We start from the raw sequence: 142,425 nt of genomic DNA on the forward strand, positions 1-142,425 counted from the left end.
TGGAGAAAGGAATCTGAAGTTTCATGACATTAGTTGAGGTCCACGTTGGTACCCGCACATTTTCCTCTTAAATTTCCTAGGTTAGCCACCTGCACCCCTTTTTGGGACTTTTATTCTAAGCAAAGGCCGGGTAGAGCAAGGGGTGGGATGTTGCTGTGACCTCCTCAGAAGGGTGTGGATCCCACCTACACACCTCCCTCCTCCCAGGTCCTGAGGAAAGTGTGGGGATGGGGCTGTGGACCCCTCTCGCTCTTCCCTCCCCTGTTGGGCATCTAGACAGCAGAAAACATTGTTGTGGGCCAGCTGCCTGAGCAGGGCGGGGTCGAGGGAGAGGTCAAGGTCAGCCGAGAGGCAGCTATTGATCCGGCTTGGAACGCTAGACAGGGAGCGCGGCAAGACTAAAGGGGGAGCTGTGAGACCAGACATTAACAGCTTTCAGCGCTAATGATGCCCGTGCCAGACGGGCAGAGGGAAAAAGAGGAGACTGGAGTGGCAGCTGGGATCGCTCGGCTGCCTGAGCCAGGCCGCCTCCCGGGAGAGGAGGAGGACGACGAAAAGGAGGAGGAGGAGGAGGAGGAGAAGGAGGAGGGCAAGGAGAAGGCGGAGGGCGAAGGGGCCAGCGCAGGGCTGGGCAGGGCAGCCTTTCCCCGGCTGCCGCGAGGTGGAGCGCGCTGGCGGGCAGTGGCGTGTCGGGCCCTGTGCCTACCCGCCCGCTTGTCCCTCTTCCCGCCGTCGGGGCAGCGTGGGGCCAATGAGGAAGTGCTCTTTGGGTCAGTCCCGGCCCGCGCCGCCCCCTGCCCGCCGCTTCCTGCTGGGGGTGGAGCAGGCGTGCCCCCTCCCCAGTTCCAGTCGCCCCACAGCGAGCTACTTGGCAGCTGCAGCTAAGACCCCCTGAGCTCTCCTGCGCCATCGTACCCTCTTTCCCAAGGGAGCCTCCGGGTCCGCCCCCCCTTCCGCCCCCAGCCACTGACTGGGCTCCCCTTTCCTGTAATCAACCCCGGGAGGATGAGGGTCACATGTCGGGATTTCGCGCCCAGGGCTGCAGGAGGCGCCGGGCAGCTGGCACGTGGCGGCGTTTTAAGTCCAGACCTGTCCCTGATGAGCTGTGTGTCGTTGGGCACAGTGCTAACCTTTTCTGGGCTTCACATCGCCAGGTCTCAGAGAGGTCTAATTGACCTTTCAAATTTAAGTTCAGGTGTGTCGAGATGGGCCAGTTTATGAATTTCTTAAGAAGTTTATCAAAGGTGGGTGTGGGCACTGGCTTTTTTTTTTTCTTTCTTATTTTGGCTACTTTCCTGGAAATATATTCTTGGTGGGACGGGATGGGAAGAGAGGAGGCGCCTCCAAACTTTGGACCACGTGGAGGTGTGTGTCTGGTGGCAGTGGGCAGCTACGCGCTCTGCCCGGCGGAGGAGAGGAGGCGCAACCCGCGCTGAACCCGCGTCTCCACCAGCTCAGTCTTGCGCCCGCCGACCCTGCAGCCCACAGTCCACGAAACTGCAAGCTAGGGCACATTTTATTATTTTCGGGGAGGTGGGACGGGAAGAGAGCTCTTTCTGTCCTTGTTTCATGGGCACAAAGCTCTAAGTTGTTGGTGTTGTGACCCCACCCATGGCCTTTAGGGTAAACAAAAAGCCCAGGTGCCCCCGAGGAAAAGGCCCCGGGAGAGGCGGCGCGCCTCCTCACTCGCCCAGGCTGGGGCAGGGTGGGCTGGGCGCAGCTAGGCTCACCCGAGAAGCCCAGCCCCAGCCAGGCCCCGACCCACGCTGGCCACTTGCCGGCCAGACCAGAGGAAACCCTGAGAAGGGCGAGGGGTCCAGCCACTTGGCGCGCCCAGCCGCGCAGGCCAAGTCATCAAATAGAGGGAGCTGGCCGTGGCTGGGAGTAGGGCGGCGGGAGGGGGCGGTGTCCACGGGGACTGCGGCCTGGCCTTGTCCCCGGGCCACGGGCAGGCCCCCACAGCTCCTCTTGTCCTCGCCGGCTGGAGATCAAACGGCTGACAAGGCAGCTGTGTCCTTCCCAGTCTGACAGGCAATTTCAAGTCCTATCCTGGGCTGTAGAGCAAGGGGGAGGTGATTTCCAGGTTCCAGTGATTGTCAGGGAAGGATCTGGGGGGCCTCTAGGGAGTCACTGTCCTGCAGAGCTCTAGCCGCACCTACTCCTGGATCAGCAAGTCCAAATCCCTCTCCCACGTGGAGCGCCCCCGCCCCTTTACCTCATGTTTCCTGTGGACCCTGGTGTGGTCAGCGTGGCTGACCCCTGGAGTGAATGGTCCCTGGGTGCGGCTGTGTTTGATTCCTAGGAGTTAATTGGGGAAGGGGAAGGCAAATATTTGGGTGAAAAAATTCCTTCTGGAATAGGACTCAAACAAGGTCTCAGATACCTGCCCCCTCCAGAGGCCCCCGCGTGTTCTTGATTGTTACCTCTTAGTGTCCTTTACTTTTTCCACCTTTCTCTGGATCTGTTACGCCAGGGTTTATATGGAGACACTTTTTTTTTTTTTTTGGAAGTTTAGCCCCAACCTCTCAATAAAACAAAAAGTAAAAGCAACTAAGCTACTTTTCCGGGGAAGTAAAGCAATTGATCATATTTCCCAGTTCCCAGGTCGACCTCCTCAATTCTTTTCCATAGTGCCCCCCTCCCCTCAGGTCCGAAAGAGCTTTTGGGTGGGTGGGTGCGAACTTGCGTACATTCAATTTACTTTACTCACACAGTACCCCGCCCCCCTTGTCAGGGGGTCCTTCTCCCCGGAGGGAAGGAGGGATGAGGAGGATTTTCTTTTATTTAAAAATATCCTGCCCACCGTACCCCCCGCCCCCGTGCTTTTGTACAGCCAGTGCTCAGGGATTAGACAAGCGCACAAAAAACGCGGTTTGCACGTGTGGCCGGTTTGGGCTGCGGGTGTGCGCACTGGCGAGTGTGTGTGTGTGTGTGTGTGTGTGTGTGTGTGCGCGCGCGCGCGCGCGTGTGTCTCTGTGTGCTTTCTTGTTCTCTTACAGGGTACAATGTTAAAAAGCCACCGCTAGTCGCCCCCAGTGCTCCGACTCTCTGGGTCTTTTTGTCTCTAGTGCAGATTAAACGTCACGTCCGCACTTGAACTTGAATTTTATCCCATTGTACAGAGGCAGCCCCAGCCATAGAGAGACCGAGAGCTCCCAGAGAACCCGGACTCCGCCATCTTCACGTTGCAATCTATAGCTCCCAGTCCGCGCCCGCACCGACCCAGGCGCACTGGGTGAGCCGCCCCTCAGCCCCGCTCCCCCTGGGCCCGCGGCGCCGGGGGAGCGCTGGGGAGCGCTCGCGGGGACTCGGCAGCCCCTCCGGCCGGCGCCAGCCTGCCAGGTGAACTGGGAAGGAGCCGCTCTTGGAGTCCCCCCAGAGCCTCGGAAGGGTCAGCCTCCGAGAAAAAAACAGGCAGCCCGCAGAAAACCCAGAAACAACCGAACCGCGGCAGTTTTACATTGCTTTGGGTTTTTTGAGGGGGCGGGGTGAGGGGGTACGAGACAAGTCCCCAAGTTTTCTTTGCTTTTTTTTCCCCATTGCTTTTTCTTTCTTTCTTTCTTTCTTTTTTTTAAAATTGTTTGCATTTTTCCTCCTCCCTCCCCCCTTGGTGGAAGTTGCGCTTTTCCACCTACCAGACCCCGAAAGAAAAGTGTGAGGGGCCGGTGCAAAATCCGGTTTAAGTTCGAGAAGACATTTAGAAGTCCAAGAGGCCAAGCAGTTTGAAGAAGTGTAAGAGATATTTTTCCTTCAAAAGAATATATTTTTAAAGAAACCAACCAGTCCGCGGCAAGCAACAGCAGTTTTATTTATTTTTTTCTGCCTCTTTCTCTATTTTAGACCGAGAGGTCTTTCTTTCTTTTTTTTTTTTTCCTTTTCTTTTTGCAAACAAAACAAAAAACAGCATAGAAGAAAGAGCAAAATAAAGAAGAAGAGGAGGAGGAAGAGAGGGCACGAGAGGAAGGGGGAAAAAAAAAAAAAACAAAACACCAACCCGGGCAGAGGAGGAGGCGCGGCGGCGGCGGCGGCGGCGCGGCGGCGGCTCGGACCCCCTCCCCGGCCCCCATCAGTGCAGCTCTCCGGGCGATGCCAGAATAGATGCCGGGGCAATGTCCCGCCGCAAACAGGGCAACCCGCAACACTTGTCCCAGAGGGAGCTCATCACCCGTAAGTGTCTGCGGCGTGCGCGCGAGGGGCCGGAGGATGGGGTTCCCGGGGCTGGGGATACCGGGCCGGGCGCAGCCAGGCCGGGCCGGGCGCCGGGGCCGCCGGGCGGCTGGTAGAAGCAGCAGTGTCGGCCTGGAGCGTGGTGGGGGGCGGGGGGCCATAGGAAAGTTTCTTTGCAGCCGGGGGAGTCGGGGCGCTGCGCAGCCAGACGCGCCTCGGCCTCGGGGGCCTGCGGAGCCGGCTCCGGGCCGGGGAAGGGGGCGCGCAGGCTGGAGGAGGTGTGTGTGCGCGCCGAGCCCGGCTGGACTCTCGCCCCTCCGAGCGGCGTGTGTGGCGGCGGCGGCGCTGGTGGCGGGGTTTGGAGAGGAGGGGGAGGGGGCTTGAGGGAGCGGAGGGGGAGGGGGGAGCCGGGAAGTGGGGAAAAGTTGGCGAGCGCGTGGGTCCGCGCTGACTGCGCGAGCTGAGGAGATCGGGGTGCGCTCCGGACTCGGGGAAGCGCAGGGCGAGGGGTGACCGCAGGCTCCGGGTTCCCGGTTGCTGCGCCCCGCCCGGCAGGGCGCCGGCCACGCTGGTCTTAGGATTCCGAAGCCGCCTTTCCCTCCCCTCCTCTTGCTATTTTCAAAAGAATCCAGCTGCGCGGCTGTTTGCCGGGCTCAGGCACCCCCCTCCCCATTTCCCCACCTCCGTCTCCTGGGACGAGCTTGTCTTCTTTCCCCCCACTCCAAAAAAAGTGTGTGTGTGTGGGGGGGGTTGAGTTGGTGAAAAATCCCCGCCACGGGTAAAAAAAAATGTTATCAGGAGTGGGAAGAGAGGGATGCGCTTGTAAAATAGTAATTAAAAAAAAAAAAGGAAGAAGAAAAAACGACCTATCAATCTCTTATCCATCTTTCTATCTTAGTATCTTTCATCTTCCCTATCTAAATAAACAAGGCAGGTCGGAGTGGAAATCCACCGGATGAAATCGTGTGGATTGCAAGCAAGTGGCGGGGCGTGCAAAGTCAGGCAGCGGGGCAGACACGCGGCAGCTTCCAACGCCCCAGCTGGGTTTATTTAGAAAAGAGAAAAAGCGAGCGCGAGCGGCCCAGGTACGGGGTGTGCTGGGGAGTCCGCCCGGGTCCCCGCGCTGTGGCACCGGGAAGGTCGGCTCTCAGCGCTCCCGGCCGGCCCGCCCGCCCGCTGCAGCCCGCGGGGCCGCTTCCTCGCCGCGCGTGAGCATTTCTCCGCCGTTCTTTCTGTCGCGGTGGCTGGGTCGCCGTTGCCTTTTATTTATTTATTTTTTTATTGCAATAGAAATAAAACATCCTCTGGGTGCCATCGAGACCTCAGGCAGGTTGTATTTCTGCAATCCTCCGCGCACCTCGCCGCGTTGGGGCCGGGCTCCCCGCGCGGAGCTGGAGAGGGATGCGCGCCCAGCCGCTGCCGAGGACTGGCTGCCCGGCGGCCGAGAACCGAATATTTATGTTATATTTTAAAAAATTTAAATAAATAAATAAATATATAAAGGGGTTCTCCCCTCCCCTGAAAACCCAGCATAGGAGCCATCTGCTCGGAGCAATTGCTGTCGCCTGTCTCCTTTGTTACAGCAGATACATTAGTAAGAATTTGTGTTTTTATTTTTACATTTTTCCGAGGGGGGGGGGAGAATAGATATTAAAGTGGGATTCTTGGAAGAGGGATACCTTTTTCGAGGGGAAGGGAAGAGGACTTCTCCTTTATTTTTCGCTATTATAACATCAAAGAAGACTTGCTGATTGCATTTAAAACAAAATGTTTTACAACCAGATTTGAGCCTGGTTTGATCAAGGTCTCTTTCGACAGTTGACATTTTATTCCTTTACCAAGCCTTAGCAATCTCTTATTCCACTAACCCCCCCCCCACTTTAGATGGGTGGTTGTTAAAACAGCTATGCTTGGAGATGCCTAATTTCTCCAGGAGGCAGTTTGTCCCATGGAGCCCCTCTAATTGCAAGGGTTGTTTTTGAGGAGGGGGAGGTGGGGGGGTCTGGAAAGGGGGAGATGTTGGGGGTGCACAGACAAGCTGGTAGCTTTGACGAGGAACCAGGAGCATTTGCAGTTGTGTGTAAGGGGAAAGAGGCAGGTAGGTATGCTGTGCTTTTGCCTTCTTTCTCCTGGCTTCTCTGGGACACCAGGAGCAAGCCCTGGTCAGAAGGACTGGTGGCAGCTGGGCATGGGGGCGAGAGATGCCTGGTGCAACATTCTTCCATTCTGTATTTGTTCCCTGTTTCTGCCTTGCTCAGAACAACCAGGGAAAGCCAGCTGACACTGGAGCAGTGGTAGGGAGGGAAAAGAAGAGTGGTGGGGAGAAAAGAGGGAAAGGCGACCAGGGGGCAAAGCGATACTGCCTGCTTCTAGGGGCACTGGGAGCCTGGCTTTGTGCATGGGTTTAAGCAGAGAGAGTGGTCCAACCAGTTCTCAGACAAGGCTACTTATTATCCAAAAGCTGCTGGCTTTTGACAGAAAAGCAGCTGGCTTTTCTGTCTGTCCTGTGTCACCCAGGAGGTGAGAGCAAGCAGGGAAAAGGCAAGAATGGGATATACTTGAGGCTGCCTAGCCTGGGGGACGTACCTCTCCACAAAAGATGCAGGAGTCCTGGATTAGGGCACTCTGCAGCCCTGGCTAGCAAAGCAGGTGCTGTCACAGCCTCCACCCGGGGCCCACATTTGAGATTTCAAATGTGAAAGAAACCACCTAAAGCGTGGCGCATCGTTATCAGCTGGGTGTCAGCCTGCGGGGCCTTTGGGGCAGCAGGCTCAGGTTCTTTAGGGATGATGCAACTTAGAATAACTGATGACTTCGGAAACCAGAAGAGCACACAAACAGCATCCTTGATCTTGGTCGATCTTGGCCAGGGGTAAGAAGAAGGACTCCATAATGAGCTAGTTACATTTACAGGCAGGGCCGGTGAGAAGAAGAGTGAGGTAGAAAAGAGAGTGGGAGACAGCTGGAGAGGAAACCCTGGGCTTCTGGTTTGTTTCAAAATGTTTGACCCAGATGGATATGGCTTTTCAAACCAGAGGACAGACACAGCTATTGATAAAAACAAACAAAACAACACAGGGACAATAGTGAAAGGGGAGGTAAGGGACAGAGGCTGACCAGGCAGAGGAGGGAAGGGCCACAAGCCGGTGATGCCAGATGGGCCAGAGAGAAGAAATGTACTGAAATCCATGGAGGAGTGTGAGGCTTTCCAACGAAATGTAAGGACATAGTTGTCCATGGTAAATTACAGAACCCCAATTAAGGTGATTTTCCAACAGCCCACCAACAGGTTTCTTTGGAAGATTAGTAATTTTCTGTATGAATTCACTATTTTGCAAAACAACCAGGGACCCGAGATTTGACAGGGAAGTTAGGCTGTTACTTCCATGCACTTGCCTTTTAAATTGGGCTTTGCTGGAGCTGTATGTTTTGAAGGTGGCTGTGCTCACAATTATCTTAATTCCCCAGGGTATAGTATATATCTCCAATGGTCCACTTATCTTTTAAAACTGGGCTTCCAATAAATTTCATGATACATGGGCCCTCTTTTTTTTTTTTCTTTGATAGTTGGTGGGGACAGTGAAGTTTGTCTCCCTTCTGCACAGAAGGGAACCCCATATCATTAGAAGTGTGATATGTCAGCTGGTCCGATTCCACGGGAGAATAAAAATGTGTTCATCAAAGGTGTTATGCCAGGCTGATTTTATTCATCTGTAATTCACACCTGAGAGAAAACAGCCGTGAGCATATTTTAACAACCCCTAATATTTTTAAAGGGTATTTTTTCCCTACCTGGAGATTTTGTACATATGCATATTTCTGTTTTGGAGGTCAGGGTGGGGGAGAAGTTGCTGTCTGCCGATGTGTTGGCCTTGGTGAGTTTTGTCTAGCCTTCAACATATTTGGTAAGCGATAAGTCATTTCTCCAGTCCTAGGGTGAATGCAGTTGCTTCTGGGAAGCCAGCCTTAGGTACATGGAGGGAGGCTGGGTTGAGATGCTCTCTTATCACTGAAGGACTCAGTTGGTCTTCCCTGACCAGAGGAAGGCCACTTTTGGGTGCATTTGACAATAATTAGAATGACTCTCAGGTAAAGTGGAAGCTCATACAAAAGTCTGATCGATTACAGATCCCAGTTCCTATACCTTATCAGAATTTGACTCCTGGCACTGACATAGCTTAGAACACGGCTTTGTACCCGCCTTCCCTTATCTTTTTTGCATCTCCTATCTCGATTGCTTTGCATTCTCTGTTGCATGTTGTGATAAAATACTTTCCAAAATAAACTTTAAGGGGAATTGACTTTTGGTTCATGGCAAACCTGAACCGTGGAGTCCGCTCCTGGAGCCACTCGGCGCTAGGGGGCGCTCGGTGCCCGTGTCATGGCTGCTGAGCCTCTGCTACAATGGCTGGGAGCCGCGTCCATCAGCAGCCCGGGCAGTTTACGTTGCAGCAAAATGTCTTAAGTGTGAAGTTGTAATATTGATTTTCCTGCAGAGATTCGTGCAGGACAAAATGAGAATATAAGTTTGAGAAATCTATTTTCAAGCCATCGTCATTGATTTACAATCCCTCACTTTGGCAGATGAGGGCATTTTCTTTTTCTTTTTCTTCTCTTTCTCTTTTTCTTAGGCAATTAAAAAAAAATTGTTAGTTTTGACTGAGTGTGTTTCCTTGATTTGCCTGTAGTCTCAATGTTCTGAAAATTCGGTTCCGATGAAGGCATTTGTGATCCAGCCAGGAAGAGTGGACATGGTTTTGGTAAGACATGCCATCCCTTTCTGTGCATGTCACAGACGCAGGGATCACCGAGAATTGCTGCTTGTAGAAGCCGTGGACCTAAAAAGCTTGATGAATGGAAATCCTTTTAGGTCAGATTTTATAGTGTTTATATTCTCAATTGTATCTATTAGGGAAATGGCATTATCCCCTAAAGATATAAAATGCCAACTTAAATAACATGTAAAACTTTGTTTGGAAGGAGTGTGTGTTCACCAGAACCAGCACTGGTCATACCTTTCACCTCACACAGTGCCCTTGTGGGTGGATGGCTTTTAATGAGACTGTTTCTCCCCTAAACATGTAATTTAGTGCTGGGGAATATGTACACTTTGATCGCAAGTTTTCTACATCTATAATGTCTTCTTTTCCGAGCTGAAAAGATCTGCAGACAGCACAGTAAGCCCGAGTCTTATGCTCAGTCTATGAGCAGACAAGGTTGCCCTGCAACAGGAAAGGGTGCTTTATTCTAACCTGAAAGAGAAATAAATTAGGTCAGACAAAAGCTTACGCTGTCATCAGCTGTAGAAAGAGGGCCAGGCTTTTATTTGATGATTTCTCTACTTCATTTAATGTTTGAATTGAGCCAGTTGTAATCATGGGGCAGCCAGCCCGTGGGACAACTGAGAGATGAAGAGGCCTGGTCACTTCAATGGCTTGGGCTGAGAAGTGGCCTCTCATCTGTAGAAAACCATTAAAAAAATTCAGTTTAGAAATCCCCTGTCTTTTGCCTTGGAACTTGGGGAGTTCGCAAGCTCTGACAAGATGCAGACCACAGAATGACAATGCTTGAAAAATTCATGGTGGGATGTGTGTGTGTGTGTGTGTGTGTGTGTGGGGAAGGATGGGAGTCTCAGTCTTGTCCTTTGGTGGCTGAAGGAAGGACCTTTTGCCTGCCTGGGTAGGCCTCAGCTTCACCTCAAACTCTCCAGGGACTTTGGCTTTCAGGTTAATGCTGGTGTCACATCTGGAGAGGACAAGGGGAAAAATAAACGCCCTGCACCCATTGTCAGTTGTTTGATGCAGGCTGAAAGTCCTGCTCAAAAGACAGTGCTGAACTGTAGACACACTCGTGTCTGTGTGACTAGGGGTTGGGGGGGTGGGGAGAAGCACAGAACGCCAGGGTTGACCGTCCATGTCATCTAGCTGCTCTGAGTATGGCTTTGTCACTTCACAGCACTCTTCATTTACTCACGTGGTCTGGCCTGGGGTCTTCTGTGGTCTGGCCTGGGGTCTTCTGTGTTCTGTCCTCTCCCTGCTCCCTGATCCCACAAATCTGCCTTTCAGTCCCAGGGAGCCAAACATGGTGAGATCTGCTCCTATTTTATTCCCCCTTTCTCCAGCTGTTGATGGTCTACCCTGAGTGGTTGGTTTTCCCAGGATATTTATGAAAAAATGCCGAGAGCAGGCTATTTGGAGACACACCGAAGGCAGGGGGACACAATTCTGGTGTCCTCTTCACGAGCCAGTGAGCCTCGTTTTCACTGGCAAAAGTGTCCCTAGGTCCAGGTTTGGTGAGTGGTGCTGCACTGGCGGGGGCTTTCGTCAGGCATTTTGACACATGTAAGTCTTTTGTGTAGCTGTTGAGATTCACCAAATTCATTCCTTTTTCTTTCTCTCGGCAGCTAATAATTTGCTTGGGTGTCGAATTAACCAGCCTGAGCTATTTTACTGTAATGAAATCCCAGACCACACAAAATTAAGTAACTTCAAAGTCAAAAGAGGAAAAAAAATCCTCTATTTTTACATAACTTTTTTATGATCCCTTTCCATGGAACTGCTGAAATTCAGATATATTTGTGAACCATTCTAATGAGTCCTCTAAAACAGGATGCAGAAATGACTCAAAGTTGAATGTCAGTGCTATTGTGATTAACATGTGTCTCATGGATGCATAATAATAATAATAATAATAAATAATAATGTTTAAATTTCTACCTTGGAAAGGAGCTGTGGGAAGTAGCTCCTGCCCTCCTGGGCTTGCTGCTGGGCTCTGAGAACCTGGATTCTCTTGCTAGGGTTCTGTGTACTCTATGGAAGTTCTTCCTGCTTGCACCTTTGAAAAACATTACGTTAAATATAGCAAACCTCTTCATTTGGCCACAAAGAATGCTTTTACATCACATCACCAGGAGCCCCGTTGTGGCTGTGGGGATTTAAGGCAATCTCAGTGTTGTAGAAGAATGGGTTTAGAAGGTTTTCTGTAGAGGTATATCTTTTTCTTTTTCTTCTTTAAGGCAGGTATTTTATTTATCTTAACATAGGTTATTTCATTCTCTGGGGTTGTGGACTTAGCTTTTTATTTGTAACTTTTTAGGAATGGCTAGGTTCTGTGCCTATACCTGAATATGTGTGGGTTTTTTTTTTTTTTTCTTATTCATTCGTTCTTTTTTTCTGCCCTTGGGTTGGTGGAGCCCAACTCCATTTTTGGGGTTCTGGAGAGGTATGTGCAGTGGGGGGAAGGGAGGAGGTTGGACTAAGCTTGTAGAGCAATTTAGGATATTTTGCAGGCTGCTATTCTTGATCTGCCCAAGTTACCCCAAACTGGCTGGAGTTGTGCAGGACAGTCTGTACATATCTTGGTGCCCCCCATGCCATCTGATGTTCCCACCCAGAGTATTGACAAGGTCTGTACAAGTGCGGTTCCCCTTGTAGCCAGAGCCTGGAATGCAGGCCAAGTCCAAACGTCCCCCCAGCTGGCCACGTCAGCCAGGAACATGGCTATTTTCCTCAGAGAACAAATCCACAGTGGTTCTCATGTTTGGCACTGGCTGCTTTCTCTCTGTCTTCTTCCCAAAGGTCAGAAATGGTGAAAATTTAGTTTTGAAGTGTGTGTTCTTGGATGGAGCAGGCAGGGTATGCACTTGTCCCTCCACGGAGGTGGCCTTTGCAAGAGGGCCTCAGGGAGGTGCAGGGTTGTGACACTTGGAATAGACTGGACTCCACAGACTCTCATCTGTGCGATGAGACTTCCTGCTTTAGATCTGCTGCTGGCTGTGCCCCTCCATGGTCCCTCCTCATGTCCTAACCTTGGTGGTTCTGGGTGGACGTGCCTCCTAACACATACCTTGCTCTTATCTGTAGCTCCTCCTCTGCCGGGCACTTTGTTATTCCCTCAGTGAGGAGAACTTCATAAAATCCCTCATCGTGCCTTTAAGCATCATCTAGTCATAGATTAGTTTCTCCAAGAATTGATTCCCGTTCTCACCCCCCTCCACTCCCACCCCATGGTTGTTATTTTCCCTTGGATCCAATAAATTAAAAATTAATGGCAGTTCAGAAAGTGTTGTGCTCTGTCGAGTGCGCGGGTTGGTGGTGTTTCCGTGTCGCCTTGAATGTCGGACCCTCCCCGAATGTTCTCAGGGGGGAGAAGGAAAAGATTCCTTTGTAGATCGTTGGTTAAGCTTGGACTTGCTGGCAAAGGCGCTGTCTTCGTAGGAAGCAGGTGTAAAGTCTCCAGTCGGAGGCAGAGCTCGGCGGATGGATGCTAACGTTTCCTGTAAACACACATACACATCATGATGGAGGCTGTGACGTTGGTGGCACACGATTTTAAGAGCTGGCATCCCTCCCCTTCTTTCCCCTCCCCCCGTCACTGAAACAATAATTCTGCATAGGTTTCTCCTGGACTGTGGGTTAGCCATTACAGATTGAGATTTAGAATTGAAGGGGCACACGGTAAAGGGGGCACGAACTGTGTTCTCAGCAGCGCATATGTGTGTGCTCATGGCGTGTATGCAGCCGTGCACACACCCTCAACCATGAGGACAGCAGGTAGCCGATCTCTTGACTGGAATTCCCCCAAAGGGCAGGTGCAGGGCAGTTGTAGGAGATGGACCAGGGTGGGAGGGGCTCTGGAGCCCTGCAAGGTAGGGGACTTGCTGGCCAGGTAAGGCCTTCTAAGCCCTTGCAGCCACTGGGGCTTGATGACAGTTTGGCTGGGCCAGTGTTAACTGCATCCTTCCATTTCTGTCTTCTGCCCCAAATTCCTCCTGACCGAGTGTAGCCGAGCCACGGGGGGAAGTTTGTCTTAGGATCAAGTGCCTCCCCTTCACTTAACAACGACGACCATTATTATTTGTGAAGCCTGATTTCATTGCTTCTAAATGCGCTTACCAGCTGGGAGGAGGCCAGCCTTGTAAATAAAATGTGGTTTTGTTGTAAAAGAAAATCTAACTCTGTGTGTGTGTATGTGTGTGTGTAAATATATATTTGTTCAGGCACTTTAGGATTTAGCATTTCAGAACTCTCCCAGTGCTCTGATATCTGACATTTGAACAAGTCGCCTGCTGCATCCATTCATTTTTCCTCTTAATGAGTCAAGTGTTTTAGCAATCGCTCGACTTTATTCGACTCTTAGTATATTGAGAACAGTAATATTTTTCAGGGCTGCCTGGCATTTGGGGAGCTTTTCAAGAATTCACATATCATCTCAGAGGAAGACCTTGTTTTTGCCTTATTTTTTAAGGCCAGAGTTTGCTGGCTGAGGCTGCAGGCAGGGCTGGATTCGTAGGGTTGGGGATTTGAAAGGCTGATTTTGTCTCTTCTTTCTCCTGGTGCTTTCTCCTCTCTGGGTGGCAGTTGGGGCCGTCTGCCTGTCAGGGGAGAGGCCTGGTCCTCTGAGGCTATACAGAGATGCAAGGGTCTCTCTCCAGAGCAGGCAGAGAGGAGAGGCTTGGAGGACCAGACCCCTTCCTACTGTGACTTCTCAGGGTTGGCCAAGTGGTTTCTTCTCCTTTTATTTCTTTCATTACCAATACAGTTCTAAGAAGGAGCACACACACACGCACGCACACACACACACACCCTACACGCCCAGCCCAGTATCCGCCTGCCAGCGGAAATGAAACCACGGTCTTTGGGGTGTCTCTCAAGGCCTTAAGCTCAGCTTTGAGGCCCAGTGAGCTGCCTTGGTTGGCCCATTCTGACCCAGAAGTTGGGTGACTTTGGATTTCAGGGGGACTCTGCTACTTGAATGCTGGGGATGACCTTGTGATGGTCCTCAGGAGTGTCACATGCATGAGTCCAGAGCTCAGAGTTCAGAACCCCACAGCCTGGGGGTGGGGAGAGGAAACCCCATTCTTTGGAGTTGACAGGGTGAAGAACACGCTGTCAGCTCAGGGAGTTTTACTTTCAATGCTGAAAATGTGAGGGGAAGAGACTTTTTTTTTTTTTTCCCCCTTCTTCTTTTTCTGGTTCTTTTTTTCTCCCAACTTGCTTAGAGGCAGTGGTTGGCTCCAGGTCTGGGAGGTGGAGACCTGGTCTGGGAGTTCACAGCTGAGCTTGGATAGTCCGGGGGACAGCCTGGCTGCCAGGGACTTCACGCAGAATCAGAACTGCTGCACAGTAAACAGCGTTGGAGATCTTACTCAATTACTGGTGCTCACAGGGCTTGCTGCATGAGGAAAGTGAAAAGGCAGAGACTGCCAAAGACAGGAAAGAATACCAGATGTTAAAAAAAAAGGGGGGGGGGGCTGAGGGAGAAAAGGAAAAAGTGCTGGTTCGCAGTCTTGGCAAAGAAGGGAGCGGAGAGGGAGGGATGCTTTCGAACAGGCGTCTGTGACCTTTGCTAATTTTTAAATTAGCCCATGTTTCTTTTGAATTAGAAGATGAATTTGAAATTTTGTAGCTGCAAACTTCCTAAGCAGATTGGGGATACTCATGCTTGCTCCAACTCTTGCCGGGGAGGGCAGATGTAGCTGAAAAAGTTAGTAAAAAGCAATAAAAGATTCAATACAAAGAGGAAAAAGACCTTAGAAGGGATGTGCAGGTTGGGAATGTGGATTTGTTGTTTTGAGCGAATGCTCTGTGGACTGGGTGCTTCGCCAGGCCTGCTCTCGACTGGTATTTAAAAAGGTACCAGGTACCGCGCCTCACCCCAGCTTCGATTGAATTCTCAATTTCATTTTGTCCTTTTTTGCTTTTCAGTTCATTTCCTTCATGCCTTTTTTTTTTTTTTTAACAAAACAATATTTTGACATCCTCCTCCCATTTATTAGCTAGCGCTCCGTCTCTGGAAATGGCGCACAATACATCCTTATATTTCTAAAGAACTGTTTTCACAGCCCTCTCCTTTGGCTCTGAAATTATGTATATGTAATTGGTAATTAAAGGTGCGAGCTTTTCAATATAAACAGTATTGCTCAATGTTAGATCATTAAAGGGAAAAGAGGCACCGAATAATTACCTTTTACGTTCTGACAAACCGTTCACAGGAATCCAGGCTCTCCCTCGAACCACTGTTCAGCTTGAAGGTTGTGATTACATTTTAACCATAGCAAAGCATCTTTTCATAAAATGAATTGGTAAATTAATTATGTAGCATTGTCTTCAAACTCCTTTTTAAGTAAACTCCGATTTCTTTTAAAAGTGTAATTAATGGTTTCTGGGACTGGCTTTGTGAGGACTGTTTCTTTACCTTGTCGGTTCTTTTTGTGAGAGATCTGCAGACAACAGATTTAGGATTTCCTTGTCTGCGGGGTGTTTTTCTACTGCCACATTTCTGAACGATTTCTACCTTTAATTCCTTGAAGGCCCTGTCTACTTTTCTGTAATCACAGACAGGATCGCAAATTGTAATTCCCCTTTCTCAGGTATACCTGGGCCTGACCCCCCATCCATGCTCAGCCTATGTCACGAGCCTCACGTTGGACTCCGGCAGGCCCCAACCGAGTTTGTGTTCAGAAAACACAGAACAGTGATTTATATGTAGGATGGAAGATGCCACAGAATTTTTTCCTTAAATTATCTGTTCTTTGGCTCTGGCCCGTCAGTAACTTCACTGCCACGGAATGTATTTGCCTCCCTTCCATGCCTTCTCCCTGTTCTTCTGTGGTTTTCATTATCCTTTCCCGAATACCATACAGCCTAAAGTTTACCTGCGTCCTCGGGGTATCAGACCTTTGGCTGCCCCTGGCTTCCCTGAAGACCCTGCCACTTGTGATGACTGACATTTGCTCTTGAAAAATTCCAGCCTGAGTTTGCTCAGACCCCGAGGGGAATGGAAACCTCAACACTGGTCATTTGCCTTTTATTCATGACACTTTCTCTGCCCAGTTTTTTAATTTCCCCTTGAGGGGAATGGCTGATTTGTCAGGTATTTTAACTTCAAAATACTTGGGTCCTGTGTCCTTTACGATGACAACCACAACAAAAGGAAATATACTGACTGCTTAAAGAAATATAAAAACATTCAGCCCATTGAAAGTGGGGTTTGATATCTGCCAAGAAATGCTTTTGGATTCTGAAGAATTTTTTTTTTCTTTTGTTTTTCTGGGAGTGAAAATAAAACCAACAAACAAAGAAAAAGGATGGTGGAGAGTTGCTGAGCGCTGGGAAATGTACAACAGGATAGGGTCTGACCGGGGGTAGACTGTTTGCAGAGAAGCCAGCTCACTTTGGCAGCTTTGTTTTTGCCTTTCATATTTTTTTGGAACCCGACACTCAACTTGTTGCTCTCTGAGATGTGGGCTGCTTTCTCTGGGAAGGACTGACCCTCTGACGCCTGTCTGGGTTTCTGTTTTCCAGTTTGGTGTGTGGCCAGGGCTCAGGTAGAGGAATGTGAGTAGGACGGCATGAATGAGGAGCAAAGAACATGAATGAAAGCACCCGGGAAGGGAGGACTGCAGCTCCAGTCTGAGCAGGGGCACTGGGTGCTAGCTTTCTGCTTCTCAGCCTTGCTGCCCGGTGGAATCACCTGGGATGGCTTCAAAAATGCTGATGTCTGGTTTCCAAAGTGATTGCTCCAGGGCACTGTTGCCTGGTTCCGGTGATGCTCAGATACCCCAAGTTTGAGAGACACATCTTGGCTGATGCTGCTGGCAGCCAGGATGTGTGTACTGTGCCTGTGTTCTCATGCTATGTGGGGAAGAATGGGCAGAACATGAACTAAGACCTGCTTGTGTGATAACCTCTGGGCATCATGACACTGCTCCCAGGGCCTCAGTGTGACCATCTGTTGGGGCAGGGGTTTGTTGAACTCCAATCCTGGGAGGACCTGCTGAGTTCCAGCAGTCAGCCGCAGGGGAGTGGGGGGCTGCTCTTCTTGGTGGGGAAGGGGTAGCAGGAGCCCTGCTGCTTTGATCACCTAAGTCCATCTCTGTCTTCTCTGCCCCTCCCTGTCTCCTTTCTGTCTCCAGCAGAGGCTGACCATGTGGAGGCTGCCATCCTCGAGGAAGACGAGGGTCTGGAGATAGAGGAACCCAGCAGCTTGGGGCTGATGGTGGGTGGCCCCGACCCTGACCTGCTCACCTGTGGCCAGTGTCAGATGAACTTCCCCCTGGGGGACATCTTGGTTTTTATAGAGCACAAGAAGAAACAGTGTGGCGGCAGCCTGAGTGCCTGCTATGATAAAGGCCTGGACAAGGGCAGCCCCCCGCCCTCGTCACGCTCTGAGCTCAGGAAAGTATCCGAGCCGGTAGAAATTGGGATCCAGGTCACCCCTGATGAAGATGACCACCTACTCTCACCCACGAAAGGCATCTGCCCCAAGCAGGAGAACATTGCAGGTATGGAACATTGCGCTCACCTGGTCACTTGCTGAAGCCACTGTGGGCTGCCCCACGGTCTATGTGCATCGGTGCTGGGGAGGTCTGGGGGCTTCCAGGATGGCCTCTGTGCCACCAGCTGGGGCTTCCCCTTTGTGAGGGCACACCAACTAAGTGGCCTTCCAAGGAGGTGGACCTGGGGCTCAGGGAGGCCTGACTGGCCTGTGCTGGGTGCTTTGCTTTCGGCAAGGGGTTCTATCTTGGGACCTAATCCAGAGGTGGTCTGGAGCACAGCATGGACATTCAGAAGTCTGCCTGGCTCCCTCTTTGCTGGTGATCTTGGCTTAGTCCCTGGCTTTGGAGCCGGACAGTGTTGGTTTGGAATCTGTTCTCTACAACTTGGACACATCACTTTCCTATCTGTAAAATGGAGCTAAGGAAATCTACCTCGTGAGGATTGTCATGAGGATTAGGGAGATGCTGCGTGTGGTAGTACCTGGCAAGCACTTACACCCAGGAGCACACATCTCCTCTCTTCTTTCTGGACTCAGTTTCCCAGCTGTGAAAAGGGGGGTTAGGCCTCCCGATCTCTGAGTCTGCTTCTCATGTTCCCTGACCCCAGGGGTGGTCTGGGAGGGGTTGTGAGAATTTGTCAGAGCTCTGTGCCCTTGGGGAAGATCGGACATGCCTTTTGGCACACCCACTTGGCTGACCTGGACAGCTGGTCTCACTACCTGAAGAACAGGTATGGGGCCTCTATGCCAGGCATGGCCTGTGTCCTCCAGCAGGGTGTGTTCACCTTGGTGACTCTGTGCTAAGTCCTGCCTTCCAACCACACCATGGCATGCTGGAGTGTTCCCTCTGGGAGTTACAGCTCTGCCTGCAGGCCAGAGCGTTTTTTTCTGGTTTATGTTTCTGAGTCCGGGAGGCCTCAGGGAGACTAGGGGTCTTGGCCTGCCTGTGATCTTGAAAAGTGGCAGTCTGTTCTGGAGCAAGACGGGCATCAGAGTTCGTGTGGATGAGGGTTCAAATTTTGCTGGTTGACTATGCCTGACACTTGGGGTGGACTTTGCCTGACCTCAGTTTCCCTACCTGTCAACAGAGAGTAATAGTCCTAGCAGGCCTGATGATTAAATGAGTAGGGACTCCTTGAATGCTTTGCCAGTGGGACTTCTCTCTCAGGAGTCTTCTGTGGCTCTGCAGGGGACAAATAGGTGGCCGACTGGGGGGTCATGTGCGGCTTGGTGACCTCAGTGCTCTGGTCATGGAACTCTCAAAGGCATTGGAAGTACTGAGACTTTGGCTGCTCCTAGGAGGTGACAGAAGGGTGTGTGCAGGGACCTCCCATCACCTGGGAGCTGTCAGGGTCAAGCAGCAAAACCATTGGTACCATGCGGCAGCTTTGTAACTTTGGGTCTCTCTTTGCACACCTGCCACTGGGATTAATGACCTGCTGGGTATTGGGGAGGCCCTGTGAACCAGGCCAGCCTCTGCTCCTTGCTTTGTGATGAGTGCCCCAGTGCGAAACCTCTCACTTCTGAGATGCAAAGGTATGGAGAGCAACCTCAATACGTCCAGGCCACAGATCTGCAAACTGCCTTCTCCCAGCACCGCACAGCCCCCTGCGACACTTCCTTTGTTAGGGCCAAGCAATCAGGCAGGAAGGCTGCTGGGTCCCTTGTCTGTGTTGTCTAACACTGGAAGGATAGATTTCAGAATGGATAAACACCTGGTGTCAGTGCACACAGACCCTTAGGGGTGACCTCTGCCAGGGAGACTCAGCTCCTATTTCTGTTTCAGTGCGCAGACTTGTAGCTTTTACCCCCAAAACAAATCCTGAATTTGCATCACAGCAATTTCCCAGTGAAGACTGTGGATCGCTGGGTTGGGGGAAGTTTGTTTAAGAAAGCAACTAAATGTGATTTCATAAAAGGCAGGATTAATCTCCAAGCAGCTTTGTTCTCATCCTCTAGTCCCTCCTGCCCCGTTTTTTTTTTTTTTTCTTCTTTTTGGGCAGTAATATTGCAGCAGCCTACAATACTTCTATTTTATGTGTGACGAAAGATCTTGGTCCTTCTGGTCGGAACAGGGCGAATGGATTTCTTCATTCTAGAAGAAATATGTAAAATAATCCCTTAAAAGGCTAAAAAGATATGTTTGTTCAGAGCATTTAAAAATGCTATTTTAATCAAAGGCACAAAACAGTCTACATGCTGCTGTGTCAGCTGTAGACCACCATTCTGTTCTAACAGCATCCCTGCTCTCCTATCTCCCTCCCTACTTTTGTACCAACTTTTCTTTTCTTTTTTTTTTATTTACTAAAAAGGGAAGATTAAAGAATAGAACTTCAGTGGCTCAAATGTATAAAGTAATTTAATATGGTGGGAGCATTAATTATTTTAGCTTAATTGAATTCTGAGGACTGCCGTCTTTGCATTTTTGCAGACAAGCCCTGTTTATTATTTCTCTGTGTAGATTAACAGTAAAGGAAACACAGATAACTTTCAGTTATTTATTGTAAAATAAATGTGTCAATTCATGTGTAAAGCAAGCTGCTCAAAGATAATTGAGTCTTTATATTTTAAGAGGGGAACTAGGAATTGCTGGTGTTTCTCTGCCCAGGCTTCTGGAAATCCTCACAGCTCGCCCATGCCCCTGGCACGCTGGCCTTGCTGGGCCCTGGGCTCCTGTCTTTTGGCCATGACTTCCAGGGGATTCTTCAGCCTCTTCATGCCCTGCTTCTGTCCTCATGGCCTTGCTGGCCCTGACCTGTAGCAGGCAGGCGGGTGGCTGGTAATTCTGGGACTGTGCCGCTGGTTTAGGTGTCCAGTTTGGTTGAGTCCAAGGTGAGGTGGCTGTGAGGACCTACCTGTCCTGGAGCCAGCAGACTTTGCTTTACCCAGAGAGGTCCTAGACTGTCCTCTCTACCAGGGGCTTCTAGAAGCTGGGCTCCAGAGATGGATGGAAAGGCTGGCCTGTAAGTAGGCAGAATCATTCCAGGTGTCCTCAGGGCAAGGACTGGGCTGGAATTTTCAATCACTGTGCCAAGGTTTGGGTTGTGTGTCAGTCTTCTCCTTGTGGCTGTCGTCCTGGAGATGGGTATTAAGGCAATTACTATTCCTTTGATTTTTATTTTATTTTAGTGATAGAGAAATGGGAAGGTAGAGAGAGGAAGTTTCTGAAGCACTGTCTTCTGGCAGGCATTCATTCATTCACTCACTCATTCCTTCCTTCCTTCCTTCCTTCATTTAGTAACTGAGAACCTTCCCCACCCTGGGCATCCAGGCTCTAGATAAAGCACTGCAGGGGAGGGTGCTTGTGGGGTAGCAGCCTGAGTGTGAGAAGGTAGCAGCCTTGTTGACCTGGGTGATGTTGGTCCCAGGCTTGCTCCCTACTGTGGCAGGGAAGGTCTTTGGGGTAGAGTTGGTCAGAGGTCAGGCCTTTATGGCCTAGGGGTCTGACTTGGGTGCAGTCAGCTGCCTTTGCTAACATCTGCCACATTGAAACCCTGTGTGCTTCTCTCTACCTCTTTGGGGGCTATGCTGGAGAACCAAGGCCCTGGACAATCCATCCATCCATCTCTCCATCCATCTGTGGCAGGCTTGAGCCCCCTCCTTTCTGGGCAGGAGGTGGGATAGGAGTTCCAGGGTCTGCAAAGAGCAGAGTCACTGAGTAGTTATTCGGGGAGTGTAGGGGATGGGTGAGGAGGAAAGGCCTGGGGTCTTTGGTGTTTGAAGGCCTCATGCAACTGTATGGGAGTGAATACAACTAGAGCCTAAGCCCACCTTGCTCCTTGCCAGCCTGGGACTGGACTTGACCCTCAGAGCATTAGTTTCCTCATCTGGGCATGTACTTACTGAAGACAGGGAAGTTTGCGACGTGTGCCTGGCATGATGGGCACCAACAGCTTCACAGAGCGACTTTTCCCCTCCTGATGGTCTGTGCTAGGATGGGGGAGAATCTTTCATCAGGTTCTCAAATAATACCAGCTCAAGGCAGGGGATGGTCCCTGTCTTCCTTCTGTATTTTGTCAGATCAGCATCACAGGGTGACCTTCCTAGGCATCCTGGGGCCTGGATCCTATTTGTGCCCTTAGCCCTACTCCTGCTGGCCACCTGGATGAGTTACTTCTCTTTTCTGGCCTCAGTTTCCTTGTCTGCACCCACTTTTCTGCGTCGTGCTGAGGGCTAAATAAAATGAGACATGGAAGATACCATGTTCCGGCTGAGCACAGGCTCGAGCCGGAAGTAAACAACCGAGATGTGGAAGCTTCTAGAAAGCCAAACTGAAAGTGTGGCCACTGCTTGGCAGCGTTGGGGAGCTTGCTTTTCTCAGTTAAAACTTTAAAATGGTACCTGGGATCTCTCTGAGTAGTTTCTTCCAGATTCCTCCTTAGCATCTACATCTATCAGCCTTGGAAGGGGGAGGTGCCTGGTCACTGGTAATTTGGTTTTGCATGTTACCACCCCTTCCATTATCAGAAAGAGCTATAATGGGGAGGAATTAACTCTCAGCTGCCACTCACCAGTTTACCTTTTTTTCTCCTCCCCACTTCAATCCCCCGTGTCAATTTTCTGAAGTGCAGAGACAGGCAGCGAGTGACAGCGAGTGACAGGAGGTGGTGGGCAGTCCCTGCCTGGAAGTCCTGTCTGTTTCTTATGTCATCATCTGGAACTTACAAAGGCCAGGGACGAGCCTTGGGAGCAGGGAACAGTTGGGGCTTGGTCTGGGATCCCACTGACCACTGCTAAGCACTATATGTTGGAGGAAGAGGTTTCTGAGGAGCCCTAGAATTTACAGGCTGCTCTCAGAATGTTTGCTTCAGACATTGAAAAATAAAGTAAGTGTGGGAAAAAAAATTAGCTTGTCCGGTAAGAGAAACTAAATAATTTGCTTTGCCGGAAACTGGAGATAAACCCCACTTGCAGGTTGTCTTAAAAAAAAAAAAAAACACAAAAAAAACCAACAAAAAAAATCCCCTTGCATTTGATCTGTTTGGAGTTGTTATTTTTCCTCAAATTAAGATTAGTTAAATCCATGTGTGTTGTGGTATGGATTATTTCCTTTTATTATTAATTTGTGACAACTAATTATTAGTTCTGGCTGCACTGAGGAAGACTGGAATGTTCTGTCTGAGACATGTGGCCCGGGCACAGGCTGGGGACTGGGTGTTGGTGGGCTGACCTCTGGGCTCAGGCACGGCTGGTGCAGGGTCCAGAAGAGGAGTCCTATCTGGTACTCCTCACTGTGCCAGGTATATTTCTTGGGTTATCTCACTTAATTTTTCAATTTTGAAGTAGAAATTTCTAACCCCATTGTAAATTTGGGCTCAGAGAATTAAGGGACTTGTCCAAGGTCATACAGCAAAAGGTTAGATCTGTATTTGCCTGGTTTCCTTGGGTTAGCTTTTAGGGAGAGGATCTTTGTCTTGTTTGGCTGGCAGAACCATTGGTGGCAGGTACTACTTCTGGGCCCCATTTCGGGTGGTCTTTGGTACCCATCACAGATATGACCCTTGTGGATACAGCCAGGAATCTTCAGGCCCCCGGAAACCTTGGCCCATGGTCTATGGCATCCTTGTTGTGGGTGAAGGGTTTCAAGAGGCAGGTTGCAGCAAAGAAAGCAATAAAAGGTGAATTCAGATGGGCTTGGGCTGGGAGTTTTTTTCCTACATACAAATGATTTGTTTTATTTTATATTCATGGTTGCAGTTTTTTTTTCTCAATAAATGCAAAAAATTTGTTTTATTTTGTGCAGTTTGGCTTTGCCAGTGACTTGCTCATGACTTTCGCCAGCTGTTCAGCTCCCCAAGTCTCAGCTTCCTGTACAATGGAGATGATATTTCTTGCCTTGCAGGCTCGCTGTGGGTTTGATTTAGACCATGGGTCTCTATACCAGGGCCCTGCATCTTAGCTGTCATGAGTAACAGGGTACCACTTGGAAGTGGGGGGGTGTCAAAAGGAAGGCCTGCCTCCTTCCCTAAACTGCAGTGGTCTCTGCCAACCTATTCTCACCCTCTCAGTGACTTGTCTGAGCTTATATAACCTGTTACGATGATCCTGAGTCAGGACAGATGGCCCCTTGCCAGCTCCAGCTGCCCAGCCCTGGGGTGTGGCACTGGCTTTCTCACTTTTTCCTGTTTCCTCACCTGTAACTAGGGTGAGCAATGGCTGTCCTGCTGGTCTCCCACGAGTCAGGAGACCGATGCCCCTGTGGGAACGGAACAGAGTAGAGCAGAGCACCAGGAGGACTTGCTGTCGTTGAACTTTTCAAAAAATACTGTTGGGCTGGAAGGATCTTTTTTTTTTTTCTTATTTACCGTTTTACACAGGTGGCTCCATACTTCCAGTAGCAACTCAAGAAAGAGGAAAGAGAGTAGGGGAGAGTGAGAGAGTAAGAGAAGAAAGAGAGAGAGAGAGAGAGAGAAAGAGACCTTAAGCAACATGCAGCTTTAGTTACTATTGTTAGCTTTTTAATTTGACAGTAAATAGCAGTTAACTTAAGTTTTTTACTAGGAATTTGACAGTTGTCTTTGTGTGTGTGTGTGTGTGTGCTAATTTTTCTGTCTGATCAATGCACAGTCATTTGCTCTAGAACTAGTCTGGAGTGGACTCTATGTGGATAATCTATGAAAACAAGGCAGTCTGGTTGTTATCCCTGTGCTCTCGGGATCACCTTTTCACTGGGGAAACGAAGAGTTTGAAGTTTTTGTACTTGGATTTTTAATATAACGCATACTTATAGAGCTTAGCATGTGTCAGTCAGTGTTCTCAGGGCCTGGCAAAAATTAATTTCATTCTCTCTCAGCCTTATGTGGTAGGTGCTGGTATGAGCCCCACTTTATAGGAAGGGAAACAAGCACAGAGCTGTCAAGTTATTTGCCCAAGGTCACACAATGGTGGTGAGGTGGGGACCACTGTGGCAACCCCTGCCTGCTGGTGGTCACATTTCATCCTGTTCCCAACACAGTCTCCACCCTATATGGAGGCCGTAAATCAAATGTTGCTTTCATTTTGTAGGAGGCAACTGAGTCATAGGGAGGTTAAGTGACTTGCATAGTAGCCGGTGACTTGGAGGCTCAGATCCTGAATTCCCGGGAGATACCAGGTCTTCATTTGCGCCATCTCCCAGCAGCCCGGGCCTTGAGGCTTTGTGAGGTCCCTTCTGCTCCCACCTGGGCAACTAGTGCTGTCTGCTCGGAGGGTGACTCTGTGAGGATGTGGGGGTCTGGAGTGAGAGAGAGACCTAAGATATGTCTGCAGTTACTCGCCCACTGCTGGTTGTGCATTTTGTGAGGAGCTGCCCCTGTCCAGTGGTAGTAACAGGCCTCCTGTGTCCTGGGAGAAGAGGAACAGGTATAGTGGACTCTGGCCTGAGACCAGCATGGCACCCTCATCCTGCTGCCAACATGCTGTGTGATCTTGTGCAGGCCCTTGCCCTCTCTGGCCCTGGGGCTTTTGAGCTGAAATTTGAGGAGGATCCAACAGTGGTTTCCAGCAACTCCAAGGGCCCAGCCAGTGGTGGGGTGGGGAGACTCCAGCTTCCCACTAACCCCTCCTGTCCATCCAGCATCCTGCCCTGAGTCTTTTACATATGGGAATTGGGCAGTGTGTTTTCTCTGAAGAAAACTGACAATGGGGACAATGATATTGAAAGATCAAACCTGCTCCAAGAGCTGAGGATCCCCTAGGAAGATTTCTGCAGCTAAGGTTCCCTGCTGGGCCCAGGTGTGGCTATGTAGTTTGGTATTTGAAGTGTGTGTGTGAAAAGGATTCCCTAATTGTACAAACTCAGGCCCCACAAAATCTGGACCCAGCCCATTCCAGACATGGCTAGGTGTGGCCCTGACCTGTGGGAGGGCAGGTGGCTGGGCCCCTGGTAGAGGAGGCCTAGCTATAGAAAGCAGCCTTCATGGGTTCATTGTTTCTAGTGGGTTTCCTTGGCTCTCCTGCAGGTGCCCCTCTTGAGTCTGGAGGGACCTGGAAGGAGGAGTCAGCTGAGGGTGGGAGGAACATAGGGGGTGCTGGGAAGGAGAGAGGTCAGAGCCTGGGCTGTGCTACAGGTCAGGGAGAACAGTCTGCCTGAGCTGGACTTGGCAGACAATATGGAAGCTGGGACCCAGGTTCCTTTGGTTGGAAAGGTAGCACCAAAATGGCCTTTTGTTGGAGGTGAAAGGTCCTAGTGTAGAGACAGCAGCTGTAGGGATGTACCAGCCCTGGCCCCAGCCCAGCCTAGCCTGCCTCTTCTCTAAGCCAAGGATGTTTGGTTAAAGCTGTTGGCGAGGTTTGAGCCCTGGTAGTTTCCATGGCCTTCAGGTTGTAGGTGTGGACACAGTCTCTGCAGTGTCAAAGGTGCAGGCAAACAGGTGTGTGCGTCAGTGCCCACCTCAGATAGCCTCATGCACAGAGCCCCTCTAGCCAGCAGCCCCAGTGCCAATGTTGGTGCTCCAAGTGACCCAGGGGGGATGTCTGTCCATTCCCACATTGTGTCTAGAAAAACCCAAACCCATCTCCTGGCTTCAGAAGCCAAAGCAACTCTTGAAAGTAGTGGAGTGGCATGTTCCAGCCTTTTCAGGACAACCTAGCCAGGGGCTCCAGGGGTCCTCTCTTATGGCTGAGAACCAGGGACTGACTGTCCTGGGATTTGTGTGACAGCGAGGGTCTGATTCTTATTCCTTAAGGAGGAACTAGGACAACCCTTCCATGACCCCTTCCCACCTCCAGCAACTGGTTGAAAAACGGTTGGGGTTGTAGACCCACAAAACAGTTCTCCCCTGGGGCCTGCGCGGGTCCTTTCCCCCTCCCATCTTGAGTTCAAAGCTGGCCAATTAAGAAACCTAAACAGTGCGGTCTTTTCCCTGCATCATTGGCTTGTAAAACTTTCCCTGCAAACGAGGCGACTTTATTCGCCGGGCAGAAGAAGAATGTAATTTTCCTGACCTGCCCCTTTTGCTTTGAGGAGAAGGTGGGGAGGGAAAGAGAAAGACGAAGGGGGGTGGGGGAGAAGGGAAGGAAAGGAAAGAGAGAGAAAAAGAGAGAGAAAGAAATTGAGATTGAGATAGATTTTAATAAACAGACGGGACTTGGGTGCCAGGGGCCTGTGGACCGCTTTGTGCGGTCTGGAACGCAAAAGCGGCTTGCGGTGGGGAGGCGGGACGCTCCGCAGTTTGGGGGTGGAACTCAAAAGTCCTCGGGCTCTGCAGCTGAGCCTCCTGTCCTGCTCCCATGACACCAGGCGCCACCGATGCAATTTCCCGTGTGCCTAGACCAGGCAACTTGCAAGACTCTTTTCCAGACTTGCGCTTCGGACCTCCAGTAACCAACCCCTCTTCCTCTCCTGCCCGGTGCGCTTCACGCTTCTGTGCCCACTCTTGTCGCCCCGAGCTGGGGCAGAGTCCGAGATCCTCCCGCCCAGTCGGCGTGGGGCTTTGAATCCCGCCCTCCCGGTTGGGGGGAGGCTTCGAAGTTGGGGTCCATTAGCGCCCGTTCACTGCCAGGCCAGAGCACACAATGACTTTCTCCAGTGCTGGCGGCGCCGAGCTCTGACTCGGGGCGCGGGGAGTGCCCGGCACTCTCGGACGGCGCTGTGCAGATACTCTGACAAGTCGCGCCCGGGACCTCCTCTGGGGGCAGCGCCCCGCCCCCAGCCGGCCTAGGTCCTGCTGGGGGGCTCCGCAACACTGCTCCTGGTCCTTGGGAGCGCCTGGTTTCCGCCTGGCGGCCAGCGTCGCAGACTTGCTCAGGCCTCTCCATCTTGCGCCTAGGGCGCGCGCTGTACGCCGTGGGCCACCGCCTTCCTGCTCTCCCTGACTCGGGCCTGCGGCGAACGTTGATTGTGCCTGGAAGGGCGGGAGGGCCGAGGGGACTGCAGGCCCATGCATAATTCGGGGGCTTAATGGGCCAGCTGCCGTAGCGGGGCGGGCGGAGGCGCAGCTGACCCTGCCCGCGTCTGGCCTTGCAGGGAAGGCGCGCTCCTTTCTTCCTCCCCTGATAGCTCCCCTCCCCCGCTCCCAGCCCGGGTGCGAGTTAGGCGGGAGGGTGGGCGAGTCTAAAGGCTAGCCTCGGGGAGGGGAAGGGCGTCCTTCGTGCATCCGTGCAACTTTTGTTTTGGGAGGCGTGTAGTGAACTTGGCTACCGTTGGAGTTGGAATGCTGGTTTCTTCCAAGCACTCGGCAGCCCCAGCCTTTTTTTTCTATTCCCTCCCCCGCCCCCTGGTGGCCCCCTGGCGGCCCCCGGCCCAGCCACAGCCCTGTGAGCACGCCCCTGGCCCCGGGCCAGCCCCCCCTTCCAGACTGCATGGAGGAGATGGATGGAGGCGGAGACCCAAGGTCAAGGGCGGAGAGGTCTCCTGCCAGGAGCCCTTTTGTGCGCACTGGGTCGCCCCTCCTCCACCAGTAGCCCCTTCACTGCCGGTGGGGTGCGCGCCCAGGCGCATGACCTTCCCAGGCCTGGGGAATTGCTTTTCAGGACCTCTGGAAGCCGCCAGTGGCCCCTTCCCTGAAACCGCTGCGCATGAAGGGAAGGCCTCTTCGTGTGGGTGTCATTTGTCCTGGATCCCTGGGGCTCCGGGTGATCCCCTTTCAGCCCGCCTCCATTGCTGGGAAAGGGTCGCGAGGTCTTCAGCCCACTTTAGCGGGACAAATCCAGGTGAGGCCCGGAAGGAAGGAGCCTCAGAGAATTTCCTTGTGTAGTTTGTGCTCGGGCAGGGCAAACAGTCCTATCCCAAAGTGATTTTCTTTGGAACCTTTTTTTCCCCTCGGGGGAAGAAAGGGAACCAGCTTTTTTAGAGGGAAATCCTAAGGGCTGGGACTTTAAAGTATTTTCCCAATTGTGTGAGAATGGAGTCTTTCACTAGAGTTAGGCGTACGGAGCCTCCTGGAATTACTAGGAATTAATGTCACTCTTGCCTCTAGCCCAGGCTTCTCTTGTCATAGCGCCCAAAGAGAATTTGTATGTAAATGGTCACCTTGCTAGGCGTCTCTCTTTATTTTTGCTTCTTAAAAATTGGCTTCTCAATTGTTTGAAGCACTCCAATAGGCCCATAAAAATCAGGAAAAGCAGCGGTTGAACCCAGTGTATCTACCACAGAGCTCTTAAGAAAATGCTCAGGCACCCAAAGCTGTTATTCTGGAAATAAAAATGTACGCTGTTTGCCTATGGAAGATAAAAAGTTTACCTTCACCGTGGCAGCTTTTCTAGCCTAGAATTGAATTCATGTCTCTATTCTCTATTATTTAGAAATAAGTCCGAACTAGACAGAATAGATCCGCTATAGCAGTAGCAAGGTAGTTTTAAAAATATGTGTATGCTAATCTATTTGTGATTTGGTCAGACACAGTATCTCACTCCTGCCCTTTTCCACGTGCTGCATAAACCATATCTTCCTGACATTTTGAGTTAAGAGGTGATCTTAAAAAAAAAAAAAACTCTGATTCAGCTGATCCGAACTTTGAGCAGCTAGTTTTTCTGGTGGAGGTATTTGTCAATTTACTTGCTGAAAGGCAACCAATTCAATGCTTGGGAACTCAAAGCTACTGCCAGTCCTGGACAGGAAGGTTTTCATATCTGTCTGAACTTGCTCGATGATTTCTCAGACGTCCATTTATGACAGTTCCAACAAGATAGAATCTGCCTCTGAATATCTGTAAATATGGGTAAAGATCACAATTCACTACTCATAATGGGCAAGACGAAAAGGCAGATTCTCTTGTTTGATTAATATTTATGTTACTGGATTCCTTTACAGAAAGCAAGATGAAACACTAATTGTGTGTGTGTGTGTGTGTGTGTGTGTGTGTGTGTGTGTGTGTTTGAGGGGCCTCGGCCTAGGTCTCTGCAGTTCATTTGGAGCGATGCATATTTTCAGATTTTTGGAGGCCAGGTGTATTTGAGGGGTGATTGTTCATCTTTTGCTTGAGAGACAGGTACCCCGGGGTTGCCTGAGTTAGTGGGTATCACACCAAGGAGGAGACCAACTTATCACCCATGTTTCCTTTATTTTGACAACTCAACAGTGATTAACAATTAGACATGATTTCTCTTGTAGGTTTGGGTTAAGGCTGGGAGAAGAGTAGTGAAGAGTCTCATCTAGAATCTTCCTCCAGGTCTGCTTGAGCCCCCCTGGATGCTCTCCTTCCTTGCTGGGGATGGATGGTGTTGGTACACTTACTTTCAGTGTTTGAGTTGCAGGAGGCTCTGAATCCTGGGCTGTGTAGACAGGGCACAGGTGGCTTTGCTTGGCTTTGTGCAGGAGCACTGTGTGGGAGATGTGCCTGGAAATGAGACATTTTGTCATCTGGATCCTGTTGAAATTCAACCAGTGGGATTGGGTAGCCAAAGGGATCTGAGAAAACCTGCTTCCGAGGCACCTTCCATCTTACTGCTTTGAGAAACACACATCTTCTTACAAGTGTGGCTTCCCTTCATGGCACCTGAGTCCTGCCTAGGCATTTGATAAATACTTGTTTTTGCTGGAATGTCAGGGGCCACCTCAGGGTGAAGGCACCAGAGTGGAGAGGTTGGCATGCAGCCTTGCACAGCCTCATGTGTTTGCTTCCTCCGCCGCCCAGGGTGGACCAGCTCCTCTGCCAGTGTCTGCATCCATAAAATGGGGATGTGCCCTTGTTTATGGTTCTGTCACCATCCAGATAGGAACACAAGCCAGTCGGCAGAGTGAAGCAATGGCTGATTGTGAAGATGTCATAGAAGTGGAGACTTATTGTTCAGTGTGTGGGGGCGGGGTGACTCATTTGTAAATGGAAAAGGAGTCAAATAGCTGGTTGCATAGAGTGTCATTTTTAATGCAAAGAGGAAGCATTTGGGGCTTTGGTGGGGGTTCAGGAAGGCAGGACTTGGATTTTCAATGTGGTAACCCAATACCACTAGGAAACACCCTACCCCCATCCCCATTCATTTTAGAGGACTGTCCCTGCAGGCTTCCGACTCTTCCTAGCTCCTTATTATTGTTGGGGACTGTCACATGATTCAGAATCCTAACATACAGTAGTAGCATTGCTGTTGCCCTTGACCTGAATATCCCAGACAAGGTATTTTTCTTGATACTTGGTTTCAGGCCCCAGAAGAAGGGGAGGAGCAGGAACAGGCAGTGTAGACCTGGGTTGGGAAGAAGGCATACAGCAAGCAGCCTTTAAGTGCACAGTCTTGCGAGGTGCAGGTGAGGAAACATCTCGGTGCACACTATTGAGGAAATTTGTGTTTTCTTTTCACTGCCACCTCTCAAACTTAACAAAAATTGGCATTTATACCCACAGAGTACACAGCTGGCTGCCACGAAATGGTACCTCGCTAGGGAGATGCAGGCCTCCGGTGGCCTGTTGGGGGCTATGCTTTACTTTTTTGTTGTTATTTTTCTTTCAGAGGCTTGGTTTCTTTTTTCTAGCAAATGCTGGATGACCTGAATTTGATTTTTAATAAGAATAACCTCTGGCAGGGTCCCCAACCTTTGGGTCAGTCTCTTTCTTTAGAAATATGGATGCTGTTGTTACATATTTGGCTTGTTCACCCTGCTTGGGGCCTGAGTTTGGGGTGGGGCTGGGTGAGTGTGCACTCTCCCTTCCCCAAGGGGCCTTGGCAGAGCCCCTGTTTCAGCATCTGGGCTGAAGTGGGGTGGAGACGGCAGATACCCAGAGTCTACCTTGCTGCAGGCTTGAAGCCAGGAGGTGTGTGGCTCCATAATTGAACACAGATCTCAATAATTTCCATGTGGGCCCTAAAGGATGAGCAGGGGCTGCCATGATGTTTTGTTTCTCCCCGTGGCTGGGGGCTGGACCTGGAAGCTTCTAACCTTCCAGTTCCACAAGCCTTCCCCTGTCCCTAAGGCCACATCACTGGGTTTGCAAAAAAGGTAGGAAGCAGACAAGATCATGGAAAGCCCATGTAAAATACTGTTTCTGTGAACTGCCTCTTCCATCTTTTCTTGATGGTGGCTCGTTAACTAACCAGCAGATTAGCACTGCCTTCTTTTGACACAGACATACATTTTGGGGTAGAAGATTCTCTTTGTCCCCAAACTCCAACCGGAACCTTTCAGAAAGTCTCCCTACTGAGCTACCTCCTCTTCTCTCCTGGTTGTCCTCCCTGCTCCCCCCTTCCTGCCCCCTCCTACCCACCCTTCCCTTAAACCCAAGTGGGCTTGTAGCTGAGTGGAGGACAGGCACATTAAACACAGCTAAATAAATCATGTTTACGCTTGCCGTTCTTGGTAGTGAAAAATCTGCTGGCTGCTTCTACTTCCTTATTTCTCAGCATTTGCTTCCTACCTGTTTTTGAGCCCATGCCCAGAAATAGTAGTTTTGTCAAATGAGGGGATAATGCCAGCCAGCCTCTCCTGCTGCCAAGGAAGCTGCTGGATTTTGCAAAACAGAGTGACGTTTTTTTTCAGTGACACTGATTTTTTTTTTTCCAAAGAAATTAGGATGTAGAATAAGGGAATTAAAATGCACTTAGGAAGGGGGAAAAAAAAGCTCCCTCGTTCACCCCTACTGCTCAGGGGCATGGAGTTAGCAGGCTTAGAGAAGAAAGGTCTCATTTTTGTTTGCACTTGGCCGCTCCCAGGGCAGCAGGCAGCCATTGGAGGCGGAGAGGCTGCTCTGGACCCAGAGAGCTGAGTCAGGTTCCCTGCGTCCCAAGACTTCATTTTTTTCTGCCGTTTTGGTGATGTGGTGCAAGGTTTTTTTTTCCTCTCTCTTTCTCTCTTTTTCTGTTTGGTTTCGTGTCTGTTTAGCTTCTGAGGTCTCCTGAGCAGTGCTTGCCACATTCTTCCTCTGAGGTTGCAGTTAAGAATCTCGTCCTGGTCTGGTTTGGGAGCTTTTTGGGATCTTAGCCACATTGTCATTGTTTATACAGAAGATCAGCTGGGGAGGCCTCCCTTCCTCTGGGTTTTATCCGCAACATTGGTTTGGGGGCATCTGAAAAGTCATTTTCGTGATGGGTGCTGTTTGCTGGGCAGAGAACTTCCTGGGTAATTACAGCCAAATATAGGCTTTCAGATTAAAAAAAAATTATAAACAATTTCAAAAACAAGCAAGTGGTAATTAAACACTGCACAGCACTGTAAAGAGGTGAAACTTGCCTTATCATGGACTCTTTGCCGAATTTCTGTAGCGGTTCTGTCTGAGGTCCAGTACAGTCCTGTTCCAAGAACAGCCGGGGGAAAAAATTACAACAAAATCAAAGTCGGCGTGCTATGATTTCCCCCTAATTTCTAATGGGAATTCTGTGCAATAGAAATGATATTTCCATTGAGAACGTGCTCTCCGTTCATTAATTACATTAGATAGCGGTGTAAGCCTCAGCTGAACGGAAACCTGTGCTGCAGCCGCGTCGGAGCAGGCTAGATTGAATCGTAAGGAGGAATGTTACTAGTGTTAATGTGCTAACGATCTTTATTAAATTAATCCAGCGAAGTGTTAATTTTTACAAATTTTGTTGTGCACACACTGCATGTCACCTCTGGTGTGTTAGGAGATGAAAATGGATTTCACGTCAAAAAATAAGTAAGAAGGTGGCTGTCAGACTGCTCCTGTAGAAGGAAATTTGTGAGTTTTGCAGTCAAATGCTACCGGGCTGAAAAGAAGGCTCCTAATATGTATATTAAATACCATCTACATGCAGAAAACTCAGTTAAAGGAACTACTTGGTTGAAAGTAATTACAGGCCTGTTCAATTTTTTAGTGAGTGACATTTCAGATTTCGCCTAAAAACATAAAGAGGCCATAGAAAGATTTTGTTCTTATGTGGCATTGAACCTCAGTATTCTGTGTGTCCATTAGAAAAAGGTAAAAGGAAGTGAAAAGGAGGGGAAAAAAACGACTCACTCATCACCAAAATCCAGGGGAGGTCTGGATTTGTTTTATTATAATAGCAGTGATCAATTGCTTATAGCTCTAATAAATGCAAGTGAAAACAAAATATGCATTTGAATTGTAGCACAAGCCCTATTTTAACAATTTTTTTAAAATTTATTTTTTATTTCCCTCTCTTTTAAGAAATGTTCTATTAACCAAGCTTATTTCTATTCCATCTAAAACAAGAAACCCTGCTGGCCCTGTGGTTGTGAGTTCCCTTACCTGTCCAGGTAGAATTTTATGGTCTGATCTTAAGAAGGTCAGTGGGGCCCATCTGTACCTGAAATTTCAGTCCTCTCCTGCCTGCTGCCCATTGGACTTATCGCCAAAACCTCCTTGCTGGGCACTCCATTTTCTTTATGTTCTTTTTATTGGCCGTACTGTGTTATTTTCATTCTTAATTCCCTGGGATTCTCAGTTTAGACTTCCTTCCTCCTTCTGTTTATTCTCCTGCACTCTCTGTACATGGTGTTTGAGCAAAAGCCAGGGTTGGAGTTTGTGGGGCCTTCGAACCACAACGACTTCCTGAGCTCACCAGTTTTTAAACATGTTTTATGGAGGACCAGATTTTTGACAAGAGTCAGGTTCAGTGTTTCCCGGTTTATTCATATGAGGCCCAGAGGATGCTGGTGGGAGGAGATGCTGGGGAGAAAAAGGTGTAGTTTAAAACTCACTGTAGGCACCAAATCTGAAGATTTGTTTCCTGGTTTATTTACCTCACGTGACATGTGACTGCTGTCTTCACTATGGATTTTTTCCCTCCAGCTGTAAATTAGTGGAAATATGGGCACATGTCTAAGGGATGTCTGGCCAAGCTTGTCATTGGAGTGTGGTCCCTAAGTTCTATCTGGGAAAGGGTGCCAGGTCCTGACCCTATGTCCCAAATTCTTTATATTCAGAATGCAAAAGATTTAGCCAGCCGTTTACTTCAGTATGTAGACTGCACTTTTCATCTACTGGTGCTTTCTGTGGGTATGTGTAATACACTGCTTGTTGCTCTGGATGCAACAGAAGATAAAATTCCTAAAGGATCTTGAAGTTGTATGTGAAGGCAGAAGCTGCTAAAGATTGAAGCAACTACCCAGCCTAAATCAATGGCCTAAATCAGTTAAAAAAAAAAAAAAAAAAAAAAAAGCGAGGATGTTGGGGGAGTACAGCTGCTTCTTATTGGCTAGCAGTTTTAGGGGACATTGGGAATCTGTCAGCACCAGTTTTGTCCTTGGCCTCTACGGACTCTAGGCTGTGCATGCAGACAGAGTGTAACCCGTCCTCTTTGCTGATATGACATGTGTGTGGCTGTGTGTTTGTATATATATGTAATCTCTATATAGTATAGATGTGTATGCACACATCTTTCCAAGTAGTCAAACACATGTCCCTAGGCTTGCCTGTGCTGCCAGAATCATGGGCCCCAGTTTGGTGGACCCTGCCTGCCGAGGTCATCGTAGAAGAGCCCTGTTTGCTTTCCTGTGTACATTCTCAGGCTGGGATGCACAGGCCTCATCATCAAGTGGTCGTAGCTGATTTGCATTCCTGCAGTTCTGAAAGCTCCAGGGGTTTCCCCAAGAGAGAAGTAAAAGAGCCCAGGCTGTTATCCCCTTGCAGATGCCTGCCTGGCAGTTGGAATGGGGAGCCCCAAGCAGTTGGTCATCCTCTTTAATCTTACCCTGAATGGTTCACAGGAGATGGTTCAAGGACACCCGTCCTTCCCAGCAACACCTGAAATTTTCTCTGCTTTCTCCCTGGGATGCCTTTTGGGAGGACCATCAGAGATGCTGGGATAGGTGATGTGGCCTTACCATATCCTTGGCTCAGGACACAGAAAGGGTCTGTGCGGGAATCAGCTGTCTGTGAGGGCTTCTGCAGCTTGCATCTTGGGGAAATTGGGGTTGGCAGCCATTGGAACAAGTGATTCTGGGCCCAGAAAGGGGTGTGACTGCTGCCTGTTTCTAATTGCAAGACCCCCAACAGGGAGGGGTGGACATTTCCTTTCCAAGCCCTGGAACAAGATGGTGAACAGGTTTTGGTAGCATTCATGTTTGGTAGCATTCATGAGCCTTTCTTCATTCCCTTCTCTGGGATGCATTAAATGCACAGCATGTCGGGGAGTGAAAAGAGTTGGGGTGGTGATGCTGTGACCAATTTCAGGAGTGCCAGAGGAGGGAGAAGCTATGTGACTCAGGGTCCAAGAGATGAGTCTCTTGCCTTCCCGAAGTGGCCAAGCCTTTTCTTGATAGGTGAGGGAAATGTCCAGGGTCCACACAGAGCTATAAGCAGTGAGTGGGGTCTCTGGGTGGTCAATTGAAGCAGCCTCAAGCCCAGAGGTGAACTGTTGCCCCATATTCCCCTTGGCTAGCCAGTCCACCTCCCTCCCTGCTGTAGGGCACCCTATAGTGGCCCTCACTGTCAAGCAGGCCCAGGGGTTGGTGAGAAAGTGAGGCAGGCCCTTTCACTTGCATCCGAATTCCCAACTCCCTCCCTCCCCAGCATCTGCAGGACTTTTAGCAGGCAGCCTGCAGAAAGGCCAAGCATGGATTTGAACTCTGTTTTTATGTCTTCTGTGTAATGACCCTGAAGGATCTCTTTAAACACAGCTGTGCACACCCTTGTAAGACCTCATTTTCCCTCTTGTTACTCTTGTTCTAAAGGACACTTTACACATCTCCTCCTCCTCCCTGCCCCACCCCAGTCCCTGGCAGCAAGGGATTGGCGACTGTGATGGACACCACGTGCTCAGACAAAATAGTAGCACCTCACTTAGAACGAGAATCCAGAAGTGGGAGGTGGGACTTGGAGAGTCTCAGCTCCCTGCATAGATTTTTGAGGTCCTACAGTGACTGTGGGGCAGCGAGCTAGGCCATATGCATACCTACTCACTCTGTGCCTTCTCCTGTACTTGGAGGTTTTCATGGTAACTGATCACTTAAATGCTTTGATTTCTCTTTCTGCTTTCTATTTTATTATTGTTATTAACTATTATTAATATTTCTCGCAATAAAATGGAAAACAAATTCCAGTCTTTGCTGGTTTCCACACCTTGGTAATTAAAAATTAAGAAAAAGAAATGGAATTGTATCTGTGGAACGAAGGATTTATTTTTTGAGTAGTATCTCCCAGACTTGGGTAGCAACAGAGCAATTTTCTTAGAATTATTCTGTATTCCTGCTATCTCAGTTACTCCCCTTCTTCCCTTCTGAGGGGCGAGGTTGGGGGGAGAAGTAGAAAAGACATAGCGAGGAAGACCAGGCCTGGTGGAGTGAGTACCCATGCCTGTCTCATTTAAGGTGGCACTCCACTCCTTTGAAATAGGAAATTGCCAAAATGGATGTCATCAGCTGCTAATTAGATGTATTTTAACTGCAGGATCATTTTACCAGCTAATACTGTTATTATGTGCTTCAGCGTGAACCCGTGGTGGAGCTGTTACCATCTGAGTGCCTGGCCTTAGCAGACAACTAGTGTAGACTGTGAGGTTGATGGTGGTAGTTGGTGGTGGTACTTCCCCTTGGTGACAGCTGACCACATGGTCTTTTTGGCCCTGAAGGTGCCCAGGCTAGGCCCTGTGCTAAAGGTCTAAGTCCTTCCAACTTATAAGACAATGAGCACCCTGGTTTTACCTGTTCCCAGTTTCTGCCTGTGTGTAGACCAGACCCTGAGATCTCCAGACTGTGGGCACCAGTGGTCACATGCCCTGCTCCCCCCACCCACTTAGATGTCAAGGTCCCCCAGTCTCTAGGCCTGTGGGCCAGCCCAGGAGCAACACTGATTTATTGTGGCCACACTGATTGAAGTCTCGCCACCAGGACATTGTGCCCCAAATAGGCAGGTATGTCTGCATCTCAAATGTTGGTTTTTCAAGTCTGAGCTGGCTTTGCCTCCATCTTCTCTCTGTAGCAAACCGGAAAAAGAATCCCAATTTCCCCGTCATGGTGGGAGGAGGCAGGCTAGCTGGGATCAGATAATGATTCTTAAATATGAGCAATGCATTTGGCTTCATGTTACTCCTCCCTCCCCGCCTTAATACACAGTATTTTTATCATCCTTAAGACAAAGTAACTGGCAAAATATTTAAGTGATCAGAAAGAAATGTTTTTATTTGTCTGCTTGTGAATTGGGTTATCTGCCTATCTTGTTTATGAAATTTGGGGCTGCCTTTCCCTCGTAGTGTGTTCGCCTCTCAAATCTTTCCCCGCTCCCATTTCCATATTTCTGCGTGCTTGTTCTTTGTTAATCACTTGGCAAGCGCTTATTTGAATATTAAAAATTTCTTTAATCATCAAAGGCAGGAGAACAGTCTCATGAATATTCATATTTTTCCCCCTCCTCAGACTGGATTCTAGTTCATTACCCTGCAGTAAAAGCCAAACAGCCATCAATCGCCCTCATTACAGGCTCTGGCGTTTTGATTGGCTGCCTGCTGCCCAGAGCTTTTTTTTTTTAAATTTCCCCTTTCTCCTATAAGCTGTCTTGTACCTGCCAACAACCAAAAAAAAAAAAAAAAAACAAACAACAATGCAAGAATAAATTTCTCTGGTTGAAAAACAACTTTGCAAACTTGTCAAACAGTCCCTGTGGCTTGCTGCCGCTTTAGCGGCCACCAGAACCACCTCCCTACCCACGTTCTCCGGCCTCTCCCACACCCCCCCAAAAAGACTCACGGAAAAAAAAGACACGGGGGGAAGGGCGCGCGAGAGAATTAAATAAATAAATGAAAAGGGAGAAACTTGAGCCTCAGAGATGAATATTTGTCAAGAGAGTTGACGTAAGTTTCATTTGCATAATGACTTTGTACTTCTGCATTAATAAAATTTGCATATGAAGCCATGTTAATTACTCCTGATCATGCTTTTTGCATTCATGCATAGTAATTTTCTCCGACTTGTGAGAATTAATGTCTTGGCATGGGGGGAGGGGGCGCGGGGACTGTCAGGTTCCCTTGCCAGTGTCCCTCGCTCACGTGCGCTGGCTCTCCTGTCTGTCTCCTTCCTTGATCTATGACTCATTTCTGCACTATCAGTAGGAGTTCTCGCCTTAAAAAAACGTATCCGTTAAAAGGCACCAGTAGGGAGAAAAATAGAGCTCTCCGCACAGCGTCTTCCAGGCCACCTCTAGCGGGGAACACGCAGTGTGCAGGCCCCCCACCACCCGGGAGGGGCGGGTGCGGGGAAGCCAGGCTCGCGTCCCGCGCGGACCGGCGCGGCCGTTTCCAGGCGTTTTTGTGTCTTCACGCTCCCGCCGGTGGGCGTGTCGCCGCAGTGCGCATGTGCGAAGCGTGGAGCACAGCCTCTGCTAGGCCAGGCTGGAGCGAGGTGGGCTCGCGAGCCCTTGGGAATGCCCCGTGCCCAGGAGGGCATTAGCAGTGATGTTATCCCTTGCTTTGGACCCTAAGAACTTCATGGCCTTATTTGGAGACTTTTTGGAACCCTCTTGTAGGTGATGCAAAGAGCAAGAAGGCAGAGTCTGACCCAAATGAGCCCAGTGGACCTGGGCGCCTTCTTGAGACTCCTGAGCCTCAGAATCCTCACTTGTGAGAGGGGGATCAGGACGACTCACACCCCTACCCCTGAAGGCTGTGGGCTTCCATGAGATGATGCAGGTAGTAATTGCTTATTTCTTTTTTTTCTAATTAAAACGAACTTTCATGACAAGAAATCGAGCCAGCCAGGGTTTTATTTTTAAGCCATCTGGATCCCACATCAAACAGGACTTGGTGTCCTTCTGCCACACACCTCCGTGCACGTGGGTTGTTTGGACTGTCACAGACCTCAAAAGAAAGCGTTTTAAACGATTTAAAAAAAAATTTTTTTTTTGAGGTGCTGAGGATTGAAACCAGGGCCTTACACATGCTAAGCAAGTGCTCTACCACTGAGCTGCATCCCCAGCCCAGAAAGCTTGTTTTAAAGAGTGCCTTGCTGGGCTTTGTATGGTACCCTCCTCCTCAGAAAGCAATGGTGAGATAGTAAGAAGCCCACCACAGGGGGCTGGTGGTAAGAGCACCTGCCTAGCAAGTGTGAGGTCCTGAGTTCAAACCCCAGTGCTGCCAAAAAAAAAAAAAAAGAAGGATCCATAGGGGTTAGGAAGAGCTCCAGAATTGGAAATTAATGGAGAGTGACCATTTTTTAATTTTTTTTTTTTTTTTTGGTCATGAAGGATAGTAACCATGTTTACTAGATGCCTGGCTGTTTATTGCCCTGATCCTCCCTTTAAAAAGGAGGGAACTGAAGCTCTGAGGAAGTAACCATATTAGGGCATATACAGAGAAGGTGGCCTGGGATGTGTACTGAGGGCCAGAGACAAAGTCCTCATCTTTTGACTTTTTTTTTTCTTTTGGCAGTACTGGGCTTGAACTCGGGACCTCACACTTGCTAAGCAGATGCTCTACCCCTTGAAGCCATGCCTCCAGGCCTTTTTTGCCTTTATTTTTCAGATAGACTCTTGAGTTTTTGCCTGGCCTCAGACTTAGATCCTCCTACTTAGGCCTCCTGAGTAGCTGGGATCACAGGCATGCACCATCACACTGGGCTTATTCATTGAGATGGGGTCTTGCTAACTTTTTGGCTGGGCTGGCCTTGAACCTTTATTCTCCTAATCTCTGCCTCCTGAGTAGCTGGAATTACAGGCAGGAGCCACGGAGCCTGGCCTGATTTCTTTTAAAATTAAGATTCACATAACATAAAATTCATTTAAATTTGTCCCATCAGTGGTTGTGCATATACTCAAAATTTTGTGAAGTTATCACCACTAAGTCCAGATAATCTAATCCATCACCCCCTAAAGATAATTCTGTCCCATCAGCCTCACTCCCTACTTCTGCCAGGAGTGACAATCACTATTCTCTGTCTCTGTGGATTTGCCTGCTCAGGATTCCATCCATGGTGGCTTCCTTCCTCACTTTCGACTTTTGCAGTAGCTATATTCCTTGAGTTCCACCTGTAGGCAAAGCTCTGGTATAAGCTGTCCACTGGGGACCCTCCCATAGGGCAGAGGATGCTCTGAGTCCCAGAGAGGCCTGACCCTGCAGCCCCTCCTCTGCCCCGAGCAGGCGGGCATCAGTGAGGTCAGCCTTCCTAACGAGGCCCTGTGACCTGTCGGGTCCACCCATCCACTACCCTATGTGCATGACTTTACCCTGGCAGACCTTGGCCTAGCCCCATCTTTTTCCTTTCCAGAAGGTGAAGTCTGTGACTAGAGGGCTATTTCCTTCCTGGTCCTGGCCCTCTTCCCATCAGAGGGACAGAGTTGGCTCCTGTTGTTCTTGGGACAACGGTCACCAAGTTGACTTCTCAGCCATGAGGAGTGGTGCTGGGAGTCAGTCTATAGACCCTTGTGGAGTGGGGTGTTCTCACTGCTGAGCTAGGCCACTGTCATGGCTACAGATGATCCTGGGCCCTCTGTGGTCTGGAAGGAGGGCCCCCATAGGAAATCAAGGCCAGTAGTGGACAGGGCCAAGTGTATAGTGTCTAGTGCTGGGGGCTTTCAGGCAAGGCTTCCAGAGGAGGCAGGTGACACTGGCCTCAGATGCTGACATTTCTTGGGGCTCTCAGTAAGCCTAGGGCATGGTGTCCACTCAGCCTCTTGGGCTGGAACTGCTCCGGGGTTCCTCTACCACACCCTTCCGAGGCTGTTGCTAGCTCACAAACATCCGGGCCTCTGGGCTAGCTGAGTACAAAGGCTTCACTGGTCCAGGGCCCTGAGAAGTGTTGGTGTTAGCTTTGTTTGCCTCTTGGCAGGACATCAACTGTCCCTAAGCTCCGAGTTGAGGGTTTTCTCAGATGCTCTGATGCCCCTGAGCCCGTATTCATGTTTCAGAGAAGCATGAGGTACAGAGAAAGCCTTGGTTTGGGACTCAGGCAGTGGGATTTTAATGGGGTGGGCTGCTGGTAAATACAGTTTTCTGCAGTCTCTGCCTCTGTTTCCCCATCTGTGTAATGGGTGTTCTAAGTCCCTGTCCTCTTGGGTGTGTTAGGAAGCTCAGTTGCAGAAGACTGATAGGCTCCTGGCCTACAGTGGACTTGCAGGACCCTGTGGCTCACCTAGGATAGCGGAGTGGGCAGATCTCCACCTGTGTAGACCTGCACCAGGAGGTGAGGCGCTGTGGTCTCCCTGGTGGAGCCAGCCGGGCTCAACTGCCCGTCATCTTGTTGATGTTTTCTTTTTGTCTCTCTGATGCTTCCCTGCTCAATTATTTACCCAGGGAATTTGGGCTTCTTCACTTGTGGTTTTGGCAAGCGCTTCACACAAATGTTTTGCCCTGGTGGTCTCTTAGCCATGTAAGATAAACGGCCAAATCAAACGCAGGCCTTGCCGGCAGCCGAGGCAAACTGTGGTGCTGGGCGGAGGCGAGGTGGCCCAGCCAAGGCCCTGGTCTGGTCATTGCTGCCACTGTTGTTGTCAAGTGGGAGGGAGCAGGGTTTGGGCAGTGCCAGGTTGGCTTTCTTGGGGTGATGGAGGGAGGAGGGGGTCAAAGCCTTCTGACTGTTGCTAGGGTTTAGGTGCTGCTTGCTGGGAGCTGGGGAGAGGCCCCAGCTGGTGGTCAACTGGGCAGGAGGCTAAACAGAGCCCAGACCCTCAGAGGTGGCCTTGAAGTGGCCCAGGCCTGTTCAAAGAGCTCATCCTGATGTAGCAAACTGTGGTGACTCTGAGTTTCCTGGCTCTTTCAGAGAGGGGTGGCACTGATTTTTTTTGGGAAAAAAAAAATCTCAATTGGAACCTGTTCCAGTTCACTCCAGAAGACCTCTCATGGGAGGGATATTTCCTGGGAATGGGGTCCTGACAGTTGCTCTGTGTCCTCGCCCCCTGCACTAGGCTTCCGGATGCAGGGGTTCTGGTCCCCAGACAGCCCCACCTGGCAGCTGTGGATGTAGGACTCTCCTCAGTGTCCCCTGCCCACTTCCTTGAACCCTTTGTCCCGGCTTGTGTCCTGGCCGCCCTCCCTGTAGGGCCGCACCCTGGGGGCCTCCCACCCTTGAAAGCTGGCCCGCAGCCCTGTACCCCGGGCCCCTCCTGCACCCTGAGCCCCTTGTGCAGTCCAGAGCCCGACTGACCAGTCTTTTCTATTGTTTTTTCTCCAGGGCCGTGCAGGCCTGCCCAGCTGCCAGCGATGGCCCCCATAGCTGCCTCCTCCTCCCACCCTCACACATCCGTGATTACTTCACCTCTGCGTGCCCTGGGCGCTCTCCCGCCCTGCTTCCCGCTGCCCTGCTGCAGCGCGCGCCCCCTGTCGGGCGACAGGACTCAGGGTGAGGGTCAGACGGAGGCTCCCTTTGGATGCCAGTGTCAGTTGTCAGGTAACACAGCCGCCGCGGTGGTTGGGGGGGGTGGGCTCCCGGGATGGAGGGGTGTGCCCCGGGCAGAGCTGGGGACTGAGGTGGGGACCCAGGGAGGAAGTGCGACCCCCACCCAAAAGGCATTTTTGGGGGTACCAGGGGAAGTGGCAAAGGATGTCAATCAAACTGTAAACCAGTGCCAGGTCCCCAGGGGTTGGAGGGGGGGACTCATCACCTCCCACCCATCCTGAGAGTCTCACTCCCAGAATGCACTGCCCAGCCTGCAAATTTCATCTCTTTGGGCTGTTTAGCTAAAGCTTAATTGGATAACGTTTAACATCTGAGGTTTTCTTCTGCCCTTGCCTCTGCCCCTCTCCCCCCCGCCCCTACCCCCAGACAAGGCTAGAGAGGATTCCTCAGTTGTCTGTGTACATCGCCGGAGCCATCCAAAATGCTGAGTTTCTTTTTGGGACAATGTGTTGCCCATTAACTTAGAGGAAAAAAAATTGCTCCAAAGGAGCCTTTTAAAAACTTGTGGCCATGGGCGGGAGTAAAACACTGTGGGTGTGCGGGGGTGGGGGAGGTGGAGTAGGGGGTGTGCATTGATGCCAGGGTGCCTAGCACCCACTGTGTGCATGTCTGGCTCTGGGATGACCTCAGACCTGCACATCTGTGCCCACACCACTCCTTTGGCTCCCCTGGGAGGGCTGTGTGACTGCCCATTATACAGAGAGACAGGCAGGGCCAGGTGGTGGCACAGTCAGCGCCATCTCCTTGCTCTCTTTCCCAGACAAAACCCAAACTGCTATGGCCTGGGTTCGTGGGCAGAGGCCCTCATTGCAGCCTGACAGCAGGGCCTGGTGTGCAAGTGCTGTGGCCACTGGAGCCAGGGACGCTGACACAGACTCACGTGGTGAGCAGCTGTGGCCTGGTTTCCGTGGTAGGGGCCAGGAAAGGAGAGGCTGGTTGCAGAGCTGGGGCAGATTCAGTTTGTCCCCGCTTTGTCACCAGGCATGTTGTAGGCTTTCTCTTGACTTGAGTTGTTAAAGGAAAACGATTTTTATTGGGTAGGTTTTGCTTTTCATTGACACTGTCCCAAGGGACAATTCTGCAAAAGGCCTCAGGTAGCCTCTGCTCTAGGGGAAGAGCTCCCTGGGTCTTCCTGCTAGTAGAGTGGCCTGCAGTCCTCAGTACCCCCCACTCCTATGACAGGTGGTAATGTCATAGGGTCTGGCTTCTAAGGAGGTTTTTCTTGTTTCTTACTGGGCTTATGTCTTAAATGCACAAAGCAGAACCAAAACTCACTCTGGAAGGAGTTGGGATAACTTGCAAAGGAGCAGCTTCCTGTCCTGAGTCACCTGGTCTCAGGGCAATTAGGACTTGAATCCTGGCCTGATAGATCTGTTCTGGGCATCTGTGGAAGACCCTGCTTGCAGAGTGAGGGATGTCTTCTCTTCTGGGTGGCTGCCCTGCTCTCATGGCTTCCTGTAATTAATGCTGCAGCCTGCAGCCACTCGGGGAGCCACGCTATCAAAGATCACTCTGAGTGTTTATGACTGGACTCAGTCAAGTTCTGCGTGTAGAAACACGAGCTTCTTGCCAGAGGCACACCGCTGGGGCTTGCTTAACCCTCTGTTGGCTCTGACCCTCCCTTGAAACTGTCAAAGTTGAGGAGAACTAGCAGGGGACTGAGCACTTCTGTAATGTGGCTTGACCCTCCTGGCATCATAGTATTGTGTAGCACCGAGCAGGAGCCATTTCTGTCCCCATTGTGCAAACACGGGGAGTGAGGAAGGCTCAGGGAGGGGGATGGCCGGGCCCAGATTACAGAACTGGGATTAGTCCTGCGGGGGTCTCCAGACAGACAAGGCCACTGTGTCTTCCTATGTCCAGCAGAGGACAAACAAGGTTTGCATTGCTTCGGCTTCTGGGGAACCCTGCCGGCAGACTGTCCTCACACACTCTACCCAGTTTCCTAGAATGATTGCATTTTGAGGGCCCATGATGCTCTTTTTTGCATAGGACACCACCTGTCATAGCAGTGGGGATACATTCCTGGCTGTAATCCTCACAGCAGCCCAAGGCTTCACTTTCCCTACTTTAAGGATAGCTTCAGAGACACTGAGGCCTCACTCACTCATTCATTTGCCCATCCTTCAGCTGGAATCCATTTCTTGGGCACCTAGTTTATAGGCCTGTGCACACACACAAACACAGGCAGAGGACTGCATGTGCGTCCCTACCAACCTACAACTTGCAGTCTGGTGGGGAAAAGAGGGCATGTGTAGTGAGGGTAATTTGAGGGGAGCACGAGCAGGTGGAGGGGAAGTGGCTCTCCTCTGGTACCTGCTTCAGTGCTGGCTTTGACTCTTCTGGCTTAGAGGCCGTCTTGGATTTTAGGGCTTGAGAACAGCAGCTCACAATTGATTGCAACGCAGTGGGGCAGGACGATGTCCCATTCCTGGGGTGGGGACTGCGGAGAACTTCTCCAGGAGCCCCTCCCGAGGGGCTAGTTCTTATTCCTGTCTCTCATTCTCATACCCAGGACCATTCTGCATTGTTAGACCCCCTTAATTAGCCTGCAGCAGGTTGTGCCACCATATTTTCTGATCAGTTTCAATACCTGAAAATACCCAATTCCAGTGGTTTTTGTCCCTTTGTGGTTTCTGTCCCTGGCACTGGGCTGTTTGCTTAAGTGTTTTTAGTGCTTGTTTAATTAGTAGTGGGATTGGAGTCATTAAATTCCCAGTAACCCGTTAGGAAGAAGCGGTCCGCCGGAAAGGTGGAACGGGGCTGCCGTCCTTACTTTGTTTTGCCCCTTTCAGATCAGTATGCATTGAACCTATCTCTTCAAATTAATACGGAAAACCCCAGTGTAAACGTGTTTCACACAGGTTAATTGCATGCCCGTGAACGCATCCTGGGGTATTTATAGAAGGGTGTGATTTTATGGGAGAGAAAACCGCACAGGTTTGCCTGTTTGTGTGTGCACATCCCAGGCCAGCGGTATCCCAAACAGCCCCTCCTTTTGGGCCCTCTACCCCAGTCCTCCCTGTGATGGTCACAGTGGGAGAAAGGGACATGTGGCCTGTCTCTTTTGGACTCTGCTGAAATCATGAGGGGCTTTGAGTCAAGGCACTTCCAGAAACTGAATGGTCTTCCCTGAGAAGTTCCACCTAGGGGACTGGCCAAGGTGGCTGTGGAGTCAGGCGTCCCAGCCTGTGGTCCTGGTACCCAGTCCATCTGGCCAGTGGCCTTCAACTTGTCATTCTCCTTTTTGAGTCTCAGCTTCCCTTTTTGGGAACCCCCCCCCACATTATATATATATATATGAAAAACCTTTAAAACCCAGGCTCCTCATAGTGATCCCCCAGAACAGATGAGTGTGGGGCTGCTGTGGAGGAACTGGGAATGGATCTTGGCTAGTGTTCCAGGGCAGGGGCTGGGGTGCTCAGGAGACAACTGAAAACCACTGGGCTTTCTTCCTGCTCCCAACCCTTCCCTGTTGTGAGCCTTTCATAATTGAAAGGTGGTCATCAGAATGTATCAGACTGCTAGGGGGTGAAGTGTGTTAGCTATGTGGCCTCAGACAAGTCATTTTCCCTCTTTGTTCCTCTATTTCCCCATCTATAAAATGGGTACCATGACCGTACATGATTTGAGGGCTGTTCTGAAGATTTTGCATGAGGTCATACTGGCCAGGTGCTGGGAACATTGCCCTGTACTAAGCGAGCTCCATAGAAGTTATGATTCACGCACGAGCAGACTGGGTTTCACAACATGACAGCATTACGTGTCTGGCACCGTGTAGGATCTTCCTTTAAGCTGCATCCCCAGTTTCCATGCTTAAAGGCATCTAGCCTCTCAGCTGGCTCATGGGTGGAAAAGGAACGGAGACACTCCATTGCATATTTAAAAGCTGAAAATGGTCATCAGCTAGAGTGATTAATATATGCGCTTGGTGAAATTCAAGGTCTCACGCAAGAACACACAGGATCCCGGCTCGGGAAGTGGAAGTGTTTGGGTTTAATAGAGGGAGTCAGTTGCAGTCATTAGTATATGCTGAAATCACAGGGCAATCTTGTAAAGTTAAATTCAATTTACTTTTCTACTGAAATTGTGCTTGCTGTGTTATTTAACTAGTCTGGGGTTTCTTGGCATGGGTTGAAGGGACAATAAAGATAAAAGAATACCTGTAAGTAAATAGTAGGGTTTAACAGTAGAATCTATCGTTTTCTCCTCCTTCAATTATATCCCAGTGTTCATTTTGTGTTGGTTTTATAATGGAGCCGTCCAATGGGATGCTGTGGATTAGACCACCCTAGCTGTAGGGGCAATTAATACAGTCTGTCTGGAAGGCGGCCTTATTTCTGGAAGTTTTATGTTAATGATATGGTCTGCACTCCGCGCATTTCATACCAGAACGAGAAGCGAGCTGGAGTTTCTTTCTGGACTGGGTTTGATTAGCAGCCGAGAATCAGAGTTCAGCCACTTGCGGTGCTGAGCTGTGGCCCTGCCGGTGCGCTCCCTCAGTTCTGGTGCAGGGGGTGCCAGAGGCACCTCAGAGGGGTGTTTGGATCCTCCACTGAGACTTGGAGGGAGGAGAGGGTGTGGGAGTGAGGAAGAAAAGATGGGTGAGAGAGAGGGAGGTGTGGGGGCAGAAGACCTCCTGCTGGGGAAGGTGGGGACTTGGCTCAGGGGATTCCTTTAGCTGAGGAATGTTTTGTTGTTGGGGTCTTTCCGGGCTCACCAGTGTCAATGGGGTGGCTCACTGTGGAAAAAGGGCTTTCAGGGAAGTTATTAAAAATTTAGAGAGTCATCTGTGTGCCTTGCAATGACTACATTGCCAAAGGGGCTGGTGGCCCCCACTCTCACCGCCAGCATGTACGGTGCTGTCTGCAGCTCCTGCGTGCCAGCTTCTGAACTTTATGCTGGTGTCTGTTGTGTCTCGGGATGGCACCGCTGCAAAGGCTGCCCTCCACCACCTGCCTGGGACCCAGACGCCACCTTCTGTGGCTGGAGGAAGTGCCAGGAGGAGCTGTGGAGAGCTGCAAGGTCCCCAGAGTGCTGCAAGCCAATCTCCAGGGTGGTGGAGGTAGCCGAGGGTGGCAGGGCTTTGGGGGACTCTAAAACAGTCCTCTGTCCACGAAGCTGGAAAATCGCCTCTTCTTCAGCAGCAACAGAGGCCAGAGGAAGAACTGCGTTGCTGCCCAGTAGGGGCAGGACACCATCAGAATGACTGTCCTCAGATGAAGGCGGTCCCAGTGTGCTGGCGTGGACGCCACTGCAGCCTCACCAGATACCATTTCACCGTCCGAGCCGGCCCTTAAGACCTTCTGAAGGCAGAGCTAAATCAAAGAATTCTGTTCAAATCCGTACAAGATGTTGCTGTTTTTCTGCTCTGACAGGAGAAGCATTTGGAAGTGCAGTTTCTTTCTTCCTTTTTTTTTTTTTTTTATAGCTGTCTTAAAAAGGAGTTTGGCTGTTTAGCACAGCTGGTGCTCATTACATTATGCACTGGCTATAAAATAGCATGTGTAATTAATTTTTAATGCAGCGCTGGATGCAGCGCTTTCAAGCAGTTAGTGGATGTGAAGAACCAGCACTGGCCACCGACATCAGAGACCTCAGAGCAAGGCAGCCACGTTGTCCTTTCTAGGGAATTTGAGAGTGGAAGAGGAGGCTGGGCTCTGCCCTCCAGGAGGAGCCGACCAGTACAGAAGTAGTTCACACTGGGTGACCTGAGGCTCAAGTCAGTCTCTCATGATCCAGGGTATTAGGTCATCTCATATGGCCACCTTCATTATCTAGATGGGGAAACTGAAGCAGACAGTGGGAAAGATGTTACAAGACATAGGTGGGAGAGCTGACTTGGACTTGTGTCCCGCGGGTTCTGCCCACTAGTCAGTACCGCCCTTCTTGAGTTCACACTGAAAAGAAGAAAAAGACAACCCATTATCTAGCAAAAACTAGCTGGAAAAAACTGATTTCTGAGTTACCCTGAGGCTTAGATAGAGTTTTGACAATGAGGAGATCCCCTAGAATCCTGTTTTGCCATCTGCAGTGGCACATTCCCTACTTTTGAGAACTTCTGTGGCTGCACCTTGATCACTGGCTGCCCTTAGGCTCCATGCATGGATTTGTATTTGAATTAAATGTCATGATCCACATGTGTTAGCTGGAGTGCCACAGACAGTGGGAAGCCGTAAGAGGGGGCAGCTATCTTTGTTCCTGTTCTCAGAGCAAATGGATGTGAATGTGTGACCTCAGGTTGGCCATTTCTTCCCTCCAGGCCTCAGTTTCTTCACTTGGAAAATGGAGGTAGCATCAGTACCTATTCACCACCCATCCATTTAGTGGATCCAGGTCCACTGAACAACTGCCATTGGAGCGTGTTCTCTGTGGATCTCACCCATGCACGTGGAGAAACAGAGAAAGAAGGCAATCGAGAGGGTTAGGAATGGAGGTAGTCTGAGCTATTGAAAAGCACTGTGATGCTGTGGCCTTGGGCACTGAGCCTGATGCTGACTGCTCTGCCATCTCTGTGATAGTCCTTTGCCTGGGAGTTTCTTAGCATGAATATACAGGGAGGAGGAGCCTTTATCACCAGTGTTGTTGCTGTCTACTAAAGAACCTACTATGTGCCAACACTGCCTTGGGCACAGAATCCTATCCTCATGTTGGGCATAAGAAGAGGCAACCCTCACCCTTGGCCCATCAGGGTAGTGGGCCCACCCAGGGTCACCTCAGAGCTGAAGAGTTGGACCCAGGTTTCCTTGGCCTCGAAGCTGTCACCTTTCACTCCTGTTGGACTGCAGTGGCTACTTGGACACAGGCAACAGAGATGGTGGGAAACAACTGCACACTCAGACATCATCCCTGGGAGGATCACCTAGATCATCCTTCATTTCACTGCTTGTGCCAGACCCTGGGCTAGAAGTGGGGTAGGGGGAGAAATGAGCCAGATGGGGTCCTTGCCTTAGGGGAACCACAGTCGGTGAGGCACCTACCCACGGGAGGCCTTACACAGCAGATGTGAGATACATGCTTCAGAGTACCTTTCTCTGTTAAAAAAAAATAAGGGGACAAAACTGGGAGCTCAGAGGGTCCAGGAGACTCCTGGGTTTTACAGCTTGGAAGGTGGGCAGGGGCGGGGAGGGATTCCTTCAGGTCCCTCTGGGTCAGTGGCAGGTTGATGTGGACATCTTTCAGAAAAGTTTCTTCTAGCTCAACAAGCTGCCCCTATCCCTGACTGGACTTATGGGCACAAGAGTGACTGATTTCAGACCACCAGGAGGGAGGTGGAACACTGAGAATTGCTAGAGCTGGCCCAAGATTGTCCTGGAAAATTGCACTCAAAGTGAGTTTCTGGGTCTGAGTTGGAGTCTAGCCTGTCTCAGCTCAGCTCTATGTTATCAGTCTCTAGTGCCCAAGGCAGGGCCTGAAACTGTAGGTCCCCAGGGCGAGCTAGTGAGTAGTGGTGGACACCTGGTGGAGGGTGCACCCACATCTGTGAGGGAAAGGAGAGGAGACATGGGAAATTCCTGCAGTTATCCACTGTCATCGCACATGGTCCTGGAGAACCAGTCTGTCCATACTTGGGGGACCTGGGTTTGTTTCTTTAGGAAAAGCTTGAGGTGTGTGCTCTTTGTGTGTTTTTTTGTGGGGTGAACAAGATGTACAAACCCATGGCAGGGTGAAGGTGGAGGGGTTGTGTACTGTACATATTTCACAATCAAACCCAAATAGTCTAAGCCATGAAATACAGTTTATCCAAACATAATCAATCAAAGCTGGCTAGTTTAATCCAAAAAAGTGGTGGGAAGAAACCTTGGTAGCAGGGGTCCCTCTCTCTGGGGTTCTGTAGTTTGCATCAGACCTCAAAGGAATTGTAGCCTGTCACTGCAACCCCTTCTTGAATATTATTTAGTGATAATCAGGAGCCAGGGCGTGGTGTGTGACCTTAGTGTGTGGTCAGAAGCAGTGGAAGCAGCAACCTCAATTTCCTTCCCATCAGGGTCCTTGTTATACTTAGCAAAAGGACTGCCAGGTGACAGTCAGACCACCTTTTCTACAACCCTCCTGTGTGTCAAGCCCTTGGCAGGAGCCTTCTCAGCTCTGAATTTAGGCTTCCAGGTGACCCCTTTTTTCTGGGGGCAGCCTCTCCCATACATCACAGGTGAGGAGATTAGCATCCCAGAGATAATATGACTTGCTCAAAATTGTGTGTCTGGTAGGTGACAGAGCTGGGATTTGAACCCAGGCCTTCTGAGTGTGAGCCAGCTGTTCCTCCCACTGCTCCTCTACTTGGCTGGTACGAACAGGGGCAGCTGAGGGAAAGATTCAAGCTAATGTATCATGGAGCTGCCACAGGGCTGGCCCGAGCCAGCCTGTATTTTATGATTTCAGCAGAAGGGTTCAGAGGGCTTGGGACTTCTTTAAGGAGGTTAATGCAAAAACAGAGTTACTATCTGCAGAAATGAGCATTTGGAATCTTTCCATAAAACTGAACATTTTTAATTATTGCCTTTGTTAATAAGAGGTGAGGAGTGGTTAATGGGGTGAGGTCTGCCCTGCCGGGTGCATGAGTCTGCTCTTGGTGCTATAGTTAGCCAGCTTATTCTGACTTGGGTCCCTTTGCTCTAATTTTCCTGTGTTGTCTTGTCAGCATTTATTTATTTATTTTTAATTGTGAGAGTAGCCATGGATTGAGGGCTTACAGCACCTTCAGTGAGTCTTCGTTGAGTCTTATACAGTTCAAATATGTGATCATGGGAGGTTTTCTTATTGTGATAAAATATACACAGGATTTGCAATTTTGATCATTTTTAAGTGTTCAGTTCAGTGGCAACAATTACATCGCAGTTATGGTGCCACCCTCTCCATCATCCATCTCCAGAACTTTTTCGTTTTCCCACAGAAAACTCTGTCCTCACTAAGCAAAAACTCCTGATTCCCCATTTCCTTCCCCCAGGCCCACCATTGTGCTTCCTAGTTCTATGAATTTCACTACTCTAGGGAATCATACTATATTTGTCTTTTTGTGTCTGCCATATTTCACTTAGCCTAGTGTCTTCCACGTTCATCTGTGTCATAGCAGGTGTCAGAATTTCTTTCCTTTTTAAGACTGAATACTATTCCATCATATGGACGGACCTCACTTTGCTTTTTCATCCATCTGTTCACCTGGGCCACTTTGCCCTTTGGACTGCTGTGAACAGTGGTGCTCTCAACACTGATGTACAAATACCTCTTCCAGGCCCCACTTTCAGTTCTCTTGGGTATAGGGATTGCTGGATCATATGGGGGGTTCTAGGTTTAATTTGGGGGGAGTAGCCAAGCTGTAGCATTTCACATTTCTACCCACAGTGCAGAAGAGTTTTGATGATTGGAGTTTAGAGTGAAGGAAACTGTGTGTTGGATATCGGAACACTTGTCCTGAGAGATGGGATCCGTAAACCTGACAGTGTGGATTTGACCCCAGGCTTGGTGCCTGGAGCTGCTGTCTTGGCAGCCTCCTTCAGTATGTTTTGAGGGTCTCAACCACCAGTTCTCCTGTAAGTGTTTCCCCATGACAGCCTTGTTTTCCCAAGGAATCTGGTTTTAGCAGTCAGCTAAACATTTAACTAGCTTGCGAGTTTGGGGAAGAAAATTCTGCAGATGGATAGTTTTCACTGTGTCCTCAGGGCATTGGTTTAAGAGTGACTTAGCAGAAAGAGCTCTGTGTTTAGAACCAGAGCTCCTAGGAGCAGAGAGGGCTCCCTGATTATCCTGGGGTATTCTGCCCCACTCTGAGCCTCACGGGGTCTCCCTGTCTCAGGATCGTCACATGCTTTCTCAGCTGGGTTGTGACGGATTGGAGAGGGGACTCTCCAGTGACTGGCCTACGGTCCTTTATAGATTGGGGATAGTCATCGAGAGGCTACTGTGGGGATTATTACTTGGGGCTGTGATTTCTCTCTTGCTCTGTGTGAGTGTCCCAGGCCTCTCCATAGCAAATGACCACAAACTAACGTGGCTTATATCCTTGCACAGTTCAGGAGCCTCAAGTTCAAAATTGAGGTGTTGGCCCCTTCCAGAGGCTCTAGCCAAGAGGCTTCCTTGCTTCTTTCAGCATCTGGTGTCTGTAGGTGTTCTTGACTTGCAGCCACATTACTTTAATCCCTGCCTCCATGGTCACACATAGCCTCCTTAGCAGGACCTATCTCCTCATTTTCTGGACAATTAAAATGAAAAGAACTGTCACGGGGTTTGGGACCCTCCTAGATAGTTCAAGAGGATGCCATCTTAAGATCCTTAAATATATCTGCAAAGACCCTTTTGACAAATAAGGTCACATTCTCAGATTCCATTGATTTAGTTGTGGACATATTTTGGGGTTACCAGACAGCCCCACACATGCCCCCTTCTGGAATTATAGACCCCACCCAGGGGAGGAACCCCCAAGTTGGTATCTTGCAGGAGTAAGGGGGACTCCTGAGGTCTGGGGCAGGCTCAGGCACTTGTGAAGTATTCCCCAAATGTTTCCTGCGTGGAACCGGAGTTGGCCTCCAAGAGATGGCCACATGGTCTTTTTCCCTCAGGAACGTGGAGATTCTCAAATGCCTGGCACCTCTGGCCAGCCCTCAAACTCCATGGTTTATGGAAGACTGTGTGGTCACGTCTGCCCCCCACCCCACAAACCAAGTCAGCACAGTTACTAGTTACTAACGAGAGGATTTTTAAAAAAAAGACTGTAATGATTATTATGAGAAAATTGACAGAGCTGAATAGAAGCTAAAAATAGCCGAACACATACTTTGCCTATAATCTATTTTTTTTTTAAAAAGAAAACATAATTATTTTTGTAACTGGCTCTGCAAAGCCAGGAGTATTTTTAGCAGGCATCTTCTAAGACTTTGAGCATCATCACAGAAAGAGCAGCCCAGAGCCCACCGGAGTGGGGAGTGGGATGATGTCACCATGTCAGGCAACAGAGCCCACCCGAGGCCTGCAGATGGGGTCCAAGATTAAGCAGCCCCGTCTTTGATCCCATTTTTCAGAGCATGTGTTTGGTGAGAGCACAGTTCATGAGCGGCCTGACTGTGGCCTCTGTAGGTGCTGGTGGCCTGGGATGTTCTGGCTACACCTGGTCAGGTAGCCTGGAGCATGACAGAATCGTGCCTTTCATGTCATTTTCTCCTTGGGTTTTCCCATTGCCTCTGCCAGGGTCCTTGGGCCTGGCACAGACCCTGTAATAAAAGGCCTTGTGTGTGTGTGTGTGTGTGTTTGTATGTCAGTGGTATGTTTGGGTGTTGTGTGAGTGGTGTGAATATGCATGTTGGTGTGTAGGCGTGTGTTTATGTGTGAGGATACATGTGAGTGGATGTTTGTGTACGTGTGAATACACATTTGTGTGTGTGCTGAGTGTCCGTATGTAGGTGGATGTTTGTATGCGAGTGTATATGTGAGTGTGTGTATATGTGTATTTCTGATTTGGTGTTTATATGTGCGTCGTGAGTGTATATGTGAGTGTGTGCAGTGTCACGCCTGCCTGGCGTGAGGTGTTTATGGCAAAGGCACTTTGGGTTATTTTCCCCTGAACTTGGTAATTCTTCCTTAATTCTTTCTGCGGTGTGTGCTGACAGGTTTCTACACCTTGGCTTGCTGAGGGCTTTGGAGTGCATCTCTCTCTGGAGATGAATTCCCTGCTCAGTACCTCCTGGGGAAGACGGAACCCCATCTCAGGGGGAACCCAGAGTTGCCAGTCCAGAAATGACAGTCCAGTGTGTGACTCACTCAGGAATGCATGCAGGAGAGTGAGGGTTTTGGAGATTGATGGATGGGCTCTCACCCCAGCTGGGGCACTTATGAGTTCTTTGACTTTGAGTGGGTGACCTGGCTTTTTGGACTCTCAGTTTCTTCGTCTGTAAGATGGGGATGGCTAGCGATGGTAGTGGTTACTTTATTAAATGCCTGTTGTGGGTTTCATCTTCGTCTTCCCCCACTTCAGTTCTGTGAGGAAGGCAGTGTTATTTATTCCCAGTTTACAGATGAGGAAACTGCGGCAGTTGATTTCAGAGCTCTTAATTAATTAACTGCTTTGTTCTCTCTGAGACCCTTTCCCTGCTACATTATACTGCTTTAAGCAGCAGCTGGTTTGTGAATAGCAGCAGGTATTACTATTACGTTTTATTGTGGTCGTAACTGTAATTATTTATTGTCACAATCATTATCATTTAGTATTGCCGTTTTCGGGGTGGAGGCATTCCAGCCCCCCACGTGGTTTTTCTCTCTTTGCAACCCCCTGCCTCCTGACATTCCTGGCTTCTGCAGCTGTATTCCTTCCTCCTTCCCTTGTTCTTACCTTCCATCTCCCAGCTCTGCTCGCTTGCACACTTGTCTTCTCTCCTCCATTTTGGGTTTGTGTGGATCCGAGGTCTCAGAGAGTCTTTCTCGTCTAACTGAGATAATGAACACAGTTTTTTTTTTTTCCATAACTGCCCCACTAAAAGTCAAGTGCAAAGTGATGGTTTTCATTTGTTCTTCTCTTTCTCTTTCTCTTCATCTACATCTCCTTAGGAAGGGATTGGCTGAAAGCAAACAGCTAATGACCTATGGATTTATGGAGCCTGCGCGAGCTGCCTTGATAAGCTTTGATACCTGGAATCAGCGTCCTGTCTCTTTAAGTCGAAGCTCTGACTTGCCCTGGTATTTTACAGTGCCTGGTTTCATTTATGCTGGAGCCAGACTTACTATGTGAGAGTCGTCCACATGCTGGAAGTAGTCTTAAGCTTGCTTCTGTGGCGGTGCCAGATTCCATGTTTGTGTTTTATTTAGAATTCTTTTCACGGCCAGCCGATTCTGGGCCGGTACACATAGGCACTGTTGCGCCCCATGGAGAAAATAAGCAAGCTTGCGTTTTTTTTGGCAGAGACCGTGGCCACAATAGACTGCGGTCTCTGAAACATTTTTTAAAAGCTATTTTAACCCATAACAGATGCATAAAGTCGGCTCAGGCATGCCAGTTTTCTTAGTTTTAATTAAAAAATAATTATAGTCTAATGGGATGTTAGTGACACATTTGGATGAATGGTGGGGTGACATTATCTGCCACTTGTAAATTAGTGCCTCTCCCTTGGCCCGGACAGGGGTGGGGGAAAGAGTTGGGGAGGGGGATTTTGGATATCTGTTCTTAATTGCAGGGTGGGGGGTCGAGGGGGGTGGTAGGAACTATAACAGGGACTGAGGGGGGTTGGATGGAGGCCCCTGGTGAAAGGTGGGCAGCGCTCAGAAGGGACGTCCCACTTGTAGGAAGCGGGTGTCTGGGACAGCCTCCTTCCTAGTGGGCTCAATGGGAAGCTTACCTGTGGAGCTGTTCAGGTGTTTGAGGAGAGCCTCATCCTGCAGGCTCCAGCCAGACCCTTGCTGCTTGTCTCCCTTGACCCCCTCCCCACTTCAGGATGGCTAGGATCACAGCAGCACCAGGACCCCAGGCAGGCAGAGGCAGGAAACTAGCACCTTGCCAGGTCTGAGGGTTGTGGGAGGCCTGCAGCCAGATGCTCATGCTGGGTTAGGGTTTTGTGAACCTCACAGACAGAATACTGAGTGACGGGAGGTGGGCTGGAAGTCCCTGGGGATGGGGTCTCTGTGGAACCTGAGCTAGAACTAGGCAGGAGTAGGTAGGTGATGTTGTCTCTGCCAACCAGGCAGCTGGTGAGTGGTGACTCCTGAGCCTCAGGCTCCCTCTGCCCTGTTCCGGGTTTCAGGATTGGGCTTGGCTGTTCTGTCCTGTTCCTTGTCCAGGTGTCCAGCTGGCCCACTTGGGTGGGGCAGTACTGGAGGGCCAGGATGCTGATCTTGTCTGTGTCCAACTGCTGCACAGAGGGTGTGTCATCAGGGCCTTTTGGGTCAGGAGAAAGGGCCACCTCAATGGTGACTGATCCTGCTGGCAATCCCTGGGGTGGGGTGGAGGCCCTGCCAGGGGCCCCTGTCCCTTATTGCCAGGTTTCCTCCAAGGGCAGTGCCCAAGCGTGCCCCAGAGAGGGGACAGGACTTGTCTAGGCCACCACGCTGAGCTGGGACCTGTCTGGCTGACTTTTGATTCCTGCATTTCCCTTTGAATCCTGCGCTCTGTCTCAGCCGATGAGGGAACACACCCTGTGGCTCCCGGTGTGCTGTGAGAGAGAACTCACTGGCTGGGGACTTTTATTTTTACTTTCGGGGTGGTGGCACTTCCTGTTGTCCGTGGAGTAAAATGAGTGCTTCGTAGACAATGTTTCCCGGAGCCCAAATTCCTCACAAGAGAAAATTAAGTTCTTCTATTAAAAACATGAGTCATACCAGCCCAAATGAGAGTCGTTTTGGCGTTCCTCGAATTTTTGGAAGGGAAACGTCGCCTTCATGTTAATCCTTTCAATTATACCTCATTGCTGAATAATCCACCGGGTGTTTGGTATTGCAGCCCTCTGTCATCTGATTATGGTCGGGGCTTTGCACACGGCACCTGAGAGGGCGCGTGCTGTGGGCCTTCATTTCCTTTGCTGTCACATGTCCAGGCCACCAAGCCTTTTTTCGTAGCACTGTGGGCTTCTTTCATTCTGGGGCTCATTGGAGTCCCTCTGCATGGTCCTGGGTATCTAATTGCTGAGAATGATTAAAGTCAGGTTGAAAAGAATCTTTGTGTGCCTGCTTATTGAATTCTAAGCTGATGGGAGTGGATCTCCCACTCTGAGCCTATGCCTCTGGCATGAGTCTGGGGCCCCACCCTCTCAGTGTGTTTTCTGTTCAGGTGACAGGTGACCTTGGAAAAAGGCCCAGGTTGGTTCCTCGGTGAGTTGCTCTATAGATTTGGCATTTGCCTTTCCAGAAGCCTTTAAGCATAAGGACAGGGATGGAGGCAGGGGGAGAGCTTAGAGAGACTTCCTGCTTTGGAGAAAAGTCATCAGGCCAGCAGAGGAGTTTGGGAGCATCGTGGCCCTGGGGTCAGCTTTCTTAGGCAGGCCAGTCTCCTGTGGCTCTCGCCATGGACTGCCAAAGTTCATGGGGAAAGCTGAGCTCCTGTTTCATACTCAGCCCCAGGGGTGGGGTGGCCTCTGGGAGGTCACACAGACCTTGCAGCTGGGATTGGTGACACCTTTCATGGCAGTTGTGGGTCTTCCATACCTGCCCCAAGACACCAGGCAGTGGGCTTGCCTCCATATATCCAGGCCAAGGTCTGGCCCTCAGATGCTGTCTTTGTTCCTGGGTTGCTGGAGCCCAGGAGAAAGTAGAAGCCAGGTGTGTCGGAGATCCCCAGGGCAGATGCATTTGAAGGCTGTGTCCTGCAGCATCTGCTGCCTGCCTGGGTCCCAGGGAAAACTGCAGGTTTGCACATTTGAGAAACACAGGACTGGAGCTCTGAATGCAGTGGTCAGACTAAATCTGAATTGTGTCCTTGTGGCTTTGGGTGCGTTCTTTGATTTTTGGAGGTGGAGGAGGGGCATTTCGCTTTTGCTTCTCTTTATTCAGCAAGTTACTGCAGCCCACCTGCTGTTTAGGTGAGCCGTTGGGTAGGAGGAGTGGTTCCAGGGGTTGGTGGCCCCTCTTGGGAGACAGGCGGTGTACGGGGAGGATGAGAATGAGTGGAAGTCATGACCAGGATGAGGGAAGGCTTTGGGTTTGGAATGGGGTACAAAGTGTGGTTTCTGAGTTTGGAATTGACACTTCTCTTTTGGGATGTGTGGGGAGTAGGGATGGGCAGGGGTTCAAGTTCATTTACTCGTATTAAGTTGAAGTTTCCTCTTTTTATGAGTAAGAAGAAAAAGCCCGTGAATATGATGAGAAACACAGGCTGGAAAAGCCATTTGTTTACACATTAAATTTCCCATAAAATAAACAAAGATTTAGTAGTGAGGACCCCATGGTGGGGGACTCCAGAGGTCCGGGGAAGAGTTTGCTATGAACCTCTGGGTGGGAAAAGGGCCACACATTTATGTTAAAGAGGTCATGTGTAGCCTTGGGAAGTTAGGATGATGGACTCCAGTGACCAAGAGGCATGTGTGTGTGTGCACACACATATACACATATAAGTAGGTACATGTGCCTGGTGTGCACGTGTCCACAGTATGGACATTAGTACACTCAGATGTGTTTGTGTGCATGCACATTCATGTTCACGTATACACATGTGCATGCATGTAGACAGGGACACACGATTATGCACGCATGCATGTTTTATATATGTGGGTAGACATATGGCTATGCAAGTGTGTGCCTGTGTGTGCAAGTGTGTGCCTGAGCACATGTGTTCAGGACATGCAGATGCAGGTGCATGCATGCACTCACACGCAGCAGGTGAGTATACATGTGTGCACATGTGAATATGCATGTATGCATGCAGGTGTGTGAAAGGTGTTTTTATCCTCCACGCTGAGGACTGTGCTCTCTGGCCAGCTGCTGTGATGCTTTGAGAAGGGGACAGAGTAGCCAAAGGCACAGGGTTAGGAGCGAGAGAGTGCACGCCTGCTCTGAGCACAGTGGAATCCGGCTTCAGGCTCCATGGGAGCTGGCACCTCTGCTGCCCTGTGGTGCTTTCTGAGGTAGAGCAGGGGGAGCAGAGAGCCTTGCTAGGGTGTAGGCTAGGCCTGGACTTGACCCAGCTCTGCCCATTCTTAAGTAGCTGGTTGTCTTCACGTCCATCTTCCAGCCTCAGTTTCTTCCTTTGGCACTGCCTGGGTCTAAGTGGGTACAGTGCTCAGGGTCTGGCTGGCACGTGGTAGGCTTTGGCGAGGTAGGTACTGCTGATCTTATTATGGCAACTGTCATTGTGGGTAGAGGGAAAGGGTCTTCTGGGGTTCTGCAGCACCTCTTATCCTAAATTGAGGGGTGATGAGATAGTCTGGGTCTCGCCTTGGGATTCTGGGCTCGCTGTAGGTGCAGAGACCCTAAATATATAAGCCACTCTACTGAGGCCAGTGTGAGCTGCTCTGTGGGCTGCAGTGCTTGCCCGGATCTGGCTTTGGGGACATCTGTCTTCCCAGGGGGAAGCTCTGTCCAGCCTTTCTCCATCTAGCCCAGGGGGAGCCTCCACCCTAAAGTGGCCTCCCAATTTTGCTGGGCTATTTCTCTGTCCGTGAGAGACCTTCCATACCTGAGCGGGGAAAGGCCTTGCCATGGCAGACCTCAGGCAGACCATTTGTTTTTCCTCAGGTGTGAGCTTCTTGGGCTCCTTTGAGAGCTGTTCAACCCAGACAAAGGGGCTGGCACTAGGTGGCTAGCTGAGAAGAGAGGTCTGTTTGCAGTGGTTCTCCCTGGAGAAACCTTGTTCGGTAAACACTTCTGCAGCAAGCTGGCTGGGAGAGCCCAGGGATTCAGGGAAATCAGGCAGTTCCTTTCCTTCCCCACCCTGGTTTTGGCAGTTCTTTTTGGGCCAGCTCTTCCAATATCCTGCTTTCTACAGCTCCTCTTCTGTTTTTGTTTGTTTTTCCTGGAAGGAACAGGTGCTGCTGTCCAGTGGTGTGTTCGGGTCACATGCACATAGCACGAGCACCTTTGTGGCTCCCTTCTGCACCATAGCAGACATCACTTGGTGATTACAGCCCTCTTTCCCCTGGGCCCTGGCCTGGATGGATGCTCCAAAGTGGTAGGCAGGCAGACACTACTAATCGATCATGCTGGCCAAGAGTTGAAATTTCATTTCCCTCCTTGGGTGACTTTCCTCTGGGGGAATGGTGGGAGAGGACAGTTAGCTCCCACATTTCCTCGGCCCTTGGGGAGGGCCTCTGGGCACTCAGGGGTCTTTGCTGGTCCTTGGACCTGTGAGGGCATGGCTTAAGCATTGTACTTGTAGAGATTAATGGCTTTCCTGTTGAGAGCTGACGGTGTGCCAAGGTTAGCCCCATTATCTTAAGAAGGGTGTAGAGAAGGGAAGACTTTGGCCTGAGGTCCCAAATTAGGAAGAGGCAGGGGCAGATGATGGGCCAGTCTGACCCCGGGGTGTCATTTTCGTCTGGACTATGCTCTTTGGGGTTCTGCCCCTGCTTCCCATTGGCTGGGGCCAGACTGTCCAGGGGCCAGGACCTGTTCCTTGTTGGTATCTTGGTGAGACTATGGCCTGGCACTCGCTTCCCTTTCCTGGGGATTCCACGGGTCACTGGTGCTCTGCTGTACTCATAGCTCCAGGCAGGGTTGGCCTTCGCTCTGACCTTCTCCTGGCCTTGGTTTGTTCTGTCACATGGCCTCCGTGGTCTCCATGGGTTTCCACCCCAGGGCCATGGCCAGCTCTCTGCTTGCCCAAGAATTCCCTGCTGATGTCAGCAGAGGCTTTGTTGTTTTGATCAACAAGAACTGGAGTTTTGGGGTCTGGTAGGAATGTGAGCTGAGAGAGAGGTGGAAGGTCCCACTGCCACCAGGGACCCAGTCTTTCCCTTTCCTCCTGAATCCTTAGCTGGGCTCTCGGAGCCAGGTGGTCACTCCCATCTTACAGATGTGGAAACCAAGAACCTCCTAGCCCAGGGCTGTGAGACAGCAGGCTGTGGCCAGGCTCAGATTCCAGCCCCTCCCTCTCCTAGATCTGCTTTGCAGGATACTATTCCTGTCCCCTTACCCCACTGTGGCAGATCAGAACCTCACCTGTCTTCATCATGCCCTGCCCCCTGGGTACCCTGGCCTTGCATGGAGCTGCTTCTCCCTCCTTTTGGGGCTCCAGGTTCCCACATTCATGCTGGTCTTGGCCTAGCTGCAGTGTGTGTGTGTGGCAGTCTGTAAGTCTGACTTCTAGACCCAACCCTGGGTGAGGGCAGAGGCTGTGACTCTTCACCTCTGTATCCCTGACATCAGCATTGTGTGTAGCTCACAGAAGGCCTGACAGTACTTGCTAGTCTCATCGTTACCCATAGAATGGGTAACCAAAGTGCTGACCTGGCCCCCAGCCTCCCAGGATAGGACAGGGGTGGCTGGAGTGTTGCCTCATAGGGAACCCGAACATTCCTTTCCTCTTGTTAAGTGCAGCTCTGTTCCTGGTCTCATGTGGGTTATCCGTCCCAGTTGTGAAGAGAGGGAGGGACCTTCTTATTACCTCTGTGCTTCAGGAGGTCTCCAGAAAGCTAGATGAGAGGCTGCCATGGCCAGTGGCAGTAACCACTTAACCAGCTCCACATCAGTAACAAGGTGACCAGTGGGGATCGCAGTTCTGAGGCCTGGGCTGCTACCAAGGAAGGTCCGCTGTCCACTCCTGGAATGGAGGGTCCGTAAAGTCTGGGGCTCTGTGACGGTGCCCCAGCTAAACGCTCCGGGATAAGGGTTGCAGGCGTTCCTGAGCCCAGCTCGGTTCAAACTGGACTGTCTAGAGGGTGAGGGCCTGAACCTGTCTCCTCTTGATCTAAAACGTCAGGGCTTTCAGGTACCCCTGGGGGAAGTCAGCTCCTCACTGGGGCGTGCACAGCCTCTGGGACCTTCTGCACTGTCCTGGGTCCCACTACCCCAGCCAGATTGCTGGTCACAGCTTCCGTGTGTGAAGCACCTGCTCTGCTAGGCGTGGAGCTGTTATCCTATGTGCTGCAGCTCTGGTGTGGGAACTGGGGTTTAGGCAAACTCTGCCATGTGTCCGGGTCACTCAGCTGGCAGGAGGCTTATTTCCAGGTGGAGCTATGGGACAGGTGGGCTGTTGTTGGGCTATTGAGATCTGATTCACAGGGCACCTGGCCAGATCCCCAAGTACCTCTGCTCTGTGGCTCTGCCAGACTCCGCCCAGCAAGCCCTGGTCCTTCAGATAACCAGTTGTACCTGATTCTCTCCAAGAGCCAGTGGAAGCCACATCTCTGGGGAAAACTTTCCCAGAAGGCACTTAGCTGGCACACATGGGTGGTCTGAGTTGATCTTATATTTTCTCTTGGAATGTGAGGGCCTCCAGGGCATGATCTGTCTGTTGTGTCTGTCTCCAGGCCCCAGATCCAGGACAGACCTTGGTGCCCAGAAGGGGTCAGTGAGGGTCTGGGTGAATGAGGGATGTCCAAGTGAAGGCCTGAAGCACCTTCAGCTCTGTGAGGGAATTCATAGTGCAAAGGACTCAGCTGGGTGGAGGTGGGGGTGCAAGGGGCCCTTGGTTGGCCAGATGAATTCTGAGGGTGGGTCTGCAAAGGCATATTCTGGGGCAGAGGGACCCAAGCCGGAGCAGCCATGCAGCCCTCCTTATGCTCCCTGTCTAGCATTTGTACCCCAGCTGCCCCATAATGAAAGAAATTGCAGTCTCTTGCTTTAAGTAAACCAGTTGCACAGCATTGCCCTGATGGTGAAAGAATGGAGACCACACGATCAAGGTCCAGGAAAGTTGTTCAGTAATTTCACTGTAGAGGGCATGGAATTTACTCTTGAGCTTCCTGGCAGCCTTGGCCAAAAGGGGAACATTGTGAGTTCTGATCAGCTTATGGCAGAGTAATAGTTTAAGACAGATCAACCTTTGGATCCGCCTGAAGTGTGGGAGAATTCATCCTATGGTTTTTAGACAAGCAGGGCCTTATAGGGCCAGCTGGTAAATACTTCAGGCTCTGTGGGCCAAGTGGTCTCTTGCCAAGTGATCTCAACTTGAGATCATCCATGATGGTTTTATTTCAGTAAAACTTTATTTATGAAAACAAGCAGCCGGGCTGTGGCCTGTAGTGACTATCACACTGGTGGATGACTGCAGCTCCTTGGCACCTTGGTGCCAGAGACAGTGGTTCTGATGGTCAAGGTGACCAATGGCTCTGGGCTCAGGTGTCCCCTTCCTCAAGTCCTAGTCCTCTCTGGGGAATCAGGAGAGTCCCCCTGGCTTCTTTTCTACAGGACCCCCTCATTTTATGGGGTTGCTCTTTTGGGGTTAAGCTTCCTTGGACGGCTTCCTTGCCCGGGTTGCAGGAAGGTGTGGGTGACGCTAGTTAAGACTGTCCACAACATGGCTCCATGGTGGTTGAGCACTGAACTATTCAGAGTACAGATCTTACAATTGGTAGAGGCAAAATAGGAGACTGGAAATTGCTGGGAATTCTGCTCCTTACAACTCACTCCTAGTTTGTGTGTTTACTCATTCCTGACCACTTCCACAGGGCTGGGGAAGAGGAGGCTGCTCTGGAGTTGGGCTGTCTTTTCTCCTGGGGAGAGCAGATCTGGTCTCTTGTGGCCACAGGTTCATGAGGCACCCCAAGGTGGGTTGCATAGGCAGGAGGAGCTCCAAATTGTTTGTCCCCATTCCCTGGATACTGATGTGGCCAGTGCCTGGTTGTTGGTGGATTTAACTGATACTTGTTGGAAGTGGGAGATGCAATCTCTGGGAATATCCAAAATTTGCTCATGTGGCCTTACTGTGGTAAGTTCAGGAGTGTCTCTAGGTTTTACATGTTTTTGAGAAGGACTGCAGGCAGCCAGTCATGACAACTGTCAAGGACCAAAGCCTAGAATAAGGATTCTGGGGCCTGGTTCTGTCTAAATCCTGCCTTCCACCATTTGAGCTTCCATTCTGCCTGAGTTGGGGTTGGGGGGAAGCGAGAAAGTTCTGGATCCTTGTCAGGCTCCCAGCTGTCCAGATCTGGCCCTGGCCTGTGGGCTGAGCAGCTGGGGGAGTCATTATTGGACATTATTAAGATATTACTGGAGCAATGACTGGGGGGACAGGGGTTGTTGGTGAGGTCCGTTATTGCCCGGCTGTGCACGTAAGGGCAAAATGTTTGGTATAGGCAGCAGAATTCTGAGTTACCCTGGCTGCCCCCTTACCCCAGGCCAGCCTAGGAAGAACAGATGGGAAGAGCTCAAGCAGAGGCCAGCTGGGCAGGAGAAGAGAGGGTTGTAGGTACCTCAACTTCCCTGCCCCACTGAGAGAGATACCTTCATTCCAGACCTTTGGGAAAGGCCATGGCAGAGGTCACAGACACTCACTAGGCAGCTCATGTGTGGGTCCTTTCCACAGCAGCCTGCCTGCAGACTGTGCTCTTTGGCTGGCACCCCACTCATTACTACAGACACAGCCTTCTCCAGTCCAAGGTAGGTTGCAGAACATCTGTGCATTGGGGCTGGACAGGGACAGTGACTAGATGACCATGGGGAGGAAGCCTTTCTGTCTGCAGTGACCTGAGTCTAGGGACAATACAACTCATGGACCTTGCTGACCACTTTGTGACACCCTCCAGCTCCAAGGTGGGGAGGGGCCAGGGATTCAGGCACTGTGATGGAGTTCATTAGTTCCCCAGAGGCAAACTCCAAACTCCACTCTTTCCCTCCCTGTGTTAAAGGCCCTGCTGGGCTGACATGATCCTGCAGTTACCCTGAGGGAGGAGTCCCCTTCCTAATGGTGTCCTCTCCTGCCTAGCGCAGAGCCTGACCCATTTGTACTGTGAAAGCCATGAATAATGAATGAAGGAAGGAGTGAGGGAGGGAGCTCCTTGAGGACCAACGCTTTCCCAGGATCACTGCTGTGCCCTGCACACAGTAGGTAATTAGGAAACTCTTGTTCAATGAATGAACCCATGAAGAATCCATTTCTCCTTTTCCTGCTTACTGATAGAATGTGTGCACATGTTCTTTCCTCAACTGCTTTGAACCCATGGCTTTAAGGAATGAGAGACCTCATTCAGCGGTCTGCTGGTCCCAGACCTCCCCCACCCCGCCGACAGCATCTGCTGCTTTGAGGTCTGAGTGGTTGAGAATCTTCTTGTCTCAGAAGCTTCTCTGTCCTGGCAGTGTTCATGCCCTTTCTGTCCTTGATGGTGGGATTTACCAATGTGGAATTTAGCCAGGAAGGACCCTCTATTTGATGCTGGCTCATGTGGCTGTTGAGGGCTGTTCCAATGTACTGAGGCCACAGGGGATGAGAACCGGGCTGGGTAAGGTCGTGGAGTGGCCACTGCTATCTTGCTGTGTGGCTAGAAACTCCTTCCTGTCTCCAACCTCAGTTTCCTCTTCCAGGAAGGGGGGATTAATTGACATAATGTGTGGAAGGACCCAGCCTCATGCCTCGCACAGTGCAGGCTTGGGATAGACGGCTGCCATTGATTCTGCAGTAGCAGCAGCAGGTTACAGGGTGAGGACTGGGATGAGTGGAACCTGGGCAGTTCTTCTTGAAAACAGCTTTTCAATGGCTGCCCCTTCCCCAGAGCACTTGGGTCAGGAAGCCCTGGCTTCTACATAGAGTCACCTGCCTCCCTCCCTGACCAGAACCCCACACCAGGCCCAGAGAGGGGAAGGGATTTACCTTCTCAGGTCACTCAGTAGAGGGGAACTGTATGAGACCCTAGACTTGGTTCTCCTAGCTCAGGCCTCTTTTACTGTCCCATGTCTTGAGCTGGGATGAGGAGGTCCAATTGTCCTGCAACCATGAGTAGTGCTGTTGGACTTGGGCTCCAGTAGCCAAGAGGTGACCTCTTCTCCTTCCCCAGGACTCTAGAAGGGCATGGGGTGGTAAGGGCTGCCTCTTTCTCTCCTTCCCTGAAGCCCTGAACCTGCCCCTCCCCCACTGCCATAGGTTTCAGGAAGAACCATTGCATGGTCACTTCCTTGCCTGGGCCTGGGATTTTGCCCCAGTATATATTCTCAGTGGATTGCCACGTTGTCACGTGGCACCTTCTCTGATGGAAACTCCTGTGGGTGGCCAGCAGAGAGGGGGATATGGCTGTTGCTTCTCTAGGGTGGATCTATTGCAAAGGAAGAGAGAAGAGCCTCTGAGGCATCCACTGTATTCACAGGTGTCACATGATAAAGCAAGGGACACTGGTGTGCAGAGGCCAGTGTATGTGGTTAAGGCTGTTGGCCCCTCCTTGCTTGAGGACCTCCCTCAGGAGGCCCTGGAACTGTTCTAGGCATCTGGAGTAAAGACCAGAGGTGCAGCTGTGGGAGACTAGCTGGGTGAGGAGCCAGGCAGCAGCGTGGGATCACTCAGGGGCAGTCAAGGGAGGTCAGGAGCTCTGGAGGGGAGTCTGTGTTCATATGGGAAGCAGACATCCCTAGAGACACGGTGGATAGGAGGTCCTGTAAGTCTGAGGAGACACTGGTGCAGAGGCAGGTGACCCTTCTGGGACCTGTGAGCAGCCAGTGATGCTCAATTTCAGGGGGCTTAGGACAGGGTGAAGAAAGAAGGCTGAGGTGGACACTGGCAGCAGATCAAGGTGAATACAGGGGTGGGACCAGGATTGGGGAGGTCTGCTATTTCCCTAGGGAGCAGCCTGATAATGAGAGCCCAGGGCTTTCCTGCTGTGTGATCCTGCATTAGTGATATCACCTCTCTGAGCTTTGGGTTCCTTATCTAAAAATGGGGGAGAAGCACCCCACGGGGATAACAAAGTTGACAAAGATGGTTGCTGTGAGATGTGAACCTGGTGTGTGGGTGGCTGCTCTGTTACCATTTGCATCCTTCCCTGTTTTCCAGTAGTATTTGTGGTGGTCCTTGTGTGTGAGGGCATTTTAGCTCCTGGTCAGTTGCAAGTGGCTTCCCCAGGCATTCTTGGTTTTGCTTTAGGGTAGAAATCCCTGGCTAGAATTGCTTTTTTCTTCATAGAAATACTAGCACCAGGGGGTCTTGGGTGCTCTCTGATTTACCCTGTGCTTAGGAAAATGCTGGGGGCCAGGAAAGTCAGGGTGGCATGTGGCCATGGGGTCTGTTCCAGCGCTCTGCCTTCTCCCTATATCCCTGTGCAGCCATGTGTGGTCCAGGAGCACAGGACAGGAGGCCAGGGTCCTGTGGAATACAGGATGCTGCCTCACAGTCAGTTGGGGCCAGCCTATACTGCCTGGCAGGCCCCAGGGTGGCCCTGGCTCTGGAGGTGAGCCATGGCAGATCCTGCCCTCTGGAAGCTCCCTGTCTTAAACAAGACTTGCTGGTCCTGGTCTGTTTTCGGTTAGCCCCAGCAGCATCTGTGCCAGCCTCCTTCAGACCAAGGACATATAGCCACGGGGCCTGTAGTGCATATCTTGGAACAGATGTGTGCAGCGTCCAGGGCTCTGGTGTGACTCTGGCCACGTGAGGTGAGTACAGATACCCCTGACTCATTGCCTCAGCTTCCGTGGGTGGAGATTACCCCTTCTCTTTGGGGGATAGGCACCCAGGCCCTGAAAAATGAGGCTTGTCTGGATTGGAAGGGTTTCAATGTCAGTTTCCAAGCAAGCAGGTAGATTCCTTACCCTGCATGGCTGGCCAGGTCTGTGCCTGGGATCTTGGATTTTGCCTTTGTCCTCTGGCTCTGTGAATCCTGGCCTTTCAGCACTGGGCAGTGACTCAGATGTCGGCCTTCTGAGCAAAGATGACCAAGCTCAGAATGAGGTTTCAGCTGGGTCCCTTTCCTCTGCCTACCAGGTAGAATCTACTCTGCATTGTGGGCTGACTCAGTCTGATCTCTGCTGCCAGGCCTGAGGGTTCAGCTTCCTGCCTCAGACCCCAAAGCATCCTGGATTTCCACTCATGGGTGGTGAGCTTGCGGAGGTTCACTGCTCACCCGTGCCATGTGTTAATAACACTGTTTAAACCAGAGTCCCTGTCCGTGGTGGAATTTGGTGCCTTTCTAAGTCAAGGATGAAGAAAGTCAGGGGGAGCTCTTCCACAAGAAATAGACTCTCATATCTTGGGATTTGGGGAAACAGCACTGGTGAGGTTTTTTTTTCCCTTCCCATGCACTCTGTATTATTAAGACACTCTGTCTTATAAGGGATGTTGGATAATTAATCCTGTGGTGAGGCAAAAGCAACAAGCGTTCGAATATATTCAAATAATGAGGAAGTTCTTTAATGTGGACCCATAAAATAATTGTGGGCTGGTGGCATGAGAAAGAGAATATCTGTATTTATTGAAATGCACTTTTCCTCTTCAGAAAATGGGGTTTTTTTCTTTTGTGTACACACACGCACACACACACACATTCACACACATGCACACCGCACATTCCACACATACAGTATTTAGCCAGAACCCTGCTAAGTCTTCTCTCTTTTCAGTGGAAAAGAATCAATTATGCCTTGTGGTCCAAAAACCACTTTTGATTGTGTGATTTTTGTTTCACTGGAGAGCGCTCCAATCAGCCCTTCAGACACAAGAAGGGGGAAAAAAAAACCCTCACCAAATATCTGGGTGAGATTCTGAGCCACTGAGAATATTGACAGCAATCAGAATTCTGCGGCTGTTGAAACTTCGCCTCTAATTGAACTGGGAAAGGTAAACCCAGATTCAGGGCTCTGCACGCTATAATTGCAATAATTTAATTTAGCTATTTAACCTGTAATTCAGTGGTATTTATTAAGGAGCATGGGAGAAAATGAGGCCATTAGGAGCCAGAGATGAATACATTGAAATGAAAATGAACACTTATAACTGCCAGTTGACCTTCGGTTTGTAGCAGTTTTTATTAGGCTGGTCACGGTAATTACCAGGATGTGAATTGGGGAGGAAAAGTGAATAATTCAGTAATGAACATTTTTATTCATTATCTCACATTTTCAGGAAGCGGACAAGTATCACAAAAGTATCAGTGGTGCTCTCTTTCTGTTTGTTTTTTAAAACAATGATTGTTTGCGGATAAAGCATCGTTCTGTGACTTGGGAGCTGAGTGAGGTATATTGCGTGTCACTGTGTGTCGCCGGGGTGGGTGTGCTTCTGGGTTGCACCCAAGAGATGGTGTCATGGTCAAGGAGAGTTGACATCCTGCCAGCCCCAGCCAGGAAAGGTTTGTCCACAATGGTTGAGCTCATGGAAGCTTTCCTGGTGCGCCGATCCCGGCTGGGGTGGGCGAGGCCGGTGTCCTCATGCTAGGGTGAGTGTGCACCACTGCTGTGTTAGGAGGTCTGGGAGCATGGCTGGGGACCCAGGAATGCCCTTGACTCAGGAATGCTACTTCAAGACTCCTGAGGATCAAGCAGGAATATGTATAAGAAGATGTATACACCTTCGACGTCCTTATAATAGTGAAAAGCGGGGAGCAAGTTGATTCTGATAGGAAGAGAGTGGTGATGTGAATGACGTGCCAGCCTCAGCAGGGAGCATTACACAGCAGGTAAAAGTAATGTCTTGGCATTTCTAGTGATGGGGTGCAGTGAGGGCGGAAGAAGGTCAAGAGAGAAAAGCAAACATCAAAACTATATACAGTAAGAGCTTACTTGGAAGAGGGTGGGGTGTGCCTGTCTGACTGTAGAGGAAAGGGATGAGAAGGAAACCTCAGCATTTTAACACAAGTCATGTTGGTGGTTTACATTTTCTTCCATCTCCCTTTTATTCTTACTGCTATTTTTGATGGTACTGGAGTTTGAACTCAGGGCTTTGTGCTTACTAGGCAGGTGCTGTAACACTTAGGCCACACCCCCAACCCTTTTTGCCTTGGTTACTTTTCAGAGAGGGTCTCACTTTATACCCAGGCTGGTCTGGACTGCTTTCCTCTTATTTATATTGCCTGCTTAGCTGGGATGACAGGCATGCATCATGGCACCCACTTTTATTGGTTGAGTTGGGGTCTCACGAACCTTTTGCCTTGAATCCCAGTCCTCCTAAGTAGCTACAATAGATGTGAACCACTGCCACTAGCCCCTCTTTCAGATCCTTTTCTCTATCTTTCAAGTTTCCTATAAGATGAAAGTGATCCTTTCAAACTAGAAAACTCTGTGATATTGACCTCAAAAGTTTCAGTGACTTTTGCTGATTGGAAAGAAGTTTCTAGCTGGGCACCCTGTGCCAGGAGCCTCTGCCAAGCCTGTGGTTTCTTTAGCTCCGCCTTCCTCTTCCCAGAAACCCATTCAGCCCTTAGCTGTAACAGGGGATGTGCACTGAAGACACTTGTGTCAGCGGCTGTGATGGATGGCTTCCCAACTCGGCACCCCTGTGCATTGGGAGGCGCCTTCTGTTTATTGATACTATTTCCCTGCCCTGCTGGGGCCTCCAAATGGGGGGTCAGGGGCCCAGACCCTCCACTCCTGAGGCTGGAGGTGTGTGGTCCGTGCGTCCCCTCATGCCCACTGTCAAATCGATGGCCCTTCCCTGAGTCTCCTCTATTCCAGCTGTCTGCCAGCCTCCGGCCACGGTCATTTCCATTCAGATAGAGACGTTAGAATAATCACATTCTGTTCATGCGGCTAGGAGGAGCAAGAGTGGGGCGGCATCTTGGGTTGCCAGAAGAACCTCATTAGATTCGTGGGTAATTCTCCCCCTCACCTCCCAGCAAGGTCTTCATTTCCTCCCTGGAGTGCCCCTCACCACCTTCTGACACCCAGAGGGGCTGGAGGCTTGCCTCGTGGGATAAAACAAAAATTATTCTTTTTCCAATTTTCAATTTTTCATCTTCACTCCTTTTCTTTATTAAGTATGCCATGGATATTGGAGAGAAAGAAGGAAAGTGACAGTTCTGTGCTGAATTCAGAGCTTGGAACCCTGCTTTGCATACGGGCTTCAGCTGATTGGCAAGAGAGGGGTGATGGGGGTCCCCCAAGTGGTGGCTGGCACTCTCTGGGCCCCTGCAGATGTATCCTTCTGCCTATGGACCTCTCTCTTCTCACTCACCTGCTCCTTCTGACCCTCTGCCACCAACTGCCCCCCTAGACAGTGCCCCAAAGCAAGGTGGCTGTGAACAAAAGGCTCTGTCTTGCACTGGGAAGAGCACAGGCCAGGGAGGCAGATGACAGGTCTGTGGTTTCTGGTTCTCATCTGGACCTCAGTTTTTTCACCTGTAAAGAAAAGAGCTCCCGGGCGTGAGAATAAATGCCTGAGATTATGTGTGCAAAACCCTCAGCCCAAGTTGCTAGCACATAGTAGGTTCTTGGTAGGTCCTTCTGTGCCTTCCAGCAAGCCTCAGTGTTACCACAATTAGCACGATAATCCCACGCAGCCTCCATGAGAAGACACCTGGCCTGGGAGATGTCCCAGAGTCCTATGCTCAGCTTTTAAGATGACTTGTGTGGCCTTGGAAGGCCTTGTGATTTTTTTTTCTGAGTGGACAGGTGCACATGTTTACTGCACATGGGGCTCCTGTTTCATCTGTCAGAACCTCCAGACCTCTTTGCCACCTGCTCTGTCCCTGGACACAGGCATGCCCTCTGGCCAGGCATTATTTCCTGGGCTGCTGGCTGTGGATCTCAAGAGTACTTGTCTGTCGGTACAGCTGGGGCCTGGCATGGTCAGGCAGTGTGAACTGCTGCAAAGCCAGGGCCATCCTGCAAAGGCTGTGGCCTGGGCCTTTCGTTGGAAGCCTGCTGGGAGCCAGCTTTGGCCATGGTGGCTGTTGGAGAGGACATGGACTATCCCCCTGCAAAACAGGCTGGTCTTCCTGGAACAGACCGGGAAAGGGAGAAGACCAGATTTAGGTGATGGTACTGGAGATCTGGCTAGTGCAAGCCTTGCCTCCACTCTTTAAGGTCCAGGAGAGGCTGTCACAGCCAGTCGCCACCATGAGCAGAGTGGTCGTCCTCCCCTGTGTGGAGGACCTTTCGGAACCTTTCCTTCTGGTTGCCTGGTTACAAGACCATCTGTCACGTGTTCCCTGAGAAGGGGACTTGGCTGGGGAGATGTGGGAGGGGTGGGGGGCCAGGAGATAGTGTCTGCGGTGGGAACGCCATGAGTACATTTGATCATATCAAATTCCCATTTATATTATGCCGGACAGCCCCACTGCCCAGCTGCCCTCTGGAAGCCTCCGACCGCTGGGGCTTTTTTGATGCATGAATGAAGACTGGGAAGTGGGCCAGGACTTGGCTCCTGGGCTTCTTCATCATTTATTAGCTTCTAGTTTTAATTGTTTCCCGACTTCTTTCCAGATATTTATCTAGGAAGAATTGTCAGTGCTGGCTGTGCAGTGCAGACACGCGGGGCAGGCGCCTACTGCAGAATTTTAACGGCTCTTCTGGGCAGCAGGTGGGAGGGTAACTCAGTTGAGTCCAGCAGGCGTTGGCTGAGCACCTACTATGCGTCAGCCAGTGCTGCATGGTGAAGGCATATAGGGATGAATGGGACTGCTCTCATACCAGAGAGAGAGAGAGAGAGACCTATCTTTCTGGGGTATGGTGCTGTCTCAGGAAACCTTATTTTTGTTGGATTTTGAGTGTCGCTGTGTGCCATGGGTCTTGGGCTAGATATGAGCTGTGTGGCTCCAGGCAGGTTGCCTTACTCCTTTGAGCTTGGGATCCTCTATCAGGAATCCAAAGTTGGGGAGCCTCATAGGAATTAGTAAAGACATACTGAAACACTCAGCAAATACTCAGGAGGGTGGGTCACTGGTTTTGGGGTGCTGAGTCCAGAGAAGTGTCTTGATAGTGGGGTGGAGTGGGGTTTCTCACTGGCAGTGCCATTTGTCTTTTGTGGTCTGGTCTCCTCCATGAAACAGGAATAACTAGGGGAGCCCCACAGAGGAGGTCTAGGAAATGTTGGGGAGTCCCTGATAACCTTACCCCTCATCCCCCAAGGAGCCTGGAGTCAGAGTGGACCACTGTTTGTGCCTGTGGTGGGTGACGACTGGGACTCAGAAGTCCGATGACTGGGTCACGGAGCCGGGATTGCTCACTCAGCATGCTTCCTGAGAGCCCTGCCTGGCTTTGCTTCAGGCAATTTCTGTTCTTTCACCTGAAGACCAGAGTCCTTGACTAGTGAGACCTTAGAAGTCCTTTCACTGGGCAGCCTCCCTGTCCCATTCCATGTGTTCTGGGGAAAGGGCTTTGTGAGCTAAGGCTACCTCCTGGTAGGAAGAGCAAGGCCCGCTGGCCAGCCCAGCCCAGCTGGCTGCCTCTACTTCAGCATTAGGGAGCAGCAGGCAAAGGGACTGAACTCCCATGCCTTGGCTTCTCTTTTAGGGGCTGTGGTAAGATGGGATTGCCGAGAGGGCTTAGTGAGGGGCCCATGTATCTGGCCATTGGCCTCCTTGGGGGTGGTGGTGTCTGGTTAAGAAGGAAAGTATCAAACCACATCACCCAGGTCTGGACCTCAGATCCTTCACTTCCTGTAGGACCAGCCTTGGACACCGATGCTCACTTTTCTCCCCCGTGTGACAGGAGACCACTCCATAGACAAGGAAATTCACCCAGAGGGACAGATTCATGAAAGACCCTTGCCCAAAGTCACCTACCTAATAACTACCAAAACTTGTAATGTCAAATCCTTTGCCTGAGGTACGTGGAGCAACACTGGACAGGGGTTCTGAGAGGCCCAGAGGGTGGGAGTGGGAAGAAAGAGCTCCAGCCAAGCCCATAGACTTCCTCTTGGCACTGCTATCACCATGAAGCAAGTTTGTCCCAGACCTGCAGTTCTGGGGAAGCCTCTCCTGCCCGACCAGTCCAGCGATGCTGGAGGGTGTGGGTCCTGAGTTTGCTCTGTGCTGAGCCTCCTCAGAGGAGGATAGGTCTCTGGGAGTTTCCACACTTGGCTTCTCCATCGTGATTGGGACCAGATACTGCACGGTCGGGTGCATGCACATTGCTCACAGGATTCCCGTATCTTCAGGAAAAGGTTGAATTTGCAGTTGGCTTTGGGGCCATATTCATTGACAGAGACCAAACCCAAGTGAGGTCACATTGACCAGCATTTGGGCCAATATAAGACAGCTGGATCCCCTGGCCACTGAGGTGACTTCGGGAAAAGGGAAAGGACAAAAGTCCCTCTGGTTTGGCCAGTTGCTTCTTGGATAATCCATTTTGGATTGAGAGGTTTGTTATTTTTTCTTTTTTGGTGGTACTGGGGTTTTGAATACAGGGCTTCACACTTGCTAGGTAGGTGCTCTATCCTTGAGCCATGCCTCCAGCCTTTTTTTGCTCTGTTTACTTTTTAGATAGGTCTCACTTTTTGCCCAGGCCAACCTGGACAGCAGTCCTCCTATTTTACACATCCTGCCATAGTTAGGATGACAGGTGCATACAACCACGACCAACTTTTTTTCTGTTGAGATGGGATCTTGCAAACTTTTTTTTGTCTGCCTTGGTCAGGAACCACAGTCCTCTAGATCTCAGCTTCTCTTGTAGCTTGGAATGATAGGTATGCATCACTGCATCCAGCTGCGGGTTGAGATGGGGGTCTCACTAACTGTTTGCCCAGGCATCTTCCCGATCTCAGCCTTCCAATGGATTGGGAGTTTTTAGAGACCGATCCCTTCTGAAACTGGCTTTAAAAGAAAAGTCACTAACATTTTAAAAATGGTGTTATCAAGCCTTCATATTTAGACTAGAACTTCTGTTAACTGTGGACCTGGGAGATGTGTGGTCTGGCTGTTGTTCCTTCAGCTACTTACACTTATATTATTGTTTTTGGTTTGGGTATAATCGTTCATTGTGTGTGTGTGGAAGGGAAAGGTTTTCACAGAACAGAGTGGTAAGAGGACGGGGGAGGTCACCCTCTGCAGCCGGAATCTGAGTTCTCTGGCACACTGTGCCAAGTGATGGTTATTATTCCCCCAGAAAATAATGTCCTTTTTTCACTTGCTTTTAACATTCTGCCCTTGGCATCTGTTCCAGGCATTGTGGACGAACGGAGACTGTGTTCTGACAATGGGTTAAAGCAAGCACTTACTGAAAAGCATTCTCTACTTAATTACATTTCCTTCTTCTGGAAGCTATTTTAATTTTTTTTTATAATCACATGTTAATTGTGTTTTAGCGGGGCCTTTCTGATTAGTTGAAAACATAATGAAACCTTTGTAAACAACACAGAGAGAAAGAAAAGGGAATGTGTGAAACAGAGACAGTAGTGACGAGCCAGTTTTAAGAGGCCAAAATAGCTACATTTCTTGATGCCAGGGAGGGGCAGAAATTGTACCTGGAAGTCCCCTTTTTAAAAGTGGTGAGTCCCTCGTGGCAGGGCTGAGCTAGGCTACTGACAGGGGATGCAGAGGGCTTTGCTCATGAGTGGTCCTAAGACAGGACCCTCATAGCTCCATCCTGCTTGTTTGTGTTGACTCACTCACTCACTCACTCAGTCACTCACAGACTTGCCATTAGATAGCTTTCTCTACTGAGTGCTGACCAGACAGATGCAAGGCCCTTTTACTTTTATGTGCCTACTCTGTCTTCCATCCTCAATAAGGTTTTATCCCCATCTGTGAGTAACGAAAGTGGAGCTGAGTGCAATCCACTCATTCAAGTTCATCGAAGGCTAGGAAGTAGAAGAGCCCGATGTCAGGCCTGTAGCCTCAGCCCAGTGTGGTTCTGAAACTACTATGTCTTTTTCCCTTCAACGTCAGCAGATTGCAGATACCTGGTACCTGTCCGGGCGGTGGCAGGAAGGAGAGAAGGAACCAGCAGGGCTGGGCCTCTGCGTGTGTGTGCAATGTGCGTGTGTGTGTGTGGGGGGGGGCAGGGGTGAGGGGAGAGGTGGCATGTTGCTGTCCCCAGAATGTTCTGGCATTGTTTCATTTTCTGCCTTTAACGAGAGCCACCTTTTCAGGATTGAAAGCCCCAGCCTGGGGTTACAGTCCCTATTGTGGTGAGCGAGCCCGAAAGCCCTGTTCTGTTCCCCATTTAAAGGGCTGGGCTTACACGGGTTTTTGCAGTTCCCAGGCTGTTATTAGGGAAGCGTGGCTGGGGCGCTTGAAATGAAAGTGCTACTGTATGCGCGAGCCAGGTTCACGGTGCGCGCTCCAAGGAAACGCTGCCAAGACAGTGTTAGGAACAGCCGCCAAGCAAAACACGCGCATTCCGTCCAGAGCAGCCAGCTCACTTCTGCAAATAGAGGAAAAATTGACTTTCTGATTTGGAGCGTTTCTACAACTAAGAAGAATCATTCCAGTGATTGTTCTAAAAATATTCCAGAGGCAGCATGTTCTCAAAGGCCTCAGGATGTTCAGCATCCCTTAATTGTATTTTTTATGTAATCTCTCTGGATCATGTTTTTTTTTTTTTTTTAAATCACTTAGGCTTGCGTGGTCATCCCCCTCCCCCCCCAACGTCTGCTGCAGCGTGAGAGTGGCGTACGCAGCAGAAATTGTATTTTTATCTCGTTGACTTCAGGAAGTATATTTGGGTTTTCATCTCTTGCAGCCGCCTTTGCAAGGCCCACAGCTGAGCAGCTGAATCTAGGGCAGCCCTTGATGTCCCTGCCTGCCTGAGTGGCCGAGCTGAGCTCTGGAGGGAGGTGGCCCTCACACAGAGCGTTTCTTGGTGGCCGGCCAGAGACAGGCTGTTGAGAATGGGAGGCCTGGCTCCCCCCGCCAGGTCAGGCTGTAGTCCCCTTTCCAAGGCATGGGGCTTCCTCTGAGCTCCAGATTCAAGGCTTCAGGCAACTCTGGAATTCCGATGCCTTCTGCAATGATGAAACTGACTGGGATTCCACAGTTCGTTCATTGCCAAAAGGAGATGAGCCGGCCTTCCTCTGCACTGTTCTGTTGGATCTTCTTGTTCTTCTCCCTCCTCTCTCCTCCCTTACTCACTCTCCCTCACTCCCTGTTCTCACTTTTTTCCTGCAGTCTGTTCGGCTAGGCTCAGGGCCAGTGACCATAGGAGGTCAGCATTGAAGGTAAAGGACCAGCCCAGGGCTGCAGACACTTGGTGCCTGGTCCTCTTTGTGGGAGGCTGTCCTGTGCATTGTAGGGTGTTTTGCAGCCACTACACTAGATGCCAGGAGCACACCCCCCTGCCAATTCCCCTTAGTCATGACCATCAAAAATGTCACCTGACCTTGCCCAAAGTCCCCTAGAGGGGGAGAAATAGAGCCACAGGTCTAGCCCGGTGAATATCGAAATCCATTTTTATGTTCAAGAATAAGCAGTAATAACAGGGTGGAATTTAAGGCATTGGAAATGAACAATGAGTTCCTTTGTTGAATTTTACCCCAAAAGCATATCTTAACATGTTCCAGGATGACCCTGGTTTGAGGGTGACCTTGACGTGCCCTGCGAGGGCAGCTGGGATCGGGTGGCAAGCTGTCCCCAGCTGGCCGGGTAGGCCGTGCATCTACACGTGCGAGTAATCGAACATTTGTTCTCTAAATTGTCTCTGTGCTAATCCTTTAGGGAAACCCTGCTGGGATTAGTTAACTGACAGTCTTCTTGGTGAATGGACACTTTGGAGGAGTTCACCAGCATTTCTGGAAGGTGCTGTGAGACCTCCCTGTCCATTTCCTTCCTTAAAGATTGTTTTGCTCAGTGTTAGGAATTAGACCCGGCCTGCTCCCAGGCAGGTGCCTCATTCTAATGACACACACCATAACCATTTACAAGAATCATGTTCTGTGGCTTTAAATGTTGACTCATTGCTGGAGCTCCTAGTTCAGTCAGGTGCCAGGTGTCACTGCCTCCATCAGCAGACCTGTCTTTGAGAAACTAGAATCAGGTGGTCAGTGGGTTTTGTGCCGGGCTTCCTCAGAACGTCCCGAGACTGTGTGAGAATGATTTCCTGGGCTCCACCAAAACCCAGGCTTCCGCTGGCTGCTCTTAGCCAGTTGGCCGGCTCAGCCTGCTTGGAGATACTGCAGACATTTGGAATTCACTGGACTCTACCTCCCCTGGGGCCTGGGCTTCTCAGCTTCAGGTTCTCTGATACAGCCTGGCAGCACTGTCCAGCGAGCCTTCTGGCTACAGATTGTACAGCACTGGGCTGTGGTTCCCCAGCCCCACCCTATCCGCCTTCCATCTCCTTTGTCATCAGCCAGCCTTCACCACCCGTGCACACTTCCTCCTGCCTCTTGGCACCTGCCTGTGGTGCTTTCGTGTTGTCCTTACAGGGTGCTGGGAAGGACCAGCTGGCACAACCACTGAGGGTCACCGGCTTGTTCAGAGCCACAGCTGGATCTAGCTGCTAGGCCACCCAGCCATCATGCTGGTGTTGGAGAGGGGTGTGTTGTAGGCATGACTGTAATTGCTCGCTGACATTAGTTCCTCTTCCATTCCTGTGTGTGTGTGTGTGTGTGTGTGTGTGTGTGTGTGTGTGTGACAGAGAGAGAGAGCGCGCGAGACCACTGCGTTTTTGTGTGAACCCATGCGCGGCATCTCTCTTCCATGGCGGTGCTATTGGCCCCTCTCCGAATCCTTGATTTCTAATCGTGCATCCGGGCACCCGGAAGCTCCGACACTGTCAGGCTGTGCCTGGCGAGGATGACCACGTCCCGGCTGCCGGCAGCGGGCTGGAGGAAGCTTGGCACCGTGGCAGAGGCAAAGCGCCGCAGAAGAGCCGCAGGTTTTTCATATGGAAATGTGAAATAATGGGGTGATTAAATAGAGCTGTATATTAAAGTACATCTGACATTAGAATTACCATAATGTGCTGTAGCCTTAGGCTGAGTACTTTATTTGCCATCTGCGTCGGCCCAAAATCCCCCGGGGAAGCGCTAAAATATTCTGAATAAACTCAGCTCGAGTTCTTATTGAGAGTAAAATACCATTTGTGGCACGTCGTATTGATTCGTCTTAATTGTGGTGCAGAAAAGAACATTCACTGGCTGATGACTTTTGTGCTCGGTGACAAGCTGGCTGGAGTTTCTCTAACGCTGCAATTGGTTAACCTGGGCAGACGGGTGACTGAGACTGGGTTGGCACCTGGGCTGCAGTGCGGGAGCTGCAGCGCAAGCCCCTGTCCCTGCCCTGGGCTGCTGGCACAGCTGGGACTCCCTGCCAGCCCCCTGCCCTCCTGGGAGACAGGAGGGTGGAGGAAGGGTCCCCCCCCTCCATTTAGGGGCAGAGGAAATTCACACCGTACCCTGCAGGCCCCTCTCTGAACCTGGTCTCTTCTCCCCAGCAGCACAGAAGCACTGACCAGCTCGGAAGAGAGGGGCCAGGGCCTCCGCGTCCATGCTTGCACCGTGCATATTTACGGAAACAAAACTAAAAAGAGAGTTAGAAAAAAAAAAAACACACCAAAAAAACCAAAGGGAAAAGAAAAGAAAGGGAAAGAAGCCATCCACCCAGGCAAACCCAAGTTTGGCCTATCTGTGCTTAGTAGGACCCATGCATGGGGGTGTCGCTCCATGAATCCCGTGGGGGTGGGGGGGAAGGTGCTTGCAAAATGCATTAAAGATAAAAGAGTCGTCAGGGGGCAAACACTTGGCGATCCACACGGCCCTCCCCCCATTCATAAGGTCCAGTTTCTACTCTATAATTGCCTATCATTATACACAATTTAAATATTCAAACATTCTGCATAAACCCTGGACTAGCATGTTTTTATTACAAATTCAGAACAAGGGAATAACCTTTAACTTCAGAGACAAATGAGACAAATTTACAAGTGCATATCTGCTGTTTTCCTGGATTTTATCAATCCCCGTGGACTGCCACACTTTTGCTCTAACACCATTCAGAACAATATACATATATTACTACTTGTTTGTAGTGTGTCGGTAATGAGTCCCCGCTGCATTGGCTAACCTATGCATTGGCGGAGAGACTCTCCATAAGTCAATTATCTGCTCACAGCTAAACGTACACTCCATTAAAACCAGATTTACTGTCCCTGCCATACTCCTTGGGTGGAACGTGGAGATTTTTGTGGATTTAAGGGAAGGGTGGACGGGACTTGCCTGTGAAAGAAGTTGTGACTTATCAGGAAGGCTTCCTGTGTCACCCAGGAGGGAGGAAAGGGCCATCAGCACAGTGCACTGGAGAGATGCTCAGATCCCTGGTCAGAGTGAGAGACTGGAACATGCGGATGTCATGAACACCTAGGAAGACTCTGTTTATTTTCTGATTCTCTCCTTTTTGTTCTTTAAGTGGTAAGGGTGTTTTGCTCCGTGTTTCTCTGTCACCAGTCTCTGGGCAACTTCCTGTTGCTGACTCCTTTCTAACAATTCCATATTGGGAGGAGTGGGGTGAGGGAACAAAACCACCAAAATGAGTTAGTCCCCCATGCCCCAAAGCCACTGCAAAAGCATAGGCCCCTTTCGGGGAAGCCTACAGAAAGCAGATTTCAAGGGAGTCTGAACACGCATTCATCTTTTTCTCGGAAGACTAGTAGTTTCTCGCGAATTTGAGCACCTTTAGGCAGAGGGGCAACTGACTCTCAAAGACGACCTTGAGGAATGGGTGGTAGTTTCTTGCAAGCGCTGCATGGGAGTTGCCACATGTAAAATCACCCTGTGCCTATGCATTTCACTGACAAACAGCACCGTTTTTTACCCCATACTGAGATGCCCCGCGGTCAGCGATTTCACTTTGTTTTGGGGCTGGGTGGCTGCTTCCTGAGCCTGAAACTGCACACCTGGTCTGACCACAAAATTGAACGGTTGAAAGAAAGACTTTTGGGAAATCTGGGGTGCATGGTGCCTGCAGCCTCAGCCCAGCTTTAAGACTTCTCTGTTCTACTAAGCACCTAGATCATCCTGTTCCTGAAGGTGGACTCAGTCCTAGAGCATTCATTTGAGAGGTTTGCTGGAATAATTGCTTCCACCTCCTACAGACATCGTGGATCTTTGTGGCTTAAATTTTATGTTTGATTTGTTTGTGTCTCATGGTTTCATGGGTTAGAAAAGTGGGTGTGATTGAAAACAAAGCTCTCTAAGGGGTTCACTTGCATTCTTTCGTTGTGCTGAGATTTTTGTTATACTGAGTAGTTCTTGACTTGAGTAGGTCTTCAGTGTGGGCTTGAAAAATATTCAGTTTTGTCTTTTATTTTTCTTCTCTTTCTCCTTCTTCTTCTTTTTTTTTTTTTTTTGGTGGTACCTGGCTAGGCAGCTGCTCTGCCTCTTGAGCCATGTCACCAGCCTCTTTGCTTCAGTTAGTTTTTGAATAGGGTCTCACATTTTTGCTGGGCCAGCTTGGACCTTGATCCTCAGGTAACAAGCTGGGGTAGTAGGAACATGTCACCATACCTGGCATACTAGTTGGGATGGAGTCTTTCTAATTTTTGCCTGGGTTGAATCTCAATCTTTTGGATCTCCATCTCCCAAGTAGCTGGGATTATAGGCATGAGCCACCATACCCAGCTTTCCACCTTTCTTTCTTTAAAGTGAAGGTTCTCATGGGGATGGAATTTACAATAGTTTGGATTTGCTCTATACCAGCTAAGTTTCTTAGCATGTTTGCAGACTCTCCTCAGATGGGTTCCAAACCCCCTTCTCAGTTCCATCTCCAACTCTTCCCCTCTTTGACTTTAGGTTCCCCTCTCTATGTCTTCACCCATGAGGTTTCCTCTGCCAGGCACACCCTTTCTCTTCCTTCTTTGTAACATGAGAACTCTGCGCCAGGGTCTTTTCCCTGGTGACTTCTTCACTGGTCTCAGGCTATCTCCCTGGCTTGGGACCAGCTGGTGACACACCCGTCATTAGTGACCATTGGCTTGACCCCTTCCTAGATATCCCCGTGATCGTGAGTCTCTTGCACTAGACCGCGGGTCCATGAGGGCAGCTCTTCACATCTGGGTCCCACTGCTCGGAGGGCCTGGCACAGAGTGACACCCCATGCATTGATAGAGGGAGAGAGGAACACATAGGTAAGTGGTGCGGAGACACCGACGTAGGGTGGCCTTGGGCTGTCCTCCTATTCTTCCCTGGGAACAGGACACACTGGACATTCATCATTTGCCTGAGTTAGGAGGGTGAGTGGGTGGGGAGAGACAACCCAGAACACACAGGGCTGTGCTGCCTGGAACCCTGGGGGAATTCAGTGGGTGGCTCCTGCAGCTCCTGTTCCCCTCTCATCCTGCAGACAGCAGGGCTGCTCCCTCCTCCGTGCAGCTGTGTGTCCTGCGTCACGTGTGCTCACACAGTGTCTACCTTGCAGGCCTTTCCTTCCTTTGCCTGGGCACGTCTGGTTCTTGGGTCCAGTTTGAACATCACCTCCATGCCCCTCTGCCTGCCTGCCTCCTTCCTTGGCTCTCTGGAGTTGGAGCTTTGGCTCTGCCTTGGAATTCTTTGTGTCCACTACTTAACAGGCCTCATATCTGGACCCCCCACCTGCGGCCTCCTGGAAGGAGGGAAGAAGACTAGCTGGCGTTTCTGGGCAAACCTGGCTGTCTAGGGGAATACAGGGCTCTTTGTTTGAGGCTGTAGTGAAGGTTGTAAGCCCAGGGCTTTTTCTCCCAGCCTGAGTTAACTCCAGGCAGGTAGAGGCAGGTAGTTTACCTCTGCTGTGTGGATCCCACTCAGATACATGGACATTTCAGAACACTATGAGGCCGATCGAGGTTTTTCTCAGTGTGTAAGGCCTCTTTCTTTTTTGGCCATTTCCTTCCCTAGAAATCCTGCAGGTTGGCCTCTCTGTCAAGTGCTCTGGCACTCATGGGTGCAGGTGGAATGGGCATGGCTAGTTCAAGTTCTTCTCAGGGCCAGTGACCCAGTGCGAGGGGGGCAGCCAGCTTTATGTCTGGATACAGCACCAGCCCCAGGTCAGACAGATTGGAGCATGAATCCTGGTTCTGCCACTTCACAAGCCATGAGACCTTGGGCTCCACTCAAGTGTGATAAGACTTAGTTTCCTTTTCCTGGGAGGTCTGGAATAAAACTCACTTTCCAAAGTGGCCTGAGGCATCTTTGGAACATTGCAAAAGTCCAGCATGGGCACAGGGAGGCTGTAGGCAAGTTGAATACAGGAAGGTCAAGGACAAAGAACAATGGTGCTGCATGGCAGGTATGAGCAAAACGCTGTGGGAGCACAGAAGATTGTACTCTGCCTGGATCTGTTTTTGCAGTGAGAATAAAAGACAGGTGTTATTCCAGGCAACTGGGACAACAGTGACCCAAAAAGAGGGGACTGAGAGGGCGGGTGGCCAAGGCGTGGTATGCGCAGCAGGCAGTGGGTCCCAAAGGATGGGGCAGCAGGGCCTGTTGTCAGCTCCGCGACAACCGCTCGCTCATTCTGCCGTAGATAGTGGTGGTTCTGTTTGGTGCCCCCTGGGTTCCTGGCAGTGCTTTGGTGGTTGGCACACAGCTGCTGAGGGGCATGGGCCGTGCTGGGTGTGTTCTCTGCCTGAGAAGAGGCCATTTGCTGAGGCTGTTGAGCTGAGCCCTCCTCAGGAGGTGGCTTAGTGCAGGAGGCGGCCTGGTGCACGAGGCAGAGACCAGACTGTGGAGTTAGGGGGCTCCCCCAGGGCTGGACAGGTGCCCTTGTCCTAGTGGAGATGTCTTCTGAGACACTGACCATGGGAAACACTGGAACAAAAAAATGACAGTTGAAGGGTATACATTTGCTGTGTCCCTATGTCACTTCCCATGTGCCCAGTGCCTCCATTTTGGCACTTTACCTAGATGATCCTTCATCTCAGGATTATTACCTGCACGTACAAATGAGACACCTGATGCCCTTGATGTCTAGTGACTTGGCTGAAGTGTCCTAGCTCCAGAGTGAGCCAGGAAGGAATATGGGCTGTGGCCATCAAAGGCTGAGAAAGTGTCCCTGACTGTAGGACATCTCGTGACCACAGGCCACAGATGATGGTGGGGCGCATCTGCATTACTCACCACCAGGCAATGAGATCAGCTCTGTCCTGCCTTCAGAGAGCTTAGAATCCAGCCAGAAGATGGATTTTAATGAAATAATCCACAGTCAAAATGTGTCTTGTTCCTTTATTTCTTCATAATTGGTCATGGTGTACAGTTATTGCAAGGATGGATGAGGTGATACAGATAAGAAGCCAGGCATAATACAGGTCTTAAGCCCCCCAAATTCAACCAACCTCTTGGATCTTCTCTCTCGCAGCACCCTAAATTTCCCTCTGACACCATTTGTGATTTTCATGAAATAACTGAGCAGGTTATGAGGTGCCGTTTCCCCACCCCCACCTCCCAGTGGTGAGCTGTATCCCTAGTTACCAGCAGAGTGCCAAGCATACTGAAGGTGTCTAGCCTTTGTTTGATCAATGAATCATGAAAGACAGATGTCATCGTTGTTCTCAGCAGGCCGTGCAGTGCTACCACGTGTATTCAGCGCTGTCCATTCTGGTCCTCCACCACCTGGGCTTCCGTGTTCCAGGATCCACGGACAGCAACAAGGCTCAGGCACACCCCATTTGGTCAAGGCTTTCTGGAGCGTGGGGTTCAAGAAGATTCCAAGTGCCACAGGCACCTGTCGTGAAACCACCACCATACCATCCCTCTGCCAACCACTTGCAGAAGGTTTCTTCTTTTAAACAAAACTGTACCTATTCCATTCCCACGACTTAATCACCATGATTTCACCAAATTATTGCAATTCTAGCTCAAAGTGACACATCTCGGTCTTTTTGTTAGCACCTGGCTGTATTGAAAGGTAAAAAACCTGAGAGAGACCTGAATCTGCACAGGTCTCTCTTGATTTCTGGCTTCTGTCTTAACAGTATGGGCACAAGAGCACAGACACTGCCACTTGCCAGCATGTGACCTTGGGCAGATCCCCTCATCTCTTCCAGACCTCAGTTTCCCAATCTGTAAAATGGCAATGGTGACAGTTGGCACTTTAGTGGTTGTTGGGAGCATTGTGCCAGGCTCTGGGTGTACTTAACTTGGGGCCCAGCTCACGACATGGCTTTCCCAGGGGTTATCCTTTTCACTGTTGTACCCCCAGCTCCACCTGATGCTTTGGAGAGGGAGGTTGGCGGAATGCATTTAGAACAAGCAAGGATACTGATTGACCTTGTAGGTGATTTAAGAATAATATAAACTTGAAACTTCCATAGACCTCCAAGGTGCCCAGTGGACATTTTCTTTCGGATATCATGAAAGGGGAGACCGTTTTTATTTATTATTTATGTTTTTGTTGCTGGAGATTGTGGACAAGATTAAGTGGTAGTCCAGCAAAACCAGTCCTCTGCTTTGGAGTGGGTATCCCAAAGTCCAGAGAAGAGAACGGATCTGCCCCAGGGCACCCTGGGATCTGGCTTCCTGCCCTTGAGTTCATCACCTTAGCATCTCATTGCTTCTTCACTGAGCCCCCCTAACAGGCTCTCTGGCTCTGTGAAACAGCCTTTTCTCCTCTCCAGGGTCAAGGCCCATGGTAGACCTTTTGGGGTTCATCTAAGGATAATCACTGTCCTTTCATCAGAGGACACACAGTGTAGCAGGAGACTCCCTCTGTCTTGGGCACTGTCATCATGAAACAGACCCTGACAAGTGCAGAGTGGGTGATAAATCCTTTGGGTGGTGGGTGGTGGGTGCCAAGACATGACTGGGGTCCTGGAGAGGGTTGGGACTCTACAGGTGGGAGTGGACCTACCATGTTTTGGCTGTGTGACTTTGTTTCTCTAAGTTTCATGCTCTCACGTGCCGGCAGGGGTGTAGCCTTACTTGGCTTCCCTCAGGCATCATGGTAGGAAAACATGAAATGAGCCAGTGCGGAGGGGCCTGCAAACCCAAACCCAAACCCAAGACCCAGTTCCCTGCCTACGCAGAGTGAGCCACGAAATCCCTCACTCTCTGGAATGCCCTTCCATCTCAATTATGTCCTTTTCATTGAATAATAACTCAAAGTTGTGATTTTAAAAAAATTTGGTTTTGGTGGTATTGGTGTTTGAAAGCTCAGGGTCTTGAGCTTTCTGAGCAGGTGCTTTACCACTTGAGCTGTGCTCCCAGCCCTTTTTACTTTAGTTATTTTTCAAATGGGGTCTTGTGTTTATGCCCAGGCTGGTCTGGACTGTGATCTTCCTAAATATGCTTCCCAAGTAGCTAGGATTACAGGTGTGCATCACTGCACCCAGCAAAGGGTGTGCTTTTGTTGAATTGAAATTTATTAGTATTACTACAGTAGTTGGTGTTGTAAGGAAGAATAATTATTTATCACTCATTAAAAAAGCCAAATAGCAGAGGGAAAGTAACATTTCATTGTGGAGTCCAGTTTCCTGTCCGTTCCCAAGCGTCACAGTAAAAAAAAAAAATCATTTTTCCTCAACATCTGCAAGTTTCTACTTCCTGGAACTTGTAGTTCATGATGGTTTTATTACTGCCAGAGTTACACCGAAAGGCATCCCTGAAACACTCATGGGCCAGGTACAAGGATGAATAATAGCAAAAAGTGAAATGTACAAAACCCATTGTGCACCTGCTTAGCCACGTGCAATTTATAGGGACAGGGTCTCATGAAGTTCCCCAGCCTCTTGGGAGGCTCGTGTGTTATTCCTGCTCTACAGATGAGATCGAGTGTCAGAGTTTACAGGGCTGGATTGGCTTCACCCTTCTGGAAAGGAGGCAGAGGTATCCCAGAGATTCGGGGTGGGGTAGGGGTGAGGGTTACATATGACAGCATGGAGATGTTTTGAGAGCCAACAGAGCAAAGAAAATCCAGGGTGGGTTTCTGCCCACTGACACAAAAGATCTGAGAAAGGAAGGAAGAAGGAATCAAGCAAACAAGGAACGATGCATGTTTTAGCAAGCAGAATGCAGGTGACACTTCAGGTCTGTAGGCCAGGTTTGATGCTTGTGGGTAAATTGCTTCTAAATAGTCTTAGGCCTTCATCTATCAGTTGGAATCCCAGCAGCAGATGAAGTGGCCATGGGCACAAGTCCATCCTGCCTGGGCCACTAGCAGGGCAGTCACCCTGTGCTGTGTGCACATACCTGTGGGCAGGGGGCCCCGGGTAGGAGGAGAGGATGATGACAAGGAAACCTTCGGTCCAGGAAGGGTAGTGGGCCCAGCCCTAAGTCAGAAACCGCCCACGATCTAAAGATCTGCCGTATTTAAAAGTGAGCTCTCTGTGACTGCAGCATTTTAAAAAAATATTTATCGTGTTTTTGAATAAAAATTTGTTCCAAGTGGTTCTTTAAAGACTTTCACATGTTGTTCTGGTCTTAAAAGTGAGCAGCCCTATGCTTTGGGCTACTTCTAAGCAAGAGAACCATGAAATCATAATATGGAAGTGAACATTTATTAGAAGAAGACAATGAGGTGGAAAGAGTTGTCTTGGGAGGGCCTTTGAGAACCAGGAGGATTTTAAAAACCAAGGAGCTGTCAGCTCCTGGGAGTCCATTGTCTGCTGTGAATATTCCCACTCTGTGGAAGGAGGTCTTCCAACCAAAGCAATTCAGGGGCTCAGGTAAGGAAAGTGATTACCTGGCATGACATGTGGCCTTGATACTTCACTCGATGAATAAACACCTCACGGTGACTTCCTCCCTGCGCTCCTCCAAGCTAGAGTTTTAGAATTTTTTTTTTTTTTTAAACAAGAAGTGGAAACATCTGAGCTCTAGAACATGTAGGTACACGCTTCCCAGCAGCTGCCATTTTGAGTTTAAAAAAAAAAAATGTAATCAGCCATTTCAGCCACAGGGCAGTCTTTATTCCCCGCCTATCTTGGTCTTCTGCATTTTCCTTTGACAGCCACTTTCCTCACTAGCCACTTTCTAGAAAACGTGTGATCACCAAGTCAAGAAATAGGGAATGCTTGGAGCTGCCCAAGGAAACGAGATGGGAGGTTCGGGGTGGGTTCTGGCTTAAACATATGAAGAGCAGCTATGTGCTGTAAATTGATTAATTGGAGTGGCTAGAGCCCAGTGAAGGGTACAGAAATGCTCTTTAATTTGAAGATCTGTGACCTCGCAGGACATGACACTTCATTTGTGTTATTAGCTCCTGTGTCTGAAAGGGACTTTTCTTTCTTTTCTTATTTGTTATTTATTTATTCTGTCTTGCACACACACACAAAAATGTGAGGAGTCTAAACATGGCTTCTGGCCAGCTCTCCTGTGAGCTGTCTGAAGTAAAGCTTCCTGTCCCCCCAAACACGACTTTAAGTAAGTTGAGGATAGGAGGTGGTGCCACCGAGAGGCCCTACTTCTCCTCTGTTCACTGAGCCTGAAGGTGAGCCCCATGGCCTCCTAGGACCTTGTGAGGCCTCATGGGCTAAGTTCCCCATTCGTGCTTGGGGGGCTGAAACACCTAGATTTGCTGGCAGAGGGAAAGGCCCTGGTATACTGGAGAAAGAGACTAGCCCCCAAAAGTTCTCTTTCAGTTGTTCTGTCCTGTCTTCTTACTGTCTTCCCGCCACCAAACAGACACACAGTGAAAGTGGAGACTAAAATAATTCATGCTTGGTTTCTCTTGCTGGGTGCTCTGTCCCATTAGTTGTATGGTCAGTACAAAGCTATTTTGTGACATCATATACATGGGTTGTCTGGGAGGGCCTGGCCCTGAGGCTGGCAGACCTAATTCAAGAGAAAGGTTGTGCATTGGAGACTGAAGCTCTGGGATGGAAATTCAGGGTCCTTGGTCCCTGAGTCACGTGGTTTTAAAAGACAGTTTCCAAAGAACAGTTATGTGGCTGCAAACACGGTGAAGGGCACAGCCTTCCAGAAACATAATTAGTGGGTGGAAAATGAGACGCTGACTGCATGGGATTGCAGAAGTCCTTAAACAGGCTGGTGGAGTGTCTAGGATGGGGGCTTGCTGTCCGTCACCTTACTGATATGGGGTGTTGTAACAATGTGCACGTTACACGTTACTAACTTTAATAGTTAGTAGTGGAATTTGTAGCTACTAACCCGGGAGTTTGCAGCTATTAACTTTAATATTGGTATTAAAATCTTCCAGATACAGGGAAGTTTGAAAAAAATAAAATGGGCTTTCCAAGATTGCAGCTTCCTTGTCTTGTGCTGGGTCTGGGATGGGATTCTTGTTCCTTTTTCCTTCCTGGTTTGTGCATCTAACGATGGAAGACAGGGTCTGTCCGCACCTGTCTCTCTCTTGTAAAGCATTAGGAGAGTTCTGGCTGGCAGGGCAGCAGCTTCACTCTGAGGTTGAGGAGGGCAGCCACCAGACAGTGCCAGATGAAAGGTTCAGCCTCCATTTTGTGACTGCCTAAATGATGGACAAAGACCGTGACATGTTGGCTCAGTGCCACCAGTGTCCACTGCAATTTGCTGGTGCTGTTGCCAGAGCCAGAGTCTAACAAATCGGCATTTGCAGCTGTTCATCCTGACTGCCCTGTGGGATTTGGCCACTGACTTTCATTTCTTAGAATTCTGGCAAAGGACTTCAAAATTTCCCAGTGTCTGCCACTTTGCCAGGGGTCTGTGAACGCTGATTTCCACACTGGGGTGTATGTGTGTGAGGACACAGGGTGGGACAGTTGTCACACAGTAGAAGGTGTCTACAGTGCACGAAACAGTGATTTCCTGTGGCTAAAATCCCAAACGTAGTAGGAGTATCACAGCCATTTCTCTTAAAGAAAAAGTGTGGGCCTGACAATAAGTATGATTTTTGTTTTTGTAGAACTTCCTTGAGTCAATTAAGCGTTGTCTGAGTCAGTGGTCCCCAAGGGGAGGAGGGGGCACTTGATAATGTCTTCGGATGTTTTGGCCTTCACTGTTGGAGGATGGAGGAGGCCCTGTAATGCCCAGAACAGTCCTCATCCTAGCAAAGAATTACTGGGCTTTAAATGTGGACAGTGCTTGGTTGAGAAGTCCTGGTCTGGGTGGTTTGGGTGTGAAAAAAGAGTCCTATCTGGGTGAGGTTTCCACCGACTGTCTTCACATAGTTCACCTTAATGTAACTTGTGTGTGTTATTGGAACTAGGCATTGTCACCTGCACCTCTCATCTGACCTCTCAGATGAAGGTAAGAACAAAGTCAGGCCTAGAAATAGAAGTGACTCGCTGGGGTCCAGTCGCCAGCGCCACCTGCACACACATCTTCCTGCCCAGCCTGGTGGCCAAAGACCGAGGCCTGCCCACCTCTGCCATGGGCCTCCAGCTCAGTGGCCCTGCCATCCGGCGCCCCCTGCCACTTCTCACGCTTTTTCTTTCTTTCTGTCCGTCTGTGTCCCCAGGTAAAGATGAGCCTTCCAGCTACATTTGCACAACATGCAAGCAGCCCTTCAACAGCGCGTGGTTCCTGCTGCAGCACGCGCAGAACACACACGGCTTCCGCATCTACCTGGAGCCTGGGCCGGCAAGCAGCTCGCTCACGCCGCGGCTCACCATCCCACCGCCGCTCGGGCCCGAGGCCGTGGCGCAGTCCCCTCTCATGAATTTCCTGGGCGACAGCAACCCCTTCAACCTGTTGCGCATGACAGGTCCCATCCTGCGGGACCACCCGGGCTTTGGAGAGGGCCGCCTGCCCGGCACACCGCCGCTCTTCAGCCCACCACCACGCCACCACCTGGACCCGCACCGCCTCAGTGCCGAGGAGATGGGGCTTGTCGCCCAGCACCCCAGTGCCTTTGACCGAGTCATGCGCCTGAACCCCATGGCCATTGACTCACCCGCCATGGATTTCTCGCGGCGGCTCCGCGAGCTGGCGGGCAACAGCTCCACGCCGCCGCCCGTGTCGCCGGGCCGTGGCAACCCTATGCACCGGCTCCTGAACCCCTTCCAGCCCAGCCCCAAGTCCCCTTTCCTGAGCACGCCGCCACTACCCCCAATGCCCCCCGGCGGCACGCCACCACCGCAGCCACCGGCCAAGAGCAAGTCGTGCGAGTTCTGCGGCAAAACCTTCAAATTCCAGAGCAATCTCATCGTGCACCGGCGCAGCCACACGGGCGAGAAGCCCTACAAGTGCCAGCTGTGCGACCACGCGTGCTCGCAGGCGAGCAAGCTCAAGCGCCACATGAAGACGCACATGCACAAGGCCGGCTCGCTGGCCGGCCGCTCCGACGACGGGCTCTCGGCTGCCAGCTCCCCGGAGCCTGGCACCAGCGAGCTGGCCGGCGAGGGCCTCAAGGCGGCCGATGGTGACTTCCGCCACCACGAGAGCGACCCATCGCTGGGCCACGAGCCCGAGGAGGAGGATGAGGAGGAGGAAGAGGAAGAGGAGGAGTTGCTGCTGGAGAACGAGAGCCGGCCCGAGTCGAGCTTCAGCATGGACTCGGAGCTGAGCCGCAACCGGGAGAACGGTGGTGGCGTGGCCGTGGTGCCGGGAGCTGGCGGTGGCGTGGGTGGTGCGGCTAAGGCGCTGGCGGATGAGAAGGCGCTGGTGCTGGGCAAGGTCATGGAGAACGTGGGCCTGGGCGCGCTGCCGCAGTATGGCGACCTGCTGGCCGACAAGCAGAAGCGTGGCGCCTTTCTAAAGCGCGCGGCCGGAGGTGGCGACCCAGGTGACGACGACGATGCGGGCGGCTGCGGTGACGCAGGAGCCGGCGGCACGGTGAACGGGCGTGGCGGGGGCTTCGCACCAGGCGCTGAGCCTTTTCCTGGGCTCTTCCCGCGCAAGCCCGCGCCGTTGCCCAGCCCTGGGCTCAACAGCGCGGCCAAGCGCATCAAGGTGGAGAAGGACCTGGAGCTGCCACCCGCGGCGCTCATCCCGTCGGAGAATGTGTACTCGCAGTGGCTCGTGGGCTACGCGGCATCGCGGCACTTCATGAAGGACCCCTTCCTGGGCTTCACGGACGCGCGCCAGTCGCCCTTCGCCACGTCGTCCGAGCACTCGTCTGAGAACGGCAGCCTGCGCTTCTCCACGCCACCCGGGGATCTGCTGGACGGTGGCCTCTCGGGCCGCAGCGGCACGGCCAGCGGTGGCAGCACACCACATCTGGGTGGCCCGGGCCCCGGGCGGCCCAGCTCCAAGGAGGGCCGGCGCAGCGACACGTGCGAGTACTGCGGCAAGGTGTTCAAGAACTGCAGCAACCTGACGGTGCACCGACGGAGCCACACCGGCGAGCGGCCTTACAAGTGCGAGCTGTGCAACTATGCGTGCGCGCAGAGCAGCAAGCTCACGCGCCACATGAAGACGCACGGGCAGATCGGCAAAGAGGTGTACCGCTGCGACATCTGCCAGATGCCCTTCAGCGTCTACAGCACCCTGGAGAAACACATGAAAAAGTGGCACGGCGAGCACTTGCTGACTAACGACGTCAAAATCGAGCAGGCCGAGAGGAGCTAAGCGCACGTGGGCCAGGCGCCCCGCACCTGTACAGTGGAACCGTTGCCAAGCGAGAGAATGCTGACCTGACTTGCCTCAGTGTCACCGCCATTTAGCACCCCGCACGTCCCCGGGGCCCAGGGGAGGCGACACTCCAACCTAACCTGTGTCTGAGAAGTCCTATGGAAACCCGAGGGTTGATTAAGGCAGTAAAAATTGTGGAGCCTTTTAACTGTGCAATAATTTCTGTATTTATTGGGTTTTGTAATTTTTTGGCATGTGCAGGTACTTTTTATTATTATTCTTTCTGTTTAAATTCCTTTGAAAGATTTTGTTGGGTATCCATCCCCCTTTTTTTTTTTTTTAATAAAAAAAAAACAGTGGTAGTCTGAGAAATGACTCGCAAGCAATGTAGACGGGAAGCATATCTTTTAAATTATAATTTGGGGGGGCGCTGCTTTTTTGAAATTTTAAGCTAAGCATGTGTAATTTCTTGTGAAGAAGCCAACACTTAAATGACTTTTAAAGTTGTTTACTTTTTTTATTCCTTCCTTTTTTTTTTTTTTTCTGTCCTGAAATAAAAAGTGGCATGTGGTTTTGGGGCTTTTTTTAATTTTATTTTTTGGGAGGGTGGGTGGGTGGATGTACAGCGATAACAATCTTTAAAATTGTAGCACTTTGTTTCAGAATTGGAATGGAGATGTAGCACTGATGACGTCCTGAGTCACAGAGGCCTTTTCTGTGTTGATTACAACTTTCAGGTACTATGAGGAAAACTTTGAGGGGGATGGGGGCACCCCACCCACTCAGTACCCAGAGAAACTGTTTTCCAGGGCTCCTCTGGGAAGAACAGAGAACATTCCCCAATTCTGCATTGCCTGCAGATGCTGCCCTTTCCCGGGCATGTTGCTGTGTCCTCTGCTCTTGGCTGTAGGCGTGGCTGCATAAATGGGCCGAGGCTTCCTAACTGGGTCAGTGGTGGTGGCCTGCAGTGACACAGAACGGAAGGAACCAGCAGTGTTCTTTTCTGGCTTCTCTCTTTTTCCCACTTCCACCCTATAAGCCCCAGGTGTGTGTTGCTAGGAGTGATAATCCGTCACTTCTCGAGCAAAGGCCCTGATGGCGGGTGGGGAAGTTAGTTTTCCTACTCACTGCGCTGATGAGCTGGGAGGGTCCTGTGGGGTCCTGTGGGCGTCCGTTTTCCTGGAGGAGCAAGGAAAGAGTTCCAACCGCAGGTGCCAGCGCTGCTGCCCAGGCCTTTTGTTTTGTTTTTGTTTTTCTCGCAGATTAGGTTGCAAGGTACTAAACATTGGACTGCTCCGATTAGGCATTTGACTTCTGTTGACCCGCACTTTAAAGCTTTTGTTTGCATTTAAATTAAATGGCTTCTAAACAAGAAATTGCAGCATATTCTAGTCTTTGGCCCAAAGGTGGGTTAAACTGTAAGGGACAGCTGAGACTGAGTGTCGGTGTTGGTAAGCGTGGCATTCACAATACTGGCACTATAAAGAACAAAATAAAATAGTAATTTATTGGACGGTTTTTCTACTGCCATTCAATTTGATGTGAGTGCCTTGAAAACAGATCTTCCTATTTGAGTCTCTTGAGACAAATGCAAAACTTTTTTTTTTTGAAGTGAAAAGACTTTTTAAAAAAGTAAAACAAGAAAAATACATTGTTTAGAAACAAAGCCACATTTACTTTAAATTAAAAAAAATCCTGATTGAAGAGAGAGGACATGAAAATGCCATAAGACCCAATCAAATGAAGAAATAAACCCAGCACAACCTTGGACATTCGTTAGCTGAATTATCCTCTGCCCCTTTTGTTTTTGGGACAACGCTGCTTAGATATGGAGTGGAGGTGATTTACTGCTGAATTAAAACTCAAGTGACACAAGTCGCTATCTTTGAATGAAAAACAAAACAAAAACAATTCAGGAACAACGACTAATTTTTTTCTAAAGTTAAATTTAGTGCACTCTGTCTTAAAAATACGTTTACAGTATTGGATACATACAAGGGTAAAAAAATTGTGTGTATGTGTGTTGGAGCGATCACTTTTTTTTTTTCAAAGTTTGCTTAATAGGTTATACAAAATTGCCACAATGGCTGCGTGTATATTGTTTTCTTTTGGTGACGGGGTTTTAGTATATATTATATATATTAAAATTTCTTGATTACTGTAAAAGTGGACCAGTATTTGTAATAATTGAGAATGCCTGGGCATTTTACAAAACAAGAAAAAAAAAAAAAAAACCCTTTTCTTTTTCTTGAAAATGTTGCAGTAAAATTTAAATGGTGGGTCTATAAATTTGTTCTTGTCACAGTAACTGTAAAGTCGGAGTTTTAGTAAATTTTTTTCTGCCTTGGGTGTTGAATTTTTATTTCGAAAAAAAAAATGTACAGAAACTTGTATTTGGGGATTAAAAGGGGGTTGCTACACCATGTAGAAAAAGTATGTAGAAAAAAAGTGCTTAATATTGTTATCGCTTTGCAGAAAAAAAAATCACATTTCTGACCTGTACTTATTTTTCTCTCCCCACCTCCCTCTGGAATGGATATATTGGTTGGTTCATATGATGTGGGCACTTGCTGTATTTTTACTGGAGCTTGTAATTTTTTAACTGTAAGCTTGTCCTTTTAAAGGGATTTACTGTACCTTTTTGTTAGTGAATTTGGAAATAAAAAGAAAAAAAAAAAACAAAAACAAACAGGCTGCCATAATATATTTTTTTAATTTGGCAGGATAAAATATTGCAAAAAAAATTTGTATGTTAAGTCCTATTGTACAGGAGAAGAAGGGTTGTTTGACAATCCTTGAGAAAAAGAAACAAAAGGAGGTAGTTCAATGCTTTGGTTCACAAATCATTTTAGTTGTATATATTTTTGTCGGAATTGGCCTACATAAAGAACTGTTTGCGTTGGGCTTCGATCAGAACTCTCCGAACCTTACACCTGGGCTCCTTAGGGTGGCCGTCACAGACTGCATAGGAAATGCTTTATTTATGTTAGTGGGAAAAATCAGTTTTTGTAAAGATGTCGGTAACATTCCAGAATCCTCCCCCCTTCCTGTAAGAGGCCATCTGTAGGGTGGCAGGTATAGTGGAGAGTGAGCAAGTTACCTTCCTTTTCTGCTGTGGCTACTGTGGCGGTCACCACCTTCACCTCCTGTCCAGCCCTTGAGAACAGAGAGAAATGCAGTGGAGGGAGCTGCGTTAGTCCTTGTGAAACCAGGAAGCAAAGCCTAGTTGAAGCTGGGTCCAGGGGAGCGAGGCCAGTATGAGTGGGATGTGAGGATGGAAACCCTCAAAACCAGGACCTTCCGATCCATGGAGAGGGTTGGCCTGTTTTTTCTTCCCTATGTTGCTGCTTCTTGCTCTGAAACCTCCATCCTGTCAGTTTCTGAATGGCAAGGGCCTGGGATGAATGAATTCGGTGCCTTTTCGTATCTCCTTCCTCTGCATTCCTCTTCCATCCTGTAGCCTCTGTCTGTCCTTTATCTGTTCATTTCATCTTTATTTAATTTCTCTTTCCCTCTTTGTCCCTCCTAACACCCCCCCTCCCTTTTTTTTTTTTTTTTTTTTTGTAAAGCCAAGTAGCTTTAAGATAATAAAGTGGTTTTTTGGAAGAGGGAATAATACATTTTTAACAAATACCTATATCAGGAAGCCAATTTTTTATTTCAGGAAATGTAAGAAACCATCATTTCAGGTTATGAAAGTGTAACAATGCATTGTCTGGGCAGTTCCTTACCAAATGCAGAGATCTTTCTTCCCAGTTGTTCTGGGAGCTTGTTCTAGCCACTTTCCCCTGGCCACTTCCATTTGCAAAATTACAAGGGGAGAGGGGGAGTGGAGACAAAGCTCTGAGGTTCCAGTGTCCCATTCTTGCCCCAAGGCCCAGAGCTGCCCTGCCTTTCCTCTGCCCTGTTAGCTGCTCGGGAGCCTCTCACCAGCTCACACAAAGTCACCAGAATGCCAGGACTAAGCCATCCTAAAGCACAAGGATTGTGTGTCTCTGTCAGCTGCAGAGAGAAGAGAATTTTGCTTCTCTTCTGTGTTTAAAAAAACCCACCCGAAGCAGGTGACCCAGTGAAAGGGCTCTAGCCTGGGTGACCCGGCCCACCTCAGGCTGGGTTCCATACTGCCACAACTGTGCCCAAAGTTGCCCCCAATTGGAACCTGCCACTTGCCATTGGAGGGTCTTTCCTAGGGAGAGGAGACTGGATTTCTCTAAGCAAAATGTGAAAAGTGAGGAAACCAGCCTTTCATCTGGCCTTTCAGCTGAAGGTTTTGTTGAACACAGGCAAACCCGTGATTTTGGTGCTCTTCGTTATCTCAGCCCTGCAAAGCAACGTTCCCATTGATTTCAGTTGTTTGCATTTGTACTGGCAAGGCGAAATATTTTTATTACCTTTCTATTACTTATTGTATGAGCTTTTGTTGTTTACTTGGAGATTTTGTCTTTTACTACAAGTTTGGAACTATTTATTATTGCTTGGTATTTGTGCTCTGTTTGAAAAACAGGCACTTTTTTTTTAATTATGGATAAAATGTTGAGATGACAGGAGGTCATTTCAATATGGCTTAGTAAAAATATTTATTGTTCCTTTTATTCTCTGTACAAGATTTTGGGCCTCTTTTTTCCCTTAATGTCACAATGTTGCGTTTAGCATGTGTCTGCCATTTCATTTGTACGCTTGTTCAAAACCAAGTTTGTTCTGGTTTCAAGTTATAAAAATAAATTGGACATTTAACTTGATCTCCAAACCTTGTCCTTTTCTGTGTCTTTTAAAGGTGGGAAGTGGACGGCTTATTTCCAAGGGTGAACTGAAGGTCTTTCTCCATTTTTATGTTGACCCAAACCCTTAAGCCTACGTCCAAGAGATGAAATAAGGACTGGCCTGGAGCGTGTGATTTATAACATGTTCTCAGCCTGGCTTGTACACTGGAGTCTACTAGGAGCTTTAAAAAATCTCAGTATCCAGGCAGCACAGAGACCAGTTCTATCAGAATCCCAGGTGGGTCCTGGCATTTTGGAAAGTGATCCACACCAATACGTTTGAGAGCAAACGGTTTCAAAGAAAAGGCACCTGGCAGGAATTACAAGACTCAGGTCTGGCTGATGTTTCCTGAACACCTAGTGACTGTTGGGGAACTAGAAATCAGCGAGAAGGACCTGCCCCAAGGGTCTCAGTGGTACTGTGCACTTGGGCAGGTGCCCTTGACTTTCCCCATGGAAAAGAGGGACAAGACAGCCTTTTTAAACTACACAGGAGGACGCCCTTCCCCTCCCCTGCCTGTGCTGAATGTAAACAAAGTCAGAGAAACTTTCTTTGGGGGATTATCAAAAAAAGTCTGACCTTGCAGAATGAAATAGCCTTAAACTTGGCTCTTCCAGAGCTAGCAAGATGGGGATGGAAGAAGGCACTAAGGTACCTTTGGTTGTCTCCTTGTGAGTGAGAGCCAGAGCCTTCCTGAGTGTGAAGGGATTGAGGACCCGCTGGGATGTTCACTAGTCTTTTCTAAGTTTCTCACTCTTAAAGGGACAATGAACTTTCCGCTCAGACCACTCCTGTACTAACCATGAACCGGGTACCAAGGTAGCAGCCAAAGTCTTTGAACACACCGAGCCATGCTTGCTAGGGTGCTCTGTGGGTTCTATCCTCAGAGACAATAAGAGAAACAAAGGTAGCATGTTCATTCCTCTGTGTCCCATCATCATTGCAAACAAGTCACCCTTCTCCCAGGGCGATGTCTCATCACTGGCTGAAAAGGGGTTTGAACTGTTGCACTCAACTGAAGGTTGAGAAGGAGAAGACCTGCCCCGCCTTCTGTGGTCTTAAGGAACAAGAGAGAAAACTTCTTTTCTTCTGGTGGCTTAAACATACAGGCATTCGAGGCTTTGAGTTTCCTGCCCAGAAAGCTGGGCAAATAGCAGAACCAAATGCTCAGGTTTTTTCTGATTAGAACTCACAGGGATGTTCTTTTTGGGGCAAGGGGGCGGGGGGGGGGCGGTGGAAGAATCTCCATCTGGAGGTGGGAGAACAAACACCTGCACCAAGGGTCAGAAATTGCTTGGATGAATGATTAAGGCCCTTAACTACTTGGTACTCACACTTATACCCTGGCCAAATTTGGAAATTACCAGTAGGGCAAAGGAAAGGCTCAATTCAGTTGTCACCAATCATTGGTAACTAGTTTTGTGACCTCGGGTCAGTCCCTTCCCTTTTCTGAGCTTCTGTTACCCCATCTGTAAAATGAAGAGTTATGATGACCTGGAAGGAACCATTCTGCCCTCTGAGAAGGCCCTGATGAGAAGACTGTGTGCTGACTAACAAGCTTTGATTGTATGGTTCCCTTAAGGAAGGTCTCTTGTTTAGGTTATGGAAGTCAGAGTGTGAGTGAGTATCAAGAAGAGAAAATCCCATGTTGTAGCTGGTTGTGAGTTGGGGGTCCTCTGCCACACTTGTGTCACAGGATTTCTGCATTTTCTCCAAGTAGTCCCAGTAGTCTGTAAACTGCTGGACAGCTCACTCTGAGCTCTAGGTCCAGCAATTAAAACTGGAAAATCTTGTCTGCTTTGGAGATAAAACTTGATGAGTAGAACTTTTTATGTTAATGTAATGGAAATATGCAATGAATCTCTTGTAACTTTCAAGCCAGGGAGGATGAAAATTCTGACTTTCTGGTGCAGGTGAAGCCTTAGTCACTAATTGACTGACCTGTGTACTTCTCAAAACAGCTTTATAGGATTCTGATTCCAGACCATCTAGGATGATTGAAAGAAGTCAAAACAGGTTGAACTTGGAAGTCAATTTAATTCCCAAAGCAAAAGCTGAATTGAATGTCAGAACTGGGCACAAGAAAAGGTCTCTGGCCTCATCTTTACCCTCAAGGAGAAAGACATGATATGAAGCAGGACTTTGGGGCAAGGGTAACATAGGCAGCTAAAGGAAGAGGGGGGAAATAAATTAGGGAGAAGGAGGATTAGGGAAATTGGGTAGTTCCTGGAAAGATGAGTAAGGATTCACCAGGAAGATGAGGCAGGTGAGGGAGAAATGGTGCATTGGGAAAAATGCTCAGAGGTTGGAGCACACAACAGAGAAGCAGCCCACAGGGAAGCAGAATCCAAGAATTGACTGGGATCCTTAAAAGTCATTTGGTATAACCCATCTCACATAAGAATCTTCTCCCAAACCCTAAAGTACAGTACATGCAACCACTTAATCGTGGTTCCCTCCATCTATCCATCCATCCTCTCATCTCTCCATCCATCCATCAACCACCCATTTTATCCACCCGTCATCTCATCTATCCATCCATTCATCTGTCCAGTCACCCGTTCACAAGTTTATTCATTTAAAAAACATATATCCAATGTCCATGCTTTGTCAGACTCTGATGGGAACTAGAGGTAAGTAAGATTCCTCTGCTTTCCGTTGAAGGACGGGACCTCCAGCCATCCATTCAGTTATGTGTTTCACTTTACCCTCTGGAATTATCACTGGGTGCCCCAAACTTTCAGACCTGGTGGTGCAATTCCCGCATTGGAGTAAGTCCCTCTGAGCTGGGAAGGCAGCAAGGGGGCAGGCAATCAGGTCTTTGGATGGGGGCGTAGGGTCCAGCAGGACGCTGAAGGAAACATTTAAGCACTTCATTTCAGAGGAGGAAACCATCCCTCTGTACCCTGCGCCACCCTCATCTCCTTTCACTGTGGTTTATTCCTCATAGGCTACAATGAAAGTGAAATTCTGTAAACTTTTATAATAAAAAATTTTAAAGTAAAAAATGTCCACTTTAAGACACGTCCCAGGACGTGAGCTTAGAAGATCTAGGTGGTGGTTACTTACCTGTCCAAATCCCAAGACACAATACTGATGCCGGTTTGTCATTAATAAGGTATTGTGTGTGTGTGTGTGTGTGTGTGTGTGTGTGTCTCACACTGAACTGTAGGCTGCAGTTTACAACGGCAAGGCCATTATCTCAGCAAAGCAAGGAGCCACTGGGGTGGGGACAGAGGTACCTCTCTTTCCTTCTCTTCTCCCAGCCCTTCTTCCTCCTTTCCGTCAGCAAGATTGTACAAAGCACCTACTTTGTGTCCTATGGTGCAGCACAGAGGTGACTGTGGGCCTGTGGGAAGTGAACAAAGGAAATTGAAAGGTAGTCCACAAGTGACGCTCCAGACTCCAACCACCTTCCACACTTGGCACGGCCTGGCCCTTTGCCTGAGTTTGGAGTATAATCGAGGGCTCAGTTTTCTCCCCTGTATCAGGTTTCACTGCAATTTCCCTCTTCCATTTGGAAGGCTCTGGGTTAGTGTTTATGAAGACCCCAGTGACGTTCTGAGTATTTGACCTGATGATGTCATTTTTGTGCTAATTGCATATGAAGTGTGCTAACCAGTGATTTGAGAGAGAGGGAAAGCTCGGTTTCTGAACATGGTCACCAGCATTTCATTAAATACTTTATTCAGTAATTGGCATTCTTCCTCATTCCATTGAGTGGGCCAATAGAAAACAATAAAATATAAATAAGCAGCAAAACATTAGGACCAAAGAGACTAACAGATATGGGAAATGCATACACTCATGTAAAAATAGAGCCTAGAGAAGAAGGCTCTTAAATATCGCTAATCCTTAAACTGTAAATTTGAATCTAAGCCAATGGGAAAAAAGAAAGGTAGGCACACTGCTTATTACTCATGAGGTAGATGACATCCATGAGAGTATAGTTTCAGAAGCAGTCTCCCATTCAATAAGAGAGTGAATGGCGAAGGAAGAGCTTGTTTATTACAGAATATTTACATCCACCTGAAAGGAAGGGACTGGAGATTTTGGTAATAACAGGAAAACTGTACATGAGATAATGTTAATTTTCAAAAGGATAGAAAATGGTCACACACAAATTACCTAGCTAAATGTGAACCAGGTGGAGACACTGGAGGGGGAGAAGCCTGGCCAAGAAGGGGTTCTCCCATCTTCTACATATTTGCAGGGAGTTTGTCCTCTTGCCTTTGCAACTGAAAATACTCAAGTGAATCATGTACTGGACAGGCTCTTGAAAATATTTCATTGACTGTTCCCATCTCTTGGGGCCATTTGTTGTAGCTAATGGTAACTTCATAGGACATGTGTGTCTGAGCAGAATCACCCTTGGGTGGTGTGGATCACCTTCCCTATCCTATAACCTAGCACTGATCAAATAGAAGTCTTGGGCTTTTTTGTTTGTTTAATCTCTGAAATACTTCCTCTTCTAGAAAATTATCCTAAGAAATCTGTAATTCAGCCAATGATATAGCCATGAGGATGGTTGCTGTAGCTATCTTTATAATGGCAAAAACTGGAGATAGAGATCGTGCCCAATAACATGAAATTTGATGAGCTATCGATCAGATAGTCAGACAATGGAACATGCAGCAGTTATCAGAACTAATGTTGTTGGGACAAGTAGAGTGGCAAGAAGAAATATTCATGATGGAGAGCTATGTTTTAAAATAAGCATGTGCCAGGGGGCATTACATACATGGGATCTCATGAAGATGCATGAAGTGGAGGGTGCCCAGAGGATATGGATGGGGAGAATATGGTGACTGTCTCTGGATTGCATCATAGTGGGAGTCCTCTGGCTGCAAGAGGAGGATGGATGTCACAGGCAGGAGTAAAGCAGGGGCCATGCAAGGAGAGAGGACAGTAACTTGGATTTAAATTGAAAGCAGTGGAGATGGTAAAAAGAGCTTTGATTCAAGATCTCTTTGGGAAGTAATAGAGAGTGTCTATAATTTGTGATGGACTGGGTATAGGTGTGAAGGAGAGAGACGTATAGAAGGCCCATGATGGGGTGCAGGATGGATGGCCATGTACCATCTTAGTGGAAGACTAGGTATGATGAGGTGGGGGGGAATGGAGGGTGAGAAGAGAGAGGATCAAGAGTTCTCTGTGGCACAGAAAGCTAGTGATGGCAATTAGTTAAATATTGACAGCATCATCCTCAGCAGGCCATTGAGAAAATTCAAGAATTCTTGTCTGCAAAGCAGTAGCACAGTGTGGTCACCTAACAGCAGACACTCTGGGTGCAGTCTGCCTTGGTTATAGCTTGGCCCTGCCTCTTACAGGCTGTGGCATCTCAATCCAATTATGTAATGTGCTTGTGTCTCAATTTCCTCATCTGTAAAATCAGGGATAACAATGGTGCCTACCTTGTAGGGATATGAGGAGGATTCAGTTAATTGCCACTTTCAACCTTCTTGGTATTACCTTTCCTTTCCCCGTGTCCAGATCTAGAACAGGGTTCATTGTAATGTTATATATGTATTTTTTATCTGCCATTGATGCCATTTTGTAACCACTTTCTAGGAGTGGTTACAAAAAGAATTATTGTCATGAGAAGAAACAGACAAGTTGCTAAAGACATCCTTCATTGAATTGTTGGCCATCAATCGAACACAGCAGTTTTATAGTCTTGTTCAGCTTGCTCCATCGCTCACCTTCTCTTGTTGTTTTTTCTGAGGACTCATGGATCTGATCCCTTGGTAGTTTGTGATTTAAGATTGTGAGCTCATCTTTGTGGATTCCCCCTGGGTGTAGCTGATGGATTCTGGTTATGAAAATGTCCACCAGAGCTTTCATGGCTGCATCTGTGGGCACCAAGGACCTTTGGCTAATCTGAAGGGAGTGTCAGTCTAGATCCCACACAGGCTTGGTCCTCAAGCTTTTAGTTCCTGCAAGGGACCCGGTAAGCAACACTCTTCCTGTACTGCTTCTTGACCAGCATGGCTTCTCTTCTTCTGGTTTTCATGCAGGGTTTCCATGCATGGACAGATCTCCACATGGACATCAGAACTCTCATTCTGACTTCCATTTTTAGGTCTGACTCATGAGCTGTGGAGTCAGCTCTGGTTTTCCTCTCTCTGGCTTTCAGGGATTTTCCTTCTCTTGTGTTTGAATACACAGTACACACATGGATACGCATGGGAGGGGGCAGCTCCAGAGGTGGCTGCCAATCTGCTCTGCCTACTCTGCCTTCTCTAGAGAGGCTGGAAGACCTGGCAGGTGGCCTCCTGTGTAGTGATCTCCATCATGCCTCTTGATTCTCTCTCCTCACTCTCACTTAGCCTGGCAGTCCCTCTCCAAGTGCCCCTCCACCTCTGCTCACCAATGTGAGCACATCTCTTGGCAGGGCCCTGCTCCTCTATACCTTGCATCCCACCCTGGGTCATTTCTGGGGCTCTAGGGAAGGATATGGCCCTAATCAGAGGGCCAGCTGCCTCCAGGAGAAAGCATACAGGCACCCTGAACACCAGAACACTGGATTAATCCGACAGTTTGCATTCTTTAACTGTCAGGACATTCGCCCACGAAGCTTGAGAAAATACAGCTTCTCTGTTTCTCCGGCACAAGGAAAGGCTCTGAAGAGCTTATGTTCCAAGCAGAAAATGACGGCTACATTAAATAAACCCCCAAATGATGGCAGTTCCCATCCCCCCATCTGCCAGGCAGATTGTCCCTCAGATGAACCCTAGGCTCTTTCTCAGATGGTTTGGCTTTTCTTTGCTCATCCTTCTGGATGTCCTTCGGAATGTCCATTCCTTTCTATTCAAGCCCTGTGGCATCTGTTGGTCAAGGTTGATGGCATCTGCCTTGTATCCCATACCTCCCACAAACCAGGCTGGGCAGTGCTTCCTTATCTTTGACACACATGCCTCACACAGTGACCTGTGATTTTCAGCACGACAGGTCCTGGAGAGCTTGTGAGTCTGAGAAAGGAGGAGGTACTTGCTGGACCCTGTGGAGGTAACACCCACCCTCAGGGCCACAGAGCCCTGGTTAATTAGCTGTCCTCTCTCACATGCCCTGCTAGCTCAGCATGGCAGGAAGGGCTTCAACACCAGGAAACAAGAGCTCCAGGGGCTGCTCCTGGCCTGACCTCTCTTTTGCTGAGGAACTCACCTTTGTAGAGCTCTTTGGGGTTCATCTCCAATGTACCCATGGCCTCTATTTTGGGTTCCATCAAGAACTTCCCTCCTGGGTCCTGGAGGCCTTCTGACCTGTATTAGACCCCCATTCAGCTTCTTTCAGTGTGACCACTCTGTGCCTCAGTTTCCTCACCTGTAAAATATGAGTAACAGTACGTATCTGCTTCATCAGTGAGATAACTAAATAAGATCTGGTAAGCTAAATCTCTGAGTGCGCAGAGCAAGCACTCAATAAATGCGAGTGTGTTGGTCAGAGTACCTGTTGTAACCAATAATCCCCAAATCCCAGTGGTTTGGCTGAATAATGGTTTGTTTCTTGTTAATATCATAGTCCCAGAAAGTGGACGGTGGGCAGTTTTTTATGTGGTTGGTCAGAGATTCTAGTTCCTTCTCTCTGCTGCTGTCTTCTAGAGCTGTGTCTTCTAGAGCTGTGTGGTCCAATTATGGTAGTAGCCAGCAACGATTTACATTTAACTCAATTAAAAATCAATAAAATTAAAATTTAGTTTCTCAGTTGCCCTCACTCTCACTTTGAGTGCTCCATAGCCGCACACAGCTGCTGGCTGTCCTATGACAGCAGGGACACAGGACACTTCCGTTATCACAGCAAGCTCTGCTGGATAGTGCTGATCGTGGATCTCTTGGGGGAAGGAGGGGCGTCTCTGCTGAGTGCTCTGCATGGAGGAGGCCAAGGAGGGTCTCAAGCCGAGGCTGTCATGGGCCAGGCCTGGGGGCGTGAATACCTCTTCTGTACTTGCTGGGCCGGGAGGCGGTGACATGGCCCCAACTGAATTGAGGGAAGCTGCAGAGTGCTTTGGCATGGCCTACACATTCTTGTTACCTGGATTCAATGTGTGCAGTGCCTTTCCTGGTACTCTATCTGTGTCCCAGCTCACCCTTACCCCTTCATCCCACACGGTCCTGTCGGAGGCAGGGCGCTGGCCTCTGGATGCCCTGGAATCTTCTTTCTGGAGTTTCTTCCCTCCATGTCTCACTGGCCTGAAATGGACCCCATGGCCATTCCTGAACAGTCTCTTGACCAGAAGAGTGCCATGTGTGACTGGCTATGGCTACTGCCCAAGGTGGGATGGGTGGGAGGAATGTGGGATCAACTGCCTCAGTACCCCCAGCACAATGACCTGCTAGGGTCCTGTACTCTGCTGAGCATTGGAGGTGCCTATCTGACCTGGGCATGGTCTCTGCCCCACAGGGAATTCACAACCTTGAAGGGAATCCTACCAGCAAACTGAATAGGCACAAGTACCTGGCACACACGTGGATCTGGACAGGGTCCTTGAGGCAGTTAACTGAATTGCATAGAATTTCCAAGACTCTCACATGGGGTCTCATGAGCCTTGTTGCTTAAGGTCAGCATGCTCGTGTTTTGTGCTTTTTCGGTTATTGGTCACCTCCGATTGTCCAAAGGAGCAAGAAGGGGTTTGCTTTGCCAGTGGTGATTTCTCCTTTCTTGTTCATTCAGAGCTCCTTGGTCCTGCTGCCTCTGCCCCACCTGGCAGACCTGCATCTTCTGGTCTCTTCTGGCAGGCTTGTAGCATTCCAGGTACCTTTTCATAGTTTCTTCCTAATGAATGCAGAGTGCTTTATTTATTTATTTTGTCGGAGGCACCCAAGCATGGAGCAGTTACCAATGATCAACAGTACATTTTGCAAACAAGTAATAAATTTTAACAGCAATTTGTCTATGAATTGTGACCTTTTGATGATATATTTGATTTTTCCTGAGAAGTGGAACTTCTTTGTCATCCGAGTTTGATTCATATTTTAATTTTTTTAAAAGCAAATGGTCTGTATAACACTTTGCAACGTTGAGCTGATTGCAAATGCTGTTCGGGTTGCAGTCAATATTTTTAATTTATGCCATTTGAGATACACAGGGAGCCCCCGGCCCACTTCGCTAACAGCTGCAAATCCACACGTCTCTGCCCCTGACATTTTATACTCTGTAGTTTTCTTAATGTTGTATGGATTTTTTTTAAAAGGAAGAATAATTTATGCCGTTGCCTTTTAATGATGCACCTTTAACCAAAGATAAAACGCGTCCTTGCTTGCCTCGATCCCACCCTTTTGGCCCGGGTGCTGTGCATCATTTTCCTATGGAAGAGGCTGTCGACTCTTTGAATGTCCCAACTGGTGCATTACTTTGTGTTAATTACCTCAGGAAGGGAGAGTGGCTCAGAAGCAATCATCTTTGTTTGTTAACACACCCTAGCTGTGGCACCACTCCCCATAAATAAAACATAACTGAGATTACAATGTCATGTTTACCGGGACTCCAGACCCTGGTAGCCGCTCCAGTAGGATGCACAAAGCATCCCGTGCAGCTGGGCTCCCAGGGATGCAGCATGGCCAGGATGGCTGCTCATCCTCAGTCATCTTGTACCTAGCAGCCTGGCTGAGTCTGTAACCTGCAGGTGTGGTTATGCCGGGAAGGCTGGCAGGAGGTAGGGTCTGCTTTTTCTCTTACATAAAAGGTATTAAAGCTTGTAATACTCAATGGTATTTTTAGCAACTTGGAAGGGGTCCGAGTGGACTAATAGGATGCAAAATTGTGCTCAGGAATTGAGCATTCATGGATTATAGAAATATGTGTAGGACCCTCAAACAGAGACATGCATTTATTTAGTCATGCTAGTGACTCATTCGACAACCACACACAAATAAGGGGAAAAAAAGAAATGACTGATAAAATATCTTAAATAAATTAGAATAATGCGAATAATAAGAGTAGGGAAAATGCCGGTTTGAAATAGAAGTGAGATAAAAGCACACAAGGAACAGGATTCTAAAGCTTGATTCACTAATTTGGCTTGGAGCTTCCTTGCTGTCAGTGGGAAAGGAAGTACGATGGGTACAGTCAACAGTATGGAAAGGACCACAGTTGTTCTTCAGGAGATGCCAAGTGCTTCCTGGTTCTTTAATCCAAAAGCAGTGTCTCTTGGGGGCGGCCCTCAGACAAAGCTGTGTTTCTCAGTGTGTGGTCCATGGCCCACAGGTGAGAAGTGAGAGCCCCTGCACAGTCACAGGTGGATTCAGAATTCAGTTGCTGTGGTGAATGGGGCACAGCCCCATTTATTCTTGCTATGTGTTACTTAGATCTGCTTACAGTGATTCACTGTGTCATTAAAGGTTATGGAATAAAGTTCTCATTAGTTAAATTATGTGTTACTAGAGTTTATTAAGTTCTCTATTTTAGCATTCTATCAGGAAGTCTGACTTCCTGGTAAAAATATTGTAAAAGTCCTGGCAATATTTCTTAGGGAAGAACTTTTTTTGTCTAGTACATAGGCAAAGAGTTGAAATTCCCTTAACTTTCAGAAATCACACTTTGTTCTTACCCATTTATTAATACGGTCTTGAATTCATGTAGCTTTCAATGGTTTCTAGTGTCGTATTGGCAGATATGTTGGTAGAGTAGCTTTTAGGCTTTAATTTTGCTAGTTTTTAATTTTTTTTAGTAATTTGCTTTGGAAAATGGGGACAGTTAAAGAGCTGCAAGACTGAATCACTTACAAAATTGACCAGGCTAAGTCGTAACAGCTTCCTCATAGTAATGAAATTCACGAAAAGAACATAGCAGTCCTAAATGTCCCTCTACCCCCAAACAGAACTTCAAGCCACATGCAGCAAAGGCTGATTAAACTAAAAAAGAGACAGGTAAAGTGGCTCATGCCTATAATCCCAGCTACCTGGGAGGCAGAAATCAAGAAGATTGTTTGAAGCCAGCCCCAGCAAAAAGTTTGTGAGATCCTGTCTTTGCCAATAAAAAGCTGGACGTGGTCACATACATCTGTCATCCCAGCTACACAGGAAGCATAAATAGGAGGATAGAGGTCCAGGTCAGCCTGGGAGAAACACGGGACCCTATTAGGAAAATAATGAAAGCAAAAAGGTCTGGGAGTGTGGCTCAAGTGGTAGAGCACCTGCTTAGCAAGTGTAAGGCCCTGAATTCAAACACTGTCAAAATGTTGACAAGTTTCTACACTGAACACTACAAAATAGAGAGATATACTATGTTCATAGATTAGGAGACACCATTTTAAGTCTCTATGTTTAACTATGTATTTGAACCAATTATAATTGAAATCCCAGCAGAATTTAAAAAATGTAAATTGACAAGCAGACTCTAAACTTTATACGGAAATACTTAAAACTTATAATAACCTTTAAAAAATTTAAAAAATGGAGTAATCACATGAACTGATTTCAAGACTCACTGTACAGTTATGATAATCAAGACAGCACTGGCAAAAATTTAGATTTATAGATAAATGACTATATAGGACTACACATATTTGCTCACTTGATTTTTTACATAAGTGTCAATGCAATTCAATGAACTGGATATCTGGATGTAAAACAGTGAATTAACTAGTCAATAAAATTAAGTCAAAATGGGTCACAGGCTTAAATGTGAAAGCTGAAATTATAAATCTTCTAAAGAAATGTAGGAAAATATTTTCATGATCTTGTATTAGCAAATAGTTGCAAGGTAAAACAAAATACATACAGTAAAAGAAAAAGTAGATCAGTGGACTTCAAGTTTAAAACATTCGTTCTTCAAGAGATGTCATTAAGAGAATGACAAGGCAGTCACAGATTAGGAGAAAAGACATGTCTAATAAAGAGCTGATATTCAGAAGGTAAAGGACTTTTGCCACTCAATAATAAAAGACAACACAATAAAAAAGGCAAATAATTTGTAAAACCACCGTGTACCAGAAAACACACAAATGTCAAATAAACACATGGAAAAATGGTCAATATCATCAGTCATTAGGGAAATGCAAATTAAAAGCAGACTGTAATCACCAACATTCAGAAAGACTGACAATAGCAAGTGTTGAGAAGGCTGAGGAGCCACTGAAACTCTCAGGTATTGCTGTGGGAATGCAAAATTGTACACAGCTTTGGAAAACAATGTGTTCACTTTTTACAAAGTTGAACACCCTTACATATGACCCAGCAATTACACCCCTAGGTCTTTACCAAGGGAAATGAAGCATATGTCCAAACAAAGCCTTTGCATTACTTTTATTCATAGTAGCCCAAACCCTTGGAAACACTCCAACTGTTCATTAATGAATAAACACAGTTGAATACTACTCAGAAATAAAAAGTAAGGCACTTCTCATTCACACAGGAACATGGAGGAATCTTGTGTGCATTACGTTACATGAAAGAAGGTAAATGAGAGAAACTAAAGACCATTCACCTTATTCCATTTATGCAAAATTCTGAAAAATGCAAAGCTTCAGTGATGGAAAACCAAGTGAGTAGATGGGAGGGGCTGAGGTATTGACTTCAAAAGAACACCAGGGAGCTTTTGCTGTGGGTGATGGAAGTGTTTCATATTATGGGTATCGTGGCGGGCATAGGACCGTGCCTACTTTTCAGTATAACATTGTCTATTTAAAATCGGCGGTGCATTTTTAAAGCAGATACTTTGAAGTGACTGAGGCCAATAGGAGAAGGGACCAGGAACTAGAGAAAAGGTGAGATCAAGAAGAATTAACCTAGAAGGTAACACCCACACACAGGAAATCAATGTGAGTCAATGCCCTGTATAGCTATCCTTATCTCAGCCAGCAAAAATCCTTGTTCCTTCCTATTATTGCTTATACTCTCTCTTCAACAAAATTAGAGATAAGGGCAAAATAGTTTCTGCTTGGTATCGAGGGGGTAGGGAGGGAGAGGGAGGAGGTGGGAGGGTAATGGAGGGGGTGGGGGCAGGGGGGAGAAATGACCCAAACATTGTATGCACATATGAATAAAATAACAATTAAAAAAAATAAAATCGGTGAGTTTTACTGCAGACAAATTTTATTTCCCTGAAGGTGATTGACAAAAAGCAATGCCAAAACTGCATTTCAGATGTTTCCAGGAAAGCCGAGAGAAGTATGCCACTCTGTAATCTTCCAGGTGATTTTAAACATCTCTAGAATTAATATCACAAATGTTTGAATTAATTACGGAATGGCAGAACTTTGAACCAGATGAGAAATTCCTAGCTTTCTTACTGCCTCCCAACCATGGTTGTCCTCCCTAATCGGCCATTAACCTTTTCCCCAAGAATCCTTTGTAATTTCAAAAGTTTTCCCAGTTTATTTCCTGTGGCCACACCCATTTTATTGGACATAGCCATGGGGCTGAGATCATCTGTAGATGCTATCCATTGGCAAACACATAGAAGCCTAACATTTCTCAAGAGATGGACTTTGTACCGGTCCTCCCCCAAAGGTCTCAAATATATTTTGGACATAAGGATTCTCACCTGGTGCCACAGGGCTCTTTGTCACTCACCAGGAAATACAGATTCTCTCAATTCCTGCTATGGACCAGAAATACTTTCACTAGGAAGACAAGTGATCCTAGTATATAACACAAGGAAGTCTTTACCCACATAATTATTAATTCATAAATATCTTTCATGAGGTTGCATTTGAGTAGGGAGAAGACAACACTTCCAGCCTACTTACCCATTTTAATGTATAGGGTGGACATGACAGGCTGACAGCTGGGATAGTGTTGATACTCAGGTGATGATGGAGACAGCACCTTCATTTCCAAGTCTGCAGTCATGATGGTGAAATGTATAAAATTCTCTTCCTGCACTCTTTTCTATGTGCTGAAAAGAGTCCATTGGTTTTTAGAATAATGACTATTGTTTTTGTAAAACGATGGGTGTTCATTATTTAAAATTTTTGAACAACATATAAACATAAAAGGATAAAAAGCAAAGCAAAAATATCTCAACCACCACAAGGATTCTTAACAAAAATGGTCATCATTCAAGAATGTCCTCAGACACAAATTAGATGGAATGATGGGTAGTCAGATTGTTTCACGACTTGAGAAGAGATCTTTCTAAGAGTTAAAAAAAAAAAGGACTTTTTTTTTTCAGAATTTGGAGCCATTATGCTTTTTAGTGACACTCTGTCTATTGGCTTACCCCCTTATTTCTCCCCTTCTCTGCTCTTGCTGAGTGCAGCTCTCTGGCCCACCTTGGAAGCATACCTTCCTTCTGAAGCTAACAAAGGTCCCTGCAGGTGTATTCCTTCAAAAACCCAAGGAGATTGTAGAGAACATCTGGTATCTCTGCCTGCTCCTTTTTGTGGAGCAGAGGTGAGGCCATCCCCGCACCCTTTCTCCTGCATTTAACTGACCCTTGCACCAGGATTCCCAGAGAATGCCAGGCTGTCTGAATCCAAGGTTAGGCTCAATGTGGACTACCAAGCGTGTTTCCTTCTCTAGAATTATTGTACCCTTGAGAGTGGGGACTGGGCCTTTTCTGTCTCTGTGTCTCCAGTAACCAGTAACTGGGTCTGGAGTAGGCTCAGTGCTCAGAAATTGGGACCAAAGCCCAGAGGAAGAGAAAGGGGGAACAGGTTTCTCTTTCTTGACTACTTGGAATGGGCATAGAGCAGAGAGGCACTGGGAGGTGCACTGTTTGCTGCTGGTAGTGACTTCAGGCTGCTCTTGGAAGCTCTTAAGTGGCCTTTACTGCCACTTCTGGATCTTCTCAGTCTCTTCCTGCCAAGGAAATCAACACCTTCCCTGGGCCACCAGGACTAAAAATACATGTGTGTACACGTGTATACGCAGATACACACAGACACTTAGAGAAAAGGATAGGAAGGTGAGGTACCAAAATTTTACATCTGGTTGCTTGTGGATGAGTCAAGGTACAAGTCAGTGGGGTGTACAACCAACAGGACATGGTGTCTAACAGAGTTGGGGGGGGTGGCTGGAGCAAGACCTGTGGGACTTAGGGACCCCCCTAGGCCTGCTTCCCTTGTTATAGACAAGGAAACTGAGGCCCAGAAAGGGTTGGGGTCTTGGGGCTTTGGTGGATAAGTCCCTCCTCTGGAGGAGCATGTGTTTTACTAGACACTGAACTTTATCATGGTTACAAGTATCCCTGGATTGCTCCTCCCACCCCCTTCTTGATCTACTCTGTTCTTGCTCCCCTTAAGGCCTCTCAGCATCCTTGGTGACCCCATGTCACCAAGTGCAGTGGCACTATCCATACCCATATGACTGATCTTCCAGTAGCTTTTGGGCAAATGGGCCATACCTCCTGGAAAAGAAAGATGAGATCAGAAAGCACATTTAAAAAAATAAAATCTGATCTGGAACCCAAATAGCTCAGACAGATGAAAATGTGATTTATTTGAGGATATTTGTTTTGTAAGTGTGTGTCGATGGCCGTTGCCTGTCACAATACTAGCTTGAGTGGGCATGACTGGGTCTCACAACTGTGCCCCAGGGCTTCCTTCTCAGGCTTGAGATTGCAACTGACCTTGACCACCATCAGCTAGGACTCACTGGCCGGCACTGCTCTCATGGCCAATGGAGCCAGGAGGAGGAGACCTGGTTAATTCTGATGAAGGCAGTTCAAGTTTGGCTCTTGGAGGAGCAAATGATGGAGTGGCTTTTTGAAGGATGGTGGGACTACGTCAGGAGAAGATGGGAGTGGAGGAAATAGGCAGAGGGGACCAGCATAAAGTCTGTGGACTGCAGGTCACCTTTGGAGACGTTCCCTGAGCCTATGTGAGGCTGGAGAATGAGTGAAAGTGGAAAAGGATGGAAGTGAGGCAGTTGTCAGAGCACCCCACCTGGGACTGGGGTCAATTCTTTGGTCAGAAGCCATCACCTGGGTCTCAGAGGCACAAGAACTAGGGTTGGGTGTACCAGCATTGCCATGGAAACAGGATTTCCTTAGGAATCCCTGTGTATGTTGCTGTGTGGCACCCTTGATGACCCTACCCACCAGATGGAAGGGAATTAAGGTACGTCAGCCTTTTCTGAGGTCCTGAGGGTCTCCCTCTGTGACCTCCTGAGCCATGAGCAAGGAAGACTGGCAAGACTGGAAAAGGTAAGACTAGATGCAAGGGACAAATAGGATCTCTTTGCTGAGTTAATTACCGCCTTGTAATGTAACAGAAAACAGGGCTCCAAGGTCTAATTCCACCCTCGGTAACATTTGGGCATTTTATGGAAGGTACTGTCTTTTACAACAGTGCACAAAACAGGTAATTGTTTAGCGAGCTGTGCATGTCAGAGCACAGTGACCTCTGCCAGCCGTGCTCCGTTCTCAGTGTCTTCTTATGGTAATGACATACTCTTCTTTTCTTTTCCTGTTGAACTCTTCTTGTTTGCTCAAGAATGATTGGCAAATGGGAGATGGAGGTTTTGTTTTTTGTATGCTGTATGCTGGGAAAAGGTTTAATCAGGTCTTCAGAGAAGTTTCCAAAGTTTGAGAAAAATGAAATAAGGATGCTGAGACCACCTTTAAAAGACCTCCTGGGCTTGGTCTAGAAGACCCTCTTCCCCCATGATGGCAAGTTCCTTGAGGGCAGGGCTGTAGGAGGTGCTGAGGGGCACTGGGGAAAGAGCTGGAGTGGGGGTCTGGAGGGGCAGCCTCTGTTCTCCAGTGCTGCCATGCTTGCTAGTTAGGTGTTTCGTTCTTAGGCCCCGCACCTAAAACATGCAATCAGCACTGCAAGACAAAAGTGATACGTGAGGTGACTGGGGAAGAAAAAAAGGAAAGGAGAAAGAAAATGAAAGCAGGGGTGAGGTTAGGCCATGAGATACTGCCATATTGTTTTTTAATCCTTACTAGAAATTTGACTCTGAGCTTCCTAGCTCCCAAAGTAAAGAGGAAAACAACCACCCTCATTTTAAAATGTCCTCAAGATTAAAATCTAAGGTTGGAAATGTTGCTATTTCAGGAGTCAGGGCAGCAAGAAAAGTCACAGCTCTCTGGACTCAGGCTTGAGTCTGAATCCTGGTTGTGACACTTTCTTTCTGGGTGGCTGTAGACAAGTCCACTCACTTCTCTGCACTTCTGTGCCCTCATCTCTATGACAGGGGATTGGATTTTTCCTTTTCTCTTTTTTAAACTGTATAGCTGACTCCCTGGCTTAGGGATTTGTTACTCAGTTCTCTCCAAATCAAGGACACTGAGTCCCTCCCACAGGCCAGGCGCCTGTGGTAAGCAGCCGAAGTTGTAAGAGCCATCTTGGTCACCGGTTGCCTTTTGGAAGGAGGTAGAATCTGTCAGTAGTAGGCATAGGTGGAGGAATAGGTCACTAGGGACATGCCCTTGGGGGTGATAGCTTGTCCCTTGCCCCTTTTCTGCTCTTTTGCTCTCTGTGTCCTGTCCACCAAGAGGGGACACACTTTGCTCGGTCACGTGCTTCCTGCCGTGACAATCTGCCTCATCATCCACTAGCTCAGTCAAGTGATTAGGGACTGGAACCTCTGAAAGTGAGAGATAAAATACATCTTTCTCCCTTGAGTTGTTTTCTCAGGTGTTTGTCACAGGGACGAAAGCTAACTCGCACATTGGGACATACTGGGAGTTTTCTCACTCATCTGCGTGTTACCACACCCCCTCAGGACTGATCATTGGAGGAGTTTGAAGGACCCCCTTTTCCGATGTTCAGACAGTATTGATGTGTAAACAACCAAATTCCTTTAAAAAGCTTATGAATTGCTCTGTCTTTTCTCAGTCAAGAGATACCAAAGTTGTGGGAATTCTTTTGTGGGGCTTTGTGACCTTTTTTTGGTATTATAAAGGAGTCCCCATCTTCACAGTGGCCCTGGAGTTTCCTGTAAGCGTGACGATATTGGGCCATTCCTACTCACACATCTTTGTGACATTTTTCCTCGATGGCATGTTGGTTAGGAGTTGTTTAGTGAGAAATGACAGAACCAACTCAAATGAGTTAACTAAAAGGGACTTTATTGTCTCTATCAAGCCTTCAAGTGCAGCTAGATCCAGGGTCTGGAGAATATTGTCAAATGTCCTATTACCCCCAAGTCTTGTTGTTCTGTGGGCGTCCTCTTGGCTTTATCCAGTGGGTGAGCTAGTGTTGGCAGCCCCTGGAGATATCCTTGCAGCTTAGCCAGCTTGGCAGGTGCCTCTGACTGTCCTTGCCTGGTTCATATGTTTATCCCTGACAGAATACTGTGGCAAGAGATTGGGGTACTCGACTGTCAGTGTGGCTCTGTGATGGATGAGGGACAGGTTCAATGACTGACCTACAAGTAACACATGAAGTTGGAGAGTTCTCCAACCTGGAGGAGGAGTTGGGGAGAGAGTGTCATGTGGACAACTAACATGATTTACTCCAAGGATTGGAAGGGGCACTGACCATCAGAGACAAGATTCAGGGGGTCCCCAGCAGACTTGCGGGTGACAAGATGCTGGAAAGAATGCTTGTTGGCTTGGCGAGACCTCTTTCTGTGAGGTGGCATGATGGATCCTCTTGTGGTCAGGCCCCAGAGGATGTCAGGGGGGTGAGGCTCCTGGAGGCATGTTGAGGCTGGGCAGTGGCAGAGGCTCAGGTCTCTAGGGTGAGTTATGTTGCAGAGCCAGGGCCAAAGTCTCCCGCTCCCAGATACCCACAGTCACCTCCAGCCATGCCATTCCTCATGCATCCAACTAGCCCGGCAGGTGCCCAAGGACAGCTCCTCCCTGCAGGTGGCCATCCCAGCCAGGCCTCATCTGGAGCCTCTTCTTCATCTCAGGTGTCCTCAAGTACATTCCATGTTCTAGGGACCACACAGGGAAACCCACACCCACAGCCCAGCCTTGGACCTCAGGCTTGTCTGGGAGCCCACAGGCCCCCACATGGGGCTTATCTTCCCCAGCTGTGGAGCAGAGAAGGGGGCCTGGGTAGGACCCCGAGTCCCTGGGTGGGAAATTATGCCGTTTTCTGTCTGCTTAATCAAAAGCACGCTCTGTGGAAGGGAGGAGAAGGCAATTTCGTGATTGGTTTCAATTAAAGATTTGCTACTATTTGATTAAGATGTATTATTGATTTGGGATTGTTCCAAGCGAGGCCAGGCTGGCTTCCTGAGGGGGAAGGGCTTGGGAATTGATTGGCGCCACTCAGGCTGGGAGCTCTGGGGCCATGCACCCTAGCTTGCTTTCTCTCACAGACTCAGTGTGACCATGGCCAGAGAAGGGTCCTTCTTGAGCAAGGCAGCAGACATCTCCACTGTGTACAGCCCCCACCTCCCTGCTCTGCACTCCAGCCTTGCAGTACCCAGCATTCTTTGCTCCCTCACAGCACCACATCGTCAGTCTTTCTGGGTTTGATCCTTCTGTCTAGAACACCTTTCCTGTTTGTCTCTTCAGCTTATTCTAGCTGTCCTTCAGCTTTTGGTGAAGTCTACCACTTCATGACTCTGTGAAGCCCCCTGATGCTCCCCAGGCCACCTGAAGATGGTGGCTGCTGTCTGAAGATTGGATGCAGTCCAAGTCTACAGAATTTTAGGGTGCAGGCAGAGGACGCAGTGGGAATATGACAGTGGACCTTCACTGCCCCAGGGCCCTGTGGCTGCCTGGGAGGGAGAACCTGGATCCCAGCTGGCTGGGCCACCCAGAAGCCATGTGTTGATCCTTGAAATCACCCCTGCATGTGGGCCTGCTCCATTCACTAGGCCATATCTTTTGGTATTGCTATTTGGGCTGTTTAGACATGCATCTCCTCAGCCAGTTCCTGCTCCTCCTGGGCCCTGGTGCTCCCCAGGACTTGATCTCCAAGGCATCAAGGAGGCCTGGTAGGTCTCAAGCTGGGAACCCATGCTGCAGTGGGAACCCATGCTGCAATGGCCCTGTGTGTTGTAAAGTTGGTTCTGCTAACCAGGAAATCCTGGAGCAGAAGGCTGAGCCTGCCACAGTCCAGGAGAGAGATGGGGATTTGGCCTTGGGCTGGGAAGAAGGGATGGGAGTGAGCAGAATGGAGAAGGGAACAGCCACACTTGAGACCTGGCTTTGTTGGCTGGGGGAGGAGGGAAGGAGTGAGGATGGGGAAGGGACTTTATTGTACACAGACTCAGCTTTTCATTAATCAATTTATTTTTGGTGCTGGGCATTGAACCCGGGACCTCATGCATGCACTTTACCCCTGAACTACACCCAGCCCCATTCACTGGGTTTTAATCCCTCAGAGCCTTTCCAGGGAAACCATTCTAATACCCTATAGGTGTTTATTTAAAATGGGTTTTTGAGGGCACTCTGGCAGAGCACAGCTGTTTGTTACACGTCATACTTAAAGCGATTTATTCCTCCCTCTGAATCATAAAAGTTTGCTCGTTTCATGTGGCGAGAGCAGCACACTGGCATTTAGTTGTTCTAATGGGAAATTATTCCTGGGTAACCGATGGGGGCTGTGTTTTTGAACTAAAAGTCCTGCTTCCACCTCCGGGCTGTGTCCATTGGAAACAGCTACACGTGCTCAACTATGGTTCACAGCCCTCTACCTGGAACTGTCAACTTCTCGAACTCTGTACTGATCTTCCATTCTGTGGTTTTAAGGCAAGGTTTGGTGCAAAATACAGAGTCTGTCACCCTCCAGGCACCAGGTAAGGAAGGGTCCTATAGTGTCACTGATGGGGCCACAGCCACCTTCCCCCAAAGATGGGCCTCATACGCTTGGCATCCTGCTAATGGAGCCCCCACCCAAGAGCTCACAGATCATCAGATGCTGGAGGACGGAGCAGGCTTCCAGGGCTGGTGATGAGTTCCTCATTTACAGTGGGGGTTCCCCTCAGGGATACTCAGGAGATGGAGGCCCCTGTGAAACAGGAGCAGGACCTCATGAGGTGAATTCTCCATGCCACCATGGCAGATGTTCTTCTTTCTCCATAGCTCTGTCCTGGCCTTCCTGCTGGCCTCTCTGTCCACTCTCTCCTTACACCAAACCCTCTGAAGGCCGCACTCCAAGCCACCACTCCAGGTTCTTGGCTGTAGCAACAGTCTGTCACACGTCTACACTCAGGTCCTGGCACCTCTGCCCGCCTCACCCTAGCGGGCTGCTTGGAGCTCACTCTGTGAACTCCCTCCTGTACCCATCTCTGGCACAGCCACTGTCTTACATTTATCAATATAAGGCAATAATATTTCACGCCCCCCCCCCCTCCAGAGACTGTAAGGACACAGGACAGTTTTTAATCACCACTGTGTGTCAGCACACTGTGTGGGGCCTGGTACAAGTCTACCTTCCACAAATAACGCTGAATTATTGAGCCAGTCAACAAAGACCTCCAACTCCTCCCTTGTCCTTAAATCTAGCTTCTGCTTGAGCCTTTTGGGGGACAGAACACTTTGAGAGTGTTCTCCAGGAAAATGGACATAGGCACATTCACACACAGGGCTCCTCTTCACTTCTGAAGCCTTTGGAGATCCCCAGGATGTCAAGGGTTGTGGCCTAAAACCCCAGGCTCCATTTGTCCCCACTGACATCCTCTTGACCTTCAAGGCCAGCTTACTTCAGAGCAGAAGGGAGCCCTGCTGAGGATGGTGCACCAAAGCGAGAAGGGTCATCAGCAGGGAGCAGATAAAGCCTAGGACCTAGGCGTCTTTAGTGGTGGAAGAACATGCCACACAGAAGCTTGTCTGGAAGATTTGGGTCACCTCTTGGCCAGGTGATGTAGGGCTGAGTCCTTGTTACCCTGATCTTCCCTTAGCCAGGGCTTTGCTTTAACTGGGCCATGCCATACAAATGGGGTGGACCCACATGGGGCAGACTGTGAGGCAGAGAAAGGACACAGTCTGAGGTCCCCACTCCAGTGGAGAGTGTTCTGTGAGCAGCAGTGTTCAGGTGATCAGATGGAGTGGGCACAGAGGTATGCCATGCAGGCCATTCATCTGGAGCTCTCTAAAGGCTTGCTTATTTGGCTTTGCCTGATGTGGTGTGAATCATGACTTGTCAGGTGGGACCTGCTAGCTCCATGTATGGGGGACTTGGACTTGGCAAATGTGGTGTGCGGATAGGTAGAATTTGACCAAACCCCATGCTTAACAAGAATGCCCTGCAGTTACAAAGGGCTCTCCAGGGGACTAGGGGACTCCATTTAGAGCCCTGTCTGTCCCTCTGAGGAGCAGGTGTGGCCTACAGAAACAGCTACAGGTCCGACAGATCAGCTCTGGTGGCTTTGACCTGAGCAGCTTGCCTGGGTCTGCATTTTTAGGACTTTGTGCCCTAAAGCTCCCTTACTGAGTCCTCTTTGCTTTTTGCCCTTGTGCACATAGTATTTCGGGTCAGGCTATGCGGCTGAGTGTTGCTGCAGCTCCCTGCCTCTTGTTCCTGAAGGCCTTATTCCCTAAACCTGGAGACTTTCCTTCTGCTGCCTCAGGTCAGTGGTGTTTAAACTCTCCTCTTGACAGAATGAGGCATTTGACTTCCTGCTAGGAGTTCACGTTGGCCACCAAACCCTATACTGAGTATAGACAGGGCCATACCACTTCCTGTGTAACACCGTGAAATGTCCCCTCAGGAACAACAGCCCAGGAGTAGCTTAGGGCCTACGCTGTTTTATCACTCCACATTCAAAACCACCAGCACTACCAAATACTCTGCAAACTAATTCCATGTGTGAGTGGCTTGAGCAATCATAACTGGCCTTGGAGAATAGCGAGGGTGGGTGCTCACTTCAGGTGTGCGCCAAGGACAAGAAAAGGTTCCAGTGGGAAGATTCAGGATACCTGAGAACAGAGGATGTTTCACAGACATGTGGATGTCGCTGGCTCTGGTTGGGAGGTGGGGTGGCTGACAGCCGGGTGTCCTTCCTTGATTGGAATCAGATGGAGTCTTGGTTGGCTCCTCCTGGGAAACACTGTCCTAGCTTGACTGTGGGTCTCCCTCCCACCCTTACAGGCCTCCTTCCAAGAAGCCTGTTTTGTAATAGTTGGCCCTGGCTCCCCTGTTCTCACCCGGAGAGGAGACTGTCATCCTTGAAACCTGCAGCAGGAACAGGACCTGTTTTTAACTGAAGTCCTTCGCACAGAGGGCGGGCCAGGAGGCCGAGCTGGTGACAGGGAGATCCGCTTTCCCTAGAGAGTAGTTCCGAGGACGTAGGGAAAATGTGCTGAGGGGAAGAAATTCTTCAACTCAGCTGCCACTTCTGGTGACGGCCAAGGCCAGTGCTGGCATCTCCCTTGTTCTCGGTGTGAACACAGTCTTGTGGCAGAAATGTGACAAGTCCCTTTTCCCCCCCAAGAACTCCTCATGCACATGGAGCCATGATCATGTCAGGTGCTCCCAAATAAGGAAGTGCTTTGGGAGGAAATAGAGGGTGGCTTCACTCTTTGATGGCCTTTCTCAAAAAGCATTGCCACTGCCCACCCTCCCCAGCTCAACACTGTGACCCCATGCTGGCTCTTTCTTACAGGAACAAATGGGGACTCTGATCTCTGATGGGAGCAAGGGAGGAGGACACACATGCACCAGGGGCTCTGTCTTCCTCTGTCACCTTCAGAACACTAAGAATAGAGGAAGAACTGTGACCACAAATCCTCTAGGATGGGGTTAAAAAGCTAACAGATCTGAGCGGAGCTGGGGGCCTGCCCTGTGGCTGGAGAAGAGAGCTTCTGAGTCACGACCTTATTAGAATTATTTTTGTACGGAAAAGAAAAAGTGGGGGTGGGGAATGTACTGAGCTGGAATCAAAGAGAAGTAGGTAACCAGCCACCAAGTGATACAGCCTCCCTGGACCTTTGTTTCTCCATCTTTAATGGGAACAAGTCCAGGGCCCTAGTCTTTTATGGTTCCTAAAGGATGAAAGAGAAATTGGGCATTTCTAGGGCCACTATCTGGAGCAGCAGCTCTCCAGTATTAGTCTACTGTGTCTAAGACACCGATCCCAAAGTCCAGAGCATCTGTTTTGTTGTGGGCTTGTTCTGACATGGGTGGTCTGTGGCCAATCTCTGGTCTAAGCTTGCATTTCTCACAGAGCAAGTGAGGCCCAGAGAGGCTAAGGGATATGGTCTAAGGGGCTCTGTGAGGAAGGTAAAGTTCTGATTTGAACATCTCCCTAGATTTGCAACCAGGGACAGAGGCAGACAAGAGGAAGGGGCAGTCCTCAGCATCTTCACCACTCCTGTCAGCTTCCTTGCCTTCAGCCCCATTCCCGTTACTGTCTACCAATTCCGTGGGGATGAACTTGTGCCTGGCTGTTGTCCCAGCTGAGCAGGGAGTTTGGAGTGGGAATGCCAAAGGTGATAAGAGAGAGACAAGGCATCCGAAGTGCCCAGACCACCCACCTTGCAAGGGGACAAGTGAGCTGGCTTCCTCCCAGCTCACCCCAGCTGGACAGCCAGAGAGCATGAGAACCACGACCTCAGAGCACAGTTCTTTGCACTTTGTCTCTCTCTGGGCAAGCCTCTCCTTCTTAGCTGCTTCAGCACAGCCCTGCAGCCTCTGCCTGCACACTTCCCACAATGGGACACTCACTACTTCTGAAGGTCATAAGGGACATCTCTGGGATGTTCATATTGTTACAATGTTCTCATCTGTAAATTTCTATGGGCTTTAAATATTTCATGTATAAGTGATATAAACTATATGAAGTTTATCAACTATGTATTCTCACATATAAATTTATATACATTATATAAAATTATTAACTATCATGTTATATAAAATATTAGATATGTTATATGTGCTACACGTTCTTACATATGCTATGTTAATATAATATATATTTTATATACTTTTATAATTTTATGTGCTTGAATTCCAGCTCTGTTCCTTATTAGCTATGTGTCCCTGGATGGACTACTTAACCTTTCTGTGCTCAGGACAAAGTCTAACAGTGCCACATAAATTTTCTTTAATAACCATTGAAAAAAATAATTTTGTAATATTTGTTTTGATTTCAATAAAAAATATTATGATGTTTATGAAAATATTGTTGTAATACTCATTTTGTTGTCATTGTCACATTCACTTATTTGAATATGCCTGGATTAGGCACCCTGTGGTGCCTATCCTTGCTGTTTCATCCCATCAGCAACCTGGGGTCTGCATACCACTGCACTGATTCCTAGGCTGGTGCTGCCATGTCTTCTTTAACTTTGCCAATTTTGTAGGCAAAGAAGGCCTCTTCTTTCCCTTGGTAAAGGATTTATTTCTAGAATTCTCTGCTGGTTTATCTTTTTGCTGAATGGGCTCTAAGATGACTCTGTCTTGGGAAGAGGGATAAGGAGCAAAGGGAGAGAACTTGGCACTTATCCTGACTCTAACAAAGAGACAAGGACAGCAGGAGAAGGAAGAGACTGGAGGTCCCTGGGTGGAGCACAGTTTCCAGCCAAAGGCCTGGTTTGCTCATTTCTGTCCTCAGAGCCCCTACCCTCTACAGTTGCGCCCATCATTGCGTCTTGCTTCTTTGGTGTCTGTTACCTCATTGACCTTCTTCAGAATCCAGTGAGATAGGTCTTATTAGCCTGAGTTTACAGAGCAGGAAACCTGGACTGGGAAGGTAAATTATTTACCTGCAGCCCGAGGTGAGGACAGGTGGAGCCTGGCTCTGAAGCTGAGGCTGCTGACCTCTTGACCTCTGTTGGTAGAACAAAGAAACATGCAGAGGAGAAATGATCCAGGGAAGAGAGACCTGGAAAGATAAAGAGGAAAGCCAGCAGCAGAGACAGAGTGAAGAGAGTCTCAGAGAGCAGAAAATCTGTAGCAGGAATGGAGGCTGCCTCAGAGGCAGGGGGAGGTCCACAGAGAAAGCTGTGTGAGGCAGAGAGTAGGGATGACAAGGTGTGGGAGTGGAGAAGGCCAGAGACAGAGCTGGGGATGGGCACGAAGCAGGACCATTCAGCCTCATCTGACCACAGATTTAGCCACAGAACCACTTGGAAAGAAGGGTTCAACAGGACACTGATTGCAGTTTTCAGGCAGGTCCTCAGCTCACAGGCTGAATCCAACAGCCAATCAGCCATAGAAGCCACCCAGTCCAAAACATCCTCTCTTCTCCCTCCCAAGGCCCACAAGGCCAAAATCAACACCGGTGCTGTGCCGCGCAGGGAGGCACGGCCAAGTCCCCGGCAGGAGCTGAGTTGGAAGAGCACTGGACCAGGAGTCAGTGGGCCTGGGCTGGGGCTCCCCCTGCACCTGCATGGGCTGCCAAGGTCATGGGGAGCAGAGATGCTCATCAGTGTCACAGGACTGTCACGGGGTTTGGAAGGACAGCAATAGGAAGGCATTTGAAAGGCTGAAAGTTCCCAACCTTTCTCTCCCCCAGGTGTCCTCATCTGTGGGATGAGTGGGCTTGACCTCATGGTCTCTTTGCTTCTTCCAGCTCTGAAATCCAGTGATCTTATCAATACCAAGTGGTTGACAGGACTGATGCAGCCAGGACTAGGGCTGTCGTCATAGCCATTTAATCTTTGGCATCTCTTCCCATTAAAATTTTCCTCCTTAGTCACAAACAGCTGGGAGGGACTCAGCACTTTCTAAGTTTTGGAATGAACAGGAAGAAATGAGAGGACAGGGAATTTCCCTGGGAATTCACTCAAAAAGCATTTTTTTTTTCAGCATGTTTAAACCTGGTCTTCAGTTTTTTTTTTTTTTTTGGTGGGACTGGGGTTTGAACTTAAGGCTTTTTGCTTGCAAAGCAGGTGCTCTACAGCTTGAGCCACAGCTCCAGTCCATTTTGCTCTGGTTATTTTGTAGATGGAGTCTTGAACCGCCATCCCTCCTGATCTCAGCCTCCCAAGTAGCTAGGATTACAGGTGTGAGCCACCAGTGCCTGGCTTGGCCTCGAGTTCTTTGCACTGATGTTCTGTGTGGAATATCCCTGGTAGGTCACATCACACTCACACTCACACACACTACACACACATACTGGCATACACATGGGCGCACATACACCAGTGCGTGCATACACACACATGCAAACACAGGGTGTGAGAGAACACACATCTTGCTTTCACAGGCCATTGGAGACAGGCAATGTGAGCTCTCTGTTTGTCTTGGAACGGACTGGAGTTAGTGAATTCTCCCCTCCTTGGAGCAGCCCTGGCATTCCTAGCTGGCGTGCTGGGAAGAAAGGGGCAAAGGATTAGTTTCCTATCCTGGGATGAGGGCAGTGGAGAGTGAAAGAGGAGGGCAAGTTGCAACAGTGCGCGTGTGTGTGCGCACGTGTGTGTCCTGCTAGCTGGGTGGCTGGGCTTGGCAAGGGCCCGGCAGTGGGAGCAATCCATCACTGGAGGTCTTGTTGATCGTTTTCACGTTGAGAAACGGCTTCTTAAAAGTTGATTTTGTGAGCTCAGGTTTCTCTTCCTTTTACTTGTCCATCAAGCTTCAGAGGCAGTGTGCCAGATTGTCCCATGCACTTAAGGATAAACAGCCTGGCCTCCTTCATTACAATCAGAGGTAGAATATCAAAACGTGACCGAGAGCTACCATGTCAGCACCTCCCGCTTTAGCAGTAGCAACAACACTGGTCACGTACACCATCTCTCCCTTTAGGTATGCAGTGAAGTGACCAAGGACATGGATGTCACCACCAGACTACCTGGGCTAACACCCCAATCCTCCTTCTACCAGCTGTGCAATCCTGAGCCTCAGTTTCTCCAGGGATGGTAATACAGAGCTAACCATGGAAGAAGGCTGCCAGGACTGTATGAGGTAACAAATGGAAAGTATGTGAAAAAGTGACTGGTTCACCGTGAACCCTAAAAAGTGTTACCTTTCATTATTGCCCTAGGGCCCAGTTGTGAGCTAAAACATCCCTAGAAGCTGGGGGAGCTACAAAGGGCCCTGTGCAACTGTTCCCACGAAGTTCCATGTGTTGAATGGTGTGCTCAAGGCCCTCTAACCAGTTGGTTGGAAGAACAGAGACCAGAACTGACCGGAGGCAAGAGCTCCCCAGTGGGGTCAAGGAGTGACATCCCTGGGAACACATTGCAGGCAGGGGCAGGGGGAAGACAGGAGGCCAGTGGCCTTTGAAGCTCACTCAGCTTCATGTGAGAGGAGGTGGGGCTAAACAGCGTGCTTCTGGGTGGTAGTGTTGGAGGGACCTCCTGGTGACAGGAGGTAATCAACTCAGAGGCTCAGGCTCATTTAAACGTGAAGTCTTTCAGTGCCACTGGCACTGTGCAGCACAGCAGTGTGTGAGGACACTGCTAACTGAATTTGTAGAGTGGTGTGAGTGTAATATACTTACGTAATATACTTATGTAAAACCAGTGGACCAAAAATACAGACTAAGAAAACCCAAAGGCCGCACAATTAGTAATAGGAGCAAACATGCTATTTTCCCTCTTCTTCTTTTTATTTTTTTTTTTCTTGTCTTGGCCATAAAGGGTTTCCTCTTATTCATCAGAAGTAAGAGCTCTGTGATAGTCAGCCTGAGTGCAGACTGGGGGCAGCAGCAGAGGCCCAGGGACTCCTGAGTTCTAGGCCTGGCTCTGCCCCTGACTTACTGGATTTGAACCCTGGCTGGTCTGGCTGAATCCACAACCTGTACAAATAATTCAAAGCAGTGTGCACCTCCAGTTATGCCCTAGAATGTTCTGGGAGGAGTCAGGGCTATTCAGCATGGTGGGCGTAGAGCTCTGGGATCTGCTGGGGCTTGCTGTGTGCTTCCCTTCTGGCCGCCCTCTGCCCTGGCCTGTCAGGCCGCATGTGTGGCCCCCTGTGGCAGGCTCTGCTGGTTGTGTGGACTGTGCCTGCCTCCTGTGTGGTGCAGGCTTGGCAGCCCTTCCTGAATTTTCCTTGCCCTGTTTGCTTTTCCTCTGCTCTGGTTGCTGATGATTTGTATACCTGCCAGGCAGTTCTTACAAATGGGTCTTGGGGGTCCTGGACCACAAAACAAGAGACATAGCTCAGAGGGTAGCCTGGCCTGGCAGATCCTTGGACCTTGGAATTTGTAGTTGATCATGAAGTGGACAGTCCCTGTAGTGTGTCTCTGTCCCTTTTTCCTGGCTAGCTATCTGGGTCCTGTGGGGCATCAGAATTTAATACACAGAAGTAGGTGGAACACCAGGTTGGGCACAGGGGCTGAGGCTAGGGTGTCTGCTCCCCTTCTTGATTTAGGAACTGAGGATGAGTTTCTATCCTTCTCTGGATCTGGGTTTCCTTTTCTACAACTTGGAAGGTATGATTTCTCTCCTTCCCTGGGGCACTGAGATGTTGAAGAATCAAATCAAGTAATGTGCATGTGAGATGTTTATTGTAGGATACTGCATACATGACACTGTACTCAATGGCAGTGATTCAAAGCAAAACAACCAGCCAACCTACTAACCAACCATTCTACTACCTACCAGACTGACCAAATAACTAACCAAGCAATCAACCAACCAATCTAAAATCACCTTACTAACTAACAAACCGACCAACCAACCTAGGAGCCACCCAACCAACATACCCACTATCTTACCAACCAACCAATCAACTTACAAACTAACCAACCAATAAACCTACTTAACCAACATGGTTTCCAACCAAACAACACACCAGCCAAATTACCAACCAACTTACCAACTAACAAACCGATCAATCAACCAACTTACCGATGAACCAACTAACCAGTCCACCAGCTACTAAACTTCACTGTGGGCCCTCTTATTCCTCCCTGTGGCCTAGCCTGACAAGGAGTCTGGCGGGCAGGTCCATCAGTGGGAGATGCTCATAGTGGGGTCTGGGGCAGGTGGGGGGGGGGCGGCGGGAGGAACAGGAGGGCACAGGGTGAAGTTCGTTGGCTCCTTCTCACCATGGGCTCCTAACAAAGCACTATCCAAGATACATCTGCTAGAAAATAGGAGCCTCACTGCAGGTACCCTAGGCCTGTTGGCCCTGTCCCCAGAGGCAAGGATAGAGGAGGGGCAAGAGCACCAGTCTTGGACTCTGCCACTATGGGTTTGAGTCTCTGCCCCTCTCTTAATAGCTGTGTGGCTTTGGGAAAACCATTCCCACTCTTTAACTTCTTCATCTGTAATGTGGGAATCATCACAGCGATTATAAAGGGATCACGCACAACAAATCAGTGCCCACCAGAGGGACCCAGGAATGGTGGCTGTTTCCATGGGAACTCTGTAGCTAACAGGGTGGGGGGGACAGCAGGAGGGGACTGCAAAGTGGGCTTTATGGTAGTTCCAGTTCCCACTCATTGAAGACAAGTTTCCAAGTGGGGACCAATGGGCCTTTGTCATTGTTCCACTTCTCCAAAATATCTTATTTTAACTTCACAAAATTTGCAAAAATTTTCTCTCATTTGTGTCATAAAGTTCTTATCCTCTCACTCCCTCTCCTTTCTTCCTCCCTCCCTCCTTTTTCCTTTTCTTTTCTTTCCTTTCCCTTCCTTCTTTTTCCCTTTTCTTCCTTTCTCTTCCCTTTCCTTCCTTTTCCTTTTTTCTTCCCTTCCCTTCCTTCCCCTCCCCTCCCTTCCTTCTTTTCCAAAGAAATATGCCACCTGATAAAAAGCTGGACACGGGTTGTGACATCAGAGGTTTGAGAGAAAGCATTAGGATCTAAACGATCTCACCCTCCATGTGAAGTCCCAGAATGAGATGCATGTTTCACATTGGCCCAGGTTTTATAAAAGACACAATGACAGTGTGAAAAGTAATGTTTGTGGGGGGACCAAGGGAAAAATGGTGGGGGCAGATTCCTTAGGAAAAGCCATATTCAGCCTTTCCCCTACCACATGAGGGCATGATGAGACGCCCCCCCATCTCAAGGTCAGTGATAGACACTTCATGCCTGTCCCTGGCAGAGTAGACCCGTGGGACCTGCTGTCTAGCTCCCATCTGCAAGAAGCAAAAACTGTGTGATAGCTTTTGGAGGAGCCAAAGCCATGCTGGCTGTGTGGAGCTAGCCTGCACTCCCTCCAGAGACCAGGGCCAAGGACACGCATGTGTGTCCCAGGAAACCATAGTGGGTCCTACACAGACAGAGGCCTGTCCTGGTGGCCAGCTCCTGCCTGAGAGAGTGTCAGGGAGAAGCTGGAGCATCAGGATTCCTGGATCCCTGGAGGGAGTGACCGGCCTGCTGAGGGATGCGCCAACCCATCAGGGAGACCTCCAGGGAGTGACCCTCTACAGGAAGGGAGTAGCAGACTTGGCTTTGCACAGGCTCTGGCAGCACCATGCAGGTAACAATGTCCCCTCCTCATCCCATCTCTCTCTCCTCTAAGCTCCTGGGTTCTGATGGCAGACCCTGGAGGAGGCAGGAAAGGCCCAAGGCACTTTCCATTGCTGAGGTGACAGTGTTTGGTGACTTCATGTCATCTAAGCCATGAGGCATCAGGGTGGTCTGAGGTAGCCCAGGTCAGGGATGAGATAGTTCTTCCCAGTGGGGACATTTTGTAGGGGCAGAGGAGGAAAGACAAAGGGGCCTGTGATTCTGCCTGGTGTGTCTGGCTTCCTTCGTGTACCGACCACACACCATGGACAAGGTGAAGGAAGGGAGGCAGGTTCACTTCTGACTCCCCAGGTGAGATGGATTTTGTGTTGGTGGGATGAGGGCTAGTCCCCCTCATCTGAGAGCCTGCACCCTGGTGTCAGGGTTGATCAGTTTTCTAGACCTCCCAAGACCTGTGGTCTTTGAAGAAACTCAGGTCATATAGACCTGGCCGTCACAGAGTTCCACGTCAGTGAGGAGAGAAGGAAAAGAGACACTAAAAGGAAAGTGGCACAGATGCTGTTGCAGTGCCCCCTGAGGTGGTGGTCAGGGAAAGCCTCCAGGGGGTGATCAGGGGCCCTTGGGGTGTCTGGAAAGGGCTAGAGTACAGGTCTACGAGTAGGGCTGGCATTGGGGTTTAAAGGGCGTGCTGTAAAAGGGTGGGGAGGGACCTGAAGTAGAGGTTGGTGGAAAATGGGGTCAGGAGGTCACAGGCCCAGAACACAGAGGGCCTTGCAGGGCAAGGGAAGGGCCAGTTTGGGTTCTAGGTAGGTGGACGGGCAGGGTAGAGAGTTCCAGGCACAGGAGTGGGCAGGTCTGACCTAAGGGGTTGGGAGGCCACACTGAGGTGAGAAGGCACTGGTTGAGCCTCTGGTGGTGCCCTGACCTGCATGGAGCATGCAAGGGCTGATCCCACAAGCATTCTGGCTCGTGTCCTCCTAGTGGTCTAGGGAGAGCATCTTGACTGGATGCAAGATGCAGTTTGGATCAGGGGACACCAGGGCAGTGGCACACTGAGGAACTCATGAAGACAAGGTCTACAGCAGTCTCCTTTTCTGAGCACTGAATGTGGGTCAGGCAGTGTTGACAGCTTCCTGTGAATCATCCTTACTGATGCCCTGCTGGTAGCACCTATGCCACTCCCATTTTACAGATGGTTAGACTGAGGCATGGGGTGGTTTAGTGTCTTTCCCAAGGTCCCATGGTTAGTTAGAGGCAGAGGGAGCTGAGTGCAGGTAGCTTGCTGGTAAGTCCTGTGTGCCTCCCCACCTACCACTTGGCAGAATAAACTGAATGGCAGGAATGACAGGAGAAGCAGGTGCTGGGTTTTGTCCTTGGATCCTGGACCTCTCAGATGGTTGGGGGCTGAGCACAATGGGTGCCCAGAGCGTACTGGAATTTACCAGCTCTCTGGAGGTGGTCATAACCAAAGTCCTTGTTGAGCATCTGTGAAGAGCCAGACCTTTGTTTGAGGCATTGTGGATAACTGGGGATGGGGTGGGAAATACAGTAAAGATTTAATCCCTATCCTTAAAAGTTTCTGTGTAGCAAGATGTTTTTGGTGAGCAAGACATTTGTTTAGCATTTATTGAGAAAACATTTATTGGAGGAGGAAGAGGAGGCTCTGGTTGGGATTTGGTTCGTCCTTACTAAAACTCATGTTGGAATTTGGGTGCTGTGGTACACGTCTATAGTCTTAGTGCTTGGGATGCTGAGGCAGAAAGATCGTTGAGTTCCTGAGGCAGGAGGATCTGGAGTTCTAGGCCAGCCTGGGCTATGGAGTGAGACCTTGTCTCACAAAAAGGAGAAGGGGGAAGAGAAAATAGAGGAGGAGGAAGGAGGAGAAGGAGGAAGGAGGAGAAGGAGGAGGAAGGAGGAGGAGGAAGGAAGAGGAGGGAGGAGGAAGGAAGAGGAGGAAGGAGGAAGAAGAGGAGGAGGAGGAGGAAGAGGAGAAGAAGAAGAAGAAGAAGAAGAAGAAGAAGAAGAAGAAGAAGAACAACAACAACAACAACAACAACTTTGGTTGCCAATCAGCCCCTTTAAGAGGGGCTAATAGGTTTTTCTCTCAAGACCTCCTCCACAGACATCCACTTGCTCTTCCGATTCCTGTCATGGAAGAGTTGAAGCAGCGTGAGACTATCACCAGAAGTCAAGCAGGTGCTAGTACCATGCTCTTGCACTTCCAGAGCATGAGCCAAAGCAAACCTGTTTTTCTAGATTATCCAGCCTCAGGTGTTCTGCTATAGCAATGGAAACAGATGAAGACACTGTTTTATAACCTTATTGCTAATCTCAGTAAAAGCCCAAAGGTAGATTAGATTTGTGGTCAATGTACAGATGAGACAGCCCAGGTGAAGTGGTCAATGGCCCTGCTCAAAGCCATCGCTGAGCTGGATGCACACACAGCTAAGCCAATCCATTTTCTGGATTCCCGAGGACCAGGACTGCCTATGTGAAGTCTGTGTTTTCTCTCATTTTAATGGTACATAACCTTCAGAAAGGACTTGCTGTTCACTAATATTGGCTGGGTGTCCAATTGCTATATGGGATTCGTTTAAACTGGGGCTCTGGCAAGTTTGATTTTTTTTTACTGAAAATTACCCATTTTTTAACATTTAAAATGTTATCGAGCCATGTGGCCATTGCTGTCTTGGGCAGAAAACATCTTGGATGAATTTGCATTTTTAATTCTTGGCATTTTTATTTTGCTTCAGTTTCCAAAGAATAATTTTTTTTCCTTCTTTAAAAAAAAAATTAGAGAAAGAAGGCAGCCCGCGACAGGACTGGAGTGCCAAGCAAACATAATAATAGTAGTAATATGTGTTCCCTTGCTGCTAATTGCACCAAATTTTACCATGTGCTCCCGAAGCACAGCCTGCCTGCTGCTCACTCTCCAAACCCCTCCTGCAGCCACTTCACAGGGTGAGATAATCGCGCCTCCTCCGTGGGTCACTCCTCCTCCGGTGACCGCCGGGGAGACCCCAACTCTGTCTGACAAAGCAGCAGGAATGGCACCTCAGTCCTATCTTACCCAGCAGTGTCACAGTGTCACATGTTTTCTCACCACCTTTGCAGGTGCCAGGGACCCAGGTTGGCCCAGGGCTGTCTCAGAGCTGGAAGAGTTGGGCCATGGGTGTGAGAGCTGGCCAGGACTTTCAAGAACAGTGGGCCATAGTCCAGATGGGGAAACTGAGGCTGAGAGACGGAAATGGGAATGAGAACTTTCTACTTATTAAACACCTGTCATGTGCCAAGCAGCAGCAGAGTCGGGCGTAGCTCCTCCGTGACCTGGGGGTGGGTACAGCCAGGGACACTGACTTTTCTAAGGCAGGGCTAAATTCTGGGGGTGGGGACAGAGTCCACATGGACGTAGCGCCGAGGCTCATCTTATAGACGATAGCACTGAGTCCCCACAGCCTGACGCTGGACGCTGGGGCTCAGCAGTGAACAAGGCAGGAACCCTGGGAAATGACACTGGGTTAGGGAGACAGAACACGAACCAGCTAATAAGGAGGATGGTTTCCAATGCAGCGTACACACAGAAGAAAGTTCAGCAGGGCCATGTGAAGGGAGTGGCTGAATGACAAGGCTAAGAAGGTGATAAAAGCCAGGTGGTAGTGGACTAAACCCGGCTCCCTACTTTGCCTCTCGACCGTTTGCTTGCTGTGTGGTCATGGACAAGTTACTCCACCTCTCTGTGCTGCCGTTTCCACGTCTGTGTAATGGAACAGTAATAGTATCTAGTACCTAAGGTTGTTGTGCAAATCACGGAAACCACACATATGATACATATGAGATATGCAGCGCTCAGCCAAGTGCCTGACGGAAATTACCCCTCGTGTGTCTGGGGGGCCGGTGTTTCCTCTGCCAGAGCCAGTGTACGAATCCCACGTCGCCTCCATCCTTCTCTTCCTCCAGCGACTCTGCGAGGCCACTCAGCTTGCTTTGCGAAGTGAGGAAACCACATTTGAATTTGTTAAAAAAAAACAAAAAACAAAAAATAACAAAAGCCCCAAACCAAACAAACACTGCGCGACACGGGACGCTGTTTCCTTCAGCCGGCGCCTTCCACAATATGGTGCAGTGGGCAGGGAAAGCTTGGCCACAGATGGTATGTTTGGTACCAGCCCTGTTTTCTAACTACCCGACTCCTCAGTGTAAATGATAATGCCCAGACACATGGTGTCGCCTGGCTCCCGGGAGGCTCCGGCAACAGCGCGTTTCTTGGCCTGCCGCCCTGGGTCCGGCTCTCTCCCTCCAGATGGCGGCCATCAGAATCTTTCAAGACAGGGTGTGAAGATGCTGACACTCAGGGCAGTCCTCCTAGCCCTTACAGCTTTCTGTCCCACCTGTGGCCTGGCCCCAGGACCCCAAAGGGAGGGATGCACACCTGCACAGACAGGTGAGGGAACCTGGCAATGATGTCACGTGTCTAACAGACTCGAACCCAGCTCTTCTGGCTGTGGGCTTGAGGCTTCCTTCCAGGAAAAGCATTCATTCTCGGGAAGAGTCGACCGAGCGCCCCCTCAAAGGCTGCCAGGAGGCTGGGGGAAGCGGAGGCCGTCATCGCCCACCGGAAGAAGTGTGGGCGATGTGATCCATCGCACCTTCTGGCCTGCAGGCAGCCTGGCCGGCTTGGCATCCTTGACTTTGAGTTCTGTCTTCAGAACTCTGTGCTGGTGACTTTGCCTCGCTGAATCTAAAGCCTAGATCTTATTCTGTAAAATGGAAGGCATGTCCCAAGAGCGGGACGAGGGGTGCTGTGTGTGAGGGGACAGGCATTGCCTGCAGGGAATTTAGAAAATCAGACGTGACTCACCGTGCGCCGGCTCTTTAGTTTCCTTGTGCACTGGTGACTTTAAATGCCTGGACTCTGCCCCTTCCTCACATACTCTTTTGTTCTTCTGACTTTTAAAATGATTGCTGCATTTAATAGGGAGTCGAAATCCTGTCTTTTTCCGCTTCAAGTTCACCTGTTGTGTTTTTTAAAACCGATCCTTCAATTTTGTTACAATCTGGAAGTTTTATGGCCTGCCCCTGACTTCCATGGGATCAGCTCCATGTGTGGGAGCTCCTAACGGCTTGGAATGGTCCCAGTGTGCTCGGCCACTGTAGTGCTGTAGATTTCTGTGTCTTGTTATTAGATTTGAAGCATAACAATAACAGCACAGTGATTAGAGAGAAAGTTTGGATTAAGTGACTCAGGGCAGAGGCCACACTAGCCCAAGGGCAGCACCCGGCACTTGGTTGCTGTGTTCTAGGTGAGTTTCTTTTCACCTGGTAACCTGTGCCCTTTGGCTGTAAAAACAAGTATAATGTCTTAGAAGGTTGTTGTTTCAATTCCCAGCTTTCCCACTGGCTGGCATGTCACATAACTCCGGGAGGTGTCCTTTCCTTTTCTGAAGACCATAAAGCCTATTCCAGCGGGGTCCAATGAGCTTGCCTGGTTTGGGCTGTGGGATTCTTCTTCTTGGGGCCTGCCCTGGTCCCACATAGCAGCTGACTCTGGGCTCTGCTCCCCGTTCCTGGGGAACAGGCAATCCTTTTGCAGGCACTGCTCAGTTTTGGCTCCTGATGTTTGGTTCTTCTGGAAGAAGAACTCCCCATAGTAATTTGAGGTCTTGCTTGCAAGAAAAAACCTAACGTGATTAACATCAACCCAGGGGGATGTGGTGGGAGGATGTTACATGGGGACTCCTACAATGGACAGAAGCCTTGAGAACAAACAAGGAATGGCAGAAGCTAAGAACCCAAGGAGGGGCCATGCCTGGAGCAGGCAGCACAGAGCAGTCATGCAGGGGAAGCACTGCTCCAGGGTCCTCTCTTCTGCTGCTGCTCTGCACTGAAAGCCCTCTAGGTCCCCACATGGGATTGCTCAAGATCCAAATCCTGAGAGGCGGGCACTGAGTGGCTGGGGCTGGCTTCCACCATAGACTCTGCAGTTATACTCTGGTCCTCTTGACTTCCCAATTAGAAGGCTGTGCTGGACTGACTGTCAGGGACCACATTGTAGGGAGTGAATTCCCTCAGGAAGTCTGATCTGCTCAGAGAGGGGGATTGGCTGAAAGTGCACCAAACTCCCCCTCACCTTCCCCGGCCGAGGGAGGTTCTCACAAAACCTGGCAGGTTTGAGAAACTTGACTTCTAGACCTATTTCTAGGATGGAAATGCTTTTGTCTAGAACAATAAGAGCCTGGAGTTTTTCTGCTGAAGAGATGGGGTAGGGGGAGGAAAGAAAAATTTAATTAATAAGCTTTAGTGCAGGTGGAAGTCTGTACTGTGCACTTTGCAGTCATCTCTTTCAAATGGTCGTGAAAGTCCTTGGAGGTGCCTGTCACTTGTCCTATAGGACTCAAGTGGAATTACTCATGGCTTCATTTAGGGTTTTTGATGTAACCACTGGACAGTGGCTCTACTTAAATTAAGTTGGAGGTCTAACTGGAAGACAGTGGAGCAGGGCTGGTGAATTGCAAGGCAGAGAAAAAAGAATCAGGTGTGGAAAAGACAGGAACCACAGTGGGGATCTGAATAGCAGGAGCCAATGGTGCCTTTGAGGAAACAATAGTTCCATGATTCCCCCAATCCCATGTCACTGCGGTCAAGATTATAGTTTTGGGAAGGTGAATGACTTTCTGGACAGTTTCACACAGCCCTGCCCTTAAAGGCATCTCCACTGCCTTTCTTTTTCTTTCTGTCTCGCTTCCTCCCTTCTATCCGTCCTTCCTTCATGTTTTTCTGGTGTTGGGGATAGAATCCAGGGTCTTTTGCATGCTGGGCTGAATGCTTTGCCACTGAGCTATATCCCTCCACCCCCAGTCTTGGTTTAATGCTTGCTGTTGCCATATTGAAATTCTTAATAATTTTGAAAGGGCCCCATGTTTTCATTTTGTTCTGGGTCCCACAAATTACTTGCCAGTCCTGCTTTGGTCAGGGTACTGCAAGGCACTTTGATTGACACTTGGCTGCTCTCTTCAGTCCTTCCCATATCAGCCAGCACCCCTACATATCCTTTCTCCATGCATACAGTTTCACCTTGATTTCCTTTCACCCAAGTTTCCTTGGTCAAAAACAGTCATCAGACCTTAACTTAGCTGCAAAGGAGGTCAGAGAATGAAGTGCTCAGGATGCAGAAATGAGATCAAAGAGCATCTAGCCAGCCTCTGCCACTACTGATTTGTCCCTAGCGATAAGCCACCCAAATGACACCTTACATATTGTATATTTTATACTATGGAATGACTACCAAAGGGTAAGAAAGGAATGCAGTCAAGATCAAGAATAAAGGAAGAAAGTTAAACAAAATCAAAGCCTTGTATAAACACAAATGCTTTCAAACGAGAATCAATTGACATAGTTCCTGTGTCCAAGGTAAAAAAAAAAAAAAAAAGCTAACAAAACAATAGGAATTGAAATGAAAAAGAAAGTTACTGAAATGAAAAAGAAAACTTCTTAGTGAATGTATAAGTGATCAGCCAGACACAAAAAAAAGAACAAATGGATTGGAAGCATGAACAGAAAGACGAGAGTCTACTACACTCTAGCACATAGAATGGGAGATACACAGGCATGGAAAAAACATACAGGGGAGCTTAGAAAACCTCACAGTCCAAATGAGGTGTTTCTGCACATTGCCAACAGGATGGAAAACCTGGAGTTTATGTCAAATGTGAAATGAAGAGCAATGATGAGAGAAGTAGGTACAAATTGTGGAATGAGTAGCTTCAACATATGTCTAACAAGATGAAAGTTAGTGGAGTAGAAAATATGCAAGAGAACTTAACAAATACAGAAGAAGAAAATGAAGCTCCCACATATGTGAAGAGACGGGAAAAGGAGGTAAAGCTGGGGTTTAAAGTAATAATAGTTGAGAGTTTTCAAAAGACTTTTTAAATTCCACAATTAGATGCTGATCTTAGACACCATTTTACATTGACTAAAAACAATAATCTATTAAGATGACATACAAAAACTCAACCTGTGCATATATAACTATACAGACTCCAACTATCAAAAGCAGTAACTACCAACATGATAAGATGTAATTGATTAAATCTGCAATAATAGTGTGTTTTAATATTCTATGATTTCCCAGAAATGGATTGATCAAACAAAGAGTAAGTAAGAATATAGAAAAAAAGTCTGATCTGGCAGAGAATATATACAGTAGACCCTTGGAATCCATGTGTTTATGGTCTAACAAAGACCTTCATTGAAAAACACCACATACGCTTAGGATGCATAGTGCCCACTGGTGCACTGCGGATGCTGGATCCATTTTCCCACAATGCTGCCCAATTTCTGCTAATGACATGCCACCTTTCAACAAACCTAAAATTTCCACTTGATCTCTTCGATTAAACACATTTACTTTTACCTTGCTTTTGGGGCACCATTTGCTCTTGGGAGGTAATGTTTCACAAAATTAAGGACAGGAAAACACTTAGCAGATCACACAATGACTTAAACACAACTGGCCATCACTTGGAACTGACCAAGAGCTGATCAGCATCCGCTGAGCAGTGGGATGTGTGTGTGTGTTTAAATTTTTTGTTTTTGAAATTTCTTTTTATTTTATTTATTTTTTCTGACCGTGCTTGGTTAGAACAGCATGTAACAGATCCTCAAATAAGGTGGGCTTACTGAAGAAATGTGCTCCTCAGAGAGCACACATTATTTCAGAGCAATCATAAATATTAACGTGTTGGATCATTAAGGCAGGTTGTAGCACATCCCGAACAATAGCCATTATACCAACCACATCCTCTGACCAAAATGAATGAAATTGGAATATCAACGACAAAAGACAGCTATTCCCTATGCATTTGGACATATTAAGTATAAAGAAAAACTTCTAAATAATTTATGGGTTAGTGAGAAAAATCATAAGGGAAAATGAAAAATATGTAAAATAAAATTTTAATGAAAACATTACATATCAAATCTTGGGAGATGCAGGTAAATTTGTGCTCAGAGGAAAACTAATAGCCTCGTGTGCATTTGTTAGGAAACACAAAGGTCTGACCCCAAATGACCAAGGAGCCAGCCATTCAGTTTCTGGAAAGGGCACCCTTTCCAGCTTATGGGTAGTCACTTCTTCACTAGGCTCACACATGGCATCTTTTCTGGGCAAGCTTGGGAAGACAGAAAGATCTCCACAGTCTCTTCTTTCTCTCGTAAGGTCATTAGCCCTTGTGGGGTAAGGCTTCACACTGTGACTTAATTTAGACTTGAGCATCTCCTCACTGGCCCCCACATTGGGGGTAAACATTTCAATATGAATTTGGGAAGACACAAGAATTCAGTCTTTAACATACCTTATCAGGTGGTAGAAAATTTTGATTTGTCCCATTATTGGTGTCTGTCAAGTTTCTCCACTGTAAAATTCTTTGTTCTTCTTTTGTCATTAATAGGTATTTTGTGGGGAAGGTACTTGGTAACTATGCAAAGATCCCATTCCTTCTAAGATATTTATTATAAGTTTTATCAATTAATGATGTTTCTTAACTGAATTGTTGCTAGATTTTCTATCATCCTTTGCGTATCTATTTGTTAGCATGGTACTTAGGGGAAAACTTTTCCTCCCCATTTATTTCTGTTACTTGCACCACAATAGACTTATAGATTCTATTTTATTCAGTGGTTATGACCTGTTAGTATCACTATCTATATTGGTTCTTTCTTGTTCCTGATTTGGCCCTTCCATGAAGGTGTAAATGGTACTGAATTAGCTCTCAGACCATAAACAACTGAAGCACTAGACAAATACACACAGAACGGCATTTTCAGTCATTTGACAACATGAAGAGCGGGGCTGTGGTTACTTGAAAAAGTAACAATATGAACTCCATGATCCGCCCAGTTTTCTTCCTACAGGAATTTTGTGACCCTGATGCAGAGAAGGGGAAATGTAAGCAAGCCAGCAAGATCATGTCAGCTAAAGTGACACAACTTAGAGTCTCAGGGGACTGAGGTGGTTAGAATTTGTGGAATTGAGCACTGGAGATTAGGCAGCTGCATGGAAAGAATGCTTCAGAATCTTTAGGGGGTGAAGAGTGATTTACACTCAAATGTGGGTGACCCATGAGGCTGGGCAAAGAACAATGTGGGAGAAAAAGCAAAGGCTGTGGAATGAGAAGGCAGACATTGACCACAGCCCACATGGAGCTGTAAATTGTTGAAATTCCCACCAGTGAGGGCAGAGGGGTCTTGCTCAATACTGGCAATGTTCAGTGGAGATGCTAGAAGGAGCATCTCCTCAAAAGTACAATGCTAACCTGTACATAAATCCACTGCCAGCCATAACAAAGAAAGAAAGCAAACTTGAACCATTCCACACCATAACAATGTCTAGCATCCAGTAAAAACTATTCAACATGTGGAAGAGAGGGGAAAAATGTGGTCAAAGCAGGAGAAAAACATGACAGTAGTGATGGAATTACCAGGCAAGGATTAGGTAAGGAGCAACTAGAAATATGTTCGGTAAAAAATAAACAATGGTTATGTGAGCTAAAAAATAAAATTTATGCATTAAAAGATAATCACTAGTCTGCTTACTATTTTAGAAAGTGCAGAAGAAAAGAGCAAACTTGAAGACACAGTCATAAAACCCACCCAAATTAAAGAAAAGAAAAAGTTCTAAGAAGGGAAAGTTCCATGGTGACCCTTGGCACCTCTAAAAAATTAAAGGAAATAGATAAAATTCCTCAAATTTGGTGAAAAACATGAAATCACATATTACAAGTTTCAAAGAACCCCAAGTAAGATTAATAAAAAGAAAACAGCAGGCATATTTAAATTAAGTGAATGCACACTATAGTATCTTTAAAACCAATGACAGAGAAAAATCCTAAAAGCTTTCTGGGGAAAAGGACACATCACTTACAGGACAAGGGAGATAAAAAAAAAAAGTCCCTGGCTACTCAGAAACAATGCAAGTCAGGTGATACTATAAATGACATCTTTAAACTGTGGGAGGAGGGGAAATGCCTGACCTTGGCCACCTAGAATTTTATAACCAGCAAGGACTCTTTCAAAAAGTGCAAGTGAAATAAAGACATTTCAAGAAAGACAAAAACTGAGAAAATTTGTCAGTGGCAGGCCTATGCTAACTACGATAAATGTCAAACCAAGGTTTTCAGGTTGAAGGAAACCTTTCCACGTGGGAATTCATGTGCAGAAAGGAAGAATAGTGCCAGAAATGGCAAATATGTAGATATGCAGGCAGGCATTTGTTCTCATTTAAATATTTAGAAAGGTAATTGACTGACAAATAACAATATATGGAGAGATTTATCACATTTGTAGAAATGAAATGTGTGGAAAGTAACAAAAAGATGTAGAGAGAAAATCAAAGTGTGCTGTTGTAAGCTTCTTACTTTAGCATGTGAAGATACATGATATTATTTGAAGTTGAAAGAATTACATTGTAAATTCGAGAGAAACCAAGAAAAAACAAATTGTACAGGCATAGCTAGTAAGCCCACCAAGTTGATGAAATTGAGTATCCATTATTTGATGTGCTGGGAGTCAGAAGTGATTTAGATTTCAGATTTCTTTAGATTTTGGAGTATTAGTACATATATAAAGAGCTATCTTGGAGATGGGACCAAAGTGTAAACATGAAATTCATTCTATCTCATACCTTATATACATAGCCTGAAGGTACATTTGTACAATGTTTTATACAAATTTTTGTGCAGGAAACAGTTTCATACTATGGAATTTTTCACTTGTGGCATCAGGCCAGTTCTCAAAAGTTTCAGATTTTGGAGCAGTTTTGATTTTTTGGATTAGGGATATTCAACCTGTACTAAAAAGTGCTCAAATAACCCAAAAGAAGGCATGAAAGAGGGAGAAAGGAACAAAGAGAAGATGGGATAAATTTGAAAGAAATTGCAATAGCATAGATGTGAATTCAACTGCACCATTTATACATTTATACATTTTAAACAGACCAAGCACTCCAATGAATAGGCAACTATTTTATAGCATCCAACTGTTTGCTGTGTACAAGAAATACACTTCAAATTTTAAAAAAATGTGTAAAAACACAACAGGGAATCAAATAAAAGCTGCATTGGGATTCCACATCACCCCAGTCAGAATGACAATCAAGAAAAGAGACAACAAATGTTGTCAAGCATGTGTGTGGGGGGGAACCTTTAAACACTGTGGGGGCAATGTAACTTAGTGCAGCCACTATGGAAATCAGTGTGGAGGTTTCTCAAAAAAGTAAAAATAAGCCTGTCCTATGATCCTGCTATAACACTCCTGGATAGGAACGTAAGTCAGCATACAATAGAGACACCTGGACCCCTATGTTTATAGCAGCACGTTTACAATAGTCAATCTGTGAAATCAGCCTAGATGTCCATCAACTGATGAATGGATAAAGAAATTATGGTATATGTAGACACAATGGAATATTATTTAGCCATAAAGAAGAATGAAAGTTATGTTTCTTGTAGGAAAATAGGTAGAACTGGAGATCATCATGTTAAGTGAAATAAGCCAGACTGAGAAAGACAAATATTGCATGTTCTCTCTCACATGAGGAATGTAGACCTTAAAAAACGAATGGCATGGTATGAAATGGGGAACTGTTACAGGGTAGGAACCAGTGGGAGGGGGAGAGCGAAAAGAGAGGGTGTGGTGGGGTGAATATGATCGAAGTACTTCACTGCATGTATGAAAATAGAATAACGAGAGCTGTTAAAATTGTTTAAGATGGGGAGAGGGGGAGAAAAAATGTTCAAGAAAGGGGAGGGGTAGGGGATACGAAAGAACAATGGGGTTGAATTTGATCAAAGTACATTAGATGCATGGATGGAAATATCACAATGAAATCCTTCAATGCAATCAATAAATTCTGATAAAATGAGATAGATAGATAGATAGAGAGGTTAAACAGATCAATAACAAGGAAGCTGGAGTAGGAGTATTAAGATAAGGTCAAGCAGACTTCTAGTAAAGGGATATTGCCCAAGATAAGTAGGGCATTTGTGAGGTATGGATGGTCAATCCATCAAGAAGACACAACAGTTCTAAATGTTCATGAACAGCTGGGCACCATGGCTCCTGCCTGGAAAATAATTCATGAGATCCTATCTTGGAAAATCCTTCACAAAAATAGGACTTGTGGAGTGGCTCCAGGTGAAGGCCCCAAGTTCAAACCCTAGTACTGAAAAAAAAAAAAAAAAAAAAAAGAAAAAGAAAAGAAAAAGGTGCATCACCTAAGAACAGAAGTTCCAAGTACATGAAGAAAAAGTGACCACACTGAAATGAAATGAGAAAACAATTATAAAATAAATATGGAAAATTTGCAGCTATTTGGAAATTAAACAATACACTTAAAATACCTTAAAATAATTAATGGGCCAAAGAAGAAACATAAAGGAAACTTGACAATATTTTGAATGGAAATAAAAACAAAACACAAATTGTGAGTTTTTTAAGAGGAAAATGTTTTTAAATGCTTATATTAGAAAAGAGACAAAAGTTAATATCAACAATCTAGGAATCTATCTTAAGGAACTAGGAGAAGCCAGGCATAGTGGTGCAAACCTGTAATCTTAGCTCTTGGGAAGCTGAGGCAGAATCGTGAGTTGAAGGCCAGCCGAGGCTACGTAACAAAACCCTATCTCAAAAACAGAAAAAAAGAAAGAAATTAGGAGAAGAAAAGCAATTAAATTCCCAAATAAGTAACAAGAAGGAAATAAAGATGAAGGTAGCAGTGAATGAAGTGAATGAAATAGCAAACGCAAAAATAAAGGAAAACCAATCAATGAAACCCAAAGTTTGTTCTTAAAAAGTTCTGATGAATTAATAAATCTCTCGATTGATCAACGAGTCTAAAAAGGGCATCTGTGGCTGTTTACTAACAGCAGCATACAATGGAGGCCATCACTGCAGAGTCTGCAGACAGTGAAAAGATACTTAGGAACTCTTTTCACAATCTTTGTGCCAGTGATTTCAACACTCAGATAAAATGGACAAGTTCTTTGAAAGATACAATTTGCCAAAACTTGAAGTTATCGATAATCCTATAATTTCATTCCCTGATGGGTCAACTGGCAAATTCTATCAAACGTCTAAGGAAGTAATAATAATACCAATATTGTGTAAATTTTATCAGGAAAGCAGAGGAAAACGGAACACTTCTCAATTGCTGTTGTGGCGGTGTAATACAAAGCAATAAAAAAATACATGAAAATAAAGACTAATTTGCTTCACGAATACAGTGGGGAAAATCCTCTGTCAAATCAAATCTGGAAACACTAACAGGATTCAGCTAATATGCAGTGTTGTTTTGACACTCCAAAAACAATGTCATTCACAATATTTCCAGTGAAAAGAAAGAAATTCATATGATTATCTTAATAGATGCATAAGAAG

At 48.6% G+C, this 142,425-nt stretch overlaps 1 protein-coding gene across 5 annotated transcripts; it reads left to right on the forward strand.

Moving 5' to 3' along the window:
* The first annotated feature begins 3,074 nt into the window (after positions 1-3,074).
* Bcl11b (BCL11 transcription factor B) lies at positions 3,075-92,722 on the forward strand. 5 transcript variants are annotated; one of them, XM_074067184.1, is made up of 4 exons: positions 3,089-4,167; positions 17,087-17,452; positions 42,368-42,583; positions 90,082-92,722. In XM_074067184.1, exons 1-4 carry the CDS (start codon positions 4,110-4,112, stop codon positions 92,130-92,132), a joined length of 2,691 nt encoding a protein of 896 aa, XP_073923285.1. In that variant the 5' UTR covers positions 3,089-4,109; the 3' UTR covers positions 92,133-92,722. The 5 variants fall into 5 exon arrangements, with proteins under 5 accessions (XP_073923288.1, XP_073923285.1, XP_073923284.1 ...); XM_074067183.1 differs by having other exon boundaries at positions 3,090-4,167; positions 17,084-17,452; XM_074067187.1 differs by lacking the exon at positions 17,087-17,452 and having other exon boundaries at positions 3,075-4,167.
* Positions 92,723-142,425: the final 49,703 nt, after the last annotated feature.

Source organism: Castor canadensis, chromosome 3 (assembly GCF_047511655.1).
Source record: "Castor canadensis chromosome 3, mCasCan1.hap1v2, whole genome shotgun sequence".
Lineage (NCBI taxonomy): Eukaryota > Metazoa > Chordata > Mammalia > Rodentia > Castoridae > Castor > Castor canadensis.

What these genes read in the sequence shown, in the direction of transcription:
- Bcl11b (XM_074067183.1), top strand. Translation starts at nt 4,110, where the DNA reads ATGTCCCGCCGCAAACAGGGCAACCCGCAACACTTGTCCCAGAGGGAG. An exon ending in CCAGAGGGAGCTCATCACCC is followed by an intron (nt 4,168 to 17,083) that starts GTAAGTGTCTGC and finishes TTCTGTCTCCAG; the next exon opens with CAGAGGCTGACCATGTGGAG. An exon ending in CAAGCAGGAGAACATTGCAG is followed by an intron (nt 17,453 to 42,367) that starts GTATGGAACATT and finishes TTTTTTCTCCAG; the next exon opens with GGCCGTGCAGGCCTGCCCAG.